Genomic DNA, 144179 nt, shown 5'->3' on the forward strand with positions numbered 1-144179 from the left:
TTTCAGGTGATTAATAGATAAATTACTCACGTCCAGAAATTTATATAGAATTTTTGGGGTTCCAAATCTTGTGCTAACTACAGATTACTACAGAATGTTCTGTTTTTGACAGATTCTGTTTTTCGTGTGTTGTTTGCTTATTTTGATGAATCTATGGATAGTAAATAGTTTATAAACCATAGAGAAGTTGTAATATAGTAGGTTTAACACCAATATAAATAAATAATGAGTTCATTACAGTACCTTGAAGTGGTCTTTTGTTTTCTTTCGCTAACGGAGCTCACGAGATTTTCTACTTTGAGTTTTGTGTTGTGAAGTTTTCAAGTTTTGGGTAAAGATTTGATGGATTATGGAACAAGGAGTGGCAAGAGCCTAAGCTTGGGGATTCCCATGCAACCCCCAAGATAATCTAAGGACACCTAAAATCCAAAGCTTGGGGATGCCCTGGAAGGCATCCCCTCTTTTGTCTACTTCTATCGGTAACTTAACTTGGAGCTATATTTTTATTCGCCACATGATGTGTGTTTTGCTTGGAGCGTCTTGTATGATTTGAGTCTTTAATTTTTAGTTTACCACAATCATCCTTGTTGTACACACCTTTTGAGAGAGCCATACATGATTTGGAATTTGCTAGAATACTCTATGTGCTTCACTTATATCTTTTGAGTTATATAGTTTTGCTCTAGTACTTCACGTATATCTTTTACAGCATGGTGGTGGATTTGTTTTATAGAAATTGTTGATCTCTCATGATTCACTCAGATTATTTTGAGAGTCTTAAATAGCATGATAATTTGCTTAAAATCCTAATATGCTAGGTATTCAAGATTAGTAAAATTTTCTTCTGAGTGTTTTGAATACCAAGAGAAGTTTGATGCTTGATGATTGTTTTGATATATGGAGGTAATAATATCAAAGTCGTGCTAGTTGAGTAGTTGTGAAATTGAGAAATGCTTGTGTTGAAGTTTGCAAGTCCCTTAGCATGCACGTATGGTAAACGTTATGTAACGAATTTGAAACATGGGGTGTTATTTGATTGTCCTCCTTATGAGTGGCGGCTGGGGACGAGCGATGGTCTTTTCCTACCAATCTATCCCCCTAGGAGCATGCGCATAGTGCCGAGGTTTTTGATGACTTGTAGATTTTTGCAATAAGTATGTGAGTTCTTTATGACTAATGTTGAGTCCATGGATTATACGCACTCTCACCCTTCCATCCTTGCTAGCCTCTTCGGTACCGTGCATTGCCCTTTCTCACATTGAGAGTTGGCGCAAACCTCGCCGGTGCATCCAAACCCCGTGATATGATACGCTCTTTCACACATAAACCTCCTTATATCTTCCTCAAAACAGCCACCATACCTACCTATTATGGCATTTCCATAGCCATTTCGAGATATATTGCCATGCAACTTTCCACCATTCCGTTTATCATGACACATTCATTATTGTCATATTGCTTAGCATGATCATGTAGTTGACATAGTATTTGTGGCAAAGCCACCATTCATAATTCTTTCATACATGTCACACTTGTTCCATTGCATATCCCAGTACACCGCCGGAGGCATTCATATAGAGTCATCTTTTGTTCTAGTATCGAGTTGTAATCATTGAGTTGTAAATAAATATAAGTGTGATGATCATCATTTTCTAGAGCATTGTCCCAAGTGAGGAATTATATATATAAAAAGAGAAAGGCCATAAAAAAGAACAGAAGTCCCAAAAAAATGAGAGAAAAAGAGAGAAGGGACAATGTTACCATCCTTTGCCACACTTGTGCTTCAAAGTAGCACCGTAATCTTCATGATAGAGAGTCTCTTGTTTTGTCACTTTCATATACTAGTGGGAATTTTCATTATAGAACTTGGCTTGTATATTCCAACAATGGGCCTCCTCAAGTGCCCTAGGTCTTCATGAGCAAGCAAGTTGGATGCACACCCACTTAGTTTCTTTTGTTGAGCTTTCATACATTTATAGCTCTAGTGCATCCGTTGCATGGCAATCCCTACTCCTTGCATTAACATCAATCGGTGGGCATCTCCATTGCCCATTGATTAGCCTCATTGATGTGAGACTTTCTCCTTTTTGGCTTCTCCACATAACCCCCCTCATTATATTCTATTCCACCCATAGTGCTATGTCCATGGCTCGCGCTCATATATTGCGTGAAAGTTTATAGGTTTGAGATTACTAAAGTATGAAACAATTGCTTGGCTTGTCATCGGGGTTATGCATGATGAGAGCATTCTTGTGTGACAAAAATGGAGCATGACTAAACTATATGATTTTGTAGGGATGAACTTTCTTTGGCCATGTTATTTTGAGAAGACATAATTGCTTTGTTTGTATGCTTGAAGTATTATTATTTTTATGTCAATATGAACTTTTGTCTTGAATCTTTCGGATCTGAATATTCATACCACAATTAAGAAGAATTACATTAAAATTATGCCAAGTAGCACTCCGCATCAAAAATTCTGTTTTTATCATTTACCTACTCGAGGACGGGCAGGAATTAAGCTTGGGGATGCTTGATACATCTCCAACGTATCTATAATTTTTGATTGCTCCATGCTATATTATCTACTATTTTGGACATTATTGGGCTTTATTATCCACTTTTATATTATTTTTGGGACTAACCTATTAACCGGAGGCCCAACCCAGAATTGATGTTTTTGACTATTTTAGGGTTTCGAAGAAAAGGAATATCAAACGGAGTCCAAACGGAATGAAACCTTCGGGAACGTGATTTTCTCAACGAACAAGACCCAGGAGACTTGGACCCTACGTCAAGACACAAAAGAGGAAGCCACGAGGTAGGGGGCGCGCCTACCCCCCAAGCGCGCCATCCACCCTCGTGGGCCCCCATTTGCTCCACCGGCGTACTCCTTCCTCCTATATATACCTACGTACCCCCAAATGATCAGATACGGAGCCAAAACCCTAATTCCACCGCCGTAACTTTCTGTATCCACGAGATCCCATCTTGGGGCCTGTTCCGGAGCTCCGCCGGAGGGGGCATCGATCACGGAGGGCTTCTACATCAACACCATAGCCCCTCCGATGAAGTGTGAGTAGTTCACCTCAGACCTACGGGTCCATAGTTAGTAGCTAGATGGATTCTTATCTCTTTTTTGATCTCAATACAATGTTCTCCCCCTCTCTTGTGGAGAACTATGCGATGTAATCTTCTTTTTGCGGTGTGTTTGTTGAAACCAATGAATTGTGGGTTTATGATCAAGCCTATCTATGAACAATATTTGAATCTTCTCTGAATTCTTTTATGTATGATTGGTTATCTTTGCAAGTCTCTTCGAATTATCAGTTTGGTTTGGCCTACTAGATTGATCTTTCTTGCAACGGGAGAAGTGCTTAGCTTTGGGTTCAATCTTGCGGTGTCCTTTCCCAGTGACAATAGGGGCAGCAAGGCACGTATTGTATTGTTGCCATCGAGGATAACAAGATGGGGTTTTCATCATATTGCATGAGTTTGTCCCTCTACATCATGTCACCTTGCTTAAGGCGTCACTCTGTTTTCATTAACTTAATACTCTAGATGCATGCTGGATAGCGGTCGATGAGTGGAGTAATAGTAGCAGATGTAGGCAGGAGTCGATTTACTTGTCTCGGACGTGATGCTTATATACATGATCATACCTAGATATTCTCATAACTATGCTCAATTCTGTCAATTGCTCAACAGTAATTTGTTCACCCACTGTAGAATACTTATGCTCTCGAGAGAGGCCACTAGTGAAACCTAGGCCCCCCCAGGTCTATCTTCGTCATATTAATCTCCCAATACTTAGTTATTTCCTTTACTTTTACTTTGCTTTTATTTTACTTTGCATCTTTATCACAAAAATACCAAAAATATTATCTTATCATATCTATCAGATCTCACTCTCGTAAGTGGCCGTGTAGGGATTGACAACCCCTTATCGCATTGGTTGAGAGGATTTATTTGTATTGTGTAGGTACAAGGGACTGGCGTGTAGCCTCCTACTGGATTGATACCTTGGTTCTCAAAAACCGAGGGAAATACTTACGCTACTTTGCTGCATCATCCCTTCCTCTTCGGGGAAAACCAACACAGTGCTCAAGAGGTAGCAAGCAGGATTTCTGGGTGCGCCCACCCCCCTTGGGCGCGCCCTCCACCCTCGTGGGCCCCTCGTTGCTCCACCGACCTACTTCTTACTCCTATATATATATATATCCATATACCCCACAAACATCCAGGAGCACCACGAAACCCTATTTCCACCGCCGCAACCTTCTGTACCCAAGAGATCCCATCTTGGAGCCTTTTCCGGAGCTCCGCCGGAGGGGGCATTGATCACGGAGGGCCTCTACATCAACTCCATGGCCCCTCCGATGATGTGTGAGTAGTTTACTTCAGACCTTCGGGTCCATAGCTAGTAGCTAGATGGCTTCTTCTCTCTCTTTGGATCTCAATACAAAGTTCTCCTCGATTCTCTTGGAGATCTATTCAATGTAATCTTCTTTTGCGGTTTGTTTGTCGAGATCCGATGAATTGTGGGTTTATGATCAAGTTTATCTATGAACAATATTTGAATCTTCTCTGAATTCTTTTATGTATGATTGGTTTATCTTTGCAAGTCTCTTCGAATTATCAATTTGGTTTGGCCTGTTAGATTGATCTTTCTTGCAATGGGAGCAGTGCTGAGCTTTGGGTTCAATCTTGCGGTGCTCGATCCCAGTGACAGAAAGGGAAACGACACGTATTGTATTGTTGCCATCGAGGATAAAAAGATGGGGTTTATATCAAATTGCATGAGTTTATCCCTCTACATCATGTCATCTTACTTAAGGCGTTACTCTGTTCTTATGAACTTAATACTCTAGATGCATGCTGGATAGCGGACGATGTGTGGAGTAATAGTAGTAGATGCCTATATACATGATCATGCCTAGATATTCTCATAATTGTTTGCTTTTCTATCAATTGCTCGATAGTAATTTGTTCACCCACCATAATACTTATGCTATCTTGAGAGAAGCCACTAGTGAAACCTATGGACCCCGGGTCTATTCTCCATCATACAAGTTTCCAATCTATTTTATTTTGCAATCTTTACTTTCAATCTATATCACAAAAATACCAACAATATTTATCTTATTATTATCATCTCTATCAGATCTCACTCTTGCAAGTGGCCGTGAAGGGATTGACAACCCCTTTATCGCGTTGGTTGCGAGGTTCTTATTTGTTTGTGTAGGTACGAGGTGACTTGTGTGTGGTCTCCTACTGGATTGATACCTTGGTTCTGAAAAACTGAGGGAAATACTTCGCTACTTTACTGCACCACCCTTTCCTCTTCAAGGGAAAACCAACGCTGTGCTCAAGAGGTAGCAAGAAGGATTTCTAGCGCCGTTGCCGGGGAGGCTTACGCAAAGTCAAGTCAAGATTTGATCTCCCGACAACTAGCCATTTCTGGCGCCGTTGCTGGGGAGATGTACGCCAAGTCAAGACATACCAAGTACCGATCACAACTCTTATCCTTCGCATTACATTATTTGCCATTTGCCTCTCGTTTTCCTCTCCCCCACTCCACCCTTGCCGTTTTATTCGCCCTCCTTTTCATTCTCCCTTTCTTTTGCTTGCTTCGTCGTTAAGGCCAGCGCAGCGTCCAGCCCGTCCAGCGGAGCGGCGGCCAACACGCTCATCACCGGCGCGACCGACGAACACGCATCCGTACTGTTTGAAGTAATGTTCAGGAAAAATAATGATTTGAGGGGGAATATAAGAGGATAGAAGGTCAGATGTGGGTCCCTCATGTCAACGGTCAAACAAAATGTGTTGGTTTAAGCTGCCTCGTTAGCACGAACTTGTGGGCCAACCTTGTCATAAACGGGTTTAAACGAACCTAATCGGCACTAGGTAGTAGTTTTTGGCACGGATTAAGAAATTTTGGGTTTGTTTTTGCTATTTTTTGTACAACAATTTCTTCCTAGGGCTGGTTGAAAGTGGTAGTTTTTTGTTAAATACTCTACATATTATAAGTAGGAGTGAAAGTTAAGCTTTGGAAGCCAATAAGCAAGGCTAGTTACATAGTGCCTATGTGTACGTGATTGAAAGTAAATATCAACCATGAGTGACTAATTTCCTACGCACACGCAAGATCTATCTAGGTGATGCATAGCGACGAGAGGGGAAGAGTGTTGTCCACATACCCACGTAGACCGTAAGCGCAAGCGTTATGACAACGTGGTTGATGTAGTCGAACGTCTTCACGATCCGACCGATCCTAGCACCGAAGGTACGACACCTCCGCGATCTGCACACATTCAGATCAGTGACGTCCCACGAACTCTAGATCCAGCTGAGTGTCGAGGGAGAGTTTCGTCAGCATGACGGCGTGATGACGGTGATGATGAAGCTACCGGAACAGGGCTTCGCCTAAGCACTGCTACGATATGACTAAGGTGGATTATGGTGGAGGGGGGCACCACACACAGTTAAGACAATGATCAAATTGTGTGTCTATGGGGTGCCCCTCCCCTGTATATAAAGGAGTGGAGGGGGGAGGGCCGACCCTCTAAGGCGCGCCCTAGGGGAGTCTTACTCCCACCGGGAGTAGGATTCCCCCCTTCCAAGTAGTAGGAGTAGGAGAGAAGGAAGAGGAGGAGAGAGGGAAGGAAAGGGGGTCCCACCCAATTCGGATTGGGCTAGGGGGGCACGCCTCCCACCTTTTCCCTTCCTCTCCTATATTCCACTAAGGCCCAATAAGGCCCATACACTCCCTGAGGGGTTCCGGTAACCTCCCGGTACTTCGGAAAATGCCCGAACTCATCTGAAACCATTCCGATGTCCAAACATAGGCTTCCAATATATCGATCTTTATGTCTCGATCATTTCGATACCCCTCGTCATGTTCGTGATCATATCCGGGACTCCAAACTACCTTTGGTACATCAAAACACATAAACTCATAATACCGAACGTCACCGAATGTTAAGCGTGTAGACCCTACGGGTTCGAGAACTATGTAGACATGAACGAGACTCATCTCCGGTCAATAACCAATAGCGGAACCTGGATGCTCATATTGGTTCCTACATATTCTACGAAGATCTTTATCGGTCAAACTGCATAACAACATACGTTGTTCCCTTTGTCATCGGTATGTTACTTGTCCGAGATTCGATCGTTGGTATCTCAATACCTAGATCAATCTCGTTACCGACAAGTCTCTTTACTCGTTCCGTAATGCATCATCCCGCAACTAACTCATTAGTTACATTGCTTGCAAGGCTTATAGTGATGTGCATTACTCAGAGGGCCCAGAGATACCTCTCTGATATTCGGAGTGACAAATCCTAATCTTGATCTATGCAACTCAACAAAGACCATCGAAGACACCTGTAGAGCATCTTTATAGTCACCCAGTTACGTTGTCACGTTTGATAGCACACTAAGTGTTCCTCCGGTATTCGGGAGTTGCATGATCTCATAGTCATAGGAACATGTATAAGTTATGGAGAAAGCAATAGCAACAAACTAAACGATCATCGTGCTAAGCTAACGGATGGGTCAAGTCAATCACATCATTCTCTAATGATGTGATCCCGTTAATCAAATGACAACTCATGTCTATGGTCAGCAAACATAACCATCATTGATTCAACGAGCTAGTCAAGTAGAGGCATACTAGTGACACTCTGTTTGTCTATGTATTCACACATGTACTGATTTTCTGGTTAATACAATTCTAGCATGAATAATAAACATTTATCATGATATAAGGAAATATAAATAACAACTTTATTATTGCCTCTAGGGCATATTTCCTTCAGTCTCCACTAGAGTCAATAATCTAGATTACATTGTAATGATTCTAACACCCATGGAGTCTTGGTGCTGATCATGTTTTGCTCGTGAGAGAGGCTTAGTCAATGGGTCTGCAACATTCATATCCGTATGTATCTTGCAAATCTCTATGTCTCCCTCCTTGACTTGATCGCGGATGGAATTGAAGCGTATCTTGATGTGCTTGGTTCTCTTGTGAAATCTGGATTCCTTTGCCAAGGCAATTGCACAAGTATTGTCACAAAAAAAATTCATTGGACCCGATGCACTAGGTACTACACCTAGATCGGATAGGAACTCCTTCATCCAGACTCCTTCATTTGCTGCTTCCGAAACAGCTATGTACTCCGCTTCACACATAGATCCCACCATGACGCTCTGCTTGGAACTGCACCAACTGACAGCTCCACCATTTAATAAAAATACGTATCCGGTTTGTGACTTAGAGTCATCCGGATCAGTGTCAAAGCTTGCATCGATGTAACTGTTTACGACGAGCTCTTTGTCACCTCCATAAACTAGAAACATATCCTTAGTCCTTTTCAGGTATTTCAGGATGTTCTTGACCGCTGTCCAGTGATCCACTCCTGGATTACTTTGGTACCTTCCTGCTAAACTAATAGCAAGGCACACATCAGGTCTGGTACACATCATTGCATACATGATAGAACCTATGGCTGAAGCATAGGGAATGACTTTCATTTTCTCTCTATCTTCTGCAGTGGTTGGACATTGAGTCTGACTCAACTTCACACCTGTAACACAGGCAAGAACCCTTTCTTTGCTTGATCCATTTCAAACTTCTTCAAAACTTTATCAAGGTATGTGCTTTGTGAAAGTCCAATTAACCACCTTGATCTATCTCTATAGATCTTGATGCCCAATATATAAGCAGCTTCACCGAGGTCTTTCATTGAAAAATTCTTATTCAAGTATCCTTTTATGCTATTCAGAAATTCAGTATCATTTCCGATCAACAATATGTCATCTACATATAATATTAGAAATGCTACAGAGCTCCCACTCACTTTTTTGTAAATACAGGATTCTCTAAAAGTTTGTATAAAACCATATGCTTTGATCAAACTATCAAAGCATATATTCCAACTCCGAGAGGCATGCACCAGTCTATAAATGGATCACTGGATCTTGCACACTTTGTTAGCACCTTTTGGATCGACAAAACCTTCTGGCTGCATCATATACAACTCTTCTTTAAGATATCCATTAAGGAATGCAGTTTTGACATCCATTTGCCAAATTTCATAATAATAAAATGCGGCAATTGCTAACATGATTCAGACGGACTTAAGCATTGCTATGGGTGAGAAGGTCTCATCGTAGTCAACTCCTTAAACTTGCCGAAAACCTTTTGCAACAAGTCGAGCTTTGTAGATAGTAACATTACTGTCGGCATTAGTCTTCTTCTTGAAGATCCATTTATTCTCTATGGCCTGCCGATCATCGGGCAAGTCAACCAAAGTCCACTATACATGGATCCCATCTCAGATTTCATGGCTTCAAGCCATTTTGCGGAATCTGGTCTCATCATCACTTCCTCAGAGTTCGTAGGTTCATCATGGTCAAGTAACATGACTTCCAGAACAGGATTACTATACCACTCTAGTGAGGATCTTACTTTGGTTGACCGACGAGGTTTGGTAGTAACTTGATCAGAAGCTTCATGATCATCATCATTAGCTTCCTCACTTACTGGTGTAGGAATCACTAGAACCGATTTCAGGGATGAACTACTTACCAATAAGGGAGAAGGTACAATTACCTCATCAAGTTATACTTTCCTCCGACTCACTTCTTTTGAGAGAAACTCCATCTCCAGAAAGGATCCATTCTTAGCAATGGATATCTTGCCTTCGGATCTGTGATAGAAGGTGTACCCAATAGTTTCCTTTGGGTATCCTATGAAGACACATTTCTCCGATTTGGGTTCGAGCTTATCAGGTTGAAGCTTTTTCACATAAGCATCGCAACCCCAAACTTTAAGAAATGACAACTTGGGTTTCTTGCCAAACCACAGTTCATAAGGTGTCATCTCAATGGATTTTGGTGGTGCCCTATTTAACGTGAATGCAGCCGTCTCTAAAGCATAACCCCAAAATGATAGCGGTAAATCAGTGAGAGACATCATAGATCGCACCATATCTAATAAAGTGCGGTTACGACGTTCGGAGACACAATTACATTTTGGTGTTCCAGGTGGCGTGAGTTGCGAAACTATTCCGCATTGTTTCAAATGAAGACCTAACTCATAACTCAAATATTCACCTCCATGATCAGATCGTAGAAACTTGATTTTCTTGTTACGATGATTTTCCACTTTACTCAGAAATTCTTTGAACTTTTTAAATGTTTCTGACTTATGTTTCATCAAGTAGATATAGCCATATCTGCTCAAATCATCTGTGAAGTTAAGAAAATAACGATATCCGTAGGGAGCCTCAATGTTCATTGGACCACATACATCAGTATGTATGATTTCCAGTAACTCCGTTGCTCGCTCCATTGTTCCAGAGAATGGAGTTTTAGTCATCTTGCCCATGAGGCATGGGTCGCAAGTACCAAGTGATTCATAATCAAGTGATTCCAGAAGTCCATCAGAATGGAGTTTCTTCATGCGCTTTACACCAATATGCCCCAAACGGCAGTGCCACAAATAAGTTGCACTATCATTATCAACTCTGCATCTTTTGGCTTCAATACTATGAACATGTGTATCACTACTATCAAGATTTAGTAAAAATAGACCACTCGTCAAGGGTGCATGACCATAAAAGATATTACTCATATAAATAGAACAACCATTATTCTCTGATTTAAATGAATAATCATCTCGCATCAAACAAGATCCAGATATAATGTTCATGCTCAATGTTGGCACCAAATAACAATCATTTAGGTCTAAAACTAATCCCTGAGGTAGATGTACAGGTAGCGTGCCGACGGCGATCACATCGACTTTGGAACCATTCCCCACACGCATCATCACCTCGTCCTTAGCCAATCTTCGCTTAATCCATAGCCCTTGTTTCGAGTTGCAAATATTAGCAACAGAACCAGTATCAAATACCCAGGCGCTACTGCGAGCATTAGTAAGGTACACATCAATAACATGTATATCAAATATACCTTTCACTTTGCCATCCTTCTTCTCCGCCAAATACTTGGGGCAGTTCCGCTTCCAGTGACCAGTCCCTTTGCAGTAGAAGCATTCAGTTTTAGGCTTAGGTCCAGACTTGGGTTTCTTCATTTGAGCAGCAACTAGCTTGCTTTTCTTCTTGAAGTTCCCCTTCTTCCCTTTACCCTTTTTCTTGAAACTAGTGGTCTTGTTGACCATCAACACTTGATGCTCCTTCTTGATTTCTACCTCCGCAGCCTTTAGCATTGCGAAGAGCTCGGGAATAGTCTTATCCATCCCTTGCATATTATAGTTCGTCACGAAGCTCTTGTAGCTTGGTGGAAGTGATTGAAGAACTCTGTCAATGACACTATCATCAGGAAGATTAACTCCCAGCTGAGTCAAGTGGTTGTGGTACCCAGACATTCTGAGTATATGTTCACTAACAGAACTATTCTCCTCCATTTTGCAGTTGTAGAACTTATTGGAGACTTCATATCTCTCAATCCGTGCATTTGCTTGAAATATTAACTTCAACTCCTGGAAATCTGATATGCTCCATGACGTTCAAAACGTTGTTGAAGTCCCGGTTCTAAGCCGTAAATCATGGCACACTGAACTATCGAGTAGTCATCAGCTTTGCTATGCCAGGTGTTCACAACATCTAGCGTTGCTCCTGCAGCGGGTTTGTCACCTAGTGGTGCTTTTAGGATGTAATTCTTCTATGTAGCAATGAGGATAATCCTCAAGTTACGGACCCAGTCCGTGTAGTTGCTACCATCATCTTTCAACTTAGCTTTCTCTAGGAATACATTAAAGTTCAACAGAACAACGACACGGGCCATCTATCTACAACAACATAGACATGCAAAATACTATTAGGTACTAAATTCATGATAAATTAAAGTTCAATTAATCAAATTACTTAAGAACTCCCACTTAGATAGACATCTCTCTAATCATCTAAGTGATCATGTGATCCATATCAACTAAATCATGTCCGATCATCACGTGAGATGGAGTAGTTTTCAATGGTGAACATCACTATGTTGATCATATCTACTATATGATTCACGCTCGACCTTTCGGTCTCAGTGTTCCGAGGCCATATCTGCATATGCTAGGATCGTCAAGTTTAACCCGAGTATTCTGCGTGTGCAAAACTGGCTTGCACCCGTTGTATGTGAATGTAGAGCTTATCACACCCGATCATCACGTGGTGTCTCGGCACGACGAACTGTAGCAACGGTGCATACTCAGGGAGAACACTTGTACCTTGAAATTTAGCGAGAGATCATCTTATAATGCTACCGCCGAACTAAGCAAAATAAGATGCATAAAGGATAAATATCACATGCAATCAATATAAGTGATATGCTATGGCCATCATCATCTTTTGCCTTTGATGTCCATCTCCAAAGCACCGTCATGATCACCATCGTCACCGGATTGACACCTTGATCTCCATCGAAGTATCATTGTCGTCTCGCCAACTATTGCTTCTACGACTATCGCTATCGCTTAGTGATAAAGTAAAGCAATTACATGGCGATTGCATTTCATACAATAAAGTGACAACCATATGGCTCCTACCAGTTGCCGATAACTCTGTTACAAAACATGATCATCTCATACAATAAAATTTAGCATCATGTCTTGACCATATCACATCACAACATGCCCTGGAAAAACAAGTTAGACGTTGTCTACTTTGTTGTTGCAAGTTTTACATGGCTGCTACGGGCTGAGTAAGAACCATTCTTACCTACGCATCAAGAAAACACAACACAGTATAGTGATTGCTTTTTGATCTTCAGAAAGAACCCTGTTCATTGAATCCGATTCAACTAAAGTTGGAGAAACTGACACCCACTACCCACCTGTGTGTGAAGCACGTCGGTAGAACCAGTCTCGCATAAGCGTACGCGTAATGCTGGTCTGAGCCGCTTCATCCAACAATACCGCTGAATCAAGAATCAACTAGTGACGGCAAGCAATATGAATATACCCACGCCCATAACTCCTTTGTGTTCTACTCATGCATATAACATCTACGCATAAACCTGGCTCTGATACCACTGTTGGGGAACGCAGTAATTTAAAAAATATCCCTTCGCACATGCAAGATCTATGTAGGTGATGCATAGCAATGAGAGGGGAAGAGTGTTTTCCACGTACCCTCGTAGACCGTAAGCGGAAGCGTTATGACAACGCGGTTGATGTAGTTGAACATCTTCACGATCCAACCGATCCTAGCATCGAAGGTACGGCACCTCCGCGATCTGCACACATTCAGCTCGGTGACGTCTCACGAACTCTAGATCCAGCCAAGTGTCGAGGGCGAGTTTCGTCAGCATGACGGCGTGATGATGGTAATGATGAAGCTACCGGAACAGGGCTTCGCTTAAGCACCGCTACGATATGACCGAGGTGGATTATGGTGGAGGGGGGCACCGCACATGGTTAAGACAATGATGAACTTGTGTGTGTATGGGGTGCCCCCTCCCCTGTATATGAAGGAGTGGAGGAGGGCGGAGGGCCAACCCTCTATGGCGCGCCCTAGGGGAGTCCTACTCCCACCGGGAGTAGGATTCCCCCCTTCCAAGTAGTAGGAGTAGGAGAGAAGGAAGGGGAGGAGAGAGGGAAGGAAAGGGGGGCCCGCCCAATTCGGATTGGGCTAGGGGGCGTGCCTCCCACCTTTTCCCTTCCTCTCCTCTATTCCACTATGGCCCAATAAGGCCCATACACTCCCCGGGGGTTTCCGGTAACCTCCCGGTACTCCGGAAAATGCCCGAACTCATCCGAAACCATTCCGATGTCCAAACATAGGCTTCCAATATATCAATCTTTATGTCTCGTCCATTTCGAGACTCCTCGTCATGTTCGTGATCATATCCAGGACTCCGAACTACCTTCGGTACATCAAAACACATAAACTCATAATACCGATTGTCACCGAACGTTAAGCATGCGGACCCTACGGGTTCGAGAACTATGTAGACATGACCGAGACTCATCTCGGGTCAATAAACAATAGCGTAACATGGATGCTCATATTGGTTCCTACATATTCTACGAAGATCTTTATAGGTCAAACCGCACGACAACATACATTGTTCCCTTTGTCATCGGTATGTTACTTGTCCAAGATTCGATCGTCGGTATCTCAATACCAAGTTCAATCTCTTTATCGGAAAGTCTCTTTACTTGTTCCATAATGCATCATCTCACAACTAACTCATTAATTACGTTGCTTGCAAGGCTTATAGTGATGTGCATTACCGAGAGGGCCCAGAGATACCTCTCTAATATTCGGAGTGACAAATCCTAATCTCGATCTATGCCAACTCAACAAACACCATCGAAGACACCTGTAGAGCATCTTTATAGTCACCAAGTTACGTTGTGACGTTTGATAGCACACTAAGTGTTCCTCCGGTATTCGGGAGTTGCATGATCTCATAGTCATAGGACCATGTATAAGTTATGGAGAAAGCAATAGCAACAAACTAAACGATCATTGTACTAAGCTAACGGATGGGTCAAGTCAATCACATCATTCTCTAATGATGTGATCCCGTTAATCAAATGATGACTCATCTCTATGGTCAGGAAACATAACCATCATTGATTCAACGAGCTAGTCAAGTAGAGGCATACTAGTGACACTCTGTTTGTCTATGTATTCACACATGTACTAAGTTTCCAGTTAATACAATTCTAGCATGAATAATAAACATTTATCATGATATACTTAAATATAAATAACAACTTTACTATTGCCTCTTGGGAATATTTCCTTCAGGGGGTGACGGCGGCGTGCTTTCAGCTTGCTCTAGTCCTAGTAGTCATACTAGGTGGTCTACGCATGTGTAGATTTATTCTTTTTCATGTCTTGTGTACACCATACTGCCACGATTCTTGATGAATAGATGGTACATTATTCATGGGGAAACCCTTGTTGAGCATGTTGGCGAGAGAGAGAGAGAGAGAGTGCGTGTGTGATATGTCTAGAGACTGAGGCAATGATAAGAGATTCTTTGTGTATATGTGTGTGGAGGATAGAGAGAGACATGTACATGGGGCTTTGTGTTGTGTAACGTGGAGACACATAGACATAATCAGAGAGTGAGTGTGTGAGATACACATGCGGACATGGGGAGAGATGTGTGAGTTAGAGAGATGGAGAATTTTGGTGTGCATCTGAGCTAGAGAGGGGGAGATATATACATACCTAGAGTTGGAGAGAATATGCAAGGGTGTGTGTCTTAAAAGAAGGATCCAGATAGATGGGTGTTTGTGCGTGTCTGTGTGTGGTTGTGCGCGCGTTTGTGTGTGAGAGGGAGTTTGTGTATGTGGAGTAGAGAGAGACCACTAATGATGTAAACCTAGTATAAGGGAAGGGGAATGGTATGACATGTGTGTCAAAGAGAGACAAAGACATGTGTAGTAGCAGGATAGCATGGGTGCGGGCAGGGAGACTATTTGGAAGAGACATCGAGGGTGTGTGGGAGAGGGGTGTGAGAGTGAGAGAGAGAGAGAGCTAGCGACACGCGCGCGCACACACACACACACAGAGAGAGAGAGAGAGGAAAAGAGGGGGGAGAGAGGGGTCATTTGTGTCCATAAGTGGCATATAGATAGGGAGACAATGTTGATGTTGTTCGAAATTGGCCTATGTACGGAGACGCAAGGGAAGCGAGTCATCGTGTGTGTGATAGGGACTCCATGAGAGATCTAGAATAGATGGTGTAGAGAACAACGTGCGAGATTGAGAACGAATATACATTAGGGAGCTATGGAAAGAGTCACGACATATATGTATACAGGGAAGGAGCTGGGGTGGGTCCGCATGTGGGAGAAATAGAAAGAGGAGAGTGGTGCACAAGGAGACAAAGTGCACTTGTTTGCAGTGGGGGTGGTGTGTGAGGTGAGTGTGCGAGAACCACATAACTAGGGAGATAGATGTTTGGGGCGATGTTTTGTGTGTATGGGAAATATACACTCTACATAGTGCGTGTGCTTGGGAAAGAGAGATGCCATGAGACCTAGAGAGTGGGGGAAGAGATGTGTGCACCCCCGAGAGACAAAGTGATAAGAGACCTATATTGGGGTCTGGACAGACATTATAAGAGAGGGGGGTGTTAATGTGCTCGTGTGTTTGTGTCTGGGGAGAGAACGACACGCGCGCGCGTGTGTGTGGGGGGGGGGGGGGGGGTGGGGGGGGGGGGGGGGGGGGGGGGGGGTGGGGGGGGGGGGGGGGGGGGGGGGGGGGGGGGGGGGTGGCTTCAGGTAATGAGTGAAGTGTCTATATTTGAGGGACTTTAGCGTAAGTGAGATATATATGGTCAATTGTGTGTGCACTCATGGTTGATCAATTTGTTTCACAGTTTGGACTATGAGATAACAATACTTTTGAACATGCGTGATATACCTTGATGTACCAAAATTACAAATCTAAGATTGGAATTTTGGAATTTGACCCCATCATTAGCTTTTGTAATTCATTTGAACGGAGGTACATTTTTAAGCTGGGATTTCATGATTTCAAATTCATATATCAAACCTAAAGATATACACATACGGGCATGTTCAAACTTTATAATCATCCACTTTATTCATACACATACACATTTTGGTTTTGTCATCATATTTAGGATAAACACATTTTGAATTTCATTTGAATTGGACCGTATGATGGTATTTGCTTGTACTAGCTCAATGATCCATATTTGAATTGAATGGACAAACTAAGTTTCGAGTTGGAGACATTGATTTTCAAAACTTGCACTTTTTTGCGTGCAAAACAAATAAATTCTCGGCCATGATATCATAGTCGGTCGTACAAGAGCAGAACACTTATAATTTCAGGCGCCAAAAGCTTTCAAACTTCCCGCTCACATTGAAATATCTCGCGCCCGAAAGTTTAGCCCTGCGATATTCCTGTTTTACCCCTGCCACATGAACAGAAAGGGCTGCTTTGGTAACTCCATTGTTTTTCCCTCTTTGCCCCCAACATTCTTCCCCAGAGCCCCTCCCCTTCCCCGACCCCCCAACCACGGCAAGCCGCCGAATCTAGTCCTCCGCCGCAGCGGTGGACCTCACACCCCATCGGATCTACCTTCCGCACCTTGGAACCCCCAACTGCCAACTCACCACTTCACCGGAGCCGCTTCAGCGACTGGCTTGTCCACCGCTCCAGATCTCCTTGACCGCCATCATGGTCCACCGCACCGGATCTGCTTAACCGGCACCCTCATCCACCACAGTGTAGGCCCTTCACTGATCCCCTCGTCCACCCCATCGCTGGCCCTTCATACAAGCCCTCGTCCGCGGCAACAGATCCGCCTCACCGAAAGCACTGTACACCGCACCCGCCGAAGCCTTTGTCCACTGCATCGGACCCGCTCCACGGACACCATATTCAACTCCACCGGCCCCGCTTTACTGACGCCGCAAGCTCATCAGGTTATTTCGATTTGTACTCCTTCGGTTTTTCTCTTCTTTATCGTGCAATTGTTCACTTACCACAGATGAGATTTCTTGTATGTTGACAGGCGCCACAACCGAAGCACCGGAGCCGCTTCAGCAACGGTGACAGCCGGCCCAAAATCAACCATAACACGAGCACCATCGACGATCCTTAGCTATCAAGTATGACAAGGATACCCATACGCCACCGAGAATCAGGTACTATTATCCAACAGCCGGCGCGTACGTTCACTTTCTTAGCATAAGCACCGCACCTTTGAATTTCTTTAGGGCATCATTCAATTTTCATGAGACGCCTTATTCTGCTTACACTTGTAGAGCCATACTTCTGGCAGTGAACATGTTACATGTGCTAAATTACATACCAGTGCACATATAGTTAATATGCTTTAGTTTTGTCCTAAGTATTACTGTACTTCCTAGATATCACTTCGTACTATTTTATTTCTTGCATGCTATATTTATGATAATGTTGGTGTTCCGATGCCACTTGTTGGTTCCATCAGACTGCTTCATGTTCTCTATGCTTAATTACACATCAGCAAACTAGCATGTGGTTCCGCTGCTTTTTGTTCGTTTTACCCTAAATTTTCTGATGCTAGCTATTACATCACTGCTCCGAGCCTCTGTTCATTACTTTTTTGTGTGTTCTTGATCTTCCCAAGTTGCATGACTAATTTGATGCTTCTATTAATTATGGAGCTGCCAACCCCATCAAGCAAAATATTTGTTCTTTAGGGCTGGCACCTCGAACAAGCATAAAAATAGAGTGAAGCAGATAATTGTCGTGTAAGCAGACACCCTTATTTCATTAGTTTAGATGAACCATTGATGATCAATTCGAACCAGTGCATGCGATTAAAATTAATTTTACCTAAATAGAGGGTGTAGACTAAACTACAACAACTAGATTTGCAACCATGGGATGCTGACGATATCTTCAAAGAACATTGCAACAACAGCGAGGCTTCACATCAACATATGGTAAGCCAATGTGTTTTAGTACATGTGAAATGTAATGCGTGTGGGCTGCTTTATTGGCTTGTGCCCTCAACCTATAATCCTATAGAATTACAAATAGTTCAGTTGTCTGCTTTGTTGTATTGCTTGAATCGAATCATTGTTTGTTACTTGTTAGGCTATACCCGAGTTGGCCAATATGTTAGAAGTGCCTGCTGTACTATCATAAAGAAATGCATGCCTAGTTCATTTGAGTCCTTAACTTTTCCTCTGAACTTCATCACAAGACTGTCTTCGTAGTTTATATGAGGCCACACTGTTAAGTGCTTTCTCAGATTATTTGAACTGCTTAGATGCCTTGGCAACTTAAATATAGTGGTGGTACAGGGTCCCGTTTAATCCTGATTAAAGTCCACTAGTGGTATGCTAGTTCAAAAGAGTTTTTGTTTTTTGAGGAAAATGAACCAGGGAGCTAGCAAAAACTAACTAGATGGGACTGGCGGATGTCGTTGATTTTCCACTCACATCCCTAGTTTCATCTTACCATTTTAATTTATTTTCGGCTGATGCTGCTTCGAACCATTTAAATATAGCTTGCCATGCTCAGCAATAATTCGTATGTCGTTTACCATGTAAGCTTACTGCCTAGATCATGCGATAACTATCTGTAACATCCCAATTTTCCTAAATTAGGATGTTAATAGATCATTCATATGCATATCATATTTTTTTTATTGCATTATTTGCTTTTTCAGAATATTCAAATCATTATGCAACAAAAGGCAATTTATTTGGAGTGGAGATAACATGACTTCTCCCCTATTTTAAAAATGTTCATAATGTGCAGAATATCGTTTCCAGATCATCTAATATGTTCTGGTAATTTTTGCAATCTTCAAAGTATTTTATTTGTGGTTTTTGTTGCTGTTTGAGTGACCTATTGCATCAAAAGGATTTTACAAAATTGCATCAGTATTGGAACTAGTGTTCCTGTAGTTTATGTTAGTAGTATATATTTTTATGTGTGTCTAGGTATTTTTATTTAGATTTTATATTGTGTATTTTATTTTATTTATTTTGTTTTCTGCTGCTCTGTTTAAAAAAAAGAGAAAGGTAGCGAGCCGGCCAGCCAGCCGGCCCAGCAGCGCCACCCACACCACTGTAGCCACCGCGGCCCACCTAACCCAGCATAGCCGCAGCCCACTCAACGCCGCAGCCTCGCCCGATCTGCGCTGCCAGCCCGCACCCGACCCGCCTCCGTCTCTCTCTCTCTCTGACCAGCGGGACCCGCGCCGCTCCACTCTTCTTTCCCGAGTCAACCGCATGCGTAGCCGCACACGCGCACCCGAGCACGAGCCCGAGTCGAACTCAAGCACCGGGCCACCCCATGCATGTCCGAGACGCCTAAAGCGAGCCCACGCCCTTGAGGAACCCCCGAACCCCTGCCTCGACTTCTCCCATTACCGCACGCATCGGCTAGGGAAAATCGCATCTCGTCGCGGAGCTCGGAGTTCGCCATCGTTCGCCCGCTGTTTCCGCCACCGTAAGAATGCCCCGACCACTCCACTTGTCATCCTAGAACCCCCTCTGAACGCCGCACTTCCCTGACATTCTTGCTTGGACGAAAACGCAGCAGCGCGAGTGGAACGAGCTCGACCGCCGCCGCCGGAGTTGCCGCGTTCAGGTCTTTATCACCGCCGGCACAGTCCACCTCGCCGCCGTCCGACACCACCACCGCCTCCGCCACTCACCTCCGCACCCGTCCGTCACTTCCCCATCGTCGGAGAGTCGCCGTAGGAGCATCGCCGCTGACGCCCGACCGCCGCCACCGTTTTCCCCCTGTTCTGGTGAGCACACGCACCAAGCCAATCGTATGCCGCCACTTGGCACTTTGCTACAGTGCACGCGCAGGAGTTGCTGCAGTGCCAGGAGTTTTCTGTTTTTCTTTTGTTTTATTTTTCAGATTCTTCCTCTAACTTCAATTAGCTATAACTTCTAATCTGTATATCCAAATTAGGTAATTCTTTTTTCCTATGATCTCACAAAAATCGGCACATCACCACAGTAGCAACTTTGCACATGTTTGCTCTGTTCAAATTTGAATTCGTTTGAATTTGAAATAAATCTTCCGGAGGCCATAAATCTCAAACCGTTTATTGGAATCGAGTGATTCTTTTTGCGTTGTGACCATAGTGCAATTTAGGTGCTTTTAAGCTTCTGTTGTTGAGTTTTAAAAATGGTTTTGTTGCTGTTGGTTTTGTTTTGGTTCTATTCGTGTTCCGGTGATTGATTTGTTGAATTGTGTGAAACATGTAGATTGTCCGGAGTGCGACGCGAGCTATTGTCAGGAGTGTGACTTTCTGAACCAGAACCAAGGCAAGTTACATGTTGATCATCCTTTACCTATTGTTTTCTATGCATGTAGTTATATCACACTATGAATATATGCATGTATAGGAATACTATATTATTTTTGCTATGCTGATGAGCTATCTTCCCGTCTTTGTAAATCGTGGTAGTTGTAGTTTGCTATGCTTTGTAGATGGGGGTGGTTCGTGTATTCATTGAGTTTATGTGAGGATTATATATATATAACTAAATTGAGTAGTAATTAAGGATTTAACTCACCTCTGGGCGGAAGTGGTATTGCTTGGTGTTGAGGGAAGGCATCATGGGGTCTTGCACCTTTTCTAAGGCCATGCGCTCATGAGAGTGCACCCTAAGTGGAATGCCGCCCAGGTTCAAAAAGATCAGACAGACTTAGTGACTAGTAGCTTCCATGTGCGGCCACTGGCTATATGGGCTCTGGCTTAGTTGATCAGTTGCTGGAACCCTTGCCCAGGCTGTGTCGACAGATGTAGCATATGTAGGTGGGATGTGGCCGTCAGGTGGTTAAGGGAACCTCGTCTGAAATACTTTGTCTGAATCTTTGGATTGGGTCCAGTGGGTAAAGCGTACAAAACTCTGCAGAGTATTAAAACTAATCATGATTAGCCGTGCCCCCGGTTATGGGTAACTTTGAGCCACTATGCCATTACAGTTGTTGGATGATCTTGACAGATTAATAAAGGGTAGGTTGGAGTTGATTTGCCAACTCAACCTTGTGCATTTAATTGTAGTAATAAAAGAACTAAATAAAAATTTGACTATTAGGTAGTTATGAGGACAAAATCAGCTTTCTGCAAAAATAAACCCTCAAGCCTTCCTTTGTATATACTATGCATATACATGTAGGTCTGCTATGTTATTACTCCTATGTAACCTGCCAATACATTCAAAGTATTGACCTATATGGCTGCAATGTCTCATGTTGTAGGATATTCTGACAAAGAGTAAGGTACCGTTAGGGTCGCGAGTCTGCACTCAGCATCGCCAGTGGGCTATGATGGGACTCATCGTTATTTGCTGCTACTTTCCGCTGTTTGGTTGAATAAAGCTAGCCAAGTGCTATGCAGATTGTTTTATTTTATATATTCTGGATCATACGATGTAATAAATGATGCACTTGCTATTCTGGTATTCATCTATACTGTGTGTGCTAGCGAGTTCGATCCAGGGACTAGCACGGTAAGCACAGAGACTCAAATCCTTCGAGGTTTGGTCGTTTCACTATCTCTTACTTATGTCCAGCGGATTCCTTTCAGGATGCCGTTCACACTAGGACACAATGTACAACCCCAGAATCTATTTGTGGAAGCAGTGCACCATCCATGTTACCAGATGGTAGCAGTTCAGAGGCAACACCGCCGGAGAGCAGTCTGAGCATGGATATTATAGTTCTTGAGGCTCTACTAGAGGCAGAAAGAGATTCTGTGGCTGCCATGAATGAGGCAATCTTGATCTTGAAGTTGGAAATTATGCAATTAGCTGCACACATTATGCAAGCAACCCAAGAATTGGAGGAAGAAAGAATGTTGCATTCGAAGACGAAGGAGGTCCTGCTATTTCTGCTATCTGAAGCCCAGGGTAATCCCTGTTCTTCTTTAGATACTAGTTGAAATTGTCAATAGATTATTGTACTTGCATGTTGTGTCATGTCTCTGAATGGATTATGTTGTAAGACCCCCTATGTTGTCCATGTGTTGTAATGATCCGAATTTTTTAGGCGAGGTAATCCTCAGTACTTGTATGATTGACATAAGGTGAACTGTTTTTCGTGTGAGCATATTGTATTGGATGAAATAATTGTTTGACTCAAAGTGTATCCAACCTACTGAATTCGAAGATCACAACATTTCTAAATCATAATCATATATAAAGGTGGAATAAATCTTTGTTGTGGTATTGAAGAAATAAATAACAAAACATAGAATTATCTATGGATATTCGTAATCAAATACAAATTGGATTTGTATTTAGTTGCTAGGGCCCAGGGCAAACGTGAATGCTAATTCTCCCAAGTTTTGAACGAACCGGCTAAACACCCGCTATCATTTGTGGGCGGCCTGAAGCAAGTGTTTGCGAGATGGAAATTACTGTCTACCCCTGACACTTTGACATCCTTATCGACCGGATTTACACTGTTGTCAATAGGGGTAGACTAGTAAGTTCAATCAGACATGACACGACCGCCTCTGAGCCCATTCAGACACGGTGGGCGCCAAATGTGGGCGGCAAAAGACAGTTGATTCTAGCTCGTGCGAAAGACATGTGTCTCTCCCTCCATTTCCCCATTCATACACAGTGGGTGGCAAAACAAACTCTCCTCGTCTTAAATCGATGTACGCAAATACTTTAAATAGCGGCAGATGTGTAACATCCCTCAGATGTGACACAATCGCCCAACCTGTCAGCCTCGTTCATACACTGTGAGCGCCAACCGTGGGCAGCAAAACACCCTCTCCTCGCTCGAAATCGCTACCGGCAAATATTTTGGAGATGCGAGATTACTGTCCTATCCCCAACCGAAGTGATGTCTAAAATTTTAAACGGGGGATAAGTTCGTAACTTTCCCACATTTCAGACAAGCGCGTCCCAAAGTTTGAGACCCCCTCCCCCTCCATTTCCCCATTCATACACCGTCGGCGCCACAACAACCTCCCCACCGCGGCCAACCTCCTCCATCCGCCACCCATCCTCTACCTTGCTGGAGCCGCTACCCCTACCCCGCCGTCCACTGCAAGAGATGGACGTATCTCATCCATGGCGTTGGACCAGGATCCTTTCATCGTGTCCTCTCACTTCATCGGCACCGTCGTCCAGCTTGCCGTTGCCGCTCCTACGACCGCCTCGTCCATGGCAACATGATTTATCCCCCGACCCGGCCGTCTGTCGTCTAAAGTCTTCTTCCCCACCGCCGACAACCATCACACCCGCAGCACCCTCAACGTATCAGCAGGGGCCTACACGGCATCGCAAGAGAGGTGGTACTCTTCCATATGTGCTTAAGTAATTGATCTCACCTAAAAAATAGATCGTAAATTGTTTAATGTACTTTTCTTGTCTGTACCAAATCGTAGTGGCTAGTTGAAATCAAACATTGGTTGCGAAGTAGCTTTGTCTGGTTTGCACCTTCAAATCCGCCATGGCACGGTCACTATACTCGTAAAGCTTATGGTTTCCCCCCTTTATTTTCACTACCATCATCGTAGGTGCTTCATGTCGTGCTAGCACTGCTCCTCAAGACCTCAACCCATCAAGCGAAAAAACATGCCACTCATAATTCCAAAGCTTAGGTGTTGAAATACAAATCTGATATGATGCTCATTGTCGTGGAATTGTCACGGCAGATGTCTTTAGTGTCAGGACTTAGTCGCGAGGCCAACGCATCTATGTGGTAGCTTGGGAGGGGTTATGCGGGATGAGAGACGCGATGTTTTACCCAGGTTCGGCCCCTCACGGTGGAGGTAAAAGCCTACATCTTGCTTCATTGATATTGATGATGATGACCACGGTTACAAGAGTGCTCTATCTCAAGAGCTATTGTCTAAACCTAACTTGTCCAACTCGTGGAACTTGTGAATCTTGCCCCCTTTTGGGGAGCCCTGTCCCTCCTTATATATGTTGGAGGGGAGGGTTACATGTAGAGTCCTATTAGGATTAGGACTAGTCTATCTCTAATACAAACCGGATACAAGTCCAGGTCTTAGCTCCTTGTAAGATAAATGTTCCTCATGCCTTTCCTCTTAAACCGGCCCACCATTAACATAAACCGGCATGCTGGGCCTTGGGCCTTGTCATCCATCTGGAACACGCGCCGGGTCACCAATGAGTCTTCAGGCTCGTGAATCGTCATACCAGTGAACCGCCAGACACGTAAACCGCCAGACACGTAAACCGCCAATCACGTAAACTGCCAATCCTCTGGCGGTTTACCAATGAAACGCCTAGTCTGGCCGGGTTATACTTCCGGCCGGTTTACGCCACGGGGTATATCCCCGACACTCATATTACTAAAACAAAAAACATTTAATTGGTCACCTAATGTTCCTATATTCGTTTCGAAAAGCATGTGCGCCACCCACTAGTCCAGCTAGTTCCACTTTCCTGATTTTACTCTTGATGCTTAGGGTTTCCCCCTTTTATCTACTCTACTATGATCTGTGTAGGTGCTTTCTGTCGTACTAGCATTACTCCACCCTTCAAGCTAAAACAACACAACACTCAAAATTCCAAAGCTTAGTTGTTCAAATATGATTGTGATATGATACTGATATTAGTTAACACACACATTTAATTGGTTAGCTAAAGGTCCCACTTGAGTTTCCAAATGCATGTCGCGACATATAGAGAGACAGCAGAATTGCATTTCTTTGTCACTTGTTGACTGTACTTTCTTGTCCATACCAAATCTTAGTTGTTATTTCAAAGAAAACACCGGTTGCTAACTACCCTTTATGCGGTTTGCAGCTTTAGATCTTCCATCCCACTGCCATGGTCAACACTATACTCATCATGCTTACGGTTTCCCCATTTTATGATGACCCCGACCAGCCTACGTGGTTCGTGTTGTAATAGCACTTCTCCACCCATCGAGCTAAACAAGCTTAGTTGTACAAATTCAAATCAGATATTATGCGGATATTAGTAAAACTGAGAGATGTTTAATTGGTCAGCTAAATGTTGCTACTTTAGTTTTGAAATGCATGCGAGCCACATATGGAGAGACCGAAAGGAATAGTATTTCTCTATGCGCTATGGTTCATCATGGGTGGGCAACCGACATTGTATAGAAAGACTTGTAATATCTTCAATCTGCTTGCTCTTCTACTATTCTTTAAGATGATCCTCTTCTCTTCTTTAATAAGTATGTTCCTTGTTGGGAAGAGTAGCAGAGACATTTGCGGTCGACTAGTCAGGTCGAGTTGTTCTCCCTTAGTATATTTTGACTTTGTCAGGTCAGGTCGACTTGTTCTTCTTTACTATATGTTGAAGCTGTCATCTGCGAAGTATCATCACTTCTAGAGCTCTCATATTTTGAGTAGTAGGCCACATTATATTAATACGCACACCAAATTATAGCATGCATGGCATCTCTCAGAAGAATTGTAGAGATAGCACAAAGGTGTTTACAGGGAGGCAGTATTGGATTAGAATCACTTGTGCATTACAAAGATAATCTCGCTTGTTTTTATGTTTTCATGCATGTCAGGTATTGAACATTATCAAAATGAATATGATAATGGGCGCACGAGAGGAATATTGTGGAACAATCCACTGGCTAACAAACTTGGCATGGTGGAGGATGGCCTATCTTATTCACCCATCAAGGTGCTTGCTCTAACTTGGCAAGGTTGTATTGGTTGCTCATATTTTGCATCTGACCTCTTGCATTACTTCTACTTTGTTACACCATCTGCTTAGTTTAAGCATCATATATGAGTATATGCCATACCTATCCATTTTCTGTACCTATTCCATGTGTCATCATACTAAAATTTTCCAGTCAAATGTTGTTCTTTTGTAATAGATGTCCAAAAGGAAGAGGGTGAGTGCAGATCCTTAAGAAGTACAAACTAGGTATTTGGAAAAGGTAGTGATACCTGATAAATCAGATAGATCAGCAGCTACAGAAAACACAGGCCCAACTGTACCACACTTTACCCCTACTCCACTAGCCAAACCCCTATTAGAACTGCTGAGAGCCCAGCGTCAGGTACTGTCTATGATATCAGTTCAAAATTTGAATCCTAAATTTCTATATGTGCCTTACCTTCTCTCTTGTATGAAAACTAATTTCAGATGAATCTCCTTGCTCAAAGGATCATAGGATCTCACAACAATACCGGGCTCTGCATTGCTCTTGTCAGTACCTCTTGCCCTTTGTCAGCATACTTACACTCATTGATGTTTGATTATGTAGCATCACTGTAAATGTTCACTTATTTATCCTCCCTTTGCTTGAAATTATAAGATCTATATTTAATCTTAGATAAATATAGAATTAACACAATGGTTATGAAGTTTTGGATTGCTCATGTAAGTACATGTTGTCATGTACTCCCTATGTATTGAATTAATTGTTGATCAATTGGATGTATTTAGAACTTAATAGTGCTAGATACATCCATTTGAGCTACAAGTAATAACGGACAGTGGTGGTATTACTTTACTTGCATTGTGAGATAGTTGATTGTCTAGAATTACTCTACATCTTATCTGCCCTGCCCTCCACTTTCTACAAATTATCATATCTACATTTACTCTTACCAAAATGTCGAATAAAGCCAATGCCACTGCACACGTTGATGTCTGCATTCCTCTTGTCAATACCTTTTGCCTTGTAACCCTGTACTTAATTAATTACTATTTGATTATGTATCATAAATCTGCACCTGAGCTTCATTGTCCTCTATCTCTTGCAATATTATTTGATCTATATTTACTCTTTGCAAAATGTAGAATAATGGCAACGCTTATAAAGAATTTTCTTTGGGGAATTTATTGAATTATCCTTCCATCAACATGGAGAAGGGCTTTGTCCAACCCGTGTTAACATGTAATGTAAGTTCATCTTTCTCAAGACTTCAAACTTTGTTCTAGTATAGAGTTGGATAGGCATCATTTCCCCCACTACTATTTACTTTGCTGTTTACATCTGATTGGATGTTTGCAACAACTACCAGTTTTAAATTGTAGTTGTAAAAACAGGTTCCTTATGCAGAATAGATCCATTTGTTTGCTTATATAATTTTGAAACCTGTTATGTGTCTCCTTGTTTCTCTTTTAGAGTCGTATCTTTTATGCCAGCAGAACTTTAGGAAGATAGTGAGCCAAATCATATTGAGGACAGTGAGTTGAAGCTACTCACCAGCATGTGTGAGACAACCTCTGTGCAGTCGTTGCCTCAATCAGTTCGACTTCTTCAGTCTCGACTTAAAGCGGAAAGGCTTGCTTCATCTCATCTCTGACTTGAAGTCAAAGATGCACAGAAGATGTCAGAGGACTGCCTTGTGCACTATGGTGCCATATAGCTAGGGATGGAGCATCTATCGTTGACACAACTGAGGTCTCATCAGCTTGTTCGGCTGCTTGCAGGGCCCGTCCTGGCCATGCCTGGTGCCTTCTGAAGTGCTCTCAATTTTGTAAATTCTTTTGTCGGCGCGTTTATATGCACTGGCGGCGACCTTTGATGCCCAGTGTATGTAATCCACGGTCACGTTGCACTTTATTATCACCGGTAGCGAACTTTGATTCCCAATGGATCTAATATGCCATAATTTCTTTATTATACAGTATAAGTTTATTCTTTGATCGATATGCTGTAATTTAGGCTGGAAGGTTCAGTGGATCTCAGTGTTATCGGTCTTCAGGCCAGCCCGTTACTCATTTGGGCCAAAACGTGGGCCTATAATCATCTTGGGCCATTAGCAGGTCTAAACCTATAGTAGTTTCCCGCCTTTAACAGGCTGAGTAAAGTTCTAGCCAGCTGGGCCAGAGAATACCATGGGCTTTTAACAGGCTAAAACCTAGATTGGGCCGGTGTTGGGCCAAAAATTCATGGGCCAATACAGGCCGAAACTGCCTAAGGCCCATGTTTGGCCCAAATAGGACGAGCAGTTAACAGGCCAAAATATATATCAGACCTGTTTGGCCCAATAAAATTATGAGCTTTAAGCAGGCCAGTATCCACGTGGGCCATAGTCCCAAAAGTGTCACGGGCCATTATCAGATGGGCTGTAAGCAGGCCGGATTCAATTGTGGGTTGTAATTAGGCCCAACTATTCCACGGGCCATTAACAGGCCGATAGGCCTGTTGGGCTGAAATTTATCCACAAAGACTACGGACCGTTAAGAGGCCTAAAGTTACTTTGGACAAGAAATAGCCCGGTTTCTGCATGGGCCGTTAAAGGGCCTAAAGTTAAACCGGGCCAACAACGTCCCATATGCACCACGGGCCGCTAATAGGCCAAAACTATTATCGGGCCGAACTGGTTAACTGGCATTTAATAGGCTGAAATACAAACCTATCTTAGAATGGGCCCAAAAGAACAGTGGCCTGTTAACGGGCCTGATCCAATATGGGCCATAATTTGGCCCAAAACACGACATGCTGTGAATGGGCCTGATCTGCTATGGGCCTCAATTTGGCCCAAAACATGGCAAGCTGTTAACGGGCCAGCCCAGTAGTGTCTAAAAAACTTGGTGGGCCTTTAGCTAGGCCGGCCTTTCCAATGGAATGGGCCTCTGTTGGGCTGTGCCATGTGTCTACCTATCATAGGCGCCTCCTGTGCAATGAGTGGATGCCATCTGTCCCAACGGTGAGCAAACATGTGTTTCCTCCGGCCAATGAGAATTTTACACGTGGAAAATCCCCATTGGTCCGGGCTGTTAACGGGTTATCGGATCCAAAACCGGATCCGATAGCTTAACGGTCCACGAGTCGGTCGCCCTTGATGAAAGCACTTCTATGACGCGTGATTTATCATCATGGAAGTGGACACTTCCATGGTGATAATTTTGGTAATGTCATCGAACACTTCTACGACAGCACAGGTATGACTATCTTGATTCTGTCATAAAATCGTCATGGATGTACATGCATGACAGAAAACGTGACCTACTGTGACAAACACGTATCATCACAGAAGTGTATTTTTTAGTGAAACCCTATAGTAATCAACTACAAGATGTAATCAACACGACTAGTCACCCACAAGCACCAATCTATAGTTCCGGTAACAAGACTGAACACAAGAGATGAACTAGGGTTTGAGATGAGATGGTGCTGTTGAAGATGTTGATGGAGACCGCCCTCCCCAATATGGGAGAGTTGTTGGTGGTGATGATGATGATGATGATTTCCCCCTCTGGGAGGGAAGTTCCCCCGGCGGAATCGTTCCGCTGGATGGAAAAAGTGCTCCTACCCAAGTTCCGCCTCGAGACGGCGGCGCTCCGTCCCGAGAGTCCTCTCCTTATTTTTTTCTAGGTCAAAATGACTTACATACCAGAATATGGGCACCGGAGGTGGGCCTGGGTGAGCACAACCCACCAGGGCGCGCCCAGGTGGGTTGTGCCCACCTGGTGGGCCTCCTCTGGTACTTATTCGCTCCAATATTCTTCATATATTCCATAAAAATTCTCCGTGAAGTTTCATCTTGTTTGGAGTTGTGTAGAATAGGTAGCTTGACGTAGCTTTTCCAGGTCCAGATTTCCAGCTGCCGGAATTCTCCCTCTTTGTGTATACCTTGCATATTATGAGAGAAAAGGCAATAGAATTACTCCAAAAAGCATTATTATGGATAAAAACATCATAAATAACAGTAGGAAAACATGATGCAAAATGGACATATCAACTCCCCCCATGCTTAGACCTCGCTTGTCCTCAAGCGAAAACCGAAATCGAAAAACATGTCCTCATTCTTAGAGAGATGTGTCGATAAAAACAAAATACGGACATAGAAGCATCATGTTGATTATTATAACAGCAACAAACTTAAACATAAGACTTTTATCATAGACTTCTCATGAAAAAGTGACAATTCATCACACTATTGAAGTATAAAGCAAAAACTCTATTAGAAACTAACAAACTATGTTCTCAGTCAACCTTGCAACTACAATTCATCATCTTTTTAGGAAGGGTCACGTATCGGAGCCTTTAGGCAAGTTCACATACTCAACCATCATATAGTCTTCCATGATTGCTAACACTCTCCTCGTACACATGAGCAAAACGTTTCAACCGGACACATAGAAAGATAGGGGCTTGTAGTTTCTCCTCCCAACGTATTCACCTCAAGGGTGATGTCAACAATAATAACTCACGCTATATATATTCAACTAGACATATGTGCCTAGATCTTTCCTCAGCGCATGATGCTTGCCAAAGGAGAAAAATAAAAAGGAATAGAGGGAAAACTTTGACTCTTTGCATAAAATAAATACATAAAAGTAAAAGATAGGCCCTTTGTAGAGGGAAGCAAAGGTTGCCATGTGCTTATTTGTTTGTATGCTCACCCCTTAATGCAAAAGAACATCATGTTGCATTGCCCCTTGTGATAGCGACCTTTATTATGCAGTCCGTCACTTTTATTCTTCACCATCACAAGTTCATGCAACGCTCAATTTTCTCTTACACTAAATGATCTCACACTTTTAGAAGCAATTTTTATTGCCTTTTTGCACCAATGACAACTTACTTGAGGTATCTTGCTCAATCCCTGGGTAGGTATGTCGAAATCTTGAAAATAAGTTTTGGGTTTAAGGGTTTTTGGATGCACAAGTAGTATCTCTACTTAGTGCGGATTTTTTTGGCTAGCAAAGGTAGGGGGCAAGAACCAAATGTTAAAGGATCCATGGCAATATGACTTCTATGTGAATATAAACAAACATAAACCATTAAGTTGTCTTCCTTGTGCAATGTCAACAATTTTGGCATATAATATTTTGATAAGGGCTCACAATCACAAAAGATTTCTAGGATAGTATATTTATACGTGAATCTTCTCTTCCCTTATTAATTCTTTCATGAGTTGCATCATTGACTAATGCTATGTTTGTCAATCTCTAACAAAATTTTCTACTTATACTTTTCCTTATGTGGTGTCATCACCTACCATAAGATTAGCATATGATCTTTTTCATTTATTTGCTTTCTTTTTATTTCCTTTCTTTTAATTGCAACATGAAAAATAAAGAAAGCAAAAACTCAAACTACACTTTATTATATATCTCACACATGATTACAAGGATAGGTCACTAAGCAAACTCTCGAAAAGAAAGGATCAAACTAAACTTTTATTCATCTAAAGCAAAAGATCGAACTAAAATAAGTAAATTCAAAAGATAGTGGGGATGATACGATACCGGGGCACCTCCCCCAAGCTTGGCGGAAGCCAAGGGGAGTGCCCTTACCTGATACTCAATTCTCTTTTGGTGATGAAGAAGAAGGTGGTGGTGATGAAGAAGTAGAGGGTTTCCCTTCTTTTCCTCCAACTTGCTCCGGAGGATAAAGTTGTCTACCCTCAACTCATCATTCTCCATCTTGAGCTTTATTATGCTCTTGCATAATGCCTCCATGCTTTGATTTTTGAAGCGGGGAGGAACTGATTCATCTTCATTCTCTTCGGAATTCCAGCTATAGTGCTCCACATCCCCATAAGACTTGGGGTTTGCGATGAAATCAGTGACATAGCTCTCACCCTTAGAGTCTTGGGATGACATATTTTCAGATCTCACAGGAAAGCAGCAAGAAAAGAAAACAAAGATTTCTTCGCGATACGGTGGTCAACAGGTTCAGGGGGTATATAAAGATTTTTTTATCTTGGGAAACAAGCAAGCTTTAGAAAAATGAAGTCCGGAAGGTACCCCAGGTGGGCACAACCCACCTGGGCACGCCTGGCAAGCCAGGTGCGCCCTGGTGTCTTGCGCCCACCAGGGTACGCTTCCTGGAAGTTTCTTATTTTCCTAATTTTCTAATATTCCAAAACCGACAAAAAATATTTTTGCGGATTTTTTGGAGTCTGTTTACTTACCGTATCACGTACCTCCTTATTTTCATGATTCTGGAGTGTTCCGGAAGGACTATTTTATGCGTTCTTCCCGTGTAAAAGTTTGGATAATATTACTTTCAGCATTAATGGGCGTACCTGATATATAATGTTTTATTCGCTGCCCATTAACAACCTTCGGGTTAGTACCTTCCGCACTATTTATTTTGATGGCTCCAGAACGATAAACCTCCTTGATGACATAGGGGCCTTCCCATTTTGAGAGGATTTTTCCCGCAAAGAATCTGAAATGCGAGTTGTACAAAAGAACATATTCTCCTACTTTAAACTCACGCTTTTGGATTCTCTTATCATGCCATCTTTTGACTTTTTCTTTAAACAACTTGGCATTTTCATAAGCTTGGGTTCTCCATTCATCTAATGAGCTAATATCAAATAACCTCTTTTCACTGGCAGGTTTGAAATCATAGTTGAGTTCCTTGATTGCCCAATATGCTTTATGTTCTAATTCAAGAGGCAAATGACAAGCTTTTCCATAAACCATTTTATAAGAAGACATACCCATGGGATTTTTATATGATGTTCTATAAGCCCAAAGTGCATCATCTAATTTCTTAGACCAATTCTTTCGGGACCTATCGGCAGTCCTTTGCAAGATTAATTTTATTTCTCTATTGTTAAGTTCAACTTGACCACTAGACTGAGGATGATAAGGTGATGCAATTCTATGGTTAACATCACACTTGGCAAGCATTTTACGGAAAGCACCATGAATAAAGTGTGAACCACCATCAGTCATTAAATATCTAGGGACTCCAAACCTTGGGATAATAACTTCCTTAAGCATTTTAATAGAGGTTTTGTGATTAGCACTACTGGTTGGAATAGCTTCTAGTAACATAATCAACAGCAACCAAAATATGTGTATACCCATTAGAGGAAGGAAAAGGTCCCATGTAATCAAATCCCCAAACATCAAATGGTTCAACAACAAGTGAATAATTCATAGGCATTTCTTGACTTTTACCGATATTACCTATTATTTGGCATTCATCACAAGATAAGACGAACTTACGGGCTTCCTTGAAGAGAGTAGGCCAATAAAATGCATATTCCAATACCTTGTGAGCAGTTCTATCTCCAACACGATGCCCTCCATAAGCTTCGGAGTGACATTTCCGTAGGATTTTTCCCTGTTCATGCTCAAGTACACAACGTCTAATAATACCATCTACTCCTTTATAAAGATGTGGGTCATCCCAAAAGTAATGTCTTAAATCATAAAAGAATTTTTTTTCTTTTGTTTCTATGTAAAGCTAGGTGGTAAATACTTAGCAACAATGTAATTAGCATAGTCAGCATACCAATGAGTGTTTTGAGCAACATTTATTACAGCTAACTGCTCATCAGGAAAATTATCATCAATAGGTAGTGGGTCATTAGGCACATATTCAAGCCTAAACAAGTTATCAGCTACGGGGTTCTCAGCTCCTTTTCTATCAGTGATATGTAAATCAAATTCTTGTAGCAAGAGAACCCATCGAATAAGTCTAGGTTTAACATCTTTCTTTTCCATAAGATATTTAATAGCAGCATGGTCGGTGTGAACAATTACTTTTGAATCAACAATGTAAGGTCTAAATTTATCACAAGCAAACACCACTGCTAAGAATTATTTTTCAGTAGTAGCATAATTTCGTTGAGCAATGTCTAGAGTTTTACTAGCATAATGAATAACATTCAGTTTCTTATTAACTCTTTGTCCTAGAACAACACCAATAGCATAATCACTAGCATCACACATAATTTCAAAAGGCAAGTTCTAATCAGGTGGTTGAACAATAGGTGCATAAATTAAGGCTTTCTTGAGTGTTTCAAAGGCTTCTAAACAATCATCATAAAAAACAAATGGAATGTACTTTTGTAAAAGATTCGTAAGAGGCCTAGAAATTTTAGAGAAGTCTTTGATAAATCTCCTGTAGAAACCTGCATGACCTAGGAAACTATGAATACCTTTGATATCTTTAGGACATGGCATTTTCTCAAATGCATCAACCTTAGCTTTGTCCACTTCAATACCTCTTTCAGAAATTTTATGACTCAAGACAATACCTTCATTAACCATAAAGTGGCACTTTTCCCAATTCAAGACAAGATTTGTTTGTTCACATCTCTGCAAAACTCGATCAAGATTGCTTAAAAAATCATCAAAATACTTCCCATAAACAGAGAAATCATCCATGAAAACTTCAACAATCTTTTCACAAAAGTCAGAGAATATAGTAGTCATACATCTTTGAAAGGTAGTAGGTGCATTGCATAAACCGAAAGGCATACGTCTATAATCATAAGTTCAAAAGGGCCAGGTAAAAGTGGTATTTTCTTGATCAGGTTGAGAAATAGGTATTTGTGAAAAACCAGAATATCCATCAAGGAAGCAAAAATGTTTGTGCTTAGATAATCTTTCTAGCATTTGTTCAATAAAAGGCAGAGGGTAATGATCTCTTCTAGTTGCTTTGTTTAATTTTCTAAAATCAATTACCATTCTATAACATGTAACAATTCTTTGTGGAATAAGTTCATTCTTATCATTAGGAACAACAGTAATACCTCCCTTCTTAGGGACACAATGAACATGACTTACCCATCTACTATCAGCTATAGGATAGATTATACCTACTTCTAGAAGTTTTAATATTTTTATTCTTACCACTTCTTTCATCTTCAGATTTAACCGACGTTGGTGATCAACAACGGGTTTAGCATCAGGTTCCCTATTAATTTTGTGCTGACATAGAGTGGGACTAATGCCCTTTAAATCATCAAGAGTATATCCAATAGCAGCTTGGGGCTTCCTTAGAACTTTCAATAATCATTCTTCTTCATGTTCTGAAAGGTTAGCACTAATAATAACAGGATATATCTTCTTTTCATCAAGATAAGCATATTTCAAAGTGTCCGGCAATGGTTTTAATTTGAACACATGATCAACTTTAGGTGGAGGAGGACCTCCTAGAGTTTCAATAGGCAAATTGTGTTTAAGCAGAGGACGTTGTTCAATGAAAATCTTATCTATTTCATTTCTTTCATGCATATGGAAATCATTTTCATGGTCTAGCAAATATTGTTCTAGTGGATCAGTAGGAGGCACAACAATAGAAGCAAGACCAATTAATTCATCTTTACTAGGAAATTATTTTTGATGAAGTTTTCTACTAAACTTGGAAAAATTAAATTCATGAGAGTCACCACCAAAACTAACACCGACAGTTTGCTTCACAGCCTATTCTAGCATTAACGGTGTTCAAGAAAGGTCTACCAAAGATAATGGGACAGAAGTCATCTTTTGGGAACCAAGAACAAGAAAATTAGTAGGGTATTTTATTTTCCTACACAAGACTTCAACATCTCTAACAATCCCAATTGGTGATATAGTGTCTCTATTAGCAAGTTCGATAGTAACATCTATGTCTTTTATCTCTGCGGGTGCTATGTCATTCATAATTTCTTGGTATAAGGAATAAGGAATAGCACTCACGTTAGCACCTATGTCACATAAACCATGATAACAGTGATCTCCTATTTTAACTGAGACAACGGGCATGCCAACAACAGGTCTATGTTTATCCTTTTTACCAGGTTTGGCAATTCTAGCAGCTTCCTCACAGAAGTAAATAACATGCCCATCTACATTTTCTTCCAAGATTTCCAAGAGATCCTTAACCATAGCAATACTAGGTTCTACTTTAGTTTTTTCATCAGGTTTAGGTTGTCTAATATAGCTTTTGTTGACCACAGTTGAGACTTTAGCATGTTCCTTTATCCTAACACAGAAAGGTGGTTTCTCAATATAAGCAGTAGGAACAACTGAATCAATATTATAAATTATAGTTTCTTATTTAACTAGTACTGGTTCTTTAATTTCTTCTCTAATAGGTGGGTGATATTTAAACCACTTCTCCTTAGGGAGATCAACATGAGTAGAAAATGATTCACAAAAGGAAGCTACTATCTCAGAGTCAAGTCCATATTTAGTGATAAATTTTTGAAAAGCATCGGTATTCATAAAAGATTTAACACAATCACACTTAAGTTGAATACCTGACTCTTTACCTTCGTCGAGTTCCCAATCTTCAGAGTTGCGTTTAATTCTTTCCAAAAGATCCCACCGGAATTCAATAGTCTTCTTCATAAAAGAACCAGCACAAGAAGTATCAAGCATGGTTTGATCATTACGAGAAAGCCAAGCATAAAAATTCGGGATAATAATTTCTCTTGAGTGCTCATGATTGGGTCATGAATATAACATTGACTTAAGCCTCCCCCAAGCTAGAGTGATACTTCTCCTTCATGAGGCCAAAAATTATATATATAATTCCGATCATGATGAACTAGATGCATAGGATAATTTTTTTGATGGAACTCCAATTTCAATCGTTCTAATTCCAGGATCCAATAACATCGCATAGCCTATACCATGCCAATGCTTTTCCCTTCAAAGAGAAAAGGAAAACCTTCATAACTTCATCTTCGGGTAAACCTGGAAGCTTGAACAATCCACAAATTTGTTCTACATATATCAAGTGCATATCAGGATGTTTGGTTTCGTCTCCTGCATAAGGATTAGCTAGTAGTTGTTCTATCATACCCGAAGGAATTTCATATTCAATATTTTCAGTAGGTGCAGTAGGTTGAGGGGTAGCTAATTGTGGTTCCGATCAAGGTGAAGATACCCCAAACAAACCCCTCAAAGGATTGTTTTCCATAGTAACAAGTGACAATAAATTTCAGCACACTATATAAATGTTTCCTTACCAAATTCCACTTACCAAAGGTGCTTCACTCCCCGGAACGGTGCCAGAAAATAGCCTTGATGACCCACAAGTATAGGGGATCAATTGTAGCTCTTTTCGATAAGTAAGAGTGTCGAACCCAACGAGGAGCAGAAGGAAATGACAAGTGGTTTTCAACAAGGTAATGTCTGCAAGTGCTGAAATTGTAAGTAGCATAGTAGTTAGATAGCAAGATAATTTGTAACAAGCAAGTAATGATAATAGTAGAAAAAATAAATCAAGATAGCCCAATCCTTTTGAGGCAAAGGACATGCCATAACGGTTTCTTATGATAAGCAAAGCGTTCTTGAGGGTACACGGGATTTTCATCTAGTCACTTTCACCATGTTGGTTTGATTCATGTTGGATACTTTGATAATTTGATATGTGGGTGGACCAGTGCTTTGGTGCTGTTCTTACTTGAACAAACCTCCTACTTATTATTAACACTCCAGCAAGCATCCGCAACTATGAGAAAAGTATTAAGAATACATTCTAACCATAACATTAAACTATTGGATCCAATTGGTCCCTTACGAAATAGTGCATAAAATGGGGTTTAAGATTCCGTCACTCTTGCAACCCATCATCTAATTGCTACTCCACAATGCATTCGGTTAGTCCCAAATATGGTGAAGTGTCATGTAGTCGATGTTCACATGACACCACTAAGGGAATCACAACATACATACTATCAAAATATCGAACACATATCAAGTTCACATTATTACTTGCAACATGATTTCTCCCATGACCTCAAGAACAAAAGTAACTACTCACAAGTGATAATCATGCTCAAGATCAGAGGGGTATTAAATAACATATTGGATCTGAACATATAATCTGTTGGGTTTCGTAGTAATTTCAAAAAAATCCTACGCACACACAAGATCATGGTGATGCATAGCAACGAGAGGGGAGAGTGTGATCTACGTACCCTTGTAGATCGACAACGGAAGCGTTAGCACAACGTGGTTGATGTAGTCGTACGTCTTCACGGCCCGACCGATCAAGCACCGAAACTACGGCACCTCCGAGTTCTAGCACACGTTCAGCTCGATGACGATCCCCGAACTCCGATCCAACAAAGTGTCGGGGAAGAGTTCCGTCAGCACGACGGCGTGGTGACGATCTTGATGTGCTACCGTCGTAGGGCTTCGCCTAAGCACCACTACAATATTATCGAGGACTATGGTGGAAGGGGGCACCGCACACGGCTAAGAATATGATCACGTGGATCAACTTGTGTCTAGGGGTGCCCCCTGCCTCCATATATAAAGGATCAAAGGGGGGTGCGGCCGGCCAGGGAGGGCGCGCCAGGAGGAGTCCTACTCCCTCCGGGAGTAGGATTCCCCCCCTTTTCCTAGTTGGAATAGGATTCGGGAGGGGGGAAAGAGGAGAGAGAGAAGGAAGGGGGGCGCCGGCCCCCTCTCCTTGTCCTATTCGGACTAGGGGGAGGGGCGCGCGGCCAAGCCCTGGCCACCTCTCCTCTCTTCCACTAAAGCCCATTAAGGCCCATATACCTCCCGGGGGGTTCCGGTAACCTCCCGGTACTCCGGTAAAATCCCGATTTCACCCGGAACACTTGCGATATCCAAATATAGGCTTCCAATATATCAATCTTTATGTCTCGACCATTTCGAGACTCCTCGTCATGTCCGTGATCACATCCGGGACTTTGAAAAAACTTCGGTACATCAAAACTCATAAACTCATAATATAACTGTCATCGAAACCTTAAGCGTGCGGACCCTACGGGTTCGAGAACAATGTAGACATGACCGAGACACGTCTCCGGTCAATAACCAATAGAGGAACCTGGATGCTCATATTGGTTCCTACATATTCTACGAAGATCTTTTATCGGTCAGACCGCATAACAACATACATTGTTCCCTTTGTCATCGGTATGTTACTTGCCCGAGATCCGATCATCGGTATCTCAATACCTAGTTCAATCTCGTTACCGGCAAGTCTCTTTACTCGTTCCGTAATACATCATCTCACAACTAACTCATTAGTTGCAATGCTTGCAAGGCTTATGTGATGTGCATTACCGAGAGGGCCCAGAGATACCTCTCCGACAATCGGAGTGACAAATCCTAATCTCGAAATACGCCAACCCAACATCTACCTTTGGAGACACCTGTAGAGCACCTTTATAATCACCCAGTTACGTTGTGACGTTTGGTAGCACACAAAGTGTTCCTCCGGCAAACGGGAGTTGCATAATCTCATAGTCATAGGAACATGTATAAGTCATGAAGAAAGCAATAGCAACATACTAAACGATAGGGTGCTAAGCTAATGGAATGGGTCATGTCAATCAGATCATTCACCTAATGATATGATCCCGTTAATCAAACAACAACTCTTTGTTCATGGTTAGGAAACATAACCATCTTTGATTAACGAGCTAGTCTAGTAGAGGCATACTAGTGACACTCTGTTTGTCTATGTATTCACACATGTATTATGTTTCCGGTTAATACAATTCTAGCATGAATAATAAACATTTATCATGATATAAGGAAATAAATAATAACTTTATTATTGCCTCTAGGGCATATTTCCTTCATAATCTTCCATGGAATAAACCATATAGTAATCAACTACAAGATGTAATCAACACTACTAGTCACCCACAAGCACCAATCTATAGTTTCGGTAAAAAGATTGAACACAAGAGATGAATTAGGGTTTGAGATGAGATGGTGTTGTTGAAGATGTTGATGGAGATTGACCTCCCCAAGATGGGAGAGTTGTTGGTGATGATGATGATGATTTTCCCCTCCGGGAGGGAAGTTCCCCCGGCGGAATCGCTCCGCCGGAAGGCACAAGTGCTCGTACCCAAGTTCCACCTCGAGACAGTGGTGGTCCGTCCCGAGAGTCCTCTCCTTATTTTTTAGGTCAAAAGGACTTATATACCAGAATATGGGCACCGGAGGTGGGCCTGGGTGAGCACAACCCACCACGGGCGCGCCTGGGCTCCCTCGTGCGCCCAGGTGGGTTGTGCCCACCTGGTGGGCCTCCTCTGGTACTTATTTGCTCCAATATTCTTCATATATTATGTCGGCGTTCTGGGACCGGGGGTGCTCAGACTTGCCCGCCTGCGGCCCGTGGCGTGGCTCCATCGACGGCCTGGTACGGCCCTGCTTCGGCAGAAACAACACAAGACCCTCACGAGGGGCCGAGCCTCGCGAGGGGGACGACACCAAGACCTCCCTGGGGGAGGCCTCACTAGGCTGGCTCTCGAGGGGTGGAGATATCAAGGAAAGTCACACCTCGTGAGTTCACATGACATGATCCATGACGACCAGGGCCAGGTGGGCGCCAGCGGGCGCATCATGCTAGTTTCGACTTTAGTGTCAAGGGGGCAAGCGCAGGCGCGGTGTCCCGAGGAATCAAGCAAAGGTTTCCATATTGGTGCAACAAGACCAAGACAGCCAGGACGACAAGACGGAGGTCATCGCAGAGCCCACTACAGCGTCACCATCTAAGCCTTTGCAGGTGAAGACTACTTTTGATAGGATAACTTGTACTAGTTGTCTCCCTTTGAATTTGGCCGTTGTGGGATCCCTTCCCGCCAACATTTGGGAAGAGGACCAAGGCCACTATAAATAGGACTTAGCCACCACCATAGAGGGGGATCGGATCATTCAGACCATCTTCTCACCCACCAGCTCATCGATCTCAAGAACACCTCACCTCCTGAGGTTGTTCATCCTCTGTACTAGTTCATCCTCAGCCCCTCGAGGAAATCCACCACAAAGCTGGAGTAGGGTATTACACCGCAAGGTGTCCCGAACTAGGATAAATCTCTGTGTCATTCGCTCTTTGGGTTCGTGGAGCTAGTCCATGGAATCCTTGGGCTGGCAAGCCGGGGAGTAGGAGTTCTTCATACGCACCCTAGTGTTCGAACCTCTCAACGGTCCATGGAGCCCTGAATCCAACATTTGGTGCGCCGGGTAGGGGTGCATCGCAGCTTCGCCTCTTCGTCCGCTCCGCCCGCTTCGCTCCCCTGTTCCACCCTCATGGTGAGCGTCGTTCCTCCGTCTGGGCCAACAGGAATGCGCGAAGGCCCTGTGGGGCTCCGGGCCTTCGCCCCCGCCTTGCGGCAGGTACGGTGGCCGCGCAAGTTCAAGCCGGGGATGCCACCTCGCTACGATGGCATGGTGGACCCGGCGAGCTTCCTCCGGGCATATGAGGAGGCCGTCTGGGCGAAATGCGGCGATGACAAGGTCATGGCTAATTAGTTCCCCATGGCCCTCACGGGCATACCGCGCGCCTGGCTTCTCAGTCTGTCGGATTCTTCTGTGGCCTCCTGGGAAGAGATGCACGACCTCTTCATCGCGCACTTCGCAGCACCAGCACGCCGTCACAGCCCTCCTCGGCGGCTCTCAGGCGCCGCCATCGGACCGCCATATCAAGCAGTTATTTCGTCAAGTAGGTGCCGCCTACGTGCGACAGAGGATTCCTCCGGGGTGGGCGGCACCCGAGGCCGACCTCACCTTCGACTCGAGAGACCATCATGTGACCACCGCGGGTGCAGGCGCGCTCCCGATGCTTTGCACCCCCACCATCTGAAACGTGGCGGTAACCAAGGCCCTCATCGCTGGCGGGGCTCGACTCAATGTGCTCTTTGTGCAGGCTTTTGGCTTGCTCCACGTGTCGCACGGCCGGCTCCGCCCCAGCAAGCCATTCTCCGGGGTCGTCGACGGCTCCACCAGCCCTCTGGAGCAGATCCGCCTCCCCGTCACCTTTGGGTACCCGCGACAACTACCGCACCGAGCTCATCGACTTCGACATCGCCTGTATCGGCCTCCCATACAACACCATCCTTGGGTACCCGGCCCTGGCCAAGTTCATGGCAGTGACTCACCCCGCCTACAACCTCGTGAAGATGCCGGGAAGCACCGGCACCCTCACCGTGTCCGAGGACACCAAGGAGGCACTAGCGGCTCTGAAGCTCGCCTTCAGGGTCGCGGCTGCCGCGCGGCCATAAGCGGGAGAGGTTCTAGAAGCCCTGGCGGCTGCACATGCAAAGAAGAAGCAGATGTTTTCTCAGGACCGGTCTGAAACGAAGCAGGTACCAATCAACCAAGATGGGTCATCAGGAGCCACCTTCACCATAGGCGCCAACCTCGCCCCAGACCAAGAAAAGGCGCTGGTCGATTTCTTACGCACGAACAAGGGGGTGTTCACATGGGAGCCCAAGGACCTGGTCGGAGTCCCAAGGGGGTGATTGAGCATCACCTCAATGTGTGCCCCAATGTACGCCCGGTGAAGCAGAAGGCACGACGGCAGTCCGTAGAGAAGCAGTTATTCATTGTCGAAGAAACCTGCAAGCTGCAAGATGCTGGTGTCATTTGGGAGGTGTGGAACCCAAGATGGCTGGCGAAACCGGTCGTGGTACCTAAAAAAGGCCGGAAGGAACACATGTGCATCGACTTCACCAACCTCAACAAGAAGTGTCCTCAAGACCCCTTTCCACTGCCGCACATTGACCAGATCGTCGACTCCACTACCGAATGCAACCTTCTATGCTTCCCAGATGCATTCTCAGGGTATCACCAAATCAAGATGGCGGTGCAGGTGTAACACCCACAATGCGGCTATATCTCCCACGTGTCTGGGCATGACTTAGAGGCATAGCCGCATGGTAGGTTTGTCAAAAGAGGGGTAATCTTCACACAATCGCATGTACAGAATAAGAAAGGGATAAAGAGTTGGCTTACAACCGCCACTTCACACAAATTCAAGTTAAACATACATCATCCAGAGTACAATCAAGGTCTGACTATGGAACCAAAATAAAAGAAGACAACCCCAAATACTAGACCCCGATCGCCCCAACTGGGCTCCACTACTGATCAACCAGAAAAGACACAAAACAACGATCAAGATCTTCATCGAGCTCCCACTTGAGCTCAGTTGTGCCACCTGCACTAGTATAATCGGCACCTGCAACTGTTTGGAGGTATCTGTGAGTCACGAGGACTCAGCAATCTCACACCCGTGAGATCAAGACTATTTAAGCTTATGGGTAGGAAAGGGTAGTGAGGTGGAGCTGCAGCAAGCACTAAGCATATATGGTGGCTAACTTACGCAAATAAGAGCGAGAAGAGAAGCAATGCAACGGTCGTGAACTAGAAGTGATCAAGAAATGATCCTGAAACTACTTACGTTCAAGCATAACACAAAAACTGTGTTCACTTCCCGGACTCCGCCGAGAAGAGACCATCACGACTACACACGCGGTTGATTCATTTTAATTAAGTTAAGTGTCAAGTTTTCTACAACCGGATATTAAAAAATTCCCATCTGCCCATAACAGCGGGCACGACTTTCGAAAGTTCAAACCCTGCAGGGGTGTCCCAACTTAGCCCATCACAAGCTCTCACGGTCAACGAAGGATATTCCTTCTCCCGGGAAGACCCGATCAGTCTCGGAATCCCGGTTACAAGACATTTCGACAATGGTAAAACAAGACCAGCAAAGCCGCCCGATGTGTCGACATCCCGATAGGAGTCGCACGTATCTCGTTCTCAAGACACACCGGATAGGTCAAGCTACGAGTAAAACCAGCCCTCAAGTTGCCCCGAGGTGGCCCCGCAAGTTGCCCAGTTCAGACCAACACTTAGAGAAGCACTGGCCTGGGGGGTTAAAATAAAGATGACCCTCAGGTTAATTACTCCCGAGGGAAAGGTATAGGTTGTTAGGCAAATGTAAAACCAAGGTTGGGCCTTGCTGGAGGAGTTTTATTCAAAGCGAACTATCAAGGGGTTCCCATAACACCCAACCGTGTAAGGAACGCAAAATCAAGGAACATAACACCGGTATGACGGAAACTAGGGCGGCAAGAGTGGAACAAAACACCAGGCATAAGGCCGAGCCTTCCACCCTTTACCAAGTATATAGGTGCATTAATTAAAAGAAGAGATATTGTGATATCCCAACATATCCATGTTCCAACATGGAACAAACTTCAGCTTCACCTACAACTAGCAATGCTATAAGAGGAGCTGAGCAAAAGCGGTAACTTAGCCAAACAACGGTTTGCTAGGAAGGTGGGTTAGAAGCTTGACATGGCAATATGGGAGGCATGATATAGCAAGTGGTAGGTAGTGCGACATAGCAATAAAGCGAGCAACTAGCAAGCAAAGATAGAAGTGATTTCGAGGGTATGGTCATCTTGCCTGAGATCCCGCAAGGAAGAAGAACGAGTCCATGAAGAAGACAAACGGACGAAGTGGAACAAATCCTCACAAACGCGACGTTATCGGAACTAACCCGAAGAAGCAACACCAGAAAGAAGCAAACAACATAGTAAACAACCATCACGTAAATATGGCATGATGCGCAAACAAGTATGATGCATGTCCGATTTAAAGAAACATGGCATGGCAAAGTGCACAAGCAAAACTACAAGTTAAGTGGAGCTCAATATGCAACGAGTTGCATATTGACGAAACACCACATTCAATCATTTAATTCACTCTCGTTTATGTAGCCAACAATATTAAATGTTATTAATCACGGCAAGAGGTGAGGCATAAGAAAACTACCTATCTAGGCAAGTTTAAATGAGGCCGAAACAACAAACAACAAGTCCGGAAAATCCTCATATGCAAATTATGGATTTGGTATTGTTCTACCCTAAATCATATATTAGAGTTGTTTAACATGCAAAGCAAGTACACCATGTTAATCTATGCATTTTTCTACCCCATTTACATATAAAGATTATTTAAAATGGAGCTGTGGTTATTTAGTTATGAATTAAATCAATTTAACATGGCATTTAAGCAAAATTTTAACAAACATCATTTTAGACATTTTTAATATGGATGAAAGCTGGAAATTATTAATCTACACAAAATGCTAAGCATTCTACATATATAAAGTTTTTACATATGATGCACGGTTTGTTAGTTATTAAATGAATGAAGTAAGAGGGCTTTTCTGCAAAACTGGCAATTCAGGATAAATAGCTAAAATCTCATATGCTAAAAAACATACATGGGCCGAATCTGCTGACCCAACAGCAGGGAAAAGGAAAAAAACATGAGGCGCTGGGGGCTGCTCACCCATGGGCTTTGGCCCAAGGCGGTGGAGGTTGGGCAGGAACGCTGCAACTGAGCAGCTCGGTTGCGAGCTGGAGTGGAGCTGGGCCAGGCCTCACGGGGACGCGGCCCGCATGTGTAGATGAGGCCAGCAACGTGGATGGCGTTGTCCTCCTCCCGACGAGGACGAGCGGTGGTGGCTTGCGTACTCCGGCGATGGGACGAAGCGGGAAGGACGGGAACGAGCAGATCCGGGACTAGGGAAGCTGGATCCGGCCGGATGACGGTGCCAACGGGGCCAGCGACAACCGACGGTGGCGGCTCGGCTTCCTGGCCATGGAGAGAGAGAGGTTACAGGAGAGAGATGGGAGCAGGGCAAACGGCCAGGGAAAGCGGTGGCGGCACCTGGTTGCGGGTCCAGTGGAGCTCCGGTGGCGCTCGCCGGCGCGGGACAGCGGCAAGGTAGGCAAAGGCGCGGAGGAGCTCGGGGCGAAGGAGCTGGTGTAACGGGCGACGGCGGCTCAGGCCAGGCAACCGGGCGGCGCTGCGAGCGGGCGCGCGGCTCGGGCCCGGATTGGCCCGGCACGGGCTGGCGATGGTCTTCGGCGGGCCCGCGGCGGCGGGGCGCGCGCTGGTGAGGTGGAGCGGGCGACGTGGATGCTTCTGGTTGGCTGAGGGGGTGTCGGTGAGTGAGGTGGCATGCAGGGATTGGCTGGACACGCAGCGGCAACGGCAACAAGTGGCGGCTAGAGGCTGGAGCGGCGCGAATCTGATGATTGGGGGCACGGAAATTGAGGAGGAGGGAAAGGAATGTCCATATTTGGAAGGAGGGGGTTTTATTTATAGCCGGGGAGGCTAGGGTTTGGATCTAGGGGTGGTTTCGGACGGTCCCGGATGCGAGAGTGGACTAGGTTGGGTTTGTGGGCTGTGTAGGAGAGGTCTCAGGCTGAGAAGAGAGAGACAGAAATGCAGCCCGACAAGGTTTTCGGAGACCGAAAACGTCCGACATTAGACCGACTATACTGTCGCTATAGTAATCCGTTGGGGGCATCAAACAGACTCCGAATGTGATGAAACTTGGGAGGTGGCCTACTGACAACATAAAAATACCGCATGCCAACTTTCATCCCATTTCGAGAATATTTTTCGGCCACTTATAAAGTAATATTTTGGACGTGCCGCGGGCGCGTGCAAGTGTGTCTAGGCTCAGAATGGACAACGGACGGAACTGGGGGAACCCGGACGAATGCAAGTTTTGAAAACATGCAAATGCAATGCGGATGATGACATGGCAATATGCAACATGCAAGCAAAAGACACGACAACAACAGCGAATAACTGGAAGACACCTAGCGCATTGGTCTCGGGGCGTCACAGCAGGATGTCGAGAAGACAGCCTTCTCGACCCCGTGTGGTGTTTACTGCTACACCTGCATGCCCTCTGGGCTACGCAACACCGGGGCAACCTTCCAATGGCTCATGCACATCACTCTGGGCCAGTAGCTCAGGAGGAACGCTGAGGCCTACGTCGACGACATAGTGGTGAAATCTCGGGAGGCAAGGACCCTCATCAAGGACCTGGAAGATACGTTCACCAGCCTACGCAAGGTGGACCTGCGGCTCAATCCGGAGAAATGTGTGTTTGGAATCCCCTCCAGCAAGCTGTTGGGCTTTCGGGTGTCACATAGGGGGATCGAGGCAAATCTGGAGAAGGTCAAGGCAATAGAAAGGATGAGTCTGCCATAGACTCTTAAGGAAATGCAAAAGCTAGCGGGCTGTGTGACCTCGCTGCGGCGGTTCATCTCGAATTGATGATCCGCGGCTTCTCTAGGAGTGAAGTTGCTTGGTTCATGCGGGTAGAAACCTTGCTCAATAATTCTCCAAAGATTAGTAGAACTATGAGTTAAATGACGTTTAAAGCGCTACACCCAAGAGGCAAAATCCTCATTTTTCACAAGCTTAGCAGGAGGACCAACATGATTCATATGCGTGGAGGGAACCGGTCCTCCATAAGTAAGAGGGGATTCAACATGGGCAAAGATACCATTTCCACTTCTACCACTAGTCAAAGGAACTTGATCACTAGTAGCTTTCCCCTTTTTGGAGTTATCATCCATCACCTTGTTAGTGGGATCGACCACTTCCAATGGTGCAGTGGATAATTTTTAGGACTATCAGGAAAATTATTAAGCTTGCCTTTGACCTCGGCCGTCATGGAGGTTTTCAATGTGTCCAAGGCCACATTGAACTCATCACGAGAGACTGAGGATCCCCCTTCGGCTGCAGACAAAGTGGGACTCGCACCGGGGTGCTCCTCCACCTCGTCTGTGGTGTCAACCATACTCTTCGAATGGCAAAGTCCTTAATATAGAGACGAGTCTCTGATACCAATTAAAAGGATCAATAAGTTTGACTAGAGGGGGAGGGGGTGAATAGGCAACTAACAATTTTTATCTTTTCTTGACCAAATTAAACTTAGCATCAAAATAAGTTGTCTAGATGTGCAACTAGGTGAGAAACCTATATGATGCCAACAACAAGCACACAAGCAAGCAAGGGATACAACACAATAAAAGTTTGCACATGTAAAGGTAAGAGATAACCAAGAGTGGAGCCGGTGGAGACAAGGATGTGTTACTGAAGTTCCTTCCCTTTGAGAGGAAGTACGTCTTGGTTGGAGTGGTGTGGAGGCACAATGCTCCCCAAGAAGCCACTAGGGCCACTGTATTCTCCTCATGCCCTCACACAATGCAAGATGCCATGATTCTGTCGGCATTCTGGGAACGGGGGTCCCTTGACTTTCCTGCCTACGGCCCACGGCGTGGCTCTATAAGCGGGCCTGTATGGCCCATCTTCACCAGCAAGGACTCAAGACCCTCACGAGGGGCCAAGCCTCACGAGGGGAGCGACCCAAGACCTCCTCAGGAGCGGCCTCACCTGGCTGGCTCGCGAGGGGCGGAGAGTTCAAGGCCAGGCAAACATAGCGAGGGTCTAGTGACATGAGCCATGACGACCACGGCCAGGCAGGTGCCAGGCGGGCGCCAGCACGCACAGTGTCCTTGTGTCCTCTTCGGTGCTAAGGAAGCAGGCGCAGGCACGGAGTACCGAGGCATCAAGCAAAGGTTTCCATATCGGTGCAACGAGACCAAGACCAGCAGGACGGCAAGACGAAGGTCACCGTGGAGCCCAAGACGACATCATCACCAGAGCCTTTGGCAGGCGAAGACTGCTTTGTCAGGATAAGTTGTACTAGCTATCCCCTTTCGAATTGGCCATTGTTGGCTCCCTTCCCACTCAATATTTGGCAAGAGGACCAGGGCCTCTATAAATTGCACTAGCCACCACTGTAGCTAGGGGATCGATCAATCGGTCTGGCCGAGAGAGACCATAACAACCACAAGTTCACCGAGCACAAGAACACCTCTCCGCAGGAGGCTGTTCTTCCCCTTGTACTATTCCTCCTCAGCCCAAGAGGCAATCCACCACACCACACGTGAGTAGGGTATTACACCACAACGGTGGCCCGAACCAGTATAAATCTTGTGTCCTTTGTGTTTTGAGTTCATCGAGTTAGTTCGTAAGATCTTGGCTGAGCTAGGACGTGGATCGGTAGTGGGAGATCTTCGCGCGCACCCCAGTGTTCGAACCTTGAGGGTTTTTGCCGGAACCCGTGATCTGACATTTGGTGCGCTAGGTAGGGGGTGCGCCAGAGTTTTTCTTCAGTCGATTCGCGCTCCACCATCTTCGCGCCCGTTCTCCATGGCTGGCGCCGCCCCGCCGGACGGATCTACGGGTGCTCATAGTGGCGCTCGGGGGCTCCGAGCCCTTGCTCCCGCCCCGCGGTAGGTGAAGTGGCCACCCAAGTTCAAACCGGAGATACACGACGGTGCGGCGGACCCATCGGCTTTCCTCCTGGCGTATGAGGAAGCCGTCCTTAAGGCCGGGAGCGACGACAAGGTCATGGCCAACTAGCTTCCCATAGCCCTCATTGGCACACCACGCGCTTGGCTGCTCAACCTCCCCCGATCCACGGTGGCGTCCTGGGAGGAGTTGCGTGGCCTCTTTGTTGCGCGCTACGGGGCACCGGCGCACCATGCGGTTGCGGCCCTCCTCGGCGGCTCGCAAGCACCACCCTCAGACTGTCATGTCAAGCCGTTCTTTCGCCAGGGGGCTCCGCCAGGCTGGGCCGCGCCCGAGGCCGACCTCACATTCGACTCAGGGGATCATCCCGCCTCCACTGTCGGCTCAGGTGCGCTCCCAATGCTTTGCACACCCACCATTTGCCACGTATCCATCACCAAGACGCTCATCGACGGCGGCGCCGGCCTCAACGTGCTCTCCGTCGAGGCCTTTAGCCTTCTTCACGTACCGCTCGAGCGGCTCCGCCCTAGCAGGCCTTTCTCGTGGGTCGGTGGAGGCTCCGCCCGCTCCCTGGGCAGATCCGCCTCCTTGTGACCTTCGGCACGTGCGACAACTACCGTGTCGAGCTCATCGACTTCGACATCGCCCACATCGGCCTCCCGTACAACGCCATCCTCGAGTACCTGGCTCTAGCCCAGTTCATGGCAGCAACCCATCCGGCTTACAACCTCATGAAGATGCCGGGGAGTGAGGGTGTCCTCACCATCAAGGGGGACGCCAAGGAAGCCTTGATGACGCTCAAGCTCGCCCTCAAGATTGCCGCAGTAGCGCAGCCCTCCGACTCGGACACCTCCAAGGCCAAGGGAGCCGCACCAACCAAGAAGAAGCAGTTTGTCACTCAGGACAAGGCAGAAACCAAGCGAGTGTCGATCGAGGAGGACGGGTCCTCAGGGGCGACCTTTATCATAGGCGCCAACCTCGAGCCTGATCAGGAGGAAGCGTTGGTTAGGTTTTTGCATGCAAACAAGGAAGTGTTCGCTTGGGAGCCCGATCAGCTGGTGGGGGTCCCAAGAGAGGTGATAGAGCACCACCTGAAGGTGTGCCCCAACATACGCCCGTGAAGCAGAAGGCGAGGCGGCAGTCCATGGAGAAGAAAGCTTTCATCGTCCAAGAAACTCGCAAGCTGGAGGCTGCGGGTGTCATTCGGGAGGTTCGGTACCCAGAGTGGCTGGAGAACCCCGTCGTCGTCCCCAAGAAAGGTGGGAAGGAGCGGATGTGCGTCGACTTCACCAACCTCAACAAGGCCTGCCCCCAAGATCCGTTCCTGCTTCCGCGCATTGACCAGATCGCCGACTCCACTACCAAGCGCGGCTTGCTGTGCTTCCTGGATGCGTTCTCAGGATATCACCAGATCAAGATGGCAGTAGAAGATGTGGAGAAGACGGCCTTCCTGACATCGTGTGGGGTGTATTGCTACACTTGCATGCCTTTCGGACTGCGCAACGCAGGCGCAACCTTCCAGCGGCTCATGCACATTGCCTTGGGTCGGCAGCTTAGGAGGAACGCTGAAGCCTACATCGACGACATCGTGGTAAAGTCTCGGGAGGCAAGGACCTTGATCCAAGACCTGGAGGAGACCTTTGAAAGTCTCCGCCAGGTGGACTTGCGGCTCAACCCGGAGAACTGCGTGTTTGGCGTCCCTTTCGGCAAGCTGCTGGGCTTCCTTGTGTCCCACAGGGGGATCGAGGCCAACCCAGAGAAGGTCAAGGCCATTGAAGACATGAGTCCACCGCAAACCCTCAAGGAAATGCAGAAGCTTGCTGGATGGGTGACTGTGTTGGGAAACTTTATTTCCAAGCTAGGAGAGCAAGCCCTACCCTTCTTCAAGCTAATGAAGAAGGGCCTGTTCGAGTGGACCTCGGAGGCGGACCGAGCATTTCAAGACCTCAAGAGATACCTGACTAGGCCCCTAGTGATGGTGGCGCCGCGGCCCCTCGAGCCCCTAGTGCTCTATCTTGCCGCCACTCCCTACTCCGCTAGCGCGGCCATAGTAGCGGTTCGGAAGAACACCAAGCCAAGGGCGCGTCGCGCCAAGCTACACCCCCAGCAGAGATGACGCGAGACCAGGAGGGCGCCACAAGGGTCGCCGCAGCAACAGCAGAAGAGCAAGCTCAGCAGGACGACGCCCTCTAGCCCCCAAAGGCCTCGGCAAGCAATCAAGTGTCGGGGGCTCCACCCCCTCAGGAGGCACCCCAGCTTCCGGAAGACGCAAGCCTCATCAGCATGCCCACCCTCGTCGAGCACCCAGTATACTTCGTCAGCATGGTGTTATGGGACGCAAGAGCACGGTACCCCATGCCTCAGAAGCTCCTGCTCACACTCCTGGTGGCCTCACGAAAGCTGTGACACTACTTTCATGGCCACCCCATCAAGGTCGTCTTAGCCTACCCATTGGTGAGAGTGCTCAGGTGCCCCAACTCTGCTGGAAGGGTCGCTGAGTGGAACATCGAGTTGCAAGCATTCCAGTTGGAGTTCAGCACTACCAGGGTCATCAAGGGAGCCGTGCTCGCTGATTTCGTGGCAGAATGGACAGACGCCCCGGTGCTTGAAGTAGGCGAAGACCGGTCCCTCTCGCTGGGAAGCGAGGTGCCCAATGGCTGGGTCATGTATTTCGATGGTGCCTTCGCGCGCCAGGGCGCGGGGGCTGGGGCAGTGCTCATCTTACCCACTCGGGACAAGCTCTACTACACCGTGCAGCTCTACTTCCAGCAGAGCGAGAAGGTCTCCAACAACATTGCAGAATACGAAGGCCTCATAGCCGGCCTGAAGGCTGCAGCGGCACTGGGGGTAAAGCGCCTCACCGTCAGGGGCGGCTCACAGCTCCTCATGAACTTCTCCAACAAGATATACGAGCCAAGGGACGGACACATGGAAGCATACCTCACGGAGGTGCGCAAGATGGAGAAACAATTCTAGGGCCTGGAGTTGCAGCACGTGCCCTGTGGCACCAACAAGGAAGTTGACGACACCGCCAGAAGAGCATCCAAGCGACAGCCCCAGGAGCCTGGTGTCTTTGAGGAGCGGCTCTTCAAGCCATCGGCAACGCCACCGCTTTCAAGAACATCTCAGCCTCAGGAGGAACTCCTGCAGCCGCCTGCCACAGGAGTCCCGGCCTGTGGCCCGACCTCGGGAGCACGCCTACTCTTGGCGCTCGAGCCCCAGGAGGGATGCTGGACCAAGGAATTCAAGGAATACCTGATGCAAGGGACGTTGCTGGAAAAGGAGGAGGACGCGGAGCGTGTGGCCCGGCAAGCCACAACATACTACATCTGGGACGGTGAGGTATACACGAAGCGGCCAAATGACGTTTCAATGAGTTGTATCTCCAGGGAGTAGGGGAAGGAGCTTATAGCCGACATACACGGCGGGGACTACGGGCACCATTCGTCATCACGAACCCTCGTTGGCAAGGCATTCCGCGGCGGATTCTACTGGCCTACAGCACTCAATGACGCAACTGAGCTAGTGAAGTCCTGCGAGGCCTGCCAATCCCACGCCAAGCAGATCCATCAGCCAGCTCAGGGCCTCCAGACCATTCCACTCTCGTGGCCGTTTGCAGTGTGGGGGCTAGATATCCTGGGCCCGTTCCCATGGGCGCCTAGGGGCTATCGATACCTTTATGTCGCCATCGACAAGTTCACTAAGTGGGCAGAGGTTGAAGCCATCCGCACCATCCCAGCTGGCTCTACGGTCAAGTTCATCAAGGGCCTCGTGAGCCGTTTTGGGGTCCCCAACTGCATCATCACCGATAATGGCTCGTAGTTCACTAGTAATCTCTTCAAGTCATATTGTGCTAACCTTGGAACGCAGATCTGCTACGCTTTGGTAGCGCACCCCAGGAGCAATGGCCAGGCCGAACGTGCCAACGCGGAGGTCCTGAGGGGCCTCAAGACCAGGACCTTCAAGAAGAAGCTCGAGGCCTGCGGCAGGGGCTGGCACGATGAGCTCCAGTTCGTTCTGTGGTCCATCCGCACCACCGCCACCAAGCCGACGGGCGAGACCCCGTTCTTCCTCGTCTATGGAGCGGAAGCAGTCCTCCCTCACGAGGTCAGGCATCGCTCCGCACGGGTGAGGGAGTCCTGGACTAAGGGGTCCTCAGGCGTCCGGCCTATTAGCCATGGGCCGGACTGATGGGCTTTGAAGATACGAAGACCGAAGATGGCACCCGTGTCCGGATGGGACTCTCCTTGGCGTAGAAGGCAAGCTTGACGACCGGATATGTAGATTCCTTTCTTTGTAACCGAATTTGTGTAACCCTAGATCCTCCCGGTGTCTATATAAACTGGAGGACTTAGTCCAGATAAGAGACTCATTATCATAGCCATACAAGCTAGACCTCTAGGGTTTAGCCATTACGATCTCGAGGTAGATCAACTCTTGTAATACTCATATTCATCAATATCAATCAAGCAGGATGTAGGGTATTACCTCCATAGAGAGGCCCCGAACCTGGGTAAAGATCATGTCCCCTGTCTCCTGTTACCATCAACCTTAGATGCACAGTTCAGGACCCCCTACCCGAGATCTGCCGGTTTTGACACCGACATTGGTGCTTTCATTAAGAGTTCCACTATGTTGTCGCCAAAAGGTTTGATGGCCCCTTCAATCGTCCATAATGATGCTGTCCAAGGAGAAACTTTCCTCCCCGGACAGATCTTCGTGTTTGGCGGCTTCGCACTACGGGACAATTCGCTTGGCCATCTGGAGCAGATCGAAAGCTATGCCCATGGCCATCAGGTCAGGTTTGGGAGCTTGAACTACGTTGCGGACACCCGTGGAGACTTGATCTTCACCGGATTCGAGACCGCGGTAGCCGCTCCCGGTCGCCCTGATGATCATGACCTAAATCTGTCATCAGGTTGCATCCAGGAGATTGCAACTGTAACCGCTCTGGCCCTTGATCCGGAGCAAGCTGCACAACCCAAGGACGGGAGGATCAACCCCACCACGGAGGCCACAGATTCCACGGCGTTGGAGCCGCATATAGACTTAACCTCTCACGACGTCTCTATTAGCGGAACTCCGAACTCGTCTCTGACCGTAAGTTCTGAACCACGTGAGGCTGCGGACGTCGAGCTTGATCGTTTATCGATCTTCCAATTCAGCGCCGCAGACATCTTCCAGCGCTCGCCTTTGGGCAATGTGCTAAACTCGTTAAAAACTAGTCCTTGGCGAAGGACTCACAGCCGAACTATATCCGGCTTGAACCAGGGGCTGGCGGCGGAGAATTTAGCTTCCCAACCACCACCCAGTTCATAGCCACGGTCCAGGATTCAACCAATACACTTGATTACGACTACGAGAACATTGACGCTATGGACGATGATGCCGAAGACAGTGAAGACCCCGTTGATATAGCTAATGACCAAGATGAATGGGAAGATGGGCAGGTTAGCCCTGGTAAACAGGCCACGTACGAAGATTCGGAGGACGACAATTACCTTCCGCTCTCTGAGGATGAGGTGAGCATCAGCACCGAGGATTTCATCGTGCCTGAGGAATGTCTTGAGCAGGAACGCTTCAAGCACCAACTAATAGCCACTGCAAGGAGCCTGAAAAAGAAGCAGCAGCAACTTCGAGCTGACCAAGATCTGCTCAATGATAGATGGACCGAAGTCCTAGCCGCCGAAGAATACGGCCTTAGTGGCCCAGCCAAAAGCTACCCGAAGAGTAGATTGCTACCCCAGGGCGACGACAGGGTGCTCGAGCCTGTGCCATTATCGCACAGAGCATCAGGTCGACCACAACTTGGTCTGGGTAAAGCGGCAACTCAAGCCGAACACCAGACCACCCAACCTCGCCGTAAAGGCATGAACAAAACAGCTTGGGGTTGTGCACACGACCGTCAACAGGACCTGGGTAGCAGAGAAGAACACGCAAGAGCGACCTACGGATCGCGAGGACATACCTCGACATGCGACGACGGCCACCTATTCGGACGTGACAAACCTAGCCACGCCCGGGCCGAAAACCGCAAACGGACTCCATTGGAGGTACGTCGTAGTGTGGCCCAACATAGAGGCGCCGCGCACCCTCTTTGCTTCACAGACGAAGTAATGGAGCATCAATTCCCAGACGGGTTCAAACCCATGAATATTGAATCATACGATGGAACAACAGATCCCATGGTATGGATTGAGGACTTCCTCCTCCATAGCCACATGGCCCGTGGGGACGACCTTCATGCCATCAAATACCTACCACTAAAACTCAAAGGACCAGCTCGGTACTGGTTAAACAGTCTGCCGGAAAATTCTAATGGCAGCTGGGAAGATTTGGAGGACGCCTTTCGCGAAACCTTCCAAGGAACATATGTCCGGCCACCGGACGCCGATGACTAAAGTCACATTGTCCTGCAGCCCGGAGAGTCAGCCAGGCAGCTCTGGACCAGGTTCTTAGTTAAAAAGAACCAAATCATTGACTGTCCGGACGCGGAAGCCCTTGCGGCCTTCAAACGCAGCGTCCGGGATGAATGGCTTGCACGCCACCTTGGTCAAGAAGGACCTAGATCCATGACAGCCCTTACCGGTCTAATGACCCACTTTTGCGCGGGAGAAGACATCTGGCTCACTCGTAGAAGCAATAGCGCCAGGGACTCAGGCACTTTCGAAATCCGAGACGGCAACGGCAAGCCATGACAAAGCAAACACAATAGTCGTAATGACAATGAAAGATCACGCGACACAGCGGTCAATGCCGGATTCAGCAATCCCAAGCCCGGCCAACGGAAAAAGCCATTCAAGGCGAACAGAGACGACCATCCAACCTAGACAGGATACTGGACCGACCCTGCCAGATTCACGGCCACCCCAATAAACCAGCTAATCATACCAACAGAAACTGTTGGGTCCTCAAGCAGGCCAGCAAGCTCAATGCCGAACACAAAGGAAGGGGGACGCCAGGCAATAGGGACAATGGAGCGGTTCACCAGCCAAATGCCGGGGCCAGAAGCAATTTCCCCCCGAAGATCGATCAAATCCGGAGCAGAAATAGAACTTTGGCTTCCGTTTCCCATCTCATATACCCGTTAAAACTATACCGCGCATACATAACTACGCACTTAGGATACCATGGGCATTGGCGGAAGCATAATACGGACAAGTCTATAAGCACCTCGGTAACATTTTTATCTACTTTTCTTTTTCTTTCTTCATTACCTCTTAAAAACAGGTGGCGCAAAGGAGAAAGATCTAAAACCGACTCTATCGGATTTCGGATCCGTACACTCACCTACGGGGTGACTTCCTTCAAGGATTCTCCTTGCCGAGGACAGGCGGCGCAAACGTGCGACAGGAGGTCCAAAATAACTTTTTGTAGACCGCACTCTTTTTTGAGCCTGTAACATGCTTTTTTCCTCTGCCTTCGACCTAGGGCATATCAAATAGCCGGGGTCGTGGCCTTTATATATATCAAGTAATCTTTGGCATATTGCTCAGGTCCCAATTCACATTACCAGTACTAATTCTCCGCGTCTTGCCGCAAATGAATACGCCTCCTATGGTTGTTTCATAGATATACCCCGGCCTAAACTTGCCAGGGGCTTGGTACGGGAGCAATTGAGTTGCCAACAAAGTCTGAACATGTTTTGTAGCATACTTCGGCATCGCGAGTTTGGCCTTATATGCATCAGCTCTGAATCATGTCTTGGGTCAATAGCTGGGTTGCCCGGCTCTTGTTGTTGCTATCCTACGTTCCGCTCTATTGGCTAGGGTAGTAAAGGGAGAACTACTGCGATTGTGCTTCCGGTTCACCTGGCTCAGCACTTGAGTAGAGAAAGCCGAAAACTGACTGTCATGATGTGGCGAGAGCCGGTCAACCACTCGTTGACTTATCGGAATCTCTAGCGATTCCTCCATGTCACACGAAGGACCTCTTTTCAGTCAAATATGTACACGCATAGTATGAATAAGCCGCATACATACCAGGGGCTATGTCGTAGACCCACCATAAAACTCCTATGGCTAAGCGAAAGTGTTAACGCCCTATAGTCTGGTTGCCTGGTTTGCCGCATTGACACCTCCTTCACGGACCAAGACGTTGGGTCAAGAGTGATCAAATGCTTTTCCGAACACCCCCGTACTTCCTACGGGGGGGCTGAAGCCGACGACTGGAAAAATTTCAAATTATATTAAAACGGCCGCACAGGAGGAACACAAACTTTCGAGCAATATATAAAAAACAGATTAACTATAAAATTGTCTCGTACAATTCTCATACAGCTCACTCGAACATTATGTCTTGCGAGCACTGACCCTCTATCAAGCAGGAAGCCACTAGGACGTCTTCAAAATAATGCTCCGGTTCATGGTGTTCCTTGCCCTTGGGTGGAATCTTCACCGCAACATCGATGGCCTTCATCTTCCCCCAGAATGTCTTGACTTGGGCAAAGGCCATCCGTGCACCCTCTATGCACACCGACCGCTTCACAGCGTCGATACGTGGCACCGCGTCAACAAGCTGTTGCACAAAGCCGAAGTAACTATCCGGAACAGGCTCAGTTGGCCATAACCGGGTAATGACATTCTTCATGGCAGCGCCCGATATCCTATGAAGCTTGGCCCACTGGGACATCTGCTCATTTAGCAACAGGGGCGCTTCGACGCGCCAAATTGTGACCAGAAATGCTTCTCCGTTGCATACCCCTCTCGCGCCTGGTAAAACTGCACCGTATTGTAAGAACTCTTCGGCAAGTCTAAAAACTTGTCCGGAGAACTCCACGATTGGTGAAGCTGAGCATAGTTCAGATCGCCGAACTTAGTCTATAGCAAAAATGGCTCACCAGCCAGAATCTCCCTAGCTTGCCGGATCTCCTCACGGGCGGCTCTGGATTCATACCGCGCTTCTCTCGCCTCTCGTAAAGCCTTGTCAACTTCAGCCGTTTTGGTTTCATTCTCCTTCTCAAGGAGTTCACAGCGGCTAGCAGCACTTTTTAGTTTGAGCGCCATCGTGGATATCTTCTCCTCATCTTGACGCCGAGAACCTCATTCGGCTTTTAACTCAGCCGATGCCTTTTCGGCAGCCGCATTACTACGCCAGGCCTGCTCCTTGGCCCGGGCTAGCTCCGCCCGAAGAATTGCAATGACGGCAGCACCATCTGCAGCCATGCATATTACAGTATATAAATTTCAGCATTATGCTTATGTCAAAAAAATGTATGTGAAGGAACTACCCCGAATACATACTTTGCGATTCGCCAAGACGCACATTGACGAACGCAATGTCATCCCCGGCCATATCAAGCTTCCGTTGCAGCTCGGCAATATCCGTAGTCTGGGAAGTAGCCAGGGGGGAAGCAGCATGTGTTCAAGTTAATCGGATTAGTCCTTGAATGTTTCTTCTTGATCCTCCACTCGCCCCCCATGGGAAGCCAACCCGAGTCTCAGGGGCTACTATCTATACACAGGTGTATTTTGTGAATAAAACACAATTGCACATATTACAGTACAAACCTCGAAGCCTCTTAGTATGCTCGCAAAGGCCTCATCCCAATCCGCTCTTCGCGGACTAGACCTTTTCAACCACCATGCCCATTAAGGTACGATGTTCCTCTGAGACGGACGCCTGCCGCAGCATGTTCGTCAAGATATCCGGTGCCTCTGGGTCTCCGGAGGCAGCCGTAGGAGTACGACCACCCTTTGAAGGGATCCGTTCATACTTATCCGGCTGTATATCGGATTGTCCGGGGCCCTCATTGTTGTTCCCCGGACCCTGGGCCACCGAAGTATCACTTTTGGGTAATGTCTTCATCATCCCTCGCACCACTTATTGGGGAGAGACCCTCCGCGAAGACACCTCTAAGTCGTCCGCCCTATTGGACGGAGAGGCTGGTGGGGGCGTCTCGCTTTCCATCATCTCTGGAAGAAGGTCCCCCGAGGAAGAGGATTGTTGAGGAAGACTGCGTGCTGAGCTGCAAAAACAATATATATTTAAAACAACCTTGATTCACTTACAATTTGGCCCGAGGCTTGTCCTTGTCATGAGGCTGTGCTTTGACGTCCTCCAAGCCCAAGCCAACCACCTGAGGCATCTTGCCTCACTTAGGAGCCTGCTTCTCCCGATCTTCGGAGGCGGCCCTTCTCTTCCTAGGTGGAAAAGAGACAGTGGCCCCCTCCCTTTACTTTTGTCTTCGGATGAGGGGACTTTGATTCCTCCAGACACAATATCCGATGCACCCTTGGAATAGGGGCCATCTTTGGTCCTCTCACTCTCCGCCTCGCCCTCCTTCACAAGCATCTGGTATGGTGCCAGGGCCAGCATCCTTGTTAGAACAGGATTCGCTGGGCCCTCGGGCAGAGGGGCCGAACACATAATTAGTTCCGCCTTCTTTGTCCAGCCCTGGAAGAAGATAGCTTCCTCAGTACCATATTACGGTATGCATAATTACAAAGTGTTTGGGAGCCAAGTGCTTACCGGGGTATCCGGACGGTTGCAGTTAAGGCCAGCATCTCCGGTGGCGCTTCCTGAAAAATAACTTCCACATCCCATTATGTGTGGTGCCGAAGAAGTGTTGGAGGGTTGTGGTCCTTCAGGATTAAACTCCCACATGCGGCGAGACCTGCGCTGCACGGCAGGATTCGGCGAACTAACATCACTTGGATCACGTTGACAAGATCGATGTCTCTCTCGAGGAGGGTTCGGATGCGGCTCTGTAAAGTCTGCACTTCATCAACTGATCCCCAGTCCAGCCCCTTGTTGACCCATGATGCAAGCTGTAACGGTGGGCCAGGACGGAATGTGGGTGCAGCTACCGACTTGGTACTGCGGGGCTCCGTAATGTAAAACCACTACCACTGCTAGTGATTGGAAGTTTCGGTAAAAGAACCTTTTGGCCAAGGAGTGCTGGTGAGTTGGCTGATCATATCACCGCCGCACTCCGCCTGTTCCCCGTCGACTACCTTTGGCTTCACATTGAAGGTCTTGAGCCATAAGCCAAAGTGTGGGGGGATTCGGAGGAAGGCCTCGCATGTAATGATAAATGCCGAGACGTGGAGGATAGAGTCCGGGGATAGGTCATGAAAATCTAGTCCGTAATAAAACATTAGCCCCCGGACGAAGGGGTGAAGAGCAAACCCTAGCCCCCGGAGGAAGTGGGAGATGAATACGACCCTCTCACCAGATCTGGGGGTCGGAATAACTTGTCCTTGAGCAGGAAGCCTTTGGTGGACCTCTGCGGTAAAATATCTGGCCGCCCGAAGCTTTGCGATATCCTCCTCCGTAACGGAGGAAGCCACCCATCGGCCTTGGGAGCTAGGTCCAGACATGATGGGAGGCTTGAAACGATGAAGTCGAACCTTGGGTGCTAGAACTCGAGGTCGGGAAGGCCGAGGAGAGGTTTGGCACAAAAGAGGGGCCTTGGTTCCTTTATAAAGGCAGCGGGTGTTGGACGCCTCCTCCTAAGCCTAAGAACCTACCTATTCCTAAGTAATCTTTCCCATAGGACGGTTGGGTTACCCACGCTCATATTAATGAAAATCTCGCAATTAGGGGACATGATCTCTGCTTCGACAAGACGTGTCGATGACAACCACGCCCCGAAACGTGGAACGGCGGGACGGGAAACGGTTCGAAATAATGACCGAGAAGCATGATGTCACATTACTAAAAGTTATCAGCAGATTGGATTCGTAGAATACTATACACCCTATGGCTGTGTGTTACAGGTTCGGAGACGATCAATTCGTCCAAAGACTATTTTTGAGTTCGGAAGGAGGAACCCGCCTTGCAATGCCGAAGACAGCACTATGCGTTGGATACCTTGTCGTTGAAGCCAGGTTCAGGGGCTACTGAGGGAGTCCTGGACTAAGGGGTTCTCGGGCATCCGGCCTATTAGACATGGGCCGGACTGATGGGCTGTGAAGATACGAAGACCGAAGACGGCACCCCTGTCTGGATGGGACTCTCCTTGGCGTAGAAGGCAAGCTTGATGACCGGATATGTAGATTCCTTTCTTTGTAACCGACTTTGTGTAACCCTAGATCCTCCCGGTGTCTATATAAACCGGAGGACATAGTCCAGATAAGAGACTCATTATCATAGCCATACAAGCTAGACCTCTAGGGTTTAGCCATTATGATCTCGAGGTAGATCAACTCTTGTAATTCTCATATACATCAATATCAATCGAGCAGGACGTAGGGTATTACCTCCATAGAGAGGGCCCGAACCTGGGTAAACATCCTCTCCCTTGTCTCCTGTTACCATCAACCTTAGACGCACAGTTCGGGACCCCCTACCCGAGATCCACCAGTTTTGACACCGACAACGGGTCCTGGCGTTTGATGAAAAGCAGCAGGATGCTAGGCGGGGGATGGACCTCATGCTGGGGGAGGAACGTCGCTGCGAAGCAGCACTACGGGCGGCAAAATACCAGCAGGCGCTGCGGCGGTACCACTGTCACAGCGTCTGCTCCAGGGCGCTCGAGGTGGGTGACCTCGTCCTGGGGCGGGTCCTATCCAGGGAAGGGCTGCATAAGCTCTCACCCATGCGGGAGGGCCTATTCAAGATCGTCCATGTCTCCAGGCCTGGCGCCGTGCGCCTGGAAACACACGACGGGGTACCCATCCAGAACGCCTGGAACATTCAACACCTTCGGAAGTTCTACCCTTGAAAAAAGGCCCAGCGCCTGTGAAGAAGGCCTGGCGCCTGTGAAGAAAGGCCCAGTGCCCGTGAAGAAGGCCCGACACCTGTGAAGAAAGGCCCAGCGCCTATGAAAAAGGCCTAGCGCCTGTGAAGATCGCCGCCCGTGACACTCTCACGTAATAACGAGTGGGGCTGTACACGCCCCGGAGTCTCAGGAGTGCCGCCCTTGGGCCTCGGGGGCTCCCTCCCACGTCCTAGTGGCAGCACTTAGCTCTGCGCTGGTGAGAAGACATCGAAGACTAGACTAGGTGCCGGACGCGGCTTTTCATTTGCTTTCCAAAGTTGGCTTGCCCCTCTTTAATTGAAATTTTCTTTCTGCTGTCTCTTGCTGGTCTCGCCCTTTTGCCTTCTGCCTCTGTTTCTGCCTTCATTTCTTTGGTCGGCCTGTACTCTCTCTCTCGCGCGTTCATCACGAGGGGGCTGAACAGGTACCTTCATGAGCTTCCTTCTTCTGTTTTTTGCGATGTACCCTCGTTCGAGCCCATAAGCTGGTGCCCCTCTCTCTCAATCCGCGCCCCTCGGGTACCGCATTACGAAGCGCTGGGTCAAGGCCAGCGGCACCCACGACCAAACCTTGGTAGAACGATAAACCTCGTGACGAATTTTTTGTAGTTCCGAAGCACCTATCAAGTCGAGGAAGCCTCGACGGGCACCGGGAAGCAAGCAAGTGCCTCATGAGGAGGAGGCTACTCCGAACAAGTCAAGCTATGTTATCCCTACGCAAAATGACGAAGTTGTGACACAGCACAGGAGCAACAAACATAGCATAGTGATTAAGATCATAGTTCGATACACGCCCCTCTAGGGCCCATTCTGGTTTCTTTTTGATGCAGGAAGGAAAGGAAGAACAAAAAAAGCGACGTCTGCCCCTACAGCAGTTCACAGGGGCAGGCTCCTGACGCCTTCCTGAGCTCAGCCGGACCCCTCCTCGTGCTTCACGGAGGCGCGACGACGAGACAACCCACTGCCGCACTCAAAGCGGGCATGGCGGCTGGTCGTAACCGCCGCTGCTGGGGCTATCGCTGGAGGAAGAGCCGCCGTAGCTGGAAGAGACGTAGTCGGCCCCAAGGGCGGGTTCGCCCTCGTCCTCATCACGACTATCGCCAAGGCCGAGCACCTCCTCGTCGTCGTTGACCTCGGGGCAGCACCCAGCGCGGCGACCATCTTCCCCAAACACCCTCACGTAGAGGGTCGCGTCACCAGCATACTTGAAGTGGAGGGTGCACCGCCTGCCCAGGCCGCGCGCGCGGGCAAACGTCTGCCAACCACGGGCAAGGGCTATGTTGCCCGCAGCGGAGACATCGACCGTGACCTAGGAGGCCCTGCTGCAGCAGCTGTCCGCCTGCAGCCAGAGCCCACCTGGACCAGAGGCCGGCAGCTAGTCGGCGAAGTAACGCGGGAGCTGAAGCCAGTTGTCGGCCAGTTTCTCCGACCAGATGACGAACTCCAGCAGCACCTCCACCGAGTGGAAGCGCGGCCGGGGAGGCCGCGCGATCACGGCACGTCTCCCTTCATAGATAGGACTAGAGCGACCAGAGCGGCCCCTGCCATGCGAAGCGGCATCACCACGGCTGCGCGGGGCCATGGCGGGGGTTGCAGAGTGCTTGCGGGGATGGCCGCGTCCACGCTTGGGCGCCGGAGAGTCGGGCCCCTCGCGGGGGGCCTTCCCTTTCTCCGCGGCGGAGAACCTCTTCGATGGCGCCATTGGTGTTGCAACTGGCGATGGAGCAAAGAGCAAGAAGCAAGCGGAATGGGAAGAGATGGACGACGGGTGCTCCGCCCCCCATTTATAGCCAAGGGGAGGCCAACCGCCGGCCTCCATGATCTAAGGTAATAATGATGGTTTTTGCTTGCATGCGGCAGGGACTTGTCAACTCGGGCAGATGCCGAGGCAGCATTGGGAAGCGGAGACGCCCACGTCCAATCAACCACCACATGTCGACCAAGGCCTCAGGCCATTGGGAGCCCGAGCGTGCCTTGGGCCTGGGGGCTACTGTCGGCGTTCTGGGAACAGGGGTCTCCAGCCTTGCTTGTCTGCGGCCCACGGCGTGGATCTGCAAGCGGGCCCGTACGGCCCATCTTCACCAGCAAGGATTCAAGACCCTCGCGAGGGGCCAAGCCTCGCGAGGGGTGCGACACAAGACCTCCTCAGGAGCGGCCTCACTAGGCTGGCTCATGAGGGGCGGAGAGTTCAAGGCCAGGCGAACTTCGCGAGGTTCTAGTGACGTGAGCCATGACGACCAAGGCCAGGCGGGCACCAGCGCGCACAGTGTCCTTGTTTCCTCTTCGGTGCTAAGGAAGCAGGCGCAGGCGCGGAGTACCGAGGTGTCAAGCAAAGGTTTCCATATCGGTGCAATGAGACCAAGACCAGCAGGACGGCAAGACGGAGGTCACCGTGGAGCCCAAGACGACGTCACCACTAGAGCCTTTGGCAGGCGAAGACTGCTTTTGTCAGGATAAGCTGTACTAGTTGTCCCCTTTCAAATTGGCCGTTGTTGGCTCCCATCCCGCTCAATATTTGGGAAGAGGACCAGGGCCTCTATAAATAGGACTAGCTAGCACCGTAGCTAGGGGATCGATCAATCGGTCTGGCCGAGAGAGACCAGAACAACCACAAGTTCAATGAGCACAAGAACACCTCTCCTCAGGAGGCTGTTCTTCCCCTTGTACTATTCCTCTCAACCCAAGAGGCAATCCACCACACCACACTAGAGTAGGGTATTACACCACAATGGTGGCCCGAACCAGTATAAATCTTGTGTCCTTTGTGTTGTGAGTTCGTCGAGTTAGTTCGTAAGATCTTAGCTGAGCTAGGACGTGGATCGGTAGAGGGGAGATCTTCGCGCGCACTCCAGTGTTCGAACCTTGAGGGATTTTGCCGGAACCCGTGACCCGACAGATTCCACTATTGGTGCCCTTGAAGGCGGCAACCGAACCTTTACAAACAAGGTTGGGGCTCTCTCCACAACCTAATTGGGGGCTCCCAACGAAACCATGGAGCTTCACCACAATGGAATATGGCTTCGAGGTGACCTCAACCGTCTAGGGTGCTCAAACACCCAAGAGTAACAAGATCCGCAAGGGATTAGTGGGGGGAATCAAATTTATCTTGGTGGAACTGTAGATCGGGGCCATCTCAACCAATCCTTAGAAAATCAACAAGTTTGATTGGCTAGGGAGAGAGATCGGGCAAGAATGAGCTTTTGAAAGGCAATGGAGCTTGGGGGGAAAGGTCAACCCTAGGAAGAAGAAGACCCCCCCTTTATATAGGGGAACCAAATCCAACTGTTTTCTACCCAGTACCCGCAGCTAAGCGGTACTACTGCTCCTAGGAGCGGTGCTACCGCTTAGGCGGTACTACTCTGCACAAGCCTAAAAATACACAAAGTGTATCTACGGTAGTGCCGCCGGAGTGGTACTATCGCTGACCCCGGCGGTACTACCGCTTAGGGTTGTAGACTTGGAGAGGTAGCGGTAGTAGAGAGTTCCAGGGGCAGCAGTACCATGCGAAGCGGTACTACCGTCCTAGTGCTTCTCTACTACCGCTTGGAGCAAAGTGGGAACAAAACCTTGCATAGAGGAAAACCCCGTAAGCGGTAGTGGAGATGGTAGTACGGGCTGTAGTACCACCTGAGCGGTACTACCGTGCTACTACCGCCCTACTACCGTGAATTGTAGACCGACAACAGAACGTTGCATGCTCGGGGAAACCCTAAGCGGTAGTGCCACGGAAGTACCCAGTGGTACTACCGCATAAGCGGTACTACCGTGGGCACTAGCGAGACTACCACTGGCAAGATGCTGAAACACCACAGAAAACATCGAAAAGCTCCAGAGAAGGGAAAGGCGGCTGTGGGTGCATATGGGGTTGTGTACGTGTTGATTCCACCCATACCTTTCTGATGCAGACCCCCTCTTAATAGTACAGCTTTCCTACGACTCAAATCCACCAAAAAGAAACATAGAGAACCGTCGTCTTCGATAGGCTCCGAGGGGCATCGAATTGTCTAGTGCCTAGACAAGAGATATCTTAAAATCTCAATGCACACGATTAATCCGCAAATGCATTGTCATCAATCACCAAGACCACTTAGGGAGAAATCTGCCCTTACACTGGGTGACATACCTATTGCAGCAGCAGATGCAGACGTTATGAACGTTTGGCAAGCTCGATATGATGACTACTTAATAGTTTAGTGTGCCATGCTTTATGGCTTAGAACCGGGACTTCAAAAACATTTTGAACGCCACGGAGCATAGGAGATGTTCCAAGATCTGAAATTGGTATTTTAGACTCATGCCCGTGTCAAGAGGTATGATACCTCTGACAAGTACTTTGCCTACAAGATGGAGGAGAATAGCTCAACTAGTGAGCATATGCTCAAAATGTCTGGGTACTACAATCGCTTGAATCAAGTGGGAGTTAATCTTCCAAATAAGATAGTGATTGACAAGGTTCTCTAGTCACTATCACCAAGCTACTAGAACTTCGTGATGAACTATAAAGGGATGACGAAAAAGATTCCCAAGCTCTTCGTGATGCTAAAATTGGTGAAGGTAGAAATCAAGAAAGAGCATCAAGCATTGATGATTAACAAAATCACTACTTTCAAGAAAAATGGCAAGGGAAAGAAAGGGAACTTCAAGCAGAATGGCAAGCAAGTTGCCACTCCCGGGAAGAAGCCCAAAGCTGGACCCAAGCCTGAAACTAAGTGCTCCTACTACAAAGGGAATGGTCACTAGAAGCGGAACTGACCTAGATACTTGGCGGATAAGAAGGATGGCAAAGTAAACAAAGGTATATTTGATATAGATGTTATTTATGTGCACTTTAGTAGTGTTTATAGCAACCCCTCGATATTTGATACCGGTTCAGTTGCTAAGATTAGTAACTCGAAACAGGAGTTGAAAAATAAACAGAGACTAGTGAAAAGGGAGGTGACGATGTGTGTTGGAAATGATTCCAAGGTTGATATGATCACCATCGCACACTCCCTCTACCTTCGAGATTAGTGTTGAACCTAAATAATGTTATTTGGTGTTTGTGTTGAGCATGAATATATGATTAGATCATGTTTATTGCAATACATTTATTCATTTAAGTCAGAGAATAATTGTTGTTCTATTTACATGAATAAAACCTTCTATGGTCATACACCCAATGTGAATGGTTTATTGAATCTTGATCGTAGTGATACATATATTCATAACATTGAAGCCGGGAGATGTGAAGTTGATAATGATACTGCAACATATTTGTGGCACTGCCATTTAGGTCAGATTGGTGTAAAGCGCATGAAGAAACTCCATTCTCCGGAACAATGGAGCGAGCTAATGACTTATTGGAAATAATACATACCGATGTATGCGGTCCGATGAGTGTTGAGGCACGCGGCGGGTATCATTATTTTCTGACCTTCACAGATGATTTAAGTAGATATGGGTATATTTACTTAATGAAACACAAGTCTGAAACATTTGAAAAGTTCAAGGAATTTCATAGTGAAGTGGAGAATTATTGTAATAAGAAAATAATGTTTCTACGATCTGATCGCGAAGGCGAATATTTGAGTTACGAGTTTGGCCTTCATTTAAAACAATGTGGAATAGTTTCACAACTCACGCCTCCTGGAACACCACAACGTAATGGTGTGTACGAACATCGTAACTGTACTTTATTAGATATGGTGCGATCTATGATGTCTCTTACAGATTTACCACTATCATTTTGGGGTTATGCATTAGAGACAACTGCATTCACGTTAAATAGGGCACTGTCTAAATCCGTTGAGACGACACCGTATGAACTATGGTTTGGCAAGAAACCTAAGTTGTCGTTTCTTAAAGTTTGGGGTTGCGACACTTATTGGAGAAGTGTGTCTTCATAGGATACCCTAAGGAAACAATTGGGTACACCTTCTACCACAAATCTGAAGGCGAGATATTTGTTGCCAAGAATGGAAACTTTCTAGAGAAGGAGTTTCTCTCGAAAGAAGTGAGTGGGAGGAAAGTATAACTTGATGTGGTAATTGTACCTTCTCTCAAATTGGAAAGTAGTTCATCAGAGATATCCATTCCCATGATGCGTACACCAACTAGAGAGGAAGCTAATTATAATGATGATGAAACTTCATATCAAGTTACTACAGGACCTCATAGGTCGAACAGAGCACGTTCCGCACCAGAGTAGTATGGTAACCCTGTTCTGGAAGTCATGTTACTAGACCATGACGAACCTACAAACTATGAAGAAGCTATGATGAGCCCATATTCTGATAAATGGCTTGAGGCCATGAAATTTGAGATAGGATCCATGTATGAGAACAAAAGTGTGGACTTTGGTCGACTTGCCTGATGATCGGTGAGCCATAGAGAATAAATGGATCTTCAAGAAGACTGACACTGATGGTAATGTTACTGTCTACAAAGCTCGACTTGTTGCAAAAGGTTTTCGACAAGTTCAAGGAGTTGAATACCATGAGAATTTCTCATCTGTAGCGATGCTTAAGTCTGTCCGAATCATGTTAGCAGTTGCCGCATTTTATGATTATGAAATCAAGCAAATGGACGTTAAAACTGCATTCCTTAAGGATTTCTTAAAGAAGAGTTGTATGTGATGCAACCAGAAGGTTTTGTCGATCCTAAAGGTGCTAACGAAGTGTGCAAGCTCCAGCGATCCATCTATGGACTGGTGCAAGCATCTCGGAGTTGGAATATACACTTTGTCGGGGTGATCAAAGCATATGGTTTTATACATACTTTCGAAGAAGCCTGTATTTACAAGAAAGTGAGTGGGAGCTCTGTGGAATTTCTAATATTATATGTGGATGACATATTGTTGATTGGAAATGACATAGAATTTCTGGATAGCATAAAAAGATACTTGAATAAGAGTTTTTCAATGAAAGACCTCAATGAAGCTACTTATATATTAAGACGCTTAATATGACTTTCACAAAGCACATGCCTTGACAAAGTTTTGAAGAAGTTCAAAATGGATCAATCAAAGAAAGGGTTCTTGCGTGTGTTACAAGGTATGAAGTTGAGTAAGACTCAAAACTCGACCACGGCAAAATATAAAGAGAGAATGAAAGTCATTCCCTATGCCTCAACTATAGGTTCTATAAAGTATGCCATGCTGTGTACCAGACCTATTGTGTACCTTGCCATGAGTTTGGCAAGGGGTACAATGGTGATCCAGGAGTAGATCATTGGACAGTGGTCAAAATTATCCTTAGTTACCTAAGAGGACTAAGGAAATGTTTCTCGGTTATGGAGGTGATAAAGAGTTTGTCGTAAAGGGTTACGTCCATGCAAGCTTTAACACCAATTCTGATGATTCTGAGTCTCGATCTGGATACATATTGAAAGTCGGAGCAATTAGCTAGATTATCTCCATGCAGAGAACTGTAGACATAGAAATTTGCAAAATACATATGGATCTGAATTTGATAGACCCGTTGACTAAACCTCTCTCACAAGCAAAACATGATCACACCTTAGTACTCTTTGGGTGTTAATAACATATCGATGTGAACTAGATTATTGACTCCAGTAAACTCTTTGAGTGTTTGTCACATAACGATGTGAACTATGGGTGTTAAATCACATGGTGATGTGAACTAGATTATTGACTCAAGTGCAAGTAAGAGACTGAAGGAAATATGTCCTAGAGTCAATAATAAAGTTGTTATTTTATATTTCCTTATTCATTATAAAGGTTTATTATTCATGCTAGAATTGTATTGATCGGAAACCTTAATACATGTGTGAATACATAAACAAACACCGTGTCCCTAGTGAGCCTCTACTAGACTAGCTCATTGTTCAAAGATGGTTAAGATTTCCTAACCATAGACATGAGTTGTCATTTGATAACGGGATCACATCATTAGGAGAATGATGTGATGGACAAGACCCATTCATTAGCTTAGCATTATGATCATTCAGTTTTATTGCTATTGCTTTCTTCATGTCAAATACATATTCCTTTGACTATGAGATTATGCAACTCCCGGATGCCGAAGGAATACCTTGTGTGCTATCAAACGTCACAACGTAACTGGGTGATTATAAAGATGCTCTACAGGTATCTCCAAAGGTGTTTGTTGAGTTGGCATACATCGAGATTAGGATTTGCCACTCCGAGTATCGGAGAGGTATCTCTAGGCCCTCTCGTTAATGCACATCATAATAAGCCTTGCAAGAAAATGACTAATGAGTTAGTCACGGGATGATGTATTATGGAACGAGTAAAGAGACTTGTCGGTAACGAGATTGAACTAGGTAAAGAGATACCGATGATCGAATCTCAGGCAAGTAACATACCGATGGACAAAGGGAATAACGTATGTTGTCATAATGGTTCGACCGATAAAGATCTTCGTAGAATATGTAGGAACCAATATGAGCATCCAAGTTCCGCTATTGGTTATTGTAGGATCGAAAGTAGGTCTAGAGGGGGAGGGTGACTAGACTACTTGACCAAATAAAAATCTAGCCATTTCCCAATTTTAAGTCTTGGCAGATTTTAGCAACTTAGCACAAGTCAAGCAATCAACCTACACATGTAATTCTAAGAGCGTAGCAGCGGAAAGTAAAACACTGGATATGAAGGTAAAGGGAAGGGTTTGGAGAAGGCAAACACAATGAAGACACGAAGATTTTGGGCGTGGTTCCGATAGGTGCTATCATATGTCCATGTTGATGGAGACTTCAACCCATGCAGGGTAACGGTTGCATGAGTCCACAGAGGGATCCATCCACGAAGGGTCCACGAAGAAGCAACCTTGTCTATCCCACCATGGCCATCGCCCACTAAGGACTTGCCTCACTTGGGTAGATCTTCACGAAGTAGGTGATCTCCTTGCCCTTACAAACTCCTTGGTTCAACTCCACAATCTTGTTGAAGGCTCCCAAGTGACACCTAACCAATCTAGGAGACACCACTCTCCAAAAGGTAATAGATGGTGTGATGATGATGAACTCCTTGCTCTTGTGCTTCAAATGATAGTATCCCCAACACTCAACTCTCTCTCACAGATTTGGCTATGGTGGAAAGATGATTTGAGTAGAAAGCAACTTGGGGAAGGCTAGAGATCAAGATTCTTGTGGTTGTATTGGAATGTCTTGGTCACAACACATGAGTGTGGTTCTCTCTCAGAAAATGAGTAGTGGAAATGTAGGCACGTTTTGATGGATCTCTCTTGAATAGAGAAGGGGTTGAGGGGTATATATAGCCTCCACACAAAATCCAACCTTTACACACATTTGACCCAACTTGGTCAGACCGAATAGGTGAACTCAGTGAGACCGATTCAGTTCAAGATGTGAATGTTAGGAATCTCGGTGGGACCGACATGATCAACTCGGTGGGACCGATATGCTAGGGTTAGGGCAAAACCTCATCTCGGTGTGATCGATTGCATGAACTTAGTGAGACCGATTCTAGCAATGAGCAAACAGAGAGTTGGTAAGGCAAACTCGGTGGGAGAAATCGCTCATTTTGGTAAGACCGAAACGTTATGAAGGGAAACAGAGAGTTTGCATTGTGAACTAGGTGGGACCAATCGCTCATTTTGGTGACACCAAAACGTTACAAAGGGAAATAGAGAGTTTGCAATCCCATCTCGGTGAGATCGATATCTCTATCGATGAGACCAAACTGATTAGGGTTTTTGTCTTTGGCTATGTCAAAGGAAGTCGGTGGCGCCAGATAGATCAAATTGATGGGGCTGAGTTTGACTTTAGGTGTAGGACATATTTGGATTTGAGAATGTGGTTGAGGGCTTTGTAGCATATCACTAAGCATTTTGAGCAAGTGGACCATTAAGCAACACCTCATCCCCTTTTAACAGTATTGGCTTTTCCTATGGACTCAATGTGATCTTGGATCACTAAAATAGAAATGAAGAGTCTTGAGCTTTTGCCAATATTTGTCCTTAGCATTTTTAGTGGTCTACATCTCTAGTCCATGACATGCCAATCTTTGAACTTTCTGAAATATTTAACTTAAATGGATATTAGTTCAATGAGCTATATGTTGTTATGAATTACCAAAACCACCCGGGGATTAGTTGCACTTTCAATCTCCCCCTTTTTGGTAATTGATGACAACATATAGATCAAAATTTCGACAAATGATAATATGGATAAAATACATCGTTTCTTCGAGAGGTATGTGATAAGTGAGAGCTCCCCCTAAATTTTTGCATTATTTAAAATTTGCTTTCGAATGCAAATGCACAATCGATTAGGATCATGGGTTACTCTTCCATGTCACATACATCTTGGTGGAGCGCTCAAAATGATAGAATATAAGGAATATGCACTCATCACCAAGGGAAGCATGATTGGTCATACACAAGTATTAAGATAACATCATTCAAGCACACATTAAAGCATAATATGATCAAGCACATGATCATAAGAGTATCTCACACACAAGGACAAATATTGTAGCAAGCAAACGATCAAACGACAAGTAGCAAGAGTAGAAACAAAAGGGCAAAACACGCTCTCTCTCGAAGCCTATGATCTATACACTTTCTCCCCCTTTGGGCAACAAGTTACCAAAAAGCTTGAAAATGCATAGTGCTATGTGGCACTCTAAGAACGATCTCCGGGAGCTCCGGTGTGCGAAGATGGCATGGAGAGGAGTCCGTCTGCAAAAACTTATGATGATGTCTGAGGAGCTGGAGGAGTTGCAACTGGAGGAATAACTAGGGCAGTTGCTGCAGGTGCTGAAGTGGTAGTCCTTCTATCACTGACAACTGGCACATCTACAGACCTTTGTGCGCTTGGCACACGCTGAAAAGTGTTGGTAGTTGGTCTGTCACTCCGGTCCTCAATTTCTTCCTGTAGCTTCTCAACTATGGTCTGGATCTCATTGACAGCTTTGTCTCAAAGATCCTCTCAAGGCTCTCTTGATTTCGAGTCAGGGTGGCTACTCCTTTCTCTATTCTCACTGTTACCTCAAGTAGATAGCTGAGCTAATCTTGCTTGGTCTTGAGATTGACAGCTGAAGCATCTGGCACTGTGGAAGTCTTTGCTGCCTTTGCTTTCTCTCGCTTCTCCTGAGCCTCTATAGATGTAGGATGTGATGCATCCATGACAACCACGTTGTCCTCAAAGTCTGGCCTTAGGGGAAGGTGCTCTTTGTCTAGAAGATATGTCCCTGTCCCTGTCCCCATCTTGGAGTTAGTGAGCATCTGAATGTGGGGGCATATCCACATGACCTTTTCTGGTCAGCAGTAGTTCTCTTGATAGTTTCAACAATCAAGGTAATCACTTTGAACTTCTCTGGCACATCAAACATATGCAGTTGATAGATTGACCATCGATCATCCTATGATCTCCTGACTTGGCCAACAGGGTGTGCCTCAATATAGTGTTAATAGCGATCAGTCCTGACAGCAGATAGTAAATTGAGCCAAACTTGTGAGTCTCCAAGGCATCATCAGGAATTTCCTTGTACATTTGAGCCATGGAGTTGTGTCCCTTCCTTGGCTTGGCATAGACATCTGTGTCATCTTCACCTTCTTCAGGGGCATTGATCAACCTGGCCCACTCAGTAATTGATGATTGAAACCTTGTGCCTTCAGCCATCCAGATTATCCTGCCATCTGGGTAGAAGTGTGCAGTTGAATAAAATTGCATGACCATCTCATCGCTCCATTTAGTCAGCTTTTGTCCAACAAAAGTGTCAACTCCGTTCATCCTGAAACTCTCATGAACTCCTAGGAAGTAATCCTCATTTTCATCAATGAATTCCCAATCAACCCATCTCATGTCACTTACTATGGGCTTCTTGTCCAAGAGAACTGTCTCATAGAAACCTTGTTGCTCCTTGGTGTGAAATCTATGTCCACAGTAGTCCTTCTCCTCGCAGCATATGGATCATTATGTCTCCAGAGTCTGAGACTTGCATCCTTTCTCAACTTCATGTTCTCACCCACTGGATGATTGTCATCATGATTTGGAATCTTTGGTTTAAGCTTTCTGAGCACTTGGGGCTCTTCCTCCTCTTGAATTCAGGCACTGGGGCCTTATTCTTCTCAGCAGCTGGAACATTTCTTGTGGATATCTTGGGTGTAGATGGTTTTGGAGCTTGAGAAGATGGCTTGGGAGCTGTCTTGGGCTTAGGTGAAGCAGCCCAGACTTGATTGCATCCCCCATGAGTTTCCGAGACTTTGGTGCTGGCTCTTCCTCCTCTTCATCATCTTCATCAGACTCTTCCATCATGGTAGGTTTTCCAATCACTCTGGCCATGGTCTTCTTGACCCTTTCCTTCCTTTTCTTTCCTCCAGCAGTCTCTTCCTCTCCAAGTTGCATGGTTTCTAGAGTGGAGGCTCTGGCTTTAGACATGGGCTTCCTCCGGGAAGGAGCCTTCTTATGCATGCCAGGCTTGATGACAGCAGCGGCAACTTGCTCTTTCTTGAGCACTTTCTTCTTTGAGGTCACTTCCTCATCAACAACATAGTCTTCATCTTCAGAATCTGAGGTTCTCTTATTCCTTTGCCTAGTTGCAGCCTTAGGCAAATTGCTTGGCGTGCTCCTGCTTCCACCATCATAGCTACTTGAGGGGCTAGTGCCCTCACTGAGATGTACCTACTCCTCTGACCTGTTCTGACTGTCACTGTTATCTGACATGGTTGAATCTGACCCTGTGAATAGATAGGTATAGGTAGAGTGGATGTGCATCACAAAGCACAGCTGGTTTTTGCAAAAAGTTGAGACAAAAACTTAATTTTAGTTTTCTACAGAAAGCATTTTGGAGCTACCGATATGAAGAACACGGTGACACCGAAGCAACTTTGGAGTCTAAACTTGTGATTTCGGTCAGACCAAAACACGGTTCGGTGACTCCGAGATGCGAGAGTTTCACAGAGAATGTGAACTCGGTCACACCGATTTGTACACTTCGGTCAGACCGAGTAGTACATGTGCAATGGCGTGGGCCAAATCGGTGAGACCGAATTCTTCAAATAGGTCGGTCCGAGATGAGTTCGACGGAAACCTAACCCTATGTTTTTGCATCAAATCTAATCTAGAGGAAGTTTTAGGTGGATAGATTGATCTCAATGGTGGCTAGAAACATAGGATTAACCTTTGTGCAAGAATCGGAGTTAAAGAATACACAAAGGGATCGAGTCTGTACCCTAACTCGGCGATGAACTCACTATGATGACAATGGCGGAGGAGATTCTTGTTGACGGCGACACAGACTAGTGGCAGGAGGGCGCTGGTGATGACGCAGACGATCCAGAGACCAGGAGGGGCAGTTGAGCTGGGAAGGCGCAGTTGAGTGTTTGAAGGAATTTGTAAAATTCAACCCGCGGCATATATATACCTAGTCATTGTCGGTGTGACCGAGTGGAACAACTCGGTGGCACCGAGATGAAGAATCGCAAGCGGTTACTGCAACTCGGTGAGACCGAACTATTCTAATCTATTGCATCGAGGTGAAAAACTAGATCAACTCAATGATTTTGGTGGGACCGAAAGGAATGAATCGGTTTGATCGAGATCCATTAAGAGGTTTTGGAAGTTTAAGCCCTTGACGGATCGGTGGCTCCTAGTGCAGCTCGCCCGAGGGGTCCAAATTCGACTTGGTCAAACTTTTTGATGTAGCATGAATAGATTTTGAGACGAGAAAAGCAAAGATAGCTAGAGGAGTACTTACTCATTCTTGTCCATCCATTTGGCAAAAAGAAAAGCCAAACAATCAACGCAACAAATAGATGTCCTGGAATGGGAAAAATATGCAACCAACATGCTCACACAATAAGATAGCAAATGAAATATGTGGCAAAGCATGCACAAACACTCTAGCATCTATCAAACAATTGGCCATGACTAGGTAATCTATATATGAGTATATTGACTGAGGAGTCAAATGAGAACGTTTGATCGTAGGTCATACTCATCGTTTAAGCACAAGTGGGGTTACCTCTTTTACATAAAGCATTGTTGTGTTCACACCTTTAGAGTTGCTTTAGCTCAATTCTTAGAGCAAAGCTCCCCCACTACAAAAAAAGACACATCCGTGACATTTTGGGCCGAACAATTTTTTTCTGTCATGCTTATGACACTTCTATGACGATAATTGTGACAAAACCCGGTATCATCATAGATGTGGTGGGCTTCTACTTCTATGACAAAAAATCATGACAAAAAAGGGCTTTTCATCCTGGGCAGGCTGGAGACGCAGCTGCATGACATTCTTTGGGCCATCCATGATGGAAAAACCATGGTAGAAGCGAGGGAGAGGAAAATATCAGGGAGTTCCCGGTTACGGTGGGTGATCGGGGGCCGAGCGATGCACGTTTCTCTCGTACACGTATGCGCATGGGTGCGAGGTGTTGGGCTCTAACTGAACCCGAGCGAGGCATTCGCCTACTGAACCCGAGCGATTGCACTGCAGGCTACACGGTACTAAACCCGAGCGATTGATCGATCTGGCTGTTAAGTGAACCCGATCAAGCGATTCCTTCGCTACTGCTGCTAACTGAAGCCGATCGAACCTGCTGCCTCTAGATGAACATTGAGCATTGCTGGGGGTTGGATGAACAGTTCGCGGTGGGGGTTGGATGAATAGGACCCCGTGGTAGTAGAGGCCATTGCGCTGGATGACCAGGACCCTGATCGAGCCGGTTGGGGGTGGACGAAGAGGACCCCGTGGAGGGCTGGATGAACAAGACCCTGTGGAGGGCTGGTTGAATAGTAGCCGGTGGAGGGCTGGATGAACAGTTGCCCATGGAGGGATGGTTGAACAGGACCCTGTGGAGAGGGCTGGTTGAACAGTAGCCGGTGGAGGAGCGGTGGAGGTTGGATGGACAGGAGCCCGTGGATGAACAGTAGCTGGTGGAGGCAGGAGGGCGACGCTGTTGATGAACAGTCGCAGGTGGAGGCTGGAGGAGGTCGACGGTGGATGAAAAGTAGCCCGTGGAGGCTGGAGCGAGGGAGTGGACGGTGGATGAACAGTAGCCCGTGGAGTCCCGTTTTGCGGTACGCCGCACCCCTCCCAATGAACAGGACCCCCTTTTTGACCGTAGGCGCTCCAACACAATTCCGTTCCCTCCGTTTTGCGGTACGCCACACCCCTCCCGATCAACAACACCCCATTTCGACCGTAGGAGCTCAAACACAAGTCCGTTTCCTTCATTTTGCGGTATGCCAGACCCTTCCTGATGAACAGGACCCTGTTTCGACCATACCCGGTCGAACACAAGGCCGTTTTCCTCTGTTTTGCGGTACGCCATACCCTGTTCCGGCTGTTTTGTCCAAGCTAGTTGGCTCCCATTAAACACGACCCATTCCAACCAAGTCTGTTGCCTCCTGATGAATAGGACGCGTTTCGACCTAGGCACTTGGATCCCGACGAACACGATGCTGTTTCCTCCGTTCTGACCCAGCCGGTTAGTTGAAGATGAACAGCCCTGGCCGTCCGTATGTGCGAGTACGCATTTCGAGACCCCGCTCGTATGTACATACGTGGCCATATTTTTTGGCGTGTGTCTGTTCATTGTTGCAGAGCGACCGACCAGCCGGTATGTACGTACGGTTTTTTTGCGTATGTACGTATGGTTCATCGTTGCAGAGCGACCGACCAGCCAGTATGTACGTACACGTTCATGACAAGACAGACAACGGTACGTACGCTTCGACCGGGTGGGTCCCAGCTGTCAGGGAGGATAAGGACGCACTTCCTTGCGTGCGAAGATATAGCTGTTGGGTCCCAATTGTGAGGGGGAATCATTTTTTTGCCCGTAATAAGGACTCACTTCCTTGCGTGCAAAGATCTAGCTAGTGGGCCCCAGCTGTCAGGGGGAGAACACATTATTTTTCAGGGTAAAAAGGATGAAGTTGCATGCATGCGTCCATGGGTGTGGTGTGTCCCCCCTGTCAGCCTCTCATGTACAGTCATCTTCCGATGACTCTCGTTTGTTGACCACGTTTACCACACCATGCCGAGCGCACCAAGGCCGGTGGACGACGCCGAGGCCCTAGACTGGAATGACCTGGAGATGGGGAAGACACGTTAGTGGAGTCGCAGATGGAGAGGAGTGGAAAACTTTACTGGTTCGGGTGCGCGGCAGCACTGCCGCCCACGGGAGACAGGAGCAAGAAGAAGAAGCAGCACGACTGTTGGATTAAAATCCAGCGGTCCAGCTGCTAGAATCATTTGTTGATTAAGTTGACAAAGCCATGCGTACACGTCATCTTAGTAGACCCACAAGTCAGCCACCAAATCTGCCGGGTCCCAGCTGTCATCGGGAGGAATAGTTTTTTCGCATAACAAGGAGGCACTTCCTTCCATGCGAATATACAGCCGGTTGGTCCCAGCTATCAAGGGGAGGAATCATTTTTTCAGCTTAATAAGGAGGAACTTTCCTTGCGTGCGACCATGGACCTCGTGGGTCCCAGCCGTCAGGCTCTCCATGTATAGTCCTCTTTTGATGACTCTTGTTTGTTGACCACGCCGCGCCTAGCGCAGCGAGGCGGTGGACGACGGCGAGGCCCCGGACGGGAACGACCTAGAGATGGTAAGACGCAGCAGTGGAGTCGCAGATTGATAGGAGTACAAGGGTTATAACTGGTTCTCGTGCGGCGTGGGGCTGTAGTCGGTGGAGAATAACAGGAGGTGTGGAGGGGTGGAGGGATAGGCTGGCCGGCGGTGGGGTAGCGCTTCGAAGTGATGTGTGCTAAGCAGAGCCGCTAACCGCCGGAGGCCGGAGCAGGTGGTCCCAGCGATGCTGGAGGAAGAAGACGAGAGATTGAAGGTGCATGCCGGCCATTGGATATAAATCCAATGGCTGTGGATGTCATAATCATTTCTTGACCAAGTTAACAACACCTGGGGTAGGCTTCGACCTATTGGCCCACCTGTCAGCCTGCAAAAATGTGGCATATATTTAACCCATATTTTCTAGAATTTACAGTCCATTTGCTGGGCTGGGTGAACAAATAATTTTGCGTCAATGCGGCCCATTTAATATTTTCTAAGAAATCCCAGCCCATTTGCACTTTCTTAAAATACACGAATTAACTGGACTTGTTCTATATATAATTTGAGGATAGAAGGAACAATTAATATTAAAAAAATAAACCGGAGTGACACATTTATATATATAAAATTAACAAATTAGTGAGTTGTTGCTCAAAACAAAAATGAGCGTGTTATTATTACATTGGTCCTTAAAATCTTCACAAGCTTGCATGCCTGCAGGTCGACTCTAGAGGATCCCCGGGTACCGAGCTCGAATTCGCCCTATAGTGAGTCGTATTACAATTCACTGGCCGTCGTTTTACAACGTCGTGACTGGGAAAACCCTGGCGTAAGACATGGGATGTTTTTATAATGTATATATAAGTCTCTATTAAATATACGATAATAGTAATAATAATAATATATATATATATATAATGTGGTTAGAAGGGAAAACATAAATTGGATACAACATTATCTCTCCCTAATAATAAAGCACGGATTGAGTTTCCGGGTTCACCGTCATCATGTTTTTGCGAAAAAGCCCCTGCTATATTTTCTGTACAACCCGCGGTCCTTATGGGAATCAACTTGGAGGAGAAAAAAACAATGTGGCCGTCCGTCTCGCTCACGAAGGAGCAGTTCGTCTCCAGCACGAACATGAGTGGGGACTAAAAAGTTGATCCGCCGCTGCTTTTCCCCCTCAGCCCTGTTTCCACCGTCTCACCTGCCATTGCTTTCCACCGTCGACCGATTCTAGACAGCGCCACGCTCGAGGCGTGCGTGCTCTCGCCGGCGTCATGTGTGTCATGTGTGCTGGCATTGACGCCCCTGTCTCTCCCTTGTCTTGGGTTTGTGGCAGCCGCAGATCGCATCATGGCCTCGCGGCGACGACGACAGTGACTACGGTGCACTCATCTGAATCGACTGAATAAAAAGGAAATACACAAGCACCGCCCCTCCTGATCGCCTCAAGAAGGTGAGGTGCGGGCGGAACAGGAGAAGGTCAGGGGTGGCGCGGCGAAGCAGGTGAGATTGAGGGGCGGGCACAACTCCTACCGGCAAGCACCTCGCCGCGCGCCCCATGGAGGCACGACGACCGTGGGACGCAGAACGCCATGCTGGCCATACCCAACGCCGGCGGGTGCGCCAGGGCCAGCCGGTCCGCCAGGCCCTGCACGAAGCAGGACGCGACGCGCCAGAATGCCGTGCCGTGCACGGGCGCGCTGACCTGCAGCACACGCAGCAGTGGCAGTGGCCTGGGCGCGGTCGCGGCATGCCACCGCCTCGGCACAGGCGACCAGCGCTGCACGAGCCACGTGCCATCAGCTCCGCTGCCACCACCACTCACTGCTCCTGTTTCGTGATTTCTCCCCCTGCTCCCCTGTCCCCTCTGTGCTCTAGGCAAGATCGAGCGCCACCGCCTACCTTCTACGCGTGCTGCGCCACCGGTGTCCGCCACGAGCGCGAGCACCGTCGCCCCCCGCGCCATCCTTTCCACTGTCGTCCTTCAGGTCTAGCGCACCTGATCTGCCCCGACCTGGTGACCTTCGAGCGGCACGGGAGCAACGCCGCGAGCGATCTGCAGCCGCGGTCCTCTCTTCTCCAGCCTACGAGTGCCCAAAGGAGGTCGTCGTCGCCGTGTATTGAGCAGGCACTGGACGGAGAGCTATTGAACTACTCTCTGAACTACTAACGCCTTGGTGAGCAGCGACAACTGCAGTAGGATATCTGAATCCGCCGCGCCCCTGTTTGAAGGCCTGCAGCACTGCCGCATACAAAACCTGAGGTTTAATAATCTTCATTAGCCCATCCAGCCGTCCGTCATTCGCAGCTAACGTCCGGATGCTCACGGTCGATTGGCTTGGTGATTACTTCGAACGCCAACTGAACTCATGGTGATTACTAGCTAGCTTCAAGAATAATCTGATGGATGGATAACCCTGAATAGTATAAATATCATCATATTATTTTACAAGAAAACTAAAGAAGTATGAGCATGTGAAACCAACCAAAGCTCAAGTCACATAAGTACAATTCGTCTTGTAATTCACATAATTTTGCTCAGTTTTACAGATTTTGAAAAATGAGTAAAGGATCTATGGCTGAAGATACAAGAGAGTTTATCAACTGTTTTTTTGGGCACAAACGTTTTCTCAGATTGGTGCGTAATTCTTAACGATGATGCAAGTAAAATGATTGGAAAGTAAATGACAAACATTATCTCCTTTTCAACAGGAATGTTTTATGGTGGAATAAGGGAACTAAATTTAAGTAAAATCTAACATATTATATGTTTATTCTAGAGCCGTAGCAACGCACAGGCATATTTCCTAGTTATTCTTATATATAGATAAATAGAACAGAGATCTGCATTTTATTAAAGAAATACATTGGGATGCCGATCTTTAAGAAAAAGTAAAACCTACGCTGGGAGGCCCATAGGCCGCTACGTACATGATGGACCTCAAAAAATAAGTTGAAACCATTGTCTCGGTATGTCATGGGCTATGCATGTTAAAAAAAAAACCTAGGCCCCTTTACCTCAACAAAAAAATGAAAGATCCCCGATACCCCTGAAAAAAGCTCCCCCATGACAGTCTTCATAGGAAATTTAGTTCGTTTATTGACTAAGGTTGACAAACCCGTGGGCCCCAACATTAGTATACAAATTAGGAGGAAGATTTTTTTTTCCAATGGGGCACTTGCTTGCGTACGGCTTAGACCTGGTGGGTCCCCACTGTCAGTCTCTCGGCGTACAGTCCTCTCCGGATTCCTCTCGTTTGTTGAGCATGTTGACAACGGCATACGACAGCGCCATGGCGAGCGCACACGGACGGGAAAGAACTGAGCCAGGGAAGACGCCTTCATTCTTTCGAACATACCACACTAGCCCAGTTGCTGCAGCCCTCTCACCAAAAGCTATACTGCCAGGGTTCGGTTCCAACTGGTGTAGTTGAAAAATATCTAACACTTGCCGAAAATTCGTCCCTAGTTTACCAGTTTTTCGCACACTCAACATTGTCTTGCCATTTTGAAAATATCATATCTTTTGGATTTTGCATCATATGAAGATGTGCTATACATGAATGTTGATCAACATGATGTTAACTTGTTAGTTCCATTTTTTTACCATGAATAAAATTTCCAACATTCTGTTATCCATGTTTGAAAAGTGCCTGTTGATTTAAATGCCCTGCCTCTGAAACACGCAATTTCTTATCTAAAAATCACTTGGACAAGAAGCCATCACTGGTGTTGGATTCGATGCCACGCTTCTTCAATCCCTCGGCAGGCGCGAAGGGGAAATAAACTTCCGTCCCGTGCTGCTGGTTGGGGAATGGAGCGAAGCCGGCGGCGCCACTGAAGAAGCACATCAGACGCATTTTTTTCAATGGATGGCTCTCGATGGCGCTTTCTTACTTGCCTCTGCACCATACAACTTGTATTTTTAGCCTCCCAGTCCGTGGTGGATCATCAACCCATTTGCTGGATGGGCCAACCTACAGAAAGTAGCACTCAATTTTTCATCAAGCCCCCCAAACAGCGCAGTACTATGTTTGTTTTGAGGCCGAAAACATTACGGTAGGGGTTGAGCAGGGGAGGGGGGAAGACAGAGCAGAAAGATTAAAAAGAGCTGATGCGCCGTTGCTACCCTAACAAGAAGGTATAATTTTCTAGGGAAGAAGGTGTGCCATTGACACCCACACGTCACAAATCCCACAGTGGACATACTAACAAGTTCACACACAAGTACAATAGAAAAGGTAAACATTCGTATCAAACTCAGGTTCATAGGACATGTTCATATTCATAGCCAACATTCACAATCAACAACTCAAAAGATTCATATATACACAAGTTCAGCATGTCTATGCATCCAAATGATTGATAGATCACAAGACAATATTCATAGATAATTCACAAAAAGATTCAGATATACACATGTTCAGTATGTTTATGCATCCAAATAATTGAGATCACAACCAATATCATCCATGGACAAACTTTAATTACCTAGGGTATAGACTGGTAAATGTTGTTCAGTCGGAGGTACTTGCTAAAATTAATGCTTGTACGAGTAAACTTTGGAGTACATAAGAGGCAGCACAGACAATCTGAAATTTGCTTGTAGGTTTATCCTTGAGATAGTGGCCTCGATGCCGAGGGAGGTTTGAGCAACTTGGCCACTACTTTCATCCAACTAGTTTACTGGCTCATCTTGGTCCTATAGCTCGCCAAAATTCTACATTGCAGACAAGAAAGGAGGCGGTTGATAAAATGAACCGCCCAATTTTTTTTGTGCAGTTCAACTAAAATGGAGAATCCTTGGCGTGCAGACTTATTAAGTGCCAGATGAATATGTTGGATCCAGGGTTCTGCAGACCCTTGAGAGGTCCGAACACCGGGGTGCGCACGAGGAACACTCTCTCCCTAGCTCGCTCGCTAACGATCCCACGGGCCGTAGGTAGGCAATTTTGGGCACCCCCAGTCCCAAAACGCCGACATTAGCCCCCGAGCCCAAGGCGCGCTCGAGCTTGGCTTCAAGGCGAAGCTAAAGGGTAAGCACGGAGATCCGCGGGCCCCAACCGCCTGCGGTCTCGGTCGATGCATGCCGATTGACCGGACATGGGTGCCCCCACTTCCCCACTTAGCCTTTATATTCGCCGGCCTGGCGGCCGCCGTTGCCAACACATCTCTGCTCGCATTGCCTTGCCGTGTATTATCCTAGCCTCTTCGCCTTCAGTAGAAATAGAAGCTTCCTACCCAGCTTTGACCTCGGCACCGGTCCTCCTTGTCGCTATGGCGCCGCGCCCGAAGAAGAAGGGAAAGGGGAAAACCCGCGCTCCAGCAGAATCGCTGATGCGATCTCCAACGTATCTATAATTTTTGATTGTTCCATGCTTTTCAATTATCTGTTTTGGATGTTTAATGGGCTTTATTATACATTTTTATATTATTTTTGGGACTAACCTACTAACCCAAGGCCCAGTGCAAATTGCTATTTTTTGCCTATTTCAGTGTTTTGCAGAAAAGGAATATCAAATGAAATCCAAATGGAATGAAACCTTTGGGAGACTTGTTTTTGGAACAAACGTGATCCACGGGACTTGGAGTAGACGTCAAGAAAGAAACGAGGTGTCCATGAGGCAGGGAGGCGCGCCTGCCCCCTGGGTGCGGCCCCCACCCTCGTGGGTCCCTCGCAGCTCCACCGACCTACTTCCTCCTCCTATATATATCCATATAACCCGAAAACATCCAGGAGCACCACGAAACCCTATTTCCACCGCCAAAACCTTCTGTACCAAAGAGATCCCATCTTGGGGCCTTTTCCGGAGCTCCGCCGGAGGGGGAATCGATCACAGAGGGCTTCTACATCAACACCATAGCCTCTCCGATGATGTGTGAGTATTTTACCACAGACCTTCGGGTCCATAGTTATTAGCTAGATGGCTTCTTCTCTCTCATTGGATCTCAATACAAAGTTCTCCTCGATCTTCTTGGAGATCTATTCGATGTAATTCTTTTTGCGGTGTGTTTGTCGAGATTCGATGAATTGTGGGTTTATGATCAAGTTTATCTATGAACAATATTTGATTCTTCTCTGAAATCTTTTATGTATGATTGGTTATCTTTGCAAGTCTCTTGAAATTATCAGTTTGGTTTGGCCTACTAGATTGATCTTTCTTGCAATGGGAGAAGTGCTTAGCTTTGGGTTCAATCTTGCAGTGTCCTTTCCCAATGACAGCAGGGGTAGCAAGGCACGTATTGTATTGTTGCGTTCGAGGATAAAAAGATGGGGTTTATATCATATTGCTTGAGTTTATCCCTCTACATCATGTCATCTTGCGTAATGCGTTACTCTGTTCTTATGAACTTAATACGATAGATGCATGCTGGATAGCGGTCGATGTGTGGAGTAATAGTAGTAGATGCAGAATCGTTTCGGTCTACTTATCGCGGACGTGATGCCTATATACATGATCATGCCTAGATATTCTCGTAATTATGCACTTTTCTATCAATTGCTCGACAGTAATTTGTTCACCCACCGTAATACTTATGCTATCTTGAGAGAAGCCACTAGTGAAACCTATGGCCCCCGGGTCTATCTTTTATCATATAAGTTTCCAATCCATTTTATTTTGCAATCTTTACTTTCAATCTATGTCATAAAAATACCAAAAATATTTATCTTATTATCTCTATCAGATCTCACTCTCATAAGTGACCGTGAAGGGATTGACAACCCCTTTATCGTGTTGGTTGCGAGGTTCTTATTTGTTTGTGTAGGTACGAGGAACTTGCGTGTAGTCTCCTACTGGATTGATACCTTGGTTCTCAAAAACTAAGGGAAATACTTATGCTAGTTTGCTACATCACCCTTTCCTATTCAAGGGAAAACTAACGCAGTGCTCAAGAGGTAGCAAGAAGAATTTCTGGCGCCGTTGCCGGGGAGATCTACGCACAAGTCAAGACATACCAAGTACCCATCACAAACTCTGATCCCTCGCATTACATTATTTACCATTTTCCTCTCGTTTTTCTCTCGCCCACTTCACCTTCGCCTTTGCCTTTTCTTCGCCCTCTTCCCATATGTCTTTTTGTTTGTGTTTCCACCTGCCTTCAATTTGCTTGCATCTTTGCTCGCTAAATATCTATTCATATGGATCCACCTAAAGTGTTCTACTTGGATCATCTTTGGTCCTTATGCGCCCGTGCTGAAACCCCAACTAGCCTAGTTGATGGGAAATCTTTAGATGAGCATGATCATTTTGTGCGTCACTGTTTGTCTAAAAAAGGGAAACACTTATGGGATCAAATAAACAGATTGCTGTGTTATGCTTGGAATCTTTGTGAAATTTGTGATTTTACTTGTTGCTCTAAGAACCCTAAAAAACACCTTCCCTACCTATGTGATTTTAATGAAAATGAAATCTTATCTTCTTATGCAAAGGGTGTTTATAGTTACTACGACATCGAACAAACTGAAGAATTTGTTGCTTTTAAGGGTACTTATGAAGTTGCTTCTTTGATTGAAAAGTATGATATTACTCTCTACGAATCTGAAAATCTTGACATACTTAAATATTGCTATGAAACTATGCTTACAATGCCTATGTTAAGGAATTTATTGAGAGAATGACCGTTTCTTTGGAAGGAAATAATGATATGCACGAATCTATAGATAATTATGATTCCGATGATTTGATTGAAATATCCTTTGATGAACATGATGCTTGCTATTCTTATAGCCATGATGCCAATATTTATGAAGATGACTTTGCTATAGTTCCTTATGTTAAACATAAGATCGTTGCTATTGCACCCATACTTGATAGTTCCTTCGAAGAAAATCATGATTGCAATGATGTTATCATAAATTCTCTTAATGTCAATTGTGTTAATGATATGCAAAACCTCAAGCTTGGGGATGCTAGTTTTGCTATGTCCACTACTTGTTGCAATGATCATGATTGGGGTGATTCTTCTTATGATCTTGAAAATTTATTTAAGCCACATGATGAATATGAGATTGATAATATTTGAAATAATATTGAAAGTGGGTTTGGAAGAGTGTCAACTTTAGATCCCACATATTTGGAGAATACTCAATCTTATGAAATTTTTGATAAAAGTGGGTTTGGAGAGGTCATGACTTTAGTTAATGTTAATCCCACTATTTTGGAAGAGTGTCAATTTTGCATGCATGTGGATCGTGTTGAAAATATTTATGTGATAGCTATTTTGTAGAATTTGCTTATGATCCTACATTTAATTATTATTAGATAGGAAAATATGGTTGTAGAAATTTTCATGTTACTAAATTACCTCTCGTTATGTTGAGATTGCTAGTGTTTCTCTCTGCTTCCTTGCATATGCTGGTTTTTGCTTGCCTTGATAATTTGTTTGCCTATAAGATGCCTATGCATAGGAAGTACATTAGACTTAGATGTGCTTGTCACATGTTTTATGATGCTCTCTTTGTGCTTCAATTCTTGTCTTTCTTGTGAGCATCATTAAAATTATTTATGCCTAGCTAAGGGCGTTAAACGATAGCGCTTGTTGGGAGGCAATCTAATTTTATTTTTGTTTCTTGCTTTTTGGTTCTGTTTAGTAATAAATAATTCATCTAGCCTCTGTTTAGATTTGGTTTTATCCTCTTAATTAGTGTTTGTGCCAAATAGAACCTTTGGGAAGACTTGGGGGAAGTTTTTGCGATCTTGCTGTAAAAAACAGAAACTTTAGCGCTCACGAGATTTGCTGCCATTTTTTACTGGAGAGTGCGATTAGGTTAACAAATTCCTCATGTCCACCAATTTATTTCAGAATTTTCAGGGTTACATAAGTAATCAAAACCTACATATTACTACAGACTGTTCTGTTTTTGACAGATTCTGCTTTTCGTGTGTTGTTTACTTATTTTGATGAATCTATGGCTAGTATCGGAGGGTATGAACCATAGGGAAGTTGGAATATAGTATGTGTAACACCAATATAAATAAAGAATTAGTTCATTACAGTACCTTAAGTGGTGGTTTTTTTTCTTATACTAACAGAGCTCATGAGATTTTCTGTTGAGTTTTGTGTTGTGAAGTTATCAAGTTTTGGGTAAAGATTTGATGGATTATGGAATAAGGAGTGGCAATAGCCTAAGCTTGGGGATGCCCAAGGAACACCAAGGTAAATTCAAGGACAACCAAAAGCCTAAGCTTGGGGATGCCCCGGAAGGCATCCCCTCTTTCGTCTTCGTCCATCGGTAACTTTACTTCAGGCTATATTTTTATTCACCGCATGATATGTATTTTTCTTGGAGCGTCTTGTATGATTTGAGTCCTTGATTTTTATTTTACCACAATCATCCTTGCTGTACACACCTTTTGGGAGAGACACACATGAATCAGAATTTATTAGAATACTCTATGTGCTTGACTCATATCTTTTGAGCTAGATATTTTTGCTCTAGTGCTTCACTTATATCTTTTAGAGCACAGTGGTGGTTTTATTTTATTGAAATTATTGATATCTCATGCTTAACTTATATTATTTTGAGAGTCCTTTAGAAAATCATGGTAATTCACTTTGGCTATAAAATTGGTCCTAATATGATAGGCATCCAAGATTGGTATAATAAAAACTTGCATAAAAAGTGCGTTGAATACTATGAGAAGTTGGATGCTTGATAATTGTTTTGAGATATAAAGATGGTGATATTAGAGTTGTGCTAGTTGAGTAGTTATGAATTTGAGAAATACTTGTGTTGACAATTGCAAGTCCAGTAGCATGCACGTATGGTAACCGTTGTGTAACAAATTTGAAACATGAGGTGTTCTTTGATTGTCTTCCTTATGAGTGGCGGTCGGGGACGGGCGATGGTCTTTTCCTACCAATCTATCCCCCTAGTAGCATGCATGTAATGCTTGGTTTTTGATGAATTGTAGATTTTTGCAATAAGTATGTGAGTTCTTTATGACTAATGTTGAGTCCATGGATTATACGCACTCTCACCTTTCCATCATTGCTAGCCTCTTCGGTACCGTGCATTGCATTTTCTCACCTTGAGAGTTGGTGCAAACTTCGCCGGTGCATCCAAACCCTGTGATATGATACACTCTATCACACATAAACCTCCTTATATCTTCCTCAAAACAGCCACCATACCTACCTATTATGGCATTTCCATAGCCATTCCGAGATATATTGCCATGCAACTTTCCACCGTCTCATTTATGACACACTTCATCATTGTCATATTTCCTTGCATGACCATGTAGTTCACATTGTATTTGTGGCAAAGCCACCATGCATAATTTATCATACATGGCAATCTTGATTCATTGCCCTTCCCGGTACACCGTCGGAGGCATTCATATAGAGTCATATTTTGTTCTAGTATCGGGTTGTAATCATTGAGTTGTAAATAAATAGAAGTGTGATGATCATCATTAATAGAGAATTGTCCCAAAAAAGGGGGAAGGCCAAATAAAAAAAGAAAGGCCAAAAAAATAAAAAAATAAAAAGGGACTAAGCTACTTTCCTTTTTCCACACTTGTGCTTCAAAGTAGCACCATGATCTTTATGATAGAGAGTCTCTTGTTTTGTCACTTTCATATACTAGTGGGAATTTTTCATTATAGAACTTGTCTTGTATATTCCAACAATGGGCTACCTCAATTTCCCTAGGTCTTCGTGGGCAAGCAAGTTGGATGCACACCCATGTAGTTTCTTTTGTTTAGCTTTCATACATTTATAGCTCTAGTGCATCTGTTGCATGGCAATCCCTACTCCTTGCATTGACATCAATTGATGGGCATCTCCCTAGCCCATTGATTAGCCGTGCCAATGTGAGACTTTCTCCTTTTTTGTCTTCTCCACATAACCCCCATCATTATATTCTATTCCACCCATAGTGCTATATCCATGGCTCATGCTCATGTATTGTGTGAAAGTAGAAAAAAGTTTGAGATTACTAAAGTATGAAACAATTGCTTGGCTTGTCATCGGGGTTGTGCATGATGAGAGCATTCTTGTGTGATGAAAATGGAGCATGACCAAACTATATGGTTTTGTAGGGCTGAACTTTCTTTTGCCATGTTATTTTGAGAAGACATGGTTGCTTAGTTAGTATGCTTGAAGTATTATTATTTTTATGTCAATATTAAACTTTTGTCTTGAATCTCTTGGATCTGAATATTGATTCCACAATAAAGAAAATTACACTGAGAATTATGCTAGGTAGCATTCCACATCAAAAATTCTGTTTTTATCACTTACCTACTCGAGGACGAGCAGGAATTAAGCTTGGGGATGCTTGATACGTCTCCAACGTATCTATAATTTTTGATTGTTCCATGCTATTATATTATCTGTTTTGGATGTTTAAGGGCTTTATTATACACTTTTATATTATTTTTGGGACTAACCTACTAACCCAAGGCCCAGTGCAAATTGTTGTTTTTTTGCCTATTTCAGTGTTTCGCAGAAAAGAAATATCAAATGGAATCCAAATGGAATGAAACCTTCAGGTGAGTTATTTTTGGAACAAATGTGATCCAGGGGACTTGGAGTAGACGTCAAGAAAGAAACGAGGTGGCCACGAGGCAGGGAGGCGCGCGTGCCCCCCTAGGCTTGCCCCCACCCTCGTGGGCCCCTCGCAGCTCCACCAACCTACTTCTTCCTCCTATATATATATCCATATACCCCGAAAACATCCAAGAGCACCACGAAAGCCTATTTCCACCGCCGCAACCTTCTGTACCCAAGAGATCACATCTTGGGGCCTTTTTCGGAGCTCCGTCGGAGGGGGAATCGATCATGGAGGGCTTCTACATCAACACCGTAGCCTCTCCTATGATGTGTGAGTAGTTTACCACAGACATTCGGGTCCATAGTTATTAGCTAGATGGCTTCCTCTCTCTCTTTGGATCTCAATACAAACTTCTCCTCGATCTTCTTGGAGATCTATTCGATGTAATTCTTTTTGCGGTGTGTTTGTCGAGATCCGATGAATTGCGGGTTTATGATCAATATTATCTATGAACAATATTTGATTCTTCTCTGAAATCTTTTATGTATGATTTGTTATCTTTGAAAGTCTCTTCGAATTATCAGTTTGGTTTGGCCTACTAGATTGATCTTTCTTGCAATGGGAGAAGTGCTTAGCTTTGGGTTCAAGCTTGCGGTGTCCTTTCCGAGAGACAACAGGGGCAGCAAGGCACATATTGTATTGTTTCCATTGAGGATAAAAAGATGGGGTTTATATCATATTGCTTGAGTTTATCCCTCTACATCATGTCATCTTGCCTAATGCGTTACTCTGTTCTTATGAACTTAATACTCTAGATGCATGTTGGATAGGGGTCGAAGTGTGGAGTAATAGTAGTAGATGCAGAATCGTTTCGGTCTACTTGTCGCAGACGTGATGCCTATATACACGATCATGCCTAGATATTCTCGTAATTATGCACTTTTCTATCAATTGCTCGACAGTAATTTGTTCACCCACCGTAATACTTATGCTATCTTGAGAGAAGCCACTAGTGAAACCTATGGCCCCCGGGTCTATCTTTTATCATATAAGTTTCCAATCCATTTTATTTTGCAATCTTTACTTTCAATCTATATCATAAAAATACCAAAAATATTTATCTTATTATCTCTATCAGATCTCACTCTCGTAGGTGACTGTGAACGGATTGACAACCCCTTTATCGCGTTGGTTGCGAGGTTCTTATTTGTTTGTGTAGGTACGAGGGACTTGCGTGTAGTCTCCTACTGGACTGATACCTCGGTTCTCAAAAACCGAGGGAAATACTTATGCTACTTTGCTGCATCACCCTTTCCTCTTTAAGGGAAAACCAACGTAGTGCTCAAGAGGTTGCAATCGCCGTCGGCCTTTGAGCCCGCTGTCGAGCGGTCGGTGGTGGTCAATCAGGAAGGGCTGGACAAGGTTCGACCAGCACTCGCCTCCGATTCCAACGAATGGGGGGCGAGAGTGGCCTGGCCTGCTTCTTGTGCCATGGTTGATATGATAGCCACCGAGATCCCCATCCATCTTCATGCCCTCTGGGCCGGCCTGATTCCCCCTTTCTCTGCTTTCTTCAATGTCATGCTCTCGCATTATCAAATCCTTGTGCTTCATCTGGATCCCCAATCCATCATTCAACTCTCCGTCTTCGCCTTCGTCTACGAGGCCATGGTGGGCATTGCCCCTTCCATGGCCTTGTTTCGCCATTTCTATTCTCTTCACCTGATCGTTGGCCGTCAGTGCTCAAGGTGCGTGACCTTCCAGGCTGTGGCGGCAATGGCCGGCTCGGGGATTGACTTCGAGCTCTCACCAATCGTAGGCGGGTTTCGGAAGCGATGGGTGTTTGTTGATGTTGGCGTGCTCTACCCCTTGCTCTTGCTCCCACGGGCACCGGCCACCCCCAGCTCCTGCTGGGGGCATGCGAGGCTTGCTGACTGGTGGCTCGCCCATGTCTTATGTCGGCTGGCCAGGCTGAAGGACCTCGGGGTAATGGTGCCCATGGTGGTGAAGGAGTTCGTCCGGTGCCGCATTGCTACTCTCTAGCGTCATTTTCAGCCGATGTGGACCTTCTACGGCCGGACGGACCCCATGAGGCTTCACACGCCCACACTCCCTTCCGAGGCACTGCAGATAGTGCTCAAGCTCCTGATGGGAAACCCGGCGCCAGCCAATTTGCCGGAGGAGGGCTGCCTCCTGTACTGCTACTCGAACAAGGTGGAGTTCGTGATGCAGATGCCCCTCTCCGATGAATGGGAACTGCGCCTAGCTGGACTTGAAGGGTCATGTGAGAACCCCGTCCTTGTGGTTCCTAAGGGAGTCCTGGATTAAGTGGTCCTCGGGCGTCCGGGCTATATGACATGGGCCGGACTAATGGGCCGTAAAGATACAAGACAGAAGACTTCCTCTCGTGTCCGGATGGGACTCTTCTTGGCGTGGAAGGCAAGCTTAGCGTGCGGATATGAATATTCCTTTCTCTGTAAACCGACTCTGTACAACCCTAGCCCCCTCCGGTGCCTATATAAACTGGAGGGTTTAGTCTGTAGAGGCAATCATAATCATATATGCTAGACAATTAGGGTTTAGGCATGATGATCTCGTGGTAGATCTACTCTTGTAACCCCTATACTCATCATAGTCAATCAATCAGGACGTAGGGTATTACCTCCATCAAGAGGGCCTGAACCTGGGTAAAACATCGTGTCCCTTGTCTCGTGTTACCATCAATCCTTAGAGGCACAGTTCGGGACCCCCTACCCGAGATCTGCCGGTTTTGACACCGACATTGGTGCTTTCATTAAGAGTCTTGCCGTGTCGTCGCCAGAAGGTTCAATGGCGCCATCAGTCATCTACAACAAAGCTGCCCTGAGGGAGGTCTTTCTCCCCGGCCAGATCTTTGTTTTCGGCGGCTTCGCACTGCAGGCCAACTCGCTTAGCCATCTAGAGCAGATCGATAGCTATGGCCCAGGTCACCAGATTAGTTTTGGAAATCTGGATTATGTCGTTGATATCCGAGGAGACTTGATCTTCCAAGGGTTCACGACCACAACCTCTACTCTGGCCTTAAATCCGGAGCGCGTCTCCAGGTCCGAAGACAGGATTCCCGAGCCTTCTGGACTCTCTGCGGCTACTAAGCCTAGTATGGGAGAGCCGGAGGAAGCAGTATCATCGGCAATCATCATGAAGCCGGCCTCCTCTCCGAACACTGGCCCCGAACCCTCGGAGTCATCATCGTGTGAGCTCGGCCAAAGAGTTCTCTTCTCGCCGCAATCCACAAACTCTCTTCTCCCTGACCGAACTTTGCCTTTAAGCAAGGCTCTGGACTTAATGCGATCCCTCATCATTATAGAGGAGCAACGTCCGAAGCACGCCCAGCCCGGACTAGGGGCTGGAGTGGGGAATTTTACGTCCCACCCTCCACCCACTTCATAGCCACTGTCGAGGACTTAACCGACATGCTCGATTACAGCTCCGAAGACATCGATGGTATGGACGACGATACCGGAGAAGAGCAGGCGCAAAACACGTCGTTTACTGGACGATGGACGACCACCTCTTCGTATGACGTCTATATGGTGGATACACCCCAAAGAGGGTAACGGCGATAACGAGAAAAATCCAGTTGAGGATATACCTCCTGAGACTCAACCAAAGCGCCGATGTCAGCGTCACCGCTCTAAACCACATCGTGGAAAAGACAGCAATACTGGCACCGGAGAGAATAACACTCCGGACGACGCCGAAGACCAAGAAGACCCCATCGAGCCAACCTCCGAACAAGACGATCGGGAAGATGGGCAAATTAGCCGTGTTGACTAGGCTATAAACGAAGACTCCGAGGATATTAATTATCTTCCACCCTCCGAGGAGGAGGTGAGCCTTGGCGACGAAGACTTTATCATGCCTGAGGAACCCCTTGAGCAGGAACGCTTTAGGCGCAGGCTAATAGCCACTGCAAGGAGCCTGAAAAAGAAGCAGCAGCAGCTCCAAGCTAACCATGATCTGCTCAACAACAGGTGGACTAACGTCCTGGCAGTCGAGGAATACGGCCTCGAGCGCCCAACCAAGAGTTACCAGAAGCGTAAGCTGCTACCGCAATTCGACGACGAGGCGCTAGTGCCTGTACCATCGGCGCATAACGCAGCCGACCGACCACCATGTGGCCGTGACAAAACGGCAGCTCAAGCCGAATACCAGCCCATACTACCTCGCCGTGAAGGTAGAGACACAATAGCTCGGAAATACACTTACAACCTGCGACATGATTTGGAAATCAAAGAGGGCCAGACAAGATCGATCTATGGATCGCAGGGGCGTGCTCTGACGCGCAAGGACGGCTATCTAGCCGGGAACGACATCCATAACCATGCCCAGGCCAAAAACCGCAGACGGACTCCATCCGAGCTACATCGCTACGTGGCCCGCTATAGAGGCGCCGCACACCCCCTCTGCTTCACTGACGAAGTAATGGAACATGAATTCCCAGAAGGGTTTAAACCCGTGAATATCGACTCATATGACGGCACAACAGATCCCGCAGTATGGATTGAAGACTTTCTTCTCCACATCCACATGGCTCTCGGTGACGATCGACACGCCATTAAATACCTCCCCCTCAAACTTAAGGGACCAGCACGGCACTGGCTGAACAGCCTACCAGAAAATTCTATTGGTAGTTGGGAGGACCTAGAGGATGCATTCATAGACAACTTCCAAGGTACCTATGTTCAGCCCCCAGATGTCGATGACCTTAGCCACATAATCCAGCAAACCAGGGAATCGGCCCGACAGCTTTGGACAAGGTTCCTAATAAAAAGAACCAGATTGTGGAGTGTACAGACGCAGAAGCCCTCGCGGCCTTCAAACATAGCGTCCGAGATGAGTGGCTCGCTCGACACCTTGGCCAAGAAAACCCGAAGTCCATGGCAGCCCTCACCGCACTTATGACCCATTTTGCGTGGGAGAAGACAGTTGTCTTGCTCGCAGAAGCAATAGCACTAGCGACCCTGGTACCTCCGAAACCAGGGACGGCAATGGCAAGCCATGACGCAACAAGCACAGGCGTCAAAACAACAATGAAGGAACAGAAGAGATGGTGGTTAACACTGGATTCAGCGGCTCCAAACCCGGTCAACAGAAAAATCCATTCAAGGCAGACAGAGATGGCCCATCCAATCTAGATAGAATACTTGATCGGCCTTTCCAGATTCATGTCACCCCCAATAAACCCGAGAAACACACTAACAGAAATTGTTGGGTCTTCAAACAAGCCGGAAAGCTTAACGCCGAACACAAGGGAAAGGGGTCGCCAAGCGACGACGATGCCCAAGAGCTTCGTCAGCCGAACACAGGGGGCCACAAGCAATTTCCCCCCGAAGTAAAAACAATGAATATGATATATGTCACACATACCCCTAGGAGGGAGCACAAACATGCACTACGGGACGGCTACGCCAGGGAGCCGGTCGCCCCCAAATTTAACCCATGGTCGGCTTGTCCGATCACCTTCGATCGAAAGGACCAGCCAACCAATATCCGTCACGCAGGTTCGGCAACCTTGGTCCTCGATTCAATCATCAACAGATTCCATCTTACGCGAGTCCTCATGGATGGCGACAGCAGTCTCAATCTACTTTATCAGGACACTGTCCGCAAAATGGGTATTGATCCGTCAAGAATCAAACTCACTAGAACTACCTTTAAAGGAGTAATACCTGGAAAAGAGGCCCGTTGTACGGGCTCAATCACGCTGGGAGTAGTCCTCGGCTCGCCAGACAACTTCCGAAGCGAAGACTTGATCTTCAACATCGTCCCCTTCTGCAACAGCTATCACACACTGCTCAGACGAACTGCTTTTTCCCGCTTTAATGCGGTCCCACTTTATGCCTATTTGAAGCTCAAGATGCCCGATCCACGTGGTGTCATTACAATCAATGGAAACAGGGAGCGCTCCCTCCGCACTAAGGAGCGTACAACAGCCATTGTGGCCGGAGAACATAGCGGCCCTATCAAGCAGCACAGCCCCTCGGCTGTCAGACCATCGGACTTCCCCACGCAGGACCAATCAGTCCTACATGCCGGCAGTCTGACAACTTTAGGGATGGATTAGCAGCCTAGCCTCCGTCGACCGCCACTTACATTAGCGGAATTCGTACCGCACGTGCACAATAATGCACTCAAAATATCGTGGGCATCAGCGGCGGCAATATATGGACAGGCCTATACAAAGGTTCAACCTTATACGGCCTTGCCCTTTCTTTAATCATCCTTCCTTTTTTACCGCAGGTGAATCAACACCTACTCATTCTTCGGACCCGCGAGGAATCTTTCCGAGCCTGGTTCCGTATACATGGCTGAAGACCATTCCTCTAAAGAAATCTTTATTATTTGGGCGAAAAGCGGCGTAGACGTGCCGCAGGAAGACCACAACTTCGCTCAAGGACCTGTATAGAGCTTTTCCCTTCGCCCTAGACCCCCGGCATGTAAAATGGCCTTGGTGATTATGGTACCTTCTGTAAGATTATGTTTTGACGTATCAATCAGATTTCAGTGAACCAAAATTCTTATTCGGTATTTTTTTTATTCCGACTCTTATGTGGTTCCACGTACACACCTCGGCATAAAATTGCCAGGGGCTCTATAAGGCAACATATGTGTTGCCAAACAAAAGTGCGAACAACTTTTTAGCACAATTCGGTGTCCCGAGTTTGGCATTATATGCATCAGCTCCGGATCATGTCTTTGGTCAATAGTTGGGTTGCCCGGCTCATGTGCTTGCTACCTTACGTTCCGTCTGATCGGCTAGGGTAGTAAAGGGAGAACTACTGTGATTCTATTTCTAGTTCGTCCGGTAAAGCACCTCGGTAGAGAGCCGAAAACTGGCTCTCATGATGCGGCGAGAGCTGGTCAGCCACTCGGCGATTCATTACAATCGTTATGATTTTTCCGTATTACACAAGGGACCATTTCCCAGTCACCTATGTAACGCAACCATATTCGGATCACCTCGTACATACCAGGGGCTACATCGTAGACCCACCGTAAAACTCCTACGGCTAAGTGAAAGTGTTAAAGCCCTATAGTCCGATTGCCTAGTTCGCCGCATTGACACCTCCATTACGGACCAAGACATTGGGTCAAGAGTGATCTGGTGCTAATCCGAACACCCCCGTATTATATGCGAGGAAGCTGAAGCCGGCGACTAGAAAACTTTCAGATTATAAAAAACGGTCACAGAGGAGGAATTTTTTTAGGAAAAGGTATGAATATAACACAACCTTAATATATCATAATATTGTTCCCACAATTCCAGTGCATCTATTCGAACATAATGTCCTTCGAGCACTGGCCCTCTATTAAGCGGGCGCCCTCTAGGACATCCTCCAAATAATGCTCCAGCGTGGGGTGGTCCTTGCCTAGTACATCTTGACATGGGTGAAGGCCTCCGAGCACCTTCTATGCACGCCGACCGCTTGACGGCGCCGATACGCGGCACTGCATCGACAAGTCACTGCACCAAACCGAAATAGCTGTTCGGAATGGGTTCAGCCGGGCATAGCCAGACCACGACGTCCTTCATGGAAGCTCCGGACATCTTGTGGAGCTCGGCCCACTGTGCCATCTGTTCGTTCTACAACGCCTGACGCAGTGGCACATTGAATTGTGACCAGAAAAGCTTCTCCGCAGAACGTCCTTCCCGCACTTGGAAGAACTCCGACCGTCGGAGACACTCTTCGGTAGGTCCAAGAATGCGTTTGGAGAACTCCACAATTGATTAACTAGAGCATATTTCGGGTCGCCGAATTTAGTCTATAAAAGAAAGGGCTTACTAGCCACTATCTCCCCATCTTACCGGGTCTCTTCCCGAGCCGCTCTAGACTCGGACCGTGCTTCTCTTGCCTCTTGTAAGGCCTTGTCGAGTTCGGTGGCCTTGGCTTTGTTATCCTCCTTGAGTGATTTGCATTTGCCAGTGGCATTCTCCAGCTCTCGCTCCATGACAAATATTCTCTCCTTGCACCAGCGCCGAGTGGCCTGTTCGGCCTTTAAATCAGCAGCCGCCTTCTGGACAGCCGCATTACTCACTCTGGTCTGCTCCTTGGCAAGCTCGGCTCGCAGGGTCTGAACCGCGGTAGCATCATCTACAGTCATGCATATCACATTGTATAGTTTTCAGCTTCATGCTCATACTATTATACATGTGTAAGCAGGCAGTCCCAAAACATACCTTGTGCCTCGTCGAGCCTTCTGTTAATATGGGTAATGTCTTCATCAACTAATTCAAGTTTCTGCTTTAAATCTACAACTTCCGCGGCCTGGGCAGTCGCCTTTGACATAACAGCCTGTTTTCAAATTAATCATGTTACTTCCAGAGCAAAAACTTTTCGATCCTCTGATCACCTCCCTGTGGAAGCCAGCCAGAATCTCACGGGCTACTATCTATACACAGGTGCATTTTTGCATGAAAAGAGCAGTTATTACATTGCATACCTGGAAGCCTCTCAGCAGGCTCGTGAAGGCTTCGTTCAATCCGCTTCTCGCGGACAGAATCCTTTCAACTACCGTACCCATTAAGGTACGGTGTTCCTCTGCGATTGATGCACTTTGCAATGTGCCCATCAGTGTATCCGGCACCTCCGGATTCTCGGAGGCTGCTGCAGGAGTGGAAACTCCCTCCAAAAGGTACGCTTACACGACCCTAGAGTCATCTCCGGCTGTAAACCAGATAGTTTGGGGCCCGTATTGTTGGTCCCCGCGGGGGCCGCCTCCCCTGGACCCTTGACGGTCGAAATATTACCTTCGGGCGCTGTCTCCTTTGTCCCCCGCTTTACTGGATGGTTAGGGGAGATCCTCCGAGATGAAACCTTGAAGTCGTCCGCCCTTAGGGCACGGTGAAGCTTGTGGAGGTGTCTCGCTCTCCATCATCTCCGGAGGCAAGTTCCCTAATGAGGAGGACTGTGGAGGTAGATAACGGGCTGGACTGCGAACATATGGTTTAAATGTTACCCTTGCAAAACCAAAAAGAACATGATATGTCTAGAGCATCCTTGTTCACTTATAATTCGGCAAAGGGCTTGTCCCTAAAAAGGAGCTCTGCATCAACATCTTCCTCTGACCCGTGTTCAGAAGATCGCACCGACAACCACTCTGACCCTCAATTCGGAACCAGTCGCGCCATCCATGGACAGGGGGATAGACCCCTCCACGGAAGCCATATCCTCAGCGGCGATCGAGCCGAATATCGACCTTACCTTTCGCGAGAGCCGTGTCGCCGAACTGCCGGATCCTTCTCCGGCCACGGACTCCGAACCGCCTGCGCCCGTGCCTATCGAATCCGGCTGGGCGCCGATCATGGAGTTTACCTCCGCGGATATTTTTCAGCACTCACCCTTTGGCGACATACTGAACTCATTAAGGTCTCTCTCCTTGTCAGGAGAATCCTGGCCGAACTATGTTCGGCAGGATTGGGATGCGGATGACGAAGAAGTTCACCGCCCACCCACCACCCACTTAATAGCCACTGTCGACGACTTAACTGACATGCTCGACTTTGGTTCCGAAGACATCGACGGTATGGACGACGATGCGGGAGACGAAGAGGAACCACTGCCCATAGGGCACTGGACAGCCACCTCATCATATGACATATACATGGTGGACACACCCAAAGAAGGCAATGGCGATCAGACAGCGGAGGATGACCCCTCCAAGAAGCAACCCAAGCCCCGGCGTCAGCGGTGCCGCTCTAAGTCCCACCAAGGCAAAAGCGGTGGTACTGGTACCAGAGATAATAGCACTCCGGACAGTGCTGAAGACAACAACAATCCCCTCCAGCAAGATTTAGAGTAGGAGGATGGAGAAGCCAGCCCTCCTGATAGAGCGGCAGATGGAGAGGCGGAGGATGATAATTACATGCCTCCCTCCGAAGACGAGGCAAGCCTCGACGATGACGAATTCGTCGTGCCAGAGGATCCCGTCGAACAAGAGCGCTTCAAGCGCCGGCTTATAGCCATGGCAAATAGCCTTAAGAAAAAGCAACAGCAGCTTCAAGCTGATCAAGATTTGCTAGTTGACACATGGACTGAAGTCCTTGCGGTCGAGGAATACAAACTCGAACGCCCCTCCAAGAGTTACCCAAAGTGCAGGTTGCTACCCCGACTAGAGGAGGAAGCACTAAAACCTACATCCCCGGCGTATGACGCGGCTGATCGGCCATGTCGTGGCCACGACAGAGAGGCATTCCAGCCAAAAGGTCAGCCCGCACCCCGACGCCATTCAAATAAAAAGGCATGGGGAAATAAGCCAGGCCTGCGAGACGTATTGGATGACAAAGCAAAACATGCAAGATCGATCTACGGATCACGAGGGCGCGCCACTATGCGCGACGATAATCGTCACGCCGGATACTGTAAAAGTAAGTCCGGTCAGGCCGAACACGGCGGGCAAGACTCATTTGAGCTGTGTCGCGACATAGACCAGTGTAGAGGCGGCGCACACCCCTTATGCTTCACAGACAAAGTAATGGATCATCAAATCCCAGAGGGTTTCAAACCCGTAAATATAGAATCATACGACGGCACAACAGATCCTACGGTATGGATCGAGGATTTCCTCCTGCATATCCACATGGCCCGCGGTGATGACCTACACGCCATCAAATACCTCCCACTCAAACTCAAAGGACCAGCTCGGCATTAGCTCAACAGCTTGCCAGCAGAGTCCATTGGCTGTTGGGAAGACCTGGAAGCCGCATTCCTCGACAACTTTCAGGGCACTTATGTGCGACCACCAGATGCCGATGACTTGAGCCACATAATTCAGCAGCCAGAGGAATCGGCCAGGCAATTCTGGACATGGTTCCTAACAAAGAAAAATCAAATCGTCCACTGTCCGGATGCAGAGGCCCTAGTAGCTTTTAAGCACAACATCCGCGACGAATGGCTCGCCCGGCACCTTGGCCAGGAAAAGCCGAAATCTATGGCAGCACTCACGACACTCATGACCCGCTTTGGTGCGGGAGAAGACACCTGGTTGGCTCGCAACAATAACATATCAAAGAACCATGGTGCTTCGGATACCAAGGACGGCAACGGCAGGTCACGTCGCAACAAACATAAGCGCCGCATTAACAGCGACAATACCGAGGATACGACCGTCAATGCCGGATTCAAAGGCTCTAAACCCGGTCAGCGGAAAAAGCCATTCAAAAGAAGCACTCCGGGCCCATCCAGTTTGGACCGTATACTCGATCGCTCGTGTCAAATACACGGCACACCCGACAAGCCAGCCAACCACACCAACAGGGATTGTTGGGTGTTCAAGCAGGCCGGCAAGTTAAATGCCAAAAACAAAGATAAGGGGTCACATAGTGATGATGAGGAGGAGCCCCGACAGCCGAACACTGAAGGACAGAAGAGGTTCCCCCCACAAGTGTGGATGGTGAACATGATATACGCAACCCACATCCCCAAGAGGGAGCGGAAGCGTGCGCTCAGGGACGTATATGCGTTGGAGCCAGTCGCCCCAAAGTTCAACCCATGGTCCTCCTGTCCGATCACCTTCGACCGCAGGGACCACCCCACTAGTATCTGTCAGATTTCGGGTTCCGGCAGACCCTTGAGGTTCGAACACTGGGGTGCATGCGGAGATTTCGCCTCCTACCTACCTGCACCCCTCTGCTTCGCTAAGATCTAAACGAAGGAAAGAACAACACAAGAGACGTAGGGTTTATACTGGTTCGGGCCACCGTTGTGGTGTAATACCCTACTCCAGTGTGTGGTGTGGTGGATTGCCTCTTGGGCTGATGATGATGAACAATACAAGGAAGAACAGCCTCACGAGGGTCTGTTCTTAGCTGGGGTGATGAACTGCTGGGAGGAGCTTAGTCACCCTTCTCTCTCTCTCTACCTGATCTTCTCTATCATTCGATCCCTCTCTTTTCTTCCAACCTCTCCCCAACTCTCTTTGCTCTGTGGGTGGCTGGTCCTATTTATAGAGGCCCTGGTCCTCCTCCCAAATATCAAGTGGGAAGGGAGACAACAATGGCAGGCTAATTTGAAGGGGGACAACTAGTAATCAACTATCCTGACAAAAGTAGTCTTCGCCTGCGCAAAGCTCGGGTGATGACGCCGTCTTGGGCTCCATGGTGACCTCCGTCTCGTAGTCCTCCTGGTCTTGGTCTCGTTGCACCGAAATGGAAACCTTTGCCTGATGCCTCGGTACTCCGCGGCTGCGCTTGCCCCCTTTGCACCAAAGAGGAAGGGAGGACACTGCCAGGGCTGGCACCCGCCTGGCACCCCTGGTCGTCATGGCTTGTGTCACGGGCACCTCGTGAGGTACCCCGCCTTGATTTCTCCGCCCCTCGTGAGCCAGCCTGACGAGGCCGCGCCTGAGGAAGCTCCACGTCGTCCGCCCCGCGAGGCTTGGCCCCTCGTGAGGGTCTTGGGTTTGTGTTGGTGAAGATGGGCCGCGCTGGGCCCCCCTTTGAGCCACGCTGCAGGCCGCAGGCAGGCAAGTCTGGGGACCCCCGTTCCCAGAACGCCAACAGTAGCCCCCGGGCCCAAGGCGCGCCCGGACTTGGCCGTGCAGGGAGGCGGAAGGGCAAGAGCGAAGCACCGCGGGCCCTAACAGCCTGCGGCCTTGGGCGCCGCGTGGCGGTTGATTGGATGTGGGCGGCACTGTTCCCCCACGCCCTCCTTATTTTGCGTCATGCTAGGCGGACCCGTAGTCATACACAGCCGTTCCCTATTTGGTTGCTCAAGCGCCCTCCTTCCTTCCTCCGCTCGAACCCTGGTTTCTGATTTCAACTCAATCTTGAACCTTCCCCCCCCCTTCCCATCGCCATGGCTCCGACGAAGAAGGGAAGAGGGAAGAAACACGTGTCTCCGCCTTGCCCGCCGCCGTTGGCGGCCCCCGCCGAGGGCTTGGGCAAGGTTAGCTTGGCTCTGGCCACCATCTTCAATGAATGCGGGAGGATGACGGCCTGGCCCGCGTCCCACTTCTCCATCGGCAAGATAGCCACCGAGGTCCCGTATTTTGCCGACGCCCTATGGGCGGGTCTGGTTCCTCCCTTTTCTGATTTCTTCAATGTCGTGCTCTCCCATTATCAGATCCACATGATGCATCTGGGTCCTAAATCCATCACTCTCCTTTCGGTCTTCGCCTTTGTTTGTGAGGCTATGATGGGCATCCTTCCTTCGGTTGCCTTGCTGCGCCACTTCTTCTCGCTGCGCCTTGTTGACCCTACCCAATGCTGGGCATGTGTGAGCTTCGTTGCCGCGCCTGAGACGGCGGCCTCTGGGATTGACTTCAAGCTCCCTCCGCCCGCGGCTGGGTTCCACGAGCGGTGGCTGTATGTGGATGCTGGGGTGCCCAGCCCCCTGCTGTCGGAGCCAACTTCGCCTGCTGCCCCCAATTCGGGCTGGGGCCAGGAGACGCTTGAGAGCCCCCGGCTCGTCTTCGTCTGGCACCGCTTCGCGTTCTTGAGGTCGCTTGGCGCGACAACGCCCAAGGTGGTGAAGGTGTTCCTGCTACGCCGCGTTGCTCCTGTTCAGCGCCACTCCTGCCAGATGTGGGCCTTCAGAGGGCGCGATGATCGTATGAGGCTCCAGGAAGAGGACCTGACGCCTGAAGTGCTGAGGACGGCGCTCTTGACCCTGACGGGGGACCCCAACCCTGGCAGCATCCGGCAGGGAGGGGCCTTGCTGTACCTCTGCCAGAGCGGGGGCGATTTTGTGAGGCAGATGCCTATCTTCGATGAGTGGGGGCCGCGCCCCGTCGGCCTCCAGGGGCCTCGCGAGAACCCAGTGGTGGTGACCGCCCTTCTAGTCGGCCAAGGCGGCTCTTCCTCAAGTGGCGGAGCAGGGATGCACGAGGCGCCGGAGGCCGAGGGGGCTCCCGGCGGGGTGACAGCGCCGGGCGAGGCTCATGAGGAAGCAGTTACCGGGGCCCGTGCCGCTGAGGCTGAGGGTGACAAGCAGTTGCCCTTTATGCCTAGGACTGAGGCCACTGAGGCTCCGGCGGCTTCTCTTGGCGAGGCGATTGGTGGCGCACATCAGGCAGGCGCCCCTGACGCTGATCGCCTTGATGCTCCATCTTTGTCACAGGTTGATCCCTGCACCCGGCTCTTAGGCCGCTTCCGCGTGGACTTTGAGTCCCTTCGGAAGAGAAGGGAGGCCCTGGGCGACGATTACCCTTGTCGCCTGCTGAAGCGTAGGAAGTACTTCGCCACTGATGAGTAAGCCTTCTCCTTTCCCAGCTCCCGATCCTTCTGTTGCTCTTACTGACCCTTGCCCCGCAGGCCCCTTCCAGCCGAGCTTGCGGAGACGGCTGAGGAGCCGTCCCCCTTGGCTTCGCCCCCTCCACCGTCCTCAAGTACTCCAAGCAGTGGAGCCCTTGTGGTGAGGGCGATTGACGAGGCGAACCGTCCCGAGGCGTATCGTGGCCCCGCGCACCTCGCGATCCTTTGCGGGCCTTCTCATGGCATAGCCAGCCTGCCGTGGGCTTCTTGCCTAGTCGTGGACTGCGATTGGCTGAGGCGCTTCCTGCGGTCTTCACCTGGGGACGGGCTGGCCCCCGGCCGGGCTTCTGATGCGGCGTGCCCGGCCGTCGCGAGGGTGCCAGCCCCCAGCCCCCATCCCGGAGGGGGAGTGCTGGCTCGTGGCCCCCGGCGCTTTCTTGGGGCAGATGATGGTGTGGAGGACGTGCTCGAGCATGCTCGGGAGCGTCACGCTCTCCGCCATGGATTCCTTCGAAGGGCGGCTGACGCGGTAAGCCTGCTTGGAGAGGAGCTTGCCGATGAAGACGCGTGCCTTGAGGCCGAGGGCCTGCGCCTGGCTGCAGAGAGGCGCAAGCTGGAGGGCGCCATCTCCCTTGTGCGCCGTCAGCGCGATCTTGACGACGCAGAGGCCAAGGCGTCGCTGGTGGCCTCTTGGGAGGCCCGATCTTGGGTCGCTGAGGAGGCTCGGGAAGCTGACCGGCGGCGAACGGTGGCGGAGGAGCGGGCTCGGGAGCTCCTGGCCTAGTGCCACTCACTGGAGGAGCAGGTGGAGCTACGCGAGGTAGCCCTCGCGTCGATGAAGGTGGCCTTCGGCGACTCAGCAGAGCTCCAGAAGCGTGAGGAGGCACTGACGCTGGAAGCCGCCGAACGTACCCGTGAGTACGAGCGTCTGGAGACGAGGGAGCGCTTGGTGATGCAGGCGGAGGATGATGTTGCTGCACGGGAAGCCCGCGTCCTAGAGGAGGTTGGACGTCGAGTGGCGATGGCGCATTTGAACCTCGAGCACGAGTTCGAAGAGAAGCTGGGGTTGATCCGGGCCGAAGCTGAAGGCAGGACTGCTGCCTTGAGGGCCAAGCTGGAGGAGGCGACGCGGCGGGCCGACGATTTCTGGGCCGCTCTTGAGGTGGCGCAAGGTGAGTTAACCGCTTCCCAGGCTGAGGTGCTCCTTCTCCGCCAGTGGGTGGAGGAGGCTGAGGTCGTCGCGGGCCAGAACACGGACGAGATCCGTCAGCGGCGGATCCTGGAGCATGAGCACGGCCCCATGCTTGCCACGCTCCAGGAGAGAGCCAACACAGCCTTGGGCAACATCTGCTAGGCGGCTATTGGCGAGCCGCACGCAGTCAACTATGCTGGCAATCTTCAGTTCTTCACTGACGTGGTGACGCAGCTGGAGGCGCGGTTAGTCAGGGCTGATAGGTTGGTGGAGGAGAGGAGCCGCACCCTGCTTGGGCGCGCCTTTTCTCGCGTCTTTAGCCACCTCCGAAACATGGATCCCCACTTTGATTTTGACGCCGCCATCGCCCCAGTCCCCCAGGCCGTCCGAGGCGACCTGGCGCACTGGGTGGAGGACAATGTGGACGCTCTTATTAGGGCCTTTGCTTCAGACAACAACGACGCAATCGTGGCGGCCGACGAGGGCGGCGTGGTGAACGGCCCTGACGCCGCTAGCGGCGACGCGGACAGCGATGGCGAGTTCAGCGACGCCAGCAACGGCTCGGGTGGTGCTCCTGAGAACGCATTGGGGGATTCATCCGACTGATTGTGCATCGCTCCTACTTCCGTACCCTGCATGAATAGAACTCAGGTTTTGGCCTGATTGCAGTGAGAGCATTTTGGAGGGGGAGCCCCTTATGTAAAACTTGTGTTCATCGTATTAGTAGACGCTACATTGCCCATGCGCCCGCGCCAAGTGGTTTGCCCAAGCGACGCGCTGGTCGGCTAGTTTACCTTTGTCCCATGCCGGCCCTGAGGCAGCCCGCGGGGAGTTGTGGTGTTTCGAGTGTTCCCTGATTGGGTTCGTAGGATCTGTAGTAAAACACCCTCCTGAGAGGTCATGTCGGCAGCAATCTGGGCTGCGCGCAAGCTAGGCCTGACCCGGCTCGCGAGGGGCTCGCGAGGGGAGGCAGCTGAGGCGGTGCGGTAACCAAAATGCGAGAAATTGCTCAAACGAGACTAAGCACCCCTTCCACGAACACACGCAAATCTCAAATTCGAATCCAACTTGAATCCAGCGGGGGAAAGCGGCAACCAAAGGGAAAAGCGATGAAAGCAAACAAAAGGCCGTGTCCGGCACCTAGTCTAGTCTTGGACGTCTTCTCACCAGCGCGGAGCTAAGTACTGCCACTGGGCGTGGGAGGGAGCCCCAGGGCCTGAGGCCGGCACCCCTGAGACTCCGGGGCATGTACAGCCCCACTCATTATTACGTGAGAGTGTCAAGGGGCGGCGAGCTTCACAGGCACTGGGCCTTCTTCACAGGTACTGGCCTTGCTTCATATCGCCAGATGAGGGCCCCGCCTTGCGCCACACTCTAGTGCCATCAACAACGACCGAAAACCAGGACGCTGCTGATGGGGTAGAGCGGTCGCCAGTGGTTCCCCCAACGACCACGGGTCCTCCGCCGGGGGCAGGCCCTGAGGCACCTCCCCAACGAAGGGCCTACCTCCTGAGAGCACCTTGCTTCGAATGCCGCGGTGGTGATATCGGATCCCGGCCCCTCTCCTGCAGCCCCCTGCGCCCTCCTCCCGAGGGGCAGGAGACTATGGGAGCGGGGCAGCTGCTCGCTGTGGCGACCTGCACCTCCTGCGATCCATGGTTAGCGTATGCCTGCTCCTGAAAAATTAGCGGTACCCAATAATCGTTGGCGCCAGCGTGGCCAGTGGGACCGTCCCGGGGCTCCCAGAAAGGCTCAGCTTGGGCTGAGGAGCGAGCCTTGTTGACCCTCGTGTGGGTGTCCTTGGTCCATCATGAGGGGCACGTATTCCTCCGGTGCCGTCATCCCGAATGCCATGCCGTAATGCCCCGCATGCCACGCGGTCCTGCCTGACGCGCCCACCGTGGGGTGGCAGCGCAGCTGTCCACTGGGGTCGCGGGTCGCGTCGAGTCCTTCTTCTTCGCGGACTGGGAGCGGGGGCAGTGCCACCGCCGGTCCGACGCTGACAGCTTCGCTGGCGTTGGAGTAGCCTTGGAGCCCGCGGGCGCGCGCGGAGCCCCCGCGCGGGCCGCCCTGGGCTTGAGATGGGAGCTAGGTGGAGAAGGGGTGAGCCCCCGAGGCGGCGAAGCCCAGGAGCTCTGCCACTCGCTCCAGCAGCATGTCATGGCCGCCCTCCAGCAGCCTGCACTGCAGCAGCTCTCGGGCCACTGTGAGCGCGGCCCTCGAGTTCGCCTGCTCCCTGCGGGTGTACGGTGTTGTGGTCGCGGCGTGATTGGAGGCCCTTGCTGCCGACCGCGCCTGCCGCGGTGTGAGAGCGGTCAGAGCCTGTCCGCGTCGCACACGGCCCGCAGCGCCCTGCGGACCGCGAGCTGCCTGGGGCACGGGGTCGCCCGAGGCAAGCGGCTCTGCGCTGGCGGGCCGCGCCGCCCACGGATCTGGGTTGCCCGCCTGGTCGCCGGACATGGTGGTGACGACGCGACGGGGCACGAAGCGGTAGAAGGTGGATTCCGGCGCACCCCTACCTGGCGCGCCAAATGTTGGATTTCGGGTTCCGGCGGACCCTTGAGGTTCGAACACTGGGGTGCGCACGGAGATTTTGCCTCCTACCTACCTGCACCCCTCCGCTTCGCTAAGATCTAAACTAAGGAAAGAACAACACAAGAGACGTAGGGTTTATACTGGTTCGGGCCACCGTTGTGGTGTAATACCCTACTCCAGTGTGTGGTGTGGTGGATTGCCTCTTGGGCTGATGATGATGAACAATACAAGGAAGAACAGCCTCGCGAGGGTCTATTCTTAGCTGGGGCGATGAACTGCTGGGAGGAGCTCAGTCACCCTTCTCTCTCTCTACCTGATCTTCTCTATCCTTCGATCACTCTCTTTTCTTCCAACCTCTCCCCAGCTCTCTTTGCTCTATGGGTGGCTAGTCCTATTTATAGAGGCCCTGGTCCTCCTCCCAAATATCGAGCGGGAAGGGAGCCAACAATGACGGGCTAATTTGAAGGGGACAGCTAGTATCAACTATCCTAACAAAAGTAGTCTTCGCCTGCGCAAAGCTCTGGTGATGACGCCGTCTTGGGCTCCACGGTGACCTCCGTCTCGTAGTCCTCCTAGTCTTGGTCTCGTTGCACCAAAATGGAAACCTTTGCCTGATGCCTCGGTACTCCGCGGCTGCGCTTGCCCCCTTTGCACCAAAGAGGAAGGGAGGACACTGCGCGGGCTGGCACCCGCCCGGCACCCCCGGTCGTCATGGCTTGCGTCACGGGCACCTCATGAGGTACCCCGCCTTGATTTCTCCGCCTCCTCATGAGCTAGCCTGACGAGGCCGCGCCTGAGGAATCTCCGCGTCATCCGCCCCGCAAGGCTTGGCCCCTTGCGAGGGTCTTGGGTTTGTGTTGGTGAAGATGGGCCGTGCTGGGCCCCCCTTTGAGCCACGCCGTAGGCCGCAGGCAGGCAAGTCTGGGGACCCCCGTTCCCAGAACGCCGACAGTATCCGTCATGGCGGATTCGCCGCACTGGTCCTAGACCCAATCATTCACGGATTTCACCTCACTCGAGTCCTTATGGATGGCGACAGCAGCCTGAACCTGCTTTATCAGGACACAGTGCGCAAAATGGGTATAGACCCCTCAAGGATCAAACCCACAAAAACGACCTTTAAAGGCGTCATACCAGGTGTAGAGGCCCATTGCACAGGCTCAGTCACACTGGAAGTGGTCTTCGGATCCCCGGATAACTTCCGAAGTGTAGAGTTAATCTTCGATATAGTCCCGTTCCGCAGTGGCTACCATGCATTGCTCGGGCGAACCGCATTTGCGAGATTCAATGTGGTACCACATTATGCATATCTCAAGCTCAAGATGCCAGGACCTCGGGGGGTCATCACAATCAATGGAAACACAGAGTGCTTTCTCCGCACGGAGGAGCACACTGCGGCCCTCACAGCAGAAGTGCAAAGCAGCCTCTTAAGGCTATCCACTAGTTCGGTGATTAAGGACCCGGACACCTTCAAGCGCGCCAGGAGTAATCGGCAACAGGACCTCCTAGCACATTCTGAGCTCGCATAGCAATGCGGCCCCCACCCCGGTCCCAGCCAAACGGTGAAATTCGTGCCACGCGTACATAATTACGCATTAAAAATACCATGGGCACAGGTGGGGAGGGGGGCACGACTACGGAACGCCCTAAGATGCGGCTTAACTGCACTAGGGGCTTCCCGCTTTAATATCTTTCTCTTTCAGGACTTTAATCTCTGGAAACCCTGTCCGGCAGCATGATTGCTGAACACATGATGCAGCAACCAAGGAGGCAGAAAGCTACGTCACACCATGGAACTCCCAGGTGGATTACGATAACGAGTGAAATACTTGCTTTAATACTATTCCTCAGCTTGCCCTTGGAGGGGACATGTCAAATAGTCCTGCTTTTGCTTATCGCACTACTTGTATCATTCTGCTTTAACGCACCTTTTTGAATAAACAATGCATAGTACTAAGACTATTATTGCATTCTTCCTTTATATATATATATATATATATGTTCATTCATGACATCTAGCACCCGTACACTCTGGTACGGCCAATACGCTAGGGGCTTAAGCATACCCCATAATACGGCGTGAGAAGTCCGAACACTTTCGACAGTGCGGCACCCCGAACTTATAGCATTATATGCATCAGCTCCGAATCATGTCTTGGGTCAATAGTTGGGTTTGCCCGGCTCCCATGTTTTGGTACCTTACGTTCCGCTATATCGGCTAAGGTAGCACTGGGAGAACTACTGCAATTGTGCCCCGGTTCTGTTGGGCTGAGCACCTCAGTAGAGAAAGCTAAAACTGACTGTCATGATAAGGCGAGAGACTGGTCTCTGTTCGAGAGGTTTCGAGTCCCTAAAGACTTATGCCACTTAGAGCGAGGAGTCGGCTCTGTCCGGCCAAAGGCATGTATAGCACCCTGAATTCGGCCTTCCGAATACTAGGGGCTTCGCCGAAATTTAAAACTATAGAATTCTATGGCTAAGTGAGAGTGATAACGCATTATAGTCCGATTGCCTTGTTCGTTGTGCTGAGCACCTCCCTCGAAGGACCCAAAAATGGGAATAAGAGTGCTCAGGTTTATCCCGAACACCCCAGGACTTGTGGCATGGGGGCAGAAGCCGACGACTAGCCATCTCTCAGATTTGATAAACAGCCGAACAGAAGGTAATATTTTAAATTCAAACAAGCGTTGCATAGCGCATATGAACAAGTTTTCATCATACAGGATCACCCGAGCAAGTTCATTCAAATATTACATCTTTTGCACACTCGTCCGCTACAAGGCGGGCACCCTTCAGGACACCCTCATAGTACTTCTCGGGGTTGCGATGCTCCTTGCCCTGCGGCGGCCCCTCCTTCACCAGCTTCACAGCGTCCATCTTGGCCCAGTGCACCTTCGCACGGGCGAAAGCCCAGCGAGCACCGTAGATGTAGACGGACCGCTTGATGACTTCCAGCCATGGGCAGGCATCCACAAGCCGCCTCACCAGGCCGAAGTAGCTGCTGGGAAGGGCACCAGGCCACATCCGGACTATAAAGCCCTTCATGGCCTGTTCAGCCGCCTTGTGCAGCTCGACCAGTTGCTTCAGCTGGTCGCTCATAGGCACCGGGTGTTCGGTCCCAGTATACTGAGACCAGAACAACTTCTCTGTCGAGCTTCCCTCCTCGGCCTGGTAAAACTGTGCGGCATCCGACACACTGCGGGGCAAATCTGCGAATGCTCCTGGAGAGCTCCGGACTCGGGTAAGTAACAAATAATTTACTTTCACATGCTTGCTTTGCATATTGAATGCCTTACCTGCCGCTATCTTCTTCATTGCATCAATCTCCTGGAGGGCCTTTTGGGCTTCAGCCTTGGCACTCTTTGCACTCTCAAGGGCCGCAGCAATCTCGGACTCTCACGTCTTCAAGTCAAGCTCCAACGCCTTGTGCTTCGTCACGAGAGCGTGGAGCTCTTGCTGCACCTCGCCCACCCATGCCTCTTGTTTTTCCCACTCGGTGCGCTCCTGGGCTGCTTTGTTTTCGGCCTCGGATAGCGCTTGCTTCAGGGTCTCCACCTTGGTTATGGCCCCTGGCAAATTTAAGATGATCCTGTCATTTTGCAATCGCATCTTTTTTATATATATCTATAGACTAGGTATTACTTACCTTTGTTCTCCTCGAGCTGCCTCTTAGCAAGGTCGAGCTCTTTCTCGGACCCCTCAAGGTCCTGCTTCAGTGCGGAGACCTTCGCAGTCAGTGTGCAGAGGTCAGCAGCGAAGCCTGCATACGCATACAGACATACTAGTATTAGACTCCTGCAGATATTATTTGATCCTCTATTTGGCTTTCCTTTGTGAACACCAAACAAAGCATCAAGGGCTACTGTCTATGTGGTAATATTTTTCCTATATTTTGAACACTTACCTCAAAGCCTGTTAGAAGGCTGGCACATGCTTCAGTCAGTCCGCTCTTGGCGGACTGAACCTTCTTGATCACCGCACTCCATAATAGTGCGGTGCTCTTCGTCGATGGAAGCGCCACGAAGCGCTCCCAGCAGGTTGTCCGGTGCCTCTGGATGGACAAAGGTCACCGGCACAGGCGTCTTGCCCCTTTTGGAAGGAGGCCACCTGCCTGAGTCTAGAACCGCTGGAGGTTCCGGCGCGGTGTTCGGCTGAGGGCCGAACTCGGAGCCCTCGGGAGCCTTACTCCCTCTGCTCCCGGAGTCTGGAAGTTCGCCTTGAGGCGCCTCCGGGATTGTCTCCCCTCGACCCGGTGCCTCTTGAGACAATACCTCGGCATTGTCCGTAGGGAAAGGGGAGGTGGCGGTTGGAATTGGATCGCTATCCATATCCGACGAGTCCAAGGAGCCGTCCGACGAAGATACATCCATACGGGCTTGGGGCGGTCTGCATAATCATATTCGGCGTTAGGAGAAGCAGTGCGACAAAGGTATGCTATGAGTTACTCTGGTATCCGAATACTTACGACTTCGCCAGGGGCTTGGCCCTGAGCAACCACTCGTCTTCGTCTTCGGCGGCGGTGGTGGAGCAGTCCGGAAGGAGAGTCCTTCCCTTCTTGGACCCTTCGCCCCCCGGTTGGGGAGGCCTTCCTTTTCTTGTCTACCCCGGCTGGAGGGGGAGCATCTTCATCTTCCTCCTCGTCTTCGTGGGAGGAGTGCGTCGCAGAGTCATCGGACGATGAGTCCGATACCACCTAGCGCCGGGAACTCTTTCGGGTTCCCTTGGCCTTCTTCTTGGTCTTCTCTGGCACCTTGTAAGGAGCCGGAGTCAGCATCTCCATCAGGAGAGCGTCCAAAGTGTCTTCGGGCAGAGGGGCCGGACAGTTGATCTTCTCCGATGCCCCCACCCAGTCCTGTCAAAGGCATGGGAGCTCAGACCCCGCACGTGGTTAAGCTCTGGGAAGTAAAAATCCTACCAGATGTACAAAACTAACCGGATTCGTAGGGCGCTTCGCGCTTAGCCCGCGGTCCTCGGTGAGAGAGGGAGGGACCTCGGCGCCCTTGAACAGCACCCTACAGACGTCTTTGTGCATCGTGTCGAAGAGCTCCCTTAGAGTCTGGTGCCGGGCCGGGTCGAACTCCCAAAAATTGAAATCCCATTGTTGGCACGGGAGGATCCAGCGGAAGAGCATGACCTGGACTATGTTGACAAGCTTGAGCTTCTTGCTTGCCATATTCCGGATACATTTCTGGAGTCCGTTCAGCTCCACCGATGAACCCCAGGATAGGCCTTTCTCTTTCCAGGAGGTGAGCCGCGTGGGGATTCTGGATCGAAACTCGGGGGCCACCACCCAGTTGGTGTCGCGCGGCTCAGTGATGTAGAACCACGCCGATTGCCACCCCTTTATGGTCTCCATGAAGGAGCCTTCGAGCCATATAACATTGGGCATCTTGCCCACCATGGCTCCGCCGCATTCCGCTTGTTAGCCTCCCACCACCTTCGGCTTGATATTGAAGGTCTTCAGCCACAGGCCGAAGTGGGGGCGGATGCGGAGGAAAGCCTCACACACGACGATGAACACCGAAATGTTGAGGATGAAATTCGGGGCCAGATCATGGAAGTCCAGCCCATAGTAGAACATAAGACCACGAACGAATGGATGGAGGGGAAACCCCAGTCCGCGGAGGAAGTGATGGAGGAAAACTACACTCTTGTGAGGTTCCAGGGTAGGGACGATCTACCCCGCAGCGGGCAGCCGATGCGCGATATTCGCGGCAAAGTATCCGGCTCCGCGCAGCTTTTTGATGTGTCCCTCCATAACGGAGGAAGCCATCCACTTGCCTCCCACTCCGGACATGTTTGGATAAGGTTAAGGAGAAGGATGTGGACTTGGGCGTTGGAGCTCGAGTGCGCAAGAATGGATGAGCAAGGAGGAAGAATGCGTGGGTAGAAAAAGGTTAAACCTTATCCCTTTATAAGGGTGGCCGAAACTATGCGCCCCCACTAGCCTGGTAAAACTCGCTTATCCCCCAAGCGTTGTAATTGATGGCACGGTTGGGTTACCCACGCCCGTATTGATGAGAATCCCGTAATAAGGGGGACACGGTCTCTGCTTTGACAAGACGTGTCAAGAAACTGCCTTGCGTTATGTGCGGGGCTAGTTAAAGAAAAATGGTTCGAATAATCACTGAGCCATGGCATGATGTCATGTTGCCAAAGCGTGTCAGCAGATTAGATTTGTGGAAGTATTATTTTCTCTATGGTGGTATGTGGAACTTATTTTGCAGGGTCGGACACTATCCTTGTATTCAAAATTCTTCCGTGGTATATTCGGAGGAGGAACCCGCCTTGCAATGCCGAGGACAACACTGCCCGCTGGACTCATCGTCATTGAAGCCTTGTTCAGGGGCTACTGAGGGAGTCCTGGATTAGGGGGTCTCCGGACAGCCGGACTATATCCTGTGGCCGGACTGTTGGCCTATGAAGATACAAGATTGAAGACTTCATCCCGTGTCTGGATGGGACTCTACTTGGCGTTGAAGGCAAGCTAGGCAATACGGATATGTATATCTCCTCCTTTGTAACCGACCTTGTGTAACCCTAGCCCCCTCCAGTGTCTATATAAACCGGAGGGTTTAGTCCGTAGGACAACATACAATCATACCATAGGCTAGCTTTTAGGGTTTAGCCTCTCCGATCTCGTGGTAGATCAACTCTTGTAATACTCATATAATCAAGAAAAAATCAAGCAGGACGTAGGGTTTTACCTCCATCAAGAGGGCCCGAACCTGGGTCAAACATTGTGTCCCCTGCCTCCTGTTACCATCTGCCTTAGACGCACTGTTCGGGACCCCCTACCCGAGATCCGCTGGTTTTGAAACCGACAGATACTATTTCACCAATTGGGATTGTTAGAGATGTTGAAGTCTTGTGTGGGAAAACTAAATATCTTGCTGATTTTCTTGTTCTTGGTTCCCCACAAGATAGCTTTTGTCCCATTATATTCGGTAGACCCTTCTTAAAAACTGTTAATGCAAGGATAGACTTCAAAAAGGATGTTATTACTATTGGTTTAGGTGATATGTCTCATGAGTTAAACTTTTCTAAATTTTGTAGGCAACACCGTGAAGAAGAATTGTCTAGTAAATATGATATTATTGGTCTTTCTTCTATTGTCGTACCTCCTAGTGATCCTTTAGAACAATATTTGCTAGACCATGAAAATGATATGTATATGAATGAAAGAAGGGAAATAGATGAAGTGTTCTTTAAATAGGGACCTATTTTGAAACACAACTTGCCTGTTGAAATTTTAGGGGATCCTCCTCCACCCAAGGGTGATCCCGTGTTTGAGCTTAAACCATTGCCTGCTACTCTTAAATATGCTTATCTTGATGAAAAGAAGATATATCCTGTTATTATTAGTGCTAACCTTTCAGAGAAGGAGGAAGAAAGATTATTGAAAACTCTGAAGAAGCACCGTGCTGCTATTGGATATACTCTTGATGATCTTAAGGGCATTAGTCCCACTCTATGTCAACACAAAATAAATTTGGAAAAAGATGCCAAACCTGTTATTGATCATGAACGACGACTGAATCCTAAGATGGAAGAAGTGGTAAGAAAAGAAATACTAAAGCTCCTTGAGGCATGTATAATTTATCCCGTTGTTGATAGTCAGTGGGTAAGTCCTGTCCATTGTGTTCCTAAGAAGGGAGGTATTACTGTCGTTCCGAATGATAAAGATGAATTGATTCCGCAAAGAATTATACAGGTTATAGGATGGTAATTGATTTCCACAAATTAAATAAGGCTACTAAAAAGGATCATTACCCCTTACCTTTTATTGATCAAATGCTAGAAAGATTATCCAAACATACACATTTTTGCTTTCTAGATGGTTATTCTGGTTTCTCTCAAATACCTGTATCAGCTGATGATCAATCTAAGACCACTTTTACTTGCCCTTTTAGTACTTTTTCTTATAGACGTATGCCTTTTGGTTTATGTAATCCACCTGCTACCTTTCAAAGATGCATGATGGCTATATTTTCTAATTTTTGTGAAAAGATATGTGAGGTATTCATGGATGATTTCTCCGTTTATGGATCCTCTTTTGATGATTGCTTAAGCAACCTTGATCGAGTTTTGCAGAGATGTGAAGAAACTAACCTTGTCTTGAATTGGGAGAAATGCCACTTTATGGTTAATGAAGGTATTGTCTTGGGGCACAAAATTTTTGAAAGGGGCATTGAAGTTGATAAAGCTAAAGTAGATGCTATTGAAAAGATGTCGTGTCCTAAGGACATCAAAGGTATAAGAAGTTTCCTTGGTCATGCCGGTTTTTATAGGAGGTTCATTAAGGACTTCTCAAAAATTTCTCGGCCTCTGACTAATTTATTACAAAAATATATACCATTTGTCTTTGATGATGATTGTGTAGAAACCTTTGAAATACTTAAGAAAGCATTAATCTCTGCACCTATTGTTCAGCCACCTGATTGAAATTTACCTTTTGAAATTATGTGTGATGCTAGTGATTATGCTATAGGTGTTGTTCTAGGGCAAAGAGTTGATAAGAAATTAAATGTTATTCAATATGCTAGTAAAACTCTACACAATACCCAGAGAAATTATGCTACAACCGAAAAAGAATTCTTAGCAGTTGTATTTGCTTGTGATAAGTTCAGACCTTATATTGTTGATTCTAAAGTAACTATTCACACGGATCATGCTGCTATTAAATATCTTATGGAAAATAAAGATGCTAAACCTAGACTTATTAGATGGGTTCTCCTCCTACAAGAATTTGATCTGCATATTATTGATAGAAAGGGAGCTGAGAACGCCGTTGCAGACAACTTGTCTAGGTTAGAAATGTTCTTGATGATCCATTACCTATTGATGATAGCTTTCCTGATGAACAATTAAATGTCATAAATGCTTCTCATACTGCTCCATGGTATGCTGATTATGCTAATTATATTGTTGCTAAATTCATACCACCTAGTTTCACATACAAGCAAAACAAAAAGTTTTTCTATGATTTAAGACATTATTTTTGGGATGACCCACATCTTTATAAAGAAGGAGTAGATGGTGTTATTAGACGTTGTGTACCTGAGCATGAACAGTAATAGATCATACGCAAGTGTCACTCCAAAGCTTATGGAGGACACCACGCTGGAGATAGAACTGCACATAAGGTATTGCAATCCGGTTTTTATTGGCCTACTCTCTTCAAGGATGCCCGTAAGTTTATCTTATCTTGTGATGAATGTCAAAGAATTGGTAATATTAGTAGACGTCAAGAAATGCCTATGAATTATTCACTTCTTATTGAACCATTTGATGTTTGGGGCTTTGACTATATGGGACCTTTTCCTGCCTCTAATGGATATACACATATTTTAGTTGCTGTTGATTACGTTACTAAGTGGGTAGAAGCTATTCCAACTAGTAGTGCTGATCATAACACCTCTATTAAGATGCTTAAAGAAGTTATTTTTCTGAGGTTTGGAGTCCCTAGATATTTAATGACTGTTGGTGGTTCACATTTTATTCATGTTGCTTTCCATAAAATGCTTGCTAAGTATGACGTTAATCATATAATTGCATCTCCTTATCACCCACAGTCTAGTGGTCAAGTAGAATTGAGCAACAGAGAGCTTAAATTAATTTTGCAAAAGACTGTTAATAGATCTAGAAAGAATTGGTCCAAGAAACTTGATGATGCATTATGGGCCTATAGAACTGCATATAAAAATCCTATGGGTATGTCTCCGTATAAAATGGTTTATGGAAAAGCATGTCACTTACCTCTCGAACTAGAACATAAGGCATATTGGGCCATTAAAGAGATCAATTATGATTTCAAACTTTCCGGTGAGAAAAGGTTATTTGACATTAGCTCACTTGATGAATGGAGAACCCAAGCCTATGAGAATGCCAAATTGTTTAAAGAAAAGGCTAAAAGATGGCATGACAAAAGAATACAAATGCGTTAGTTTAATGTAGGTGATTATGTATTGCTATACAACTCCCATTTACGATTTTTTGCAGGAAATCTTCTCTGTAATGGGAAGGTCCTTACGTTATCGAGGAGGTTTATCATTCCGGTGCCATAAAAATCAACAACTTCGAAGGCACAAATCCAAAGGTGGTGAACGGTCAAAGAATCAAACATTATATCTCAGGTAATCCTATAAATGTTGAAACCAATGTTATTGAAACCGTAACCCCGGAGGAATACATAAGGGACACTTTCCGGAACGTTTCAGACTCCGAAAAGGAATAGGTATGTGGTACGGTAAGTAAACCGACTCCAAAACAGTTCTAATGGCACTTTTTCTCCGTTTGGGAATATTTAGAAAAATAGAAAAATAAGAAGCAGTCCGGGAAGGACACGAGGGCTCCACGAGGGTGGAGGGCACGCCCCCTGCCTCGTGGGCACCTCGTGCGCTCTCCGGACTCCGTTTTCTTGCATGTTACGTATTTTGGTCGGTAAAAATTCATTATATAATCTCCCGAAGGTTTTGACTCCCGTATCACGCAAATATCTCTCGTCTTTGTTTCAAGCTGTTTTTTTGACAGATCTAGGTCGTCATGTCGTCTTCAAGTGCCCCCAAGGACAAGTTTTTCGAGAAGGTCATCAACCCCTACCTCGCGGAAGTGCTCCAACACCCTCAAACCATTGAGATGCATGAGGGGGTGCTGCACATCCGCGATATTGAGGGACCATGGAGGACCGGAAGCGTGGAGACAAGGCTCGAGGCAATGGAGCAACAAGTTTTCAAGTGCCAGGAGATGGTGGAACACGGACTCGACACCAACCATATGATGATCGTGGAGTTCACCAACAACCATAAGCTGGACGCCAAGAACATTGGGGAGACCATCTTCAAGCTTCACGAGAAGATGGAGCAACTCCAAGCCCAAATCTATGACCTGCAAAACCAAAACTGTGAGTATGAATATAGATTCAAGAGGATGAGTTTGGCTGCAGATTTGAGGATCCCGGAGACTCGTTCATCCTTCTATGATGGCGAGCCTATGCCTTGGAAGAGGAACGACAAGCCTACATCATCAACAACTCCACCCTCTCCACCAACAAAGAAGAACTGAGTATTTGGTATGGGCACTCCTTGTAACACCCCGTATGTAACCTGCCATATTTGTATTCCAACTCTTGCCATTTCCGGCACTAAGTTATGATATTTCCTCGTTGTCGGGTTTTTGTCTTCGTGTTCCTTTTGTCTTTGTCATGCATCTCATATCATGTCATCATGTGCATCGCATTTGCATACGTGTTCGTCTCATGCACCCGAGCATTTTCCCCGTTGTCCGTTTTGCATTCCGACGCTCCTATGTCCTCCGGTGTCCCCTTTTACCTCTTTTCGTGTGCGGGTGTTAAACGTTCTTGGATTGGACCGAGACTTATCAAGTGGCCTTGGTTTACTACCGGTAGACCGCCTGTCAAGTTTCATGCTATTTGGACTTCGTTTGATACTCCAACGGTTAACCGAGGAACCGAGAAGGCCTCATGTGTGTTGCAGCCCAACACCTCTCCAAAGTGGCCCAAATCCCACCTAAACCCCCTCCATCATCTAGGTCGTTCGAACACGATCGCGTGGCCGCAAACCGTGCTCAATTTGGAGCCTCCTAGCCCCCTCTACCTATAAATATGCAACTCCCCCCGAAAATCTCGAATCCCTTCCTACCCTAACCCTAGCCCCCGCTCCATCCGCGCGCCGGACGTATCGCGCCGCTGCCCCGCAGCCAGTGGCGTTGCGCCACGTGTCCCGGCCGGGCTCCTCACCGCCGCGGCTCGCGGAGCCCGCGGGAGGCCCTCCCGGCCCGGCTCCTCCGCGCCGCTCGACCGCGCCCGCTCCTCCTCGCCGGTGTCGGCCTCGCCACCGGCCGCCGCCTCGCCGCCTCACCGATGCCTCGGCTTCCGCGTCGCCCCAAGGCCGCCGCGCCCCTCATTGCCCGGCGCCGCCGCCGCCATCGCCGCCGCCGCCATCGCCGCCGTCCGCTGCTCCGATCCCGCTCAGGCCAACCTCCTCTCCTCCGGCAAGTCCCTGGCGAGCTCCGGCGCCGACTCCGGCGAGCACCTCGAAGAACGTGCATGAACCTATATCTGATCTCGAGGGTTGAATTTTTCCTAATCGCAGTAATTTTTTGCATTCTTCATCGCATCACAACTTTGCACCCGTGGCTCCGTTTTTGGCGTATAGCATATCAAATTGTTTGCCTCGACGAGTAATTCATTTCATTCCTTTGCACCATGTTCATTTGAGCTCATCTTGATGCCCTAAATTATGTTGCAAGACTGCTATGCAATGTTAGTTTCAAATTCTTATCAGTAATTGGACATTTGTCATTTTTGCCATGATTAATGTGTGCCTCCTATGAGATTGAGCCCTACATGTGTTTGGAAGGATGCCATGCCATCTTTACAGGGGTGCATGCCATGTATTTTTGTGATCTCTGTGGTGACTAGCACAAGCATGCAAAGTAGCTCTCGTAATGTTGCTGATTTTAGGGACTTAGAAATCTTCTAAGTCTTTTCCCTGATTATATTTTTATGCCATGTATTCTTATTGCTATAGAGTGATCCATTCCTCTTTTGAGCATGTTCAGTAAGGGTGATTTTGAGATATTGTTGTGCTCTATCCATCCATGTCTTTGTTTGCAATTATGGAGCACCCTAGCATGAATCAATCGAGCTCTACTTTTGCTATAAAATGTTCCTGGCAGATTGTTTACATGTTAAGCAATTTTGCCGAGGTTGTTGTAGTTGATCCGTGCATTCTATGAGGTTGTTCTTGCCATGTTTAGCATCTATGCCATGTCTACTTGCTGGGTGTATGCTTAGTTTGTCATGCAATGCCTTGTGGTGAGTGCATCGAGCTCGTAAACATGCCTACGTGAATATGTTTTGCCATGTTCCAGTTTTCTTCTAAGTCTGAAATCTATTAACGAAAGTTGCTATGTTCACATGGTTGCCATTGTATTTTCTGATCTCGTTTGGCTTATGGTCAGTAAGGGACTTTTGGTGTATGCTTTGAGTAGCTTCATGCCATGCCTTTCTTTGCCATGATATGTTCCTGTAGCATGTTGTTATCTTGCTCTAAACATTGCTTCCTGATGTTAAATTCCTCACATGTTATTTTCACTAAGTCCGTAACCTGATATCTTTTGCACTTTTGCCATGCTTGTTTGAACCTGCTATTGAGTGATTTGGCTGTAGCTCAGTGTTAATCTTTTGTCAAGCATCTTGAGTGGATCCTGCCATGTGCTTTGTTGTTATGTTAGAGTGCAGTAGCTTGTTGTTCTTGATGCTTTTAGATGGCCTCGTGTTGTTAATCGCAGATCGGTGCCATATTTGTTTTGCTTGCCATTTGCAAACTGTGCATACGATTCCGGTGATCTTTATATCGCTTTCGACCGAAATCAACTCATCTTTCCAGCGGCAATCTTGGTTTTCCATGTTGAGGCCAGGTTCAATCTTTCCTTTACGAAACATGCATATGCATCGCATATCACATCCCGCATGTCATGCCATGTTTTGCATCATGTTGCTTGTGCATTGCACGTGGTTGATTATGTCTCCCTTTGCTTGTGTTCTTGCTTTGGGTAGAGCTGGGAGACGAGTACGTAATCGGGGAACCCGTTGAGTACGCTTACGAGGATCAAGCTAACGTCAACTCGGAGAACTTTGTAGGCAAGATGACCATACAGTCGAAATAACTTCTATCTTTGCTTGCTAGATGCTCACTCTTATGCTATGCCTATGCTACGATACCTACCATTTTCTTACCATGCCTCCCATATTGCCATGTCAAACCTCTAACCCACCTTGTCCTAGCAAACCGTTGTTTGGCTATGTTACCGCTTTGCTCAGCCCCTCTTTTAGCGTTGCTAGTTGCAGGTGAAGATTGGAGTTTGTTCCTTGTTGGAACATGTTTATTGTTGGGATATCATTATTATATCTTGTCTTTTTTAATGCATCTATATACTTGGTAAAGGGTGGAAGGCTCGGCCTTATGCCTGGTGTTTTGTTCCACTCTTGCCGCCCTAATTTCCCTCATACCGATGTTATGTTCCTTGATTTTGCGTTCCTTACACGGTTGGGTTATAATGGGAACCCCTTGACAGTTTGTCTTGAATAAAACTCCTCCAGCAATGCCCACATTGGTTTTACCATGTGCCACCTAGCCTCTTTTTCCCTTCGTTTTCGCGGACTCAAGGGCCATCTTTATTTTAAACCCCCGGGCCAGTGCTCTTCTGAGTGTTGGTCCAACCTAGAGCACCGTGCGGGGCCGTCCCTTGGCAACTTGGGTTACTTTGGCTCCCGTACGCTTAGCTTATCCGGTGTGCCCTGAGAACAAGATATGTGCAGCTCCTATCAGGATTTGTCGGCACAGCAGGTGGTCTTGCTGGACTTGTTTTACCATTGTTGAGATGTCTGGTAACCGAGATTCCGAGTTTGATCGGATTGTCTTGGGAGAAGGAATATCCTTCATTGACCGTGAGAGCTTGTGATGGGCTAAGTTGGGACACCCCTGCAAGGATTTGAACTTTTGAAAGTCGTGCCCGCGGTTATGGGCAGATGGGAATTTGTTAATGTCTAGTTGTAGAAAACCTAAAACATAACTTAATTAAAATGAATCAACAGAGTGTGTGGCCGTGATGGTCTCTTTTCAGCGGAGTCCGCGAAGAGAACACGGTCTCGTGTTATGCTTGAACGTAGGTTGTTCTAGGATCACTTCTTTATCATAGTTTATCGATCGTGCCTTGCCTTCTCTTCTCGCTCTCATTTGCGTATGTTAACCACCATATATGCTAGTGCTTGCTGCAGCTCCACCTCATACCTTTTACCTACCTATAAGCTTAAATAGTCTTGATCGCGAGGGTGTGAGATTGCTGAGTCCCTGTGACTCACAGATTACTCCAAAACCAGATGCAGGGACCAATGATACCACTCCAGGAGATTCAACTGAGCTCAAGTGGGAGTTCGATGAGGACTCAGGACGATACTACGTTTCTTTTCCAGACGATCAGTAGTGGTGCCCAGTTGGGGCGATCGGGGAAATTAAGCTTTTGGGGTTGTCTTTATTTTGGTTCCGTAGTCGGACTTTGATTGTATCTGGATGAATGTAATGTTATTTATGCATTGTGTGACGTGGCGATTGTTGGGGAACATAGTAATTTCAAACTTTTCCTACGCACACGCAAGATCATGCGATGCATAGCAACGAGAGGGGAGAGTATGATCTACGTACCCTAGTAGATCGACAACGAAAGCATTTGGTTGATGTAGTCGTATGTCTCCACGACCCGACCGATCAAGCACCGAAACTATGGCACCTCCGAGTTCTAGCACACGTTCAGCTCGATGACGATCCCCGGACTCGGATCCAGCAAAGTGTCTGGGAAGAGTTCCATCAGCATGACGGCGTGGTGACGATCTTGATGTACTACTGCTGCAGGGCTTTGCCTAAGCACCGCTACAATATTATCGAGGACTATGGTGGCTGGGGGCGCCGCACACGGCTAAGAATAAGATCACGTGGATCAACTTTTGTGTTTCTAGGGTGCCCCTGCCTCCGTATATAAAGGACTAAAAGGGGGGGGGTGCGGCCGGCCTAGGAGAGGCACGCCAGGAGAGTCCTACTCCCTCTGGGAGTAGGATCCCCCCCCCAATCCTAGTTGGAATAGGATTCGCGGAGGGGGGAAAAGAGAGAGGGTGGCCGGCCCCCTCTCCTTGTCCTATTCGGACCAAGGGAGGGGAGGGGCGCGCGGCCCATCTTGGGCTGCCCCTTCTCTTTTCCACTAAGTCCCACTAAGGCCCATAAAGCTCCCAGGGGGTTCCGGTAACCTCCCGGTACTCCGGTAAAATCCCGTTTTCACCCGGAACACTTCCGATATCCAAACATAGGCTTCCAATATATCAATCTTTATGTCTCGACCATTTCGAGACTCCTCGTCATGTTCGTGATCACATCCGGGACTCCGAACAAACTTCGGTACATCAAAATGCATAAATTCATAATATAACTGTCATCGTAACCTTAAGCGTGCGGACCCTACGGGTTCGAGAACAATGTATACATGACCGAGACATGTCTCCGGTCAATAACCAATAGCGGAACCTGGATGCTCATATTGGCTCCTACATATTCTACGAAGATCTTTATCGGTCAGACCGCATAACATACGTTGTTCCCTTTGTCATCGGTATGTTACTTGCCCGAGATTCGATCGTCGGTATTCCAATACCTAGTTCAATCTCGTTACCGGAAAGTCTCTTTACTCGTTCTGTAATACATCATCCCGCAACTAACTCATTAGTTGCTATGCTTGCAAGGCTTAAGTGATGTGCATTACCGAGAGGGCCCAGAGATACCTCTCCGACAATCGGAGTGACAAATCCTAATCTCGAAATACGCCAACCCAACATATACCTTTGGAGACAACTGTAGAGCTCCTTTATAATCACCCAGTTACGTTGTGACGTTTGGTAGCACACAAAGTGTTCCTCTGGTAAACGGGAGTTGCATAATCTCATAGTCATAGGAACATGTATAAGTTATGAAGAAAGCAATAGCAACATACTAAACGATCGGGTGCTAAGCTAATGGAATGGGTCATGTCAATCAGATCATTCACTTAATGATGTGATCCCGTTAATCAAATAACAACTCTTTGTTCATGGCTAGGAAACATAACCATCTTTGATTAACGAGCTAGTCAAGTAGAGGCATACTAGTGACACTTTGTTTGTCTATGTATACACACATGTATTATGTTTCCGGTTAATACAATTCTAGCATGAATAATAAACATTTATCATGATATAAGGAAATAAATAATAACTTTATTATTGCCTCTAGGGCATATTTCCTTCAGTCTCCCACTTGCACTAGAGTCAATAATCTAGATTACACAGTAATGATTCTAACACCCATGGAGCCTTGGTGCTGATCATTTTTGCTCGTGGAAGAGGCTTAGTCAACGGGTCTGCAACATTCAGATCTGTATGTATCTTGCAAATATCTATGTCTCCCACCTGGACTAGATCCCGGATGGAATTGAAGCGTCTCTTGATGTGCTTAGTTCTCTTGTGAAATCTGGATTCCTTTGCCAAGGCAATTGCACCAGTATTGTCACAAAAGATTTTCATTGGACCCGATGCACTAGGTATGACACCTAGATCGGATATGAACTCCTTCATCCAGACTCCTTCATTTGCTGCTTCCGAAGCAGCTATGTACTCCGCTTCACATGTAGATCCCGCTACAACGCTTTGTTTAGAACTGCACCAACTCACAGCTCCATCGTTTAATGTAAACACGTATCCGGTTTGCGATTTAGAATCGTCCGGATCAGTGTCAAAGCTTGCATCAACGTAACCGTTTACGATGAGCTCTTTGTCACCTCCATATACGAGAAACATATCCTTAGTCCTTTTCAGGTATTTCAGGATGTTCTTGACCGCTGTCCAGTGATCCATTCCTGGATTACTTTGGTACCTCCCTGCTAAACTTATAGCAAGGCACACATCAGGTCTGGTACACAGCATTGCATACATGATAGAGCCCATGGCTGAAGCATAGGGAACATCTTTCATCTTCTCTCTATCTTCTGCAGTGGTCGGGCATTGAGTCTTACTCAACTTCACACCTTGTAACACAGGCAAGAACCCTTTCTTTGCTTGATCCATTTTGAACTTCTTCAAAACTTTGTCAAGGTATGTGCATTGTGAAAGTCCAATTAAGCGTCTTGATCTATCTCTATAGATCTTAATGCCTAATATGTAAGCAGCTTCACCGAGGTCTTTCATTGAAAAACTCTTATTCCAAGTATCCCTTTATGCTATCCAGAAATTCTATATCATTTCTAATCAATAATATGTCATCCACATATAATATCAGAAATGCTACCGAGCTCCCACTCACTTTCTTGTAAATACAGGCTTCTCCAAAAGTCTGTATAAAACCAAATGCTTTGATCACACTATCAAAGCGTTTATTCCAACTCCGAGAGGCTTGCACCAGTCCATAAATGGATCGCTGGAGCTTGCACACTTTGTTTAACTCCCTTTGGATCGACAAAACCTTCCGATTGCATCATATATAACTCTTCTTCTAGAAATCCATTCGGGAATGCAGTTTTGACATCCATCTGCCAAATTTCATAATATCATAAAATGCGGCAATTGCTAACATGATTCGGACAGACTTAAGCATCGCTACGGGTGAGAAGGTCTCATCGTAGTCAATCCCTTGAACTTGCCGAAACCCTTTTGCGACAAGTCGAGCTTTGTAGACAGTAATATTACCATCAGCGTCAGTCTTCTTCTTGAAGATCCATTTATTCTCAATTGCTTGCCGATCATCGGGCAAGTCAACCAAAGTCCATACTTTGTTCTCATACATGGATCCCATCTCAGATTTCGTGGCTTCAAGCCACTTTGCGGAATCTGGGCTCACCATCGCTTCTTCATAGTTCGTAGGTTCATCATGATCTAGTAGCATGACTTCCAGAACGAGATTACCGTACCACTCTAGCGCGGATCTTACTCTGGTTATTCTACGAGGTTCAGTAGTATCTTGTTCTGAAGTTTCATGATCATCATCATTAGCTTCCTCACTAACTGGTGTAGGTGTCACAGAAACAGTTTTCTGTGATGTACTACTTTCCAATAAGGGAGCAGGTACAGTTACCTCGTCAAGTTCTACTTTCCTCCCACTCACTTCTTTCGACAGAAACTCCTTCTCCAGAAAGTTTCCGAATTTAGCAACAGAAGTCTTGCCTTCGGATCTGTGATAGAAGGTGTATCCAATAGTCTCCTTTGGATATCCTATGAAGACACATTTCTCCAATTTGGGTTCGAGCTTATCAGGTTGAAGTTTTTTCACATAAGCATCGCAGCCCCAAACTTTCAGAAACGACAACTTTGGTTTCTTGCCAAACCACAGTTCATAAGGCGTCGTCTCAACGGATTTTGATGGTGCCCTATTTAACGTGAATGCGGCCGTCACTAGAGCGTATCCCCAAAACGATAGCGGTAAATCAGTAAGAGACATCATAGATCGCACCATATCTAGTAAAGTACGATTACGACGTTCGGACACACCATTACGCTGTGGTGTTCCGGGTGGCGTGAGTTGCGAAACTATTCCACAATTTTTCAAATGTACACCAAACTCGTAACTCAAATATTCTCCTCCACGATCAGATCGTAGAAACTTTATTTTCTTGTTACGATGATTTTCAACTTCACTCTGAAATTCTTTGAACTTTTCAAACGTTTCAGACTTATGTTTCATTAAGTAGATATACCCATATCTGCTTAAGTCATCTGTGAAGGTGAGAAAATAACGATATCCGCCACGAGCCTCAATATTCATCGGACCACATACATCTGTATGTATGATTTCCAACAAATCTGTTGCTCTCTCCATAGTACCGGAGAATGGTGTTTTGGTCATCTTGCCCATGAGGCACGGTTCGCAAGTACCAAGTGATTCATAATCAAGTGGTTCCAAAAGTCCATCAGTATGGAGTTTCTTCATGCGCTTTACACCGATATGACCTAAACGGCAGTGCCACAAATATGTTGCACTATCATTATCAACTCTACATCTTTTGGCTTCAACATTATGAATATGTGTGTTACTACTATCGAGATTCAACAAGAATAGACCACTCTTCAAGGGTGCATGACCATAAAAGATATTACTCATATAAATAGAACAACCATTATTCTCTGATTTAAATGAATAACCGTCTCGCATCAAACAAGATTCAGATATAATGTTCATGCTTAACGCTGGCACCAAATAACAATTATTTAGGTCTAATATTAATCCCGAAGGTAGATGTAGAGGTAGCGTGCCGACTGCGATCACATCGACTTTGGAACCGTTTCCCACGCGCATCGTCACCTCGTCCTTAGCCAATCTTCGCTTAATCCGTAGTCCCTGTTTCGAGTTGCAAATATTAGCAACAGAACCAGTATCAAATACCCAGGTGCTACTGCGAGCATTAGTAAGGTACACATCAATAACATGTATATCACATATACCTTTGTTCACCTTGCCATCCTTCTTATCCGCCAAACACTTGGGGCAGTTCCGCTTCCAGTGACCAGTCTGCTTGCAGTAGAAGCACTCAGTTTCAGGCTTAGGTCCAGGTTTGGGTTTCTTCTCTTGAGTAGCAACTTGCTTGCCGTTCTTTTTGAAGTTCCCCTTCTTCTTCCCTTTGCCCTTTTTCATGAAACTAGTGGTCTTGTTGACCATCAACACTTCATGCTCCTTTTTGATTTCTACCTCCGCAGCTTTCAGCATCGCGAAGATCTCGGGAATAGTCTTGTTCATCCCTTTCATATTATAGTTCATCACGAAGCTCTTGTAGCTTGGTGGCAGTGATTGGAGAATTCTGTCAATGACGCAATCATCTGGAAGATTAACTCCCAATTGAATCAAGTGATTATTATACCCAGACATTTTGAGTATATGCTCACTGACAGAACTGTTCTCCTCCATCTTGCAGCTATAGAACTTATTGGAGACTTCATATCTCTCAATCCGGGCATTTGCTTGAAATATTAACTTCAACTCCTGGAACATCTCATATGCTCCATGACGGTCAAAACGTCGTTGAAGTCCCGATTCTAAGCCGTAAAGCATGGCACACTGAACTATTGAGTAGTCATCAGCTTTGCTCTGCCAGACGTTCATAACATCCCGCGTTGCTCCAGCAGCAGGCCTAGCACCCAGCGGTGCTTCCAGGACGTAATTCTTCTGTGCAGCAATGAGGATAATCCTCAAGTTACGGACCCAGTCCGTGTAATTGCTACCATCATCTTTCAACTTTGCTTTCTCAAGGAACGCATTAAAATTCAACGGAACAACAGCACGAGCCATCTATCTACAATCAAGCATAAACAAGCAAGATACTTATCAGGTACTATGTTTCATGATAAATTTAAGTTCAGTTAATTTACTTAAAGAACTCCCACTTAGATAGACATCCCTCTAATCCTCTAAGTGATTATGTGATCCAAATGAACTAAGCCATGTCCGATCATCACGTGAGATGGAGTAGTTTCATTGGTGAACATCACTATGTTGATCATATCTACTATATGATTCACGCTCGACCTTTCGGTCTCCGTGTTCTGAGGCCATATCTGTATATGCTTGGCTCGTCAAGTATAACCTGAGTATTCTGCGTGTGCAACTGTTTTGCACCCGTTGTATTTGAACGTAGAGCCTATCACACCCGATCATCACGTGGTGTCTCAGCACGAAGAACTTTCGCAACGGTGCATACTCAGGGAGAACACTTCTTGATAATTTAGTGAGAGATCATCTTATAATGCTACCGTCAATCAAAGCAAGATAAGATGCATAAAAGATAAACATCACATGCAATCAATATAAGTGATATGATATGGCCATCATCATCTTGTGCTTGTGATCTCCATCTCCGAAGCACTGTCGTGATCACCATCGTCACCGGCGCGACACCTTGATCTCCATCGTAGCATCGTTGTCGTCTCGCCAAGCTTGTGCTTCCACGACTATCGCTACCGTTTAGTGATAAAGTAAAGCATTACAGCGCGATTGCATTGCATACAATAAAGCGACAACCATATGGCTCCTGCCAGTTGCCGATAACTCGGTTACAAAACATGATCATCTCATACAATAAAATTTAGCATCATGTCTTGACCATATCACATCACAACATGCCCTGCAAAAACAAGTTAGACGTCCTCTACTTTGTTGTTGCAAGTTTTACGTGGCTGCTACGGGCTTAAGCAAGAACCAATCTTACCTACGCATCAAAACCACAACGATAGTTTGTCAAGTTGGTGCTGTTTTAACCTTCACAAGGACCGGGCGTAGCCACACTTGGTTCAACTAAAGTTGGAGAAACTGTCACCCGCAAGCCACCTCTGTGCAGAGCACGTCGGGAGAACCGGTCTCGCGTAAGCGTACGCGTAATGTCGGTCTGGGCCGCTTCGTCCAACAATACCGCCGAACCAAAGTATGACATGCTGGTAAGCAGTATGACTTATATCGCCCACAACTCACTTGTGTTCTACTCGTGCATATAACATCAACATATAAAACCTAGGCTCGGATGCCACTGTTGGGGAACGTAGTAATTTCAAAATTTTCCTACGCACACGCAAGATCATGTGATGCATAGCAACGAGAGGGGAGAGTATGATCTACGTACCCTAGTAGATCGACAACGGAAGCGTTTGGTTGATGTAGTCATACGTCTCCACGGCCCGACCGATCAAGCACCGAAACTACGGCACCTCTAGGTTCTAGCACACGTTCAGCTCGATGACGATCCCCGGACTCCGATCCAGCAAAGTCTTGGGGAAGAGTTCCGTCAGCACGACGGCGTGGTGACGATCTTGATGTACTACTGCTGCAGGGCTTCGCCTAAGCACCGCTACAATATTATCGAGGACTATGGTGGCTGGGGGCGCCGCACACGGCTAAGAATGAGATCACGTGGATTAACTTGTGTGTTTCTGGGGTGCCCCTGCCTCCGTATATAAAGGACTAAAAGGGGGGTGTGGCCGGCCTAGGAGAGGCACGCCAGGAGATTCCTACTCCCTCTGGGAGTAGGACCCCCCCCCCCCCAATCCTAGTTGGAATAGGATTCGCGGAGGGGGGAAAAGAGAGAGGGGGGCCGGCCCCCTCTCCTTGTCCTATTCGGACCAAGGGAGGGGAGGGGCGCGCGGCCCATCTTGGGCTGCCCCTTCTCTTTTCCACTAAGGCCCACTAAGGCCCATAAAGCTCCCGGGGGGGTCCGGTAACCTCCCGGTACTCCGGTAAAATCCCGTTTGCACCCGGAACACTTCCGATATCCAAACATAGGCTTCCAATATATCAATCTTTATGTCTCGACCATTTCGAGACTCCTCGTCATGTCCGTGATCACATCCGGGACTCCGAACAAACTTCGGTACATCAAAATGCATGAACTCATAATATAACTGTCATCGTAACCTTAAGCGTGCGGACCCTACGGGTTCGAGAACAATGTAGACATGACCGAGACATGTCTCCGGTCAATAACCAATAGCGGAACCTGGATGCTCATATTGGCTCCTACATATTCTACGAAGAACTTTATCGGTCAGACCGCATAACAACATACGTTGTTCCCTTTGTCATCGGTACGTTACTTGCCTGAGATTGGATCGTCGGTATTCCAATACCTAGTTCGATCTCGTTACCGGCAAGTCTCTTTACTCGTTCTGTAATACATCATCCCGCAACTAACTCATTAGTTGCTATGCTTGCAAGGCTTAAGTGATGTGCATTACCGAGAGGGCCCAGAGATACCTCTCCGACAATCGGAGTGACAAATCCTAATCTCGAAATACGCCAACCCAACATATACCTTTGGAGACAACTGTAGAGCTCCTTTATAATCACCCAGTTACGTTGTGACGTTTGGTAGCACACAAAGTGTTCCTCTGGTAAACGGGAGTTGCATAATCTCATAGTCATAGGAACATGTATAAGTTATGAAGAAAGCAATAGCAACATACTAAACGATCGGGTGCTAAGCTAATGGAATGGGTCATGTCAATCAGATCATTCACTTAATGATGTGATCCCGTTAATCAAATAACAACTCTTTGTTCATGGGTTAGGAAACATAACCATCTTTGATTAACGAGCTAGTCAAGTAGAGGCATACTAGTGACACTTTGTTTGTCTATGTATTCACACATGTATTATGTTTCCGGTTAATACAATTCTAGCATGAATAATAAACATTTATCATGATATAAGGAAATAAATAATAACTTTATTATTGCCTCTAGGGCATATTTCCTTCAGTCTCCCACTTGCACTAGAGTCAATAATCTAGATTACACAGTAATGATTCTAACACCCATGGAGCCTTGGTGCTGATCATGTTTTGCTCGTGGAAGAGGCTTAGTCAACGGGTCTGCAACATTCAGATCCGTATGTATCTTGCAAATATCTATGTCTCCCACCTGGACTAGATCCCGGATGGAATTGAAACGTCTCTTGATGTGCTTGGTTCTCTTGTGAAATCTGGATTCCTTTGCCAAGGCAATTGCACCAGTATTGTCACAAAAGATTTTCATGGACCCGATGCACTAGGTATGACACCTAGATCGGATATGAACTCCTTCATCCAGACTCCTTCGTTTGCTGCTTCCGAAGCAGCTATGTACTCCGCTTCACATGTAGATCCCGCCACAACGCTTTGTTTAGAACTGCACCAACTGACAGCTCCACCGTTTAATGTAAACACGTATCCGGTTTGCGATTTAGAATCATCCGGATCAGTGTCAAAGCTTGCATCAACGTAACCGTTTACGATGAGCTCTTTGTCACCTCCATATACGAGAAACATATCCTTAGTCCTTTTCAGGTATTTCAGGATGTTCTTGACCGCTGTCCAGTGATCCATTCCTGGATTACTTTGGTACCTCCCTGCTAAACTTATAGCAAGGCACACATCAGGTCTGGTACACAGCATTGCATACATGATAGAGCCTATGGCTGAAGCATAGGGAACATCTTTCATCTTCTCTCTATCTTCTGCAGTGGTCGGGCATTGAGTCTTACTCAACTTCACACCTTGTAACACAGGCAAGAACCCTTTCTTTGCTTGATCCATTTTGAACTTCTTCAAAACTTTGTCAAGGTATGTGCATTGTGAAAGTCCAATTAAGCGTCTTGATCTATCTCTATAGATCTTAATGCCTAATATGTAAGCAGCTTCACCGAGGTCTTTCATTGAAAAACTCTTATTCAAGTATCCCTTTATGCTATCCAGAAATTCTATATTATTTCCAATTAGTAATATTTCATCTACATATAGTATCAGAAATGCTATAGAGCTCCCACTCACTTTCTTGTAAATCCAGGCTTCGCCAAAAGTCTGTATAAAACCAAATGCTTTGATCACACTATAAAAGCATTTATTCCAACTCCGAGAGGCTTTCACTAGTCCATAAATGGATCGCTGGAGCTTGCACACTTTGTTAGCTCCCTTTGGATCGACAAAACCTTCTGGTTGCATCATATACAACTCTTCTTCCAGAAATCCATTCAGGAATGCAGTTTTGACATCCATCTGCCAAATTTCATAATCATAAAATGCGGCAATTGCTAACATGATTCGGACAGACTTAAGCATCGCTACGGGTGAGAAGGTCTCATCGTAGTCAATCCCTTGAACTTGCCGAAACCCTTTTGCGACAAGTCGAGCTTTGTAGACAGTAATATTACCATCAGCGTCAGTCTTCTTCTTGAAGATCCATTTATTCTCAATTGCTTGCCGATCATCGGGCAAGTCAACCAAAGTCCATACTTTGTTCTCATACATGGATCCCATCTCAGATTTCATGGCTTCAAGCCACTTTGCGGAATCTGGGCTCACCATCGCTTCTTCATAGTTCGTAGGTTCATCATGATCTAGTAGCATGACTTCCAGAACGAGATTACCGTACCACTCTAGCGCGGATCTTACTCTGGTTATTCTACGAGGTTCAGTAGTATCTTGTTCTGAAGTTTCATGATCATCATCATTAGCTTCCTCACTAACTGGTGTAGGTGTCACAGAAACAGTTTTCTGTGATGTACTACTTTCCAATAAGGGAGCAGGTACAGTTACCTCGTCAAGTTCTACGAAGATCTTTATCGGTCAGACCGCATAACAACATACGTTGTTCCCTTTGTCATCGGTATGTTACTTGCCTGAGATTAGATCGTCGGTATTCCAATACCTAGTTCAATCTCATTACCGGCAAGTCTCTTTACTCGTTCTGTAATACATCATCCCGCAACTAACTCATTAGTTGCAATGCTTGCAAGGCTTAAGTGATGTGCATTACCGAGAGGGCCCAGAGATACCTCTCCGACAATCGGAGTGACAAATCCTAATCTCGAAATACGCCAACCCAACATATACCTTTGGAGACAACTGTAGAGCTCCTTTATAATCACCCAGTTACGTTGTGACGTTTGGTAGCACACAAAGTGTTCCTCTGGTAAACGGGAGTTGCATAATCTCATAGTCATAGGAACATGTATAAGTTATGAAGAAAGCAATAGCAACATACTAAACGATCGGGTGCTAAGCTAATGGAATGGGTCATGTCAATCAGATCATTCACTTAATGATGTGATCCCGTTAATCAAATAAACAACTCTTTGTTCTTGACTACGAAACATAACCATCTTTGATTAACGAGCTAGTCAAGTAGAGGCATACTAGTGACACTTTGTTTGTCTATGTATACACACATGTATTATGTTTCCGGTTAATACAATTCTAGCATGAATAATAAACATTTATCATGATATAAGGAAATAAATAATAACTTTATTATTGCCTCTAGGGCATATTTCCTTCAGCGATTATAAGCCAACTATGTATTTCTTTCCATATTCAGTACATGGGTTGTGTGAAGATCACCCCACTTGCGACATTGCTTACAATGCGGTTATGCCTCTAAGTCGTGCTTCGACACGTGGGAGATATAGCCGCATCGTGGGCGTTACAAGTTGGTATCAGAGCCTTCCCCGACTTAGGAGCCCCCTGCTTGATCGAATCGTTGGCGTTGTTGAGTCTAGAAAAATGTTTTGAGTCATTTAGGATCTATATATATCGGAGAGTAGGATTCTTTTTACTCCTCAGTCCCTTCGTCGCTCTGGTGAGGCATCCCGACGTAGAGTTTTGACTCTTCTCTTCTCAAATTTCACAAAAAAAAATTAGGATCACGCGGGTATCTTGGAATCGTTCCGATGGTTTTGTGACAAGAACATTGTTCTTGGTGCCTCCTGACATTTAGGGGTTGTGGCAGTGTCCCGGGGAGTTGAGCTCCGAGGTGTTGTCGTCACAATTTTATCGTTGCAATTCTGGAATACCTGAGTTTCGCCGACATCAAAAATCTCTTTTATGTAGTTGTTGGTGAGATAACCTCGACACCACCTAGTACTGGGGCGGGAGTTCGGGAGTATTGCCATAACTCATATAACGGATGCTTTTCGAAGGTTGAGGTAAATGATTTCCGAAGGTTTCTTGGTTATGTGTTGAAGGATGGATACAGCTGGATGTAGGATTTGCTAGCTTTGGGTGAGATATTATGCTTCCCCTGTATCCCCAACACCTGATTGCATAACCGGGAGAATTTCGGGAGTTTCATAGGTGGGAATTCATGTAGCTCTAGTATTTCTTCCGCGAATATTTGGTTTGTGATTGGGTAATCCTCACCAAGTATTTGTTCTTGTCCGTACCTTGTTGTTTTATTCATCTACCTCTATCTAAGTGGCTTCTCAATTTATGGAAGTGTGACCATTTAATTTGGATTGCATTCGTTCATTCTTGTTCGAATGTTAAGACTATATGTTGCAATTTTGATCCATTTTGATTCAGCTTGAAAATATGTCTGTCATGATGCTAACGGATGTCACCCTCTTCGGGATGGCTCCTCCAATGCGTCAGAATCCTGAACCGCCGCCACCACCTCCACCTCCGGAGGCATGGAAAGCTGCGATGGCCGCTACCAATGCAAACACACAGATGCTTATGCAACTCTTGCAAGAGCGCAACCAAGGGAATCAAGGCTATGGCAACAATCAGAATCAGTTTGCTACACTCAACCAGTTCCTCACAAATCCGCCAAAGACCTTCAGTAACTGTGTCGAGGCAACAGACGCTGATGATTGGCTCGTGGATACCTGCAAGCATTTCGAGTGCAGCAACGTCAGGCCTGAGGACTTTGTCAAGTTTGGCTCGTTCCAACTCAAAGACCAAGCTGCAGAGTGGTATCAGCAATACAAAGATTCCAGAGGAGGTCGTGTGATTACCTGGGATGAATTCCGTCAAGACTTCAAAGCTCACCACATTCCTCAGAGTGTTCTTGAGAGAAAGCGTGATGAGTTCCGCAATCTAAAGCAAGGCATCCTGTCTGTTTACCAGTATAACATCATGTTCTAGAAGCTCGCTCGTTTCCCTAAGCAAGACGTCCCTGACGAGAAGAGCATGATTTATCAGTTCAGAGGTGGCCTCAGAGAAGATCTCCAACTAGCCCTTGTGCTTTTTGAGCCGCATAAGTACGATGAGTTTACAACATGGCACTGAAACAAGAGACTGCTTAGCTCAAGTGCGATGCTTCCAAGAAACGAGTCAGGGATGCAACTCCTTCTTCCTCAACTCAAGTGGTAACTAAGCAGCAAAAGTATTGGTTGCCTCCTCCTTCTCCGTTCCGTCAGCCTTATCAGCAGAAGAGCAAAGGTGGCAATGGATCTTCCCACCCCCCCAACCCAGGCTTTTAGAACAAGACTTCGTCTCATGCTCCAAGATCAAGTGCTCCGTATCACCGTCCGCTTTCAGAGGTCACGTGCAACAAGTGTCAGCAGAAGGGTCACTATGCTAACAAATGCTTCAATCAGAGCCGTCTTCCTCCTCCTCCTATGAGATCTGCTAGCACTGCAGTGGTCAAGCATAATCCCAAGTTTGCAAAGGTCAACATGGTGAACGCAGCTCAGGCAGAGGACTCATCAGATGTGATAATGGGTAACTTTCCAGTTAACTCTACTCCTGCAAAAGTCCTTTTTGATACTGGTGCATCGCATTGTTTCATGTCAAGATGATTTGTTTCAAAGCATGACTTCGTTTCAGAAATGTTGGGTAAACCTATGGGAGTGGTTTCTCCGGCCAAGTCTATGACGGCTACCACGATGGTCCCGGATATTACCATCACGATGGGTGACTATAAGTTTCTGTCTTCTCCAATGGTCCTTGGTGACTCAGATATTAATCTTATTCTCGGAATGGACTGGCTTTCTAAGCACAAGGCTCAGCTTGATTGTGCTGCCAGGCAGATTCAATTGACACATTCGTCTGAGGATGTAATCATCTTTGCCGCTCGTGATGATACCATTCGACTATTTTCTCTCAATGAGAAGGGCAAGCTGGATGCCATCTCTCAGATTCCAGTCATTTGTGAGTATCAAGATGTCTTTCCAGAAGAGCTTCCAGGAATGCCTCCTCACCGGCCAATTGAATTCGTCATCGATCTTGAGCCTGGCACGAAACCTGTTTGCAAACGTCCTTACAAGCTTGGACCTGAAGAGTTGAAGGAGCTGAAGAAACAACTCGATATTCAAGAGTGTATGGGTCTCATCCGACCAAGTTCTTCTCCATGGGGTTGTGGTGTTCTTTTTGTCAAGAAGACGGATGGAACGGACCAACTTTGTGTCGACTACCGTCCATTGAACAAGAAGACCATAAAGAACAAGTACCCACTTCCCAACATCAATGAGCTTTTCGAACAACTCAAAGGTGCTCAAGTATTCTCCAAGCTTGACCTCCGTATGGGCTATCATCAGATTCGCATTCGTGAAGAGGATATCCCCAAGACAACATTCAGAACAAGCTATGGTTCATATGAATACACTGTCAAGTCTTTCGGCCTCGTCAATGCACCTCCTACATTCTCCCACATGATGAACTTCATCTTCAACGCCTACACAAATGACTTCGTCTTGTTCTACCTCGACAACATTTTGGTCTTTTCCAAGAACAAGGAGGATCATGCCAAACACTTGAGATTGGTGCTGGATAAACTCAGAGAACATCAGTTCTATGCGAAGTTTTCAAAGTGCGAGTTTTGGTTCGATGAGGTTCTCTATCTTGGGCATATCATCTCTGCCAAGGGCATAGCTGTTAATCCTGAGAAGGTGTATGCAATTGTGAATTGGGAACCGCCTCAGAACGTGAAGAAACTCCGCAGCTTCCTTGGGCTCGCAAGCTATTGTCGAAGGTTCGTTGAGAACTTCTCTAAGATCGTGAAGCCTCCTTCCAACCTCCTCCAGAAGCATGTGAAGTATGTCTGGTCGCTTGAATGTGACATCGCTTTCAACACCCTGAAAGAGAAGTTAGCCACTGCTACAGTTCTGACTCCTCCTGATGAATCCAAACCGTTCGAGGTCTTCTGTGATGCTTCCCTTCAAGGTCTCGGTGTAGTGTTGATGCAAGAGAAGAAAGTTGTGGCCTATACCTCTCGCCAGTTGAAGCCTAACGAAAAGAACTACCCCACTCATGACCTCGAGTTGGCGGCAGTTGTCCATGCTCTTTTAACATGGAGACATCTCTTATTGGGAAGAAAAGTGGACATCTTCACTGATTATAAGAGTCTCAAGTACATATTCACTCAGCCAAACCTCAACCTCAGGCAGACTCGTTGGGTCGAAATGATTCAAGAGTATAATCCGAGTATTGAATATACTCTAGGCAAGACCAATGTAATTGCTAACGCATTGAGCAGGAAGGCTTACTGCAACAGTCTGATTATCAAGCCCTACCAACTAGAGCTTTGTGAAGCTTTCCGCAAACTCAATCTCCAAGTTGTTCCTCAAGGATTCCTTGCCAACCTCCAAGTCTCTCCTACTTTGGAAGATCAGATTCGTGAGGCTCAACTTCTTGATGCTATGGTGAAGAAGGTGAAGATTGGGATTACCAAGAGTCAACCCAAGTACAAATGCTATCGTCTTGATGACAAGGATACTCTGTTCTTCGAGGATTGCATTGTTGTTCCTAAAGGTGACCTTCGTAAAGTCATTATGAACGAAGCTCACAATTCACTCCTCTCTATTCACCCTGGAAGTACAAAGATGTACCATGACCTCAAGCAGTCGTATTGGTGGACTCGAATGAAGCACGAGATTGCTCAGTTCATGAATGAATATGATGTCTGCAGAAGAGTGAAAGCAGAACACCAACGACCAGCGGGTCTCCTCCAACCTCTTGCCATTCCAGAATGGAAGTTTGACCATATTGAGATGGACTTCGTGACTGGATTTCCAAAGTCTAAGCGTGGCAATGATGCTATCTTCGTTGTCATCGACAAGCTCACTAAAGTGGCTCATTTTCTGCCTATCAAAGAATCTATCACATCAGCTCAGTTGGCAGAGCTATATACCTCCAGGATTGTCTCTCTGCACGGCATTCCGCAGTTGATATCTTCAGATCATGGAAGCATCTTCACCTCTAAGTTCTGGGATTCTTTTCAGAAGGCCATGGGCACCAACATTCGCTTCAGCACAGCTTTTCATCCTCAAACTAGTGGCCAAGTCGAGCGAGTCAATCAAATTCTTGAAGATATGCTCAGGGCATGTGTCATTTATTTCAGTATGAAGTGGGAAGATTGTCTTCCATATGCCGAGTTCTCCTACAACAACAGCTTCCAAGCGAGTTCGGGCAAGGCCCCATTCGAGATTCTCTATGGCAGGAAGTGCCGTACTCCTCTTAAGTGGTCAGAGACTGTTGAACGTCAACTTCTTGGCAATGACATGATCACAGAGGCTGAAGAAATGTGCAAAGTCATTCGTGAAAATCTCAAAGCCGTGCAATCGCGCCAGAAGAGTTACTATGATAGCAAACATCGTGACTTGGCTTTTGAGATAGGATACCATGTCTACCTCCATGTCTCTCCAATGAAAGGTACTCGTCCCTTTGGTATCAAAGGGAAGCTTCCCCCTAGATACATGGGTCCTTTCAAGATCATTGGCAAAAGAGGCGATCTCGCCTATCAACTTGAGCTTCCATCCAACTTTGCAAACGTGCACGACGTGTTTCACGTGTCTCAACTCTGCAAGTGTTTCAAGACTCCTGACCGCACCATCAACTTTGAAGAGATTGATCTCCAAGAAGACCTGCCTTATCATGAGCACCCCGTTGCTATTCTTGAAGAAACTGAGCGCAAGACTCGCAATAAGTCTATCAAATTCCTGAAAGTGAAGTGGTCACATCATTCCGACCGTGAAGCCACCTGGGAATGCGAGGACCACCTCCGTTCCGAATATCCGGAGTTTTTCTAGTCCTAGATCTCGGGACGAGATCCTTTCGTAGTGGTGAAGTGTTGTAACGCCCCGTATGTAACCTACCATATTTGTATTCCAACTCTTGCCATTTCTGGCACTAAGTTATGATATTTCCTCGTTGTCGGGTTTTTGTCTTCGTGTTGCTTTTGTCTTTGTCATGCATCTCATATCATGTCATCATGTGCATCGCATTTGCATACGTGTTCGTCTCATGCATCCGAGCATTTTCCCCGTTGTCCGTTTTGCATTCCGGCGCTCCTATGTCCTCCGGTGTCCCCCTTTACCTCTTTTCATGTGCGGGTGTTAAGCGTTCTCTGATTGGACCAAGACTTGCCAACCGGCCTTGGTTTACTACCGGTAGATCGCCTGTCAAGTTTCGTGCCATTTGGACTTCGTTTGATACTCCAACGGTTATCCGAGGAACCGAGAAGGTCTCATGTGTGTTGTAGACCAACACCTCTCCAAAGTGGCCCAAAACCCACCTAAACCCCCTCCATCATCTAGGTCGTTCGATCACGATCGCATGGCCGCAAACCGTGCTCAATTTGGAGCCTCCTAGCTCCCTCTACCTATAAAAAGGCAACTCCCCCCGAAAATCTCGGATCCCTTCCTACCCTAACCCTAGCCCCCGCTCCATCCGCGCGCCGGACACGTCCGGGCCGCGCAGGACGTATCGCGCTGCCGCCCCACAGCCAGTGGCGTTGCCCCACGTGTCCCGGCCAGCCTCCTCACCGCCGCGGCCTGCGGAGCCCGCGGGAGGCCCTCCCGGCCCGGCTCCTCCGCGCCGCCCGACCGCGCCCACTCCTCCTCACCGCGCCGCCCGCCTCCTCGTCGGCGTCGGCCTTGCCACCGGCCGCCGCCTCGCCAACGCCTCGGCTTCCGCGCCGCCCCGAGGCCGCCGCGCCCCTCATCGCCCGGCGCCGGCGCCGCCATCGCCGCCTTCCGACGCTCCGATCCCGCTCCCGCCAGCCTCCTCCTCTCCTCCAGCAAGTCCCTGGCGAGCTCCAGTGCCGACTCCGGAGAGCACCTCGAAGAACGTGCACGAACCCTAGATCTGATCTCGAGGGTTGACTTTTTCCTAATCCCAGTAAATTTTTGCATTCTTCATCGCATCATAACTTACACCCGTGGCTCCGTTTTGGGCATGTAACATATCAAATTGTTCGTCTCGACGAGTAATTCATTTCATCCCATTGCACCATGTTCATTTGAGCTCATCTTGATGCCCTAAATGATGTTGCAAGAGTGCTATGCAATGTTAGTTTCAGATTCTTATCAGTAATTGGACATTTGTCATTTTTTCCATGATTAATGTGTGCCTCCTATGAGATTGAGCCCCACATGTGTTTTGAAGTATGCCATGCCATCTTTACAGGGGTGTATGCCATGTATTTTTGTGATCTCTATGGTTAATAGCACAAGCATGCAAAGTAGCTCTCGTAATGTTTCTGATTTCATGGACTTAGAAATCTTCTATGTATTTTCCCTGATTATATTTTTATGCCATGTATTCTTGTTGCTACAGAGTGATCCAAGCCTCTTTTGAGCATGTTTAGTAAGGGTGATTTTGAGATATTGTTGTGCTCTATCCATCCATGTCTTTCTTTGCAATTATGGAGCACCCTCGCATGACTCAATCGAGCTCTACTTTTTCTATAAAATGTTCCTGGCTGATTGTTTACATGTTAAGCAATTTTGCCGAGGTTGTTGTAGTTGATGCGTGCATGCTATGAGGTTGTTCTTGCCATGTTTAGCTTCTATGCCATGTCTACTTGCTGGGTGTATGTTTAGTTTGTCATGCAATGCCTTGTGGTGAGTGCATCGAGCTCATAAACATGCCTACGTGAAATCTGTTAACGAAAGTTGCTATGTTCACATGGTTGCCATTGTATTTTCTGATCTCTTTTGGCTTATGGTCAGTAAGGGACTTTTGTTGTATGCTTTGAGTAGCTTCATTCCATGCCTTGCTTTGCCATGATATGTTCCTATAGCATGTTGTTATCTTGCTCTAAACATTGCTTCCTGATGTTAAATTCCTGACTTGTTATTTTCACCAAGTCTGTAACCTGATATCTTTTGCACTTTTGCCATGCTTGTTTGAACCTGCTATTGAGTGATTTGGCCGTAGCTCAGTGTTTATCTTTTGTCAAGCATCTTGAGTGGATCCCTGCCATGTGCTTTGTTGTTATGTTAGAGTGCAGTAGCTTGTTGTTCTTGATGCTTTTAGATGGCCTCATGCTGTTAATCGCAGATCAGTGCCAAATTTGTTTTGCTTGCCATTTGCAAACCGTGCATCCGATTCCGGTGATCTTTATATCGATTTCGACCGAAATCAACTCATCTTTCCAGCGGCACTCTTGGTTTTCCAAGTTGAGGCCAGGTTCAATCTTTCCTTTCCAAAACATGCATATGCATCGCATATCACATCCCGCATGTCATGCCATGTTTTGCATGGTGTTGCTTGTGCATTGCACGTGGTTGATTGTGTCTCCCTTTGCTTGTGTTCTTGCTTTGGGTAGAGCCGGGAGACGAGTACGTGATCGAGGAACCCATTGAGTATGCTTACGAGGATCAAGCTAACGTCAACTCGGAGAACTTTGCAGGCAAGATGACCATACCCTCGAAATAACTTCTATCTTTGCTTGCTAGATGCTCACTCTTATGCTATGCCTATGCTACGATACCTACCATTTTCTTACCATGCCTCCCATATTGCCATGTCAAACCTCTAACCCACCATGTCCTCGCAAACCGTTGTTTGGCTATGTTACCGCTTTTCTCAGCCCCTCTTTTAGCGTTGCTAGTTGCAGGTGAAGATTGGAGTTTGTTCCTTGTTGGAACATGTTTATTGTTGGGATATCATTATTATACCTTGTCTTTTTAATGCATCTATATACTTGGTAAAGGGTGGAAGGCTCGGCCTTATGCCTGGTGTTTTGTTCCACTCTTGCCGCCCTAATTTCCCTCATACCGATGTTATGTTCCTTGATTTTGCGTTCCTTACACGGTTGGGTTATAATGGGAACCCCTTGACAGTTAGCCTTGAATAAAACTCCTCCAGCAATGCCCAACATTGGTTTTACCATTTGCCACCTAGCCTCTTTTTCCCTTGGTTTCCGCGGACTCAAGGGCCATCTTTATTTTAAACCCCCGGGCCAGTGCTCCTCTGAGTGTTGGTCCAACCTAGAGCACCGTGCGGGGCCGTCCCTTGGCAACTTGGGTTACTTTGGCTCCCGTACGCTTAGCTTATCCGGTGTGCCCTGAGAACGAGATATGTGCAGCTCCTATCAGGATTTGTCGGCACAGCAGGTGGTCTTGCTAGACTTGTTTTACCATTGTCGAGATGTCTTGTAACCGGGATTCCGAGTCTGATCGAATTGTCTTGGGAGAAGGAATATCCTTCGTTGACTGTGAGAGCTTGTGATGGGCTAAGTTGGGACACCCCTACAGGGATTTGAACTTTTGAAAGCCGTGCCCGCGATTATGGGCAGATGGGAATTTGTTAATGTCTGGTTGTAGAAAACCTAAAACTTAACTTAATTAAAATGAATCGACAGAGTGTGTGGCCGTGATGGTCTCTTTTCGGCGGAGTCCGGGAAGAGAACACGGTCTCGTGTTATGCTTGAACATAGGTTGTTCTAGGATCACTTCTTGATCATAGTTTATCGACCGTGCCTTGCCTTCTCTTCTCGCTCTCATTTGCGTATGTTAGCCACCATATATGCTAGTGCTTGCTGCAGCTCCACCTCATACCTTTTACCTACCTATAAGCTTAAATAGTCTTGATCGTGAGGGTGTGAGATTGCTGAGTCCTTGTGACTCACAGATTACTCCAATACCAGATGCAGGGACAGATGATACCGCTCCAGGAGATTCGACTAAGCTCAAGTGGGAGTTCGATGAGGACTCAGGATGATACTACGTTTCTTTTCTAGACGATCAGTAGTGGTGCCCAGTTGGGGAGATCGGGGACATTAAGCTTTTGGGGTTGTCTTTATTTTGGTTCTGTAGTCGGACCTTGATTGTATCTGGCTGAATGTAATGTTATTTTATGCATTGTGTGACGTGGCGATTGTAAGCCAACTATGTATTTCTTTCCTTATTTAGTACATGGGTTGTGTGAAGATTACCCCACTTGCGACATGCTTACAATGCGGTTATGCCTCTAAGTCGTGCTTCGACAAGTGGGAGATATAGCCGCATCATGGGCGTTACACTCCCCTTGGCAACTGCCAAGCTTGGGGGAGTGCACCGGTGTCGTATCATCATCACTTTTATCTTTACCGTTTTTCTTTGTTCGGTCCTTTTGATAATATCTTGATCTCGTAGCATAATGTTTTAGTATGATCTAGTTGTGAGTTTTGCTTTATGATCCTTCTATGTAATCGAGTCCGTGAGCTATATATAATAAAGATTAGTGTTGAGTCAAGGGCTTGATTATTTTCCCATAATCTTGAGTGAATAAAAGAAAAGAGGAAGAAATAAAAAGAAACAAAGAGATCATATGGATCTTATGGAGAGTAATGAGCTCACATAGAAAGAGTATGATGAATAAAAGTTGTTGAGA

This window comes from Triticum urartu, chromosome 3, assembly GCF_003073215.2.
Source record: "Triticum urartu cultivar G1812 chromosome 3, Tu2.1, whole genome shotgun sequence".
In the NCBI taxonomy this organism is placed as follows: domain Eukaryota; kingdom Viridiplantae; phylum Streptophyta; class Magnoliopsida; order Poales; family Poaceae; genus Triticum; species Triticum urartu.